Source organism: Muntiacus reevesi, chromosome 19 (assembly GCF_963930625.1).
Source record: "Muntiacus reevesi chromosome 19, mMunRee1.1, whole genome shotgun sequence".
Taxonomy (NCBI): Eukaryota; Metazoa; Chordata; class Mammalia; order Artiodactyla; family Cervidae; genus Muntiacus; species Muntiacus reevesi.
Window position 1 is genome coordinate 1,306,079 of NC_089267.1, and position 144,179 is coordinate 1,450,257.

The 144,179-nt window shown below is 37.0% G+C and overlaps 1 pseudogene; it reads right to left on the reverse strand.

Annotated features, from left to right (window-relative positions):
• Positions 1-17,468: 17,468 nt before the first annotated feature.
• Positions 17,469-112,235, reverse strand: LOC136150940 (zinc finger protein 322-like; annotated as a pseudogene).
• Positions 112,236-144,179: the final 31,944 nt, after the last annotated feature.

Below are 144,179 nucleotides of genomic sequence, written 5' to 3' on the forward strand. Positions count from 1 at the left end.
TATTGTTTGTAGACTTTTTGATCATGGCCATTCTGACTGGTGTGAGGTGATATTTCATTTTAGTTTTGATTTACATTTCTCTAATAATGAGTGATGTTCAGCATTTTTTCATGTATTTGTTAGCCATCTGTAAGCATGCCTTCTTTGGAGAAATGTCTGTTAAGGTCTTTTTCCCACCTTTTGATTGAGCTGTTTATTCTTCTGGTATTGATTTGTATGAGTTGCTTGTATATTTTGGAAATTAATCCTTTGTCAGTTGTTTCATTTGCTATTATTGTCTCCCATTCTGAGGGTTGTCTTTTCTTTGCTTTTTCTTTCCTTTTTCTGAGGGTTGTAGTTTCCTTTGCTGTGTGAAAGCTTTTAAGTTTAATTAGGGCCCACTTGTTTACTTTTGTTTTTATTTCTGTTAATATAGGAGGTGGGTCACAGAGAATCTTGTTTTGATTTATGTCATTGAGCATTATGCCTATATTTTCCTCTAAGAATTTTATAGTTTTTAGTCTTACATTTAGGTCTTTAGGTTATTTTGAGCTTATCTTTGTGTATGGTGTTAGGAAGTGTTCTAATTTCATTCTTTTACATGTGGTTGCCCAGTTTTCCCAGCACAATTTATTGAAGAGGCTGTTTTTGCCCTATTGTTAATTCTTGCCCCCTTTGTCAAAAATAAGGTACGCATAGGTGCATAAGTTTATTTTTGGATTTTCTATCCTGCTCCATTGATCTATATTTCTGTTTTTGTGCCAGTACCATACTGTCTTGATGACTTTAACTTTGTAGTATAATCTGAAGGCAAGAAGGTTGATTCCTCCAGCTCCATTCTTCATTCTCAAGACTACTTTGGCTATTTAGGGTCTTTTGTGTTTCCATATGAATGTGAAATTTTTTTCCAGTTCTGTGAAAAATGCCATTGGCAATTTGATAGGGATAGCATTAAATCTGTAGATTGCATTTGGTAGTATAGTTATTTTCACAATATTGATTCTTCCTACCCAGGAATATGGACTATGTCTCCAACTGTTTATGTCATCTTTGATTTCTTTTATTATTGTCTTACAATTTTTCTGTGTACAGTTCTTTTGTCTCCTTAGGTAAGTTTATTCCTGGATATTTAATTATTTTTGTTGCAATGGTGAATGGGATTTATTCCTTAATTTATCTTTCTGATTTTTCATTATTAGTATATAGAAATGCAAGCGATTTCTGTGTATTGATTTTGTACCCTGAAACTGCTAAATTCACTGATTAGCTCTAGTAATTCTCTGATAGTATCTTTAGGGTTTCCTATATATATTATCATGCCCTCTGTAAACAGTGATAGCTTTACTTCTTTTCTGATCTCTATTCTTTTTGTTTCTTTTTCTTTTCTGATTGCTGTAGATAGGACTCCAGAACTATGCTGAATAATAGTGGTGAGCATGGACACCCTTGTCTTGTTCCTGATTTTAGGGGAAATGCTTTCAGTTTCTCACCATTGAGAATAATGTTTGCTGCAGGCTTATCATATATGGCCTTTACTATGTTGAGGTGAGTTCCTTCTATGCCCATTTTTTGAAGAGTTTGAATCATAAATAGGTGCTGAATTTTGTCAAAGGCTTTTTCTGCATCTTTTGAGATGATCATATGGTTTTTGTCTTTCAATTTGTTAATATGGTGTATAACATTGATTGATTTGCATATATTAAAAAAATTCATGCATCCATGGAATAAACCAAACTTGATCATGTTGTATGAGCTTTTTGATGTGTTGCTGAATTCTGTTTGCTAAAATTTTGTTGAAGATTTTTACATTTATGTTCATCAGTGATATTGGCTTGCAGTTTTCTTTTTAGTGTTGTCTTTGTTTTTGGTATCAGGGTGATGATGGCTTCATAGAATGAGTTTGGAAGTGTTCTTTCTTCAGAAAATTTTTGAAAGAATTTTAGAAAGATAGGTGTTAACTCTTCTCTAAATGTTTGATTGAATTCTCCTGTGAACCCATCTGGTCCTGGGCTTTTGTTTCTTGGGAGATTTTTGATCACAGCTTCAATTTCAGTGCTTATAAGTGGTTATTCATAATTTCTGTTTCTTCCTGATTCAATTTTGGAAGATTGAAGTTTTCTAAGAATCTACCCATTTCTTCCAGGTTATCTATTTTATTGCCATATATTTGATCATAATAGTCTCTTATAATCCTTTGTATTTCTGCATTGTCTGTTGTAACCTCTCTTTTAATTTCTAATTTTGTTGATTTGATTCTTCTCTTTTTTTTTCTTGATGTGTCTGGCTAAGGGTTTGTCAATTTTGTTTATCTTCTCAAAGATCCAGCTTTTAGTTTTATTAATTTTTACTATTGCTTCTTTCATTTCTTTCTGCTCAGATCTTTATGATTTCTTTCCTTCTACTAATTTTTTTTTTTTTTAATTCTTCTTCTTTTTCCAGTTGTTTAGGTGTAAAGTCAGGTTGTCTATTTGATGTTTCTTTTGTTTCTTTAGACAGGATTTTATTGCAATAAACTTCCTTCTTAGAACTGTTTTTGCTGCATCCCATAAGTTTTGAATGCTCGTATTTTCATTGTAATTTTTTTCTAGAAATTGTCTAATTTCCCTACTGATTTCCTCAGTAATCTGTTGGTTACTTAGAAGCATGCTATTTTATATCAATGTGTTTGTGTTTCTTGAAGTTTCTTTTCTTTTTTTCTTGTAATTGATATCTAGTCTCATAGCATTGTGGTGGTAGAAGATGTCTGATACAATTTTAATTTTATTAAATTTACTGAGGTTTTATTTGTGACCCAAAATGTGGTCTATCCTAGAGAATGTTCCATGTGAACTTGAGAAGAAGGTATATTCTTCTGCATTTGGATGGAATGTCCTGAAGATATCAATGAGATCCATCTCATCTAATGTATCATTTAAGACTTGTGTTTCCTTATTAATTTTCTGTTTCAATGATCTGTCCATTGGTGTGAGTGGGATGTTAAAGTCTCCTACTGTTATTGTGTTACATCAGTTTCTCCTTTTATATCTGTTAGTGTTAGTCTTATGTACTGAGGTGCTCCTATATTAGGTAATAGATATTTACAATTGTTTTGTCTTCCTTTTGGATCGATCCTTTGATCATTATATAGTGTCCTTCCTTATCTCTTGTAATCTATTTTGCCTGATATGAGGATTGCTCCTCCAGCTTTCTTTTGCTTCCCATTTGCATGGAATATACTTTTCCATCCTCTTAGTTTCAGTCTATGTGTACCTTGAGGCCTAAAGTGGGTTTCTTGTAAACAGCATATATATGGGCCCTGTTTTTTTTAACCCTTTCATCTAGTCTGTATCTTTTGGTTGGAGCATTTAGCCCATTTACATTTAAAGTAATTATTAATATACATGTTCCTATTACAATTTTCTAATTGTTTGGGGTTGATTTTGTAGATCTTTTTTCTTCTCTTGTATTTATTGACTATATAAATTCCTTTAATATTTGTTGTAAAGTTGATTTGGTGGTACTGAATTCTCTTAACTTTTGCTTGCCTGAAAAGCTTTTGATTTCTCCATCAATTTTCTTTGAGATCCTTGCTGGGTACAGTAATTTTCATTGTAGATTTTTCCCTTTCAGTACTTTAAATATATCCTGCCATTCTCTTCTGGCCTGCAGTGTCTCTGCTGAAAGATTAGCTGTTAGGTGTATGGGGTTTCCGTTGTATCTTACTTGTTGCTTCTTCCTTGCTGCTTTTAATATTCTTTCTTTGTGTTTACTCTTTGTTAGTTTGATTAGTATGTGTTTTGACTTGGTTTCTTCTTGGGTTTATCCTGTTTAGGACTCTTTGTGCCTCTTGGACTTGATTGACAAATTCCTTTTCCATGTTGGGGAAATTTCCAAATATAATCTCTGCAAAAATTTTCTCATACCCTTTCTTTTTCACTTCTTCTCCTGGAACCCCTATAATTCAAATGTTGGTGCATTTGCTATTGTCCCAGAGGTCTCTGAGACTGTCCTCAGCTCTTTTCATTCTTGTTACTTTATTCTGCTCTTCAGAATTTATTTCTACCATTTTATTTTCCAGCTCACTGATTCATTCTTCTGCTTCAGATATTCTGCTATTGATTCCTTCTAGAGTATTTTTAATTTCATTAATTGTTTTTTTTTTTATTAGTTGGAGGCTAATTACTTTACAATATTGTAGTGGGTCTTGTCATACATTGACATGAATCAGTCATGAATTTACATGTATTCCCCATCCCGATCCCCCCTCCCACCTCCCTCTCTACCCGATCCCTCTGGGTCTTCCCAGTGCACCAGGCCTGAGAGTTTGTCTCTGTATATTTATTCTTTAATTCTTCTAGGTCTTTGCTAATTGATTCTTGTATTTTCTCCATTTTGTTTTCAAATGATCATCTTTACTATCATTATTCTGAATAGTTTTTCAGGTAGTTTTCTTATTTACTCTTCATTTAGTTAGACTTCTTGTTTCTAGTTTGTTCCTTCACTTTTGCAGTATTTCTCTGCCTTTTCTTTTCTTTTTTAAAAGTTATTGTGTTTGAATTCTCCTTTTCCTAGGCTTCAATGAAAGTTGAATTATTTCCTTGAAGAAGGTTGAGTTCTTTCTTCCTTTTAGTTTCTGTTCTCCTAAGTTTGGCCCAGTGGTTTGTGTGAGCTTCATATTGGGTGAGATTTGTACTGAGTTTTTGTTGCTTTTTTGTTTGTTTGTTTTTCCTCTGATGAACAAGGCTGAGTGAGGTGGTAGTCCTGTCTGCTGATGATTGGGTTTGTAATTTTTTTTGTTTGTTGTTTAGATGAGACGTCCTGCACAGGTGCTACTGGTGGTTGAGTGATGTTGGGTCTTGTATTCAAGTGGTTTCATTTGTGTGAGTTCACACTATTTGATAGTCCCTAAAGTCAGTTCAGATATGTAGATGACACCACCCTTACGGCAGAAAGTGAAGAGGAACTAAAAAGCCTCTTGATGAATGTGAAAGAGGAGGGTGAAAAAGTTGGCTTAAAGCTTAATATTCAGAAAACTAAGATCATGGCATCTGTTCCCATCACTTCATGGGAAATAGATGGTGAAACAGTGGAAACAGTGTCAGACTTTCTTTTTGGGACTCCAAAATCACTGCAGATGGTGACTGCAGCCATGAAATTAAAAGATGCTTATTCCTTGAAAGGAAAGTTATGACCAACCTAGATAGCATATTAAGAAGCAGAGACATTACTTTGCCAACAAAGGTCTGTCTAGTCAAGGCTATGGTTTTTCCAGCAGTCATGTATGGATGTGAGAGCTGGGACTATAAAGGAAGCTGAGCACTGAAGAATTGATGCTTTTGAACTGTGGTGTTGGAGAAGACTCTTGAGAGTCCCTTGGACTGCAAGGCGATCCAACCAGTCCATCCTAAAGGAGATCAATCTTGTGTGTTCATTGGAGGGACTGATGTTGAAGCTGAAGCTCCAATACTTTGGTGAAGAGTTGACTCATTGGGAAAAACTCTGATGCTGGGAGGGATTGGGGGCAGGAGGAGAAGGGGACAAAAGAGGATGAGATGGTTGGATGGCATCACTGACTCAATAGGCATGAGTTTGAGTAAACTCTGGGGGTTGGTGATGGACAGGGAGGCCTGATGTGCTGCGATTCATGGGGTCGCAAAGAGTTGGACACGACTGAGTGACTGAACTGAACTGAGTGTTAGTTCTCTGGTAGTCTAGGGTCTTGGCGTCAGTGCTCTCACTCCAAAGGCTCAGGTTTTGATCTCTGGTTAGATACAAAGATTCCACAAGTGGTTTGCTATGGCATTAAGGGAGAGTAAAACAAATATCCAAAAACGAGAAACCCAAGATCAACAAAGAGACAAATGGCAGTTACAAACCCAGGCAAATAATAATTTAATAATGGAATATATACATATACATCTACACCTGTGAGCAAAGTGGAAGCAGCCCAACAAAAATATAGTAGATTGATCTAGTGAACAAAGAAAATTATATATATATTTACCAGTTGAGAACAAAACTAATTAAAGCACAAACTGATAAACAAAACTAAAGCAAGGTGCCAAGTGGGGAATAAAGCAATGAAAACAAAACTAACAAGCATGTTGAGAGGAAAGAAAAGAAGGAAAGAACAGATACGCAATGAAGAAGATGAAGAAAATTTATGTACATTAAAGATTAACTGCAAGGGGAAAAGAACAATAGGAAAGACAAATGAAGAAATAAATATAGGAAAAAATAGAATAGGTTTAAAAATATTAAAAACTGAAATTATAAAAAAAATGAAAAGAAAAAATGGAAGAAGAAGAAAAAAAAGGATTAAAAAGGAAAACTCCACAGAACTGCAAAAGTGCAATGTAGAGGCAGAGGTTTGTAACAATGGAAAGTGTTACTGGATATACACATATACATTTAAATCCATAAGCAAAATCAAAACAGTTCAACAAAAATTAAGTACAATAGATTGACCTGGTGAACAAAGAAAACCAAAAACTATATCTACAGAACAAAACCAATTAAAGCACAGACTTGAAAACAAGACTAAAGCAAGGTGCCAATTGGGTAATAAAGCAATGAAAGTAAAACTAACAAATATGTTGAGAGGAAAGGAGAGAAAGAAAAAAAAGAATATATATGTAAATATAAATAGAGGTAAATAAAGAAGATTTATATATGTTAAAGATTACCTGCAAGGGGAAAAGAACAGTAGGAAAAGCAAAGAAAGGAATAAATATGGAAAAATAATAATAATAGATTAAAAAATAAAATTAAAAAAAGAAAAGAAAAAAGAAAAAAAAAAAAGGAAAACTCCACAGAACTGCAAAAGCCCGATGTAGAGCCACAGGTTTATGACAACAGTAAAAAATGTGACTGAGAAAAAAGAAAAAAAAAAAAAAAAAAACTCAAAGTTTAATTGGATTTCTTAGTGCAAATAAAATCGACAACAACAACAGAGAGGGAAAAATGGGGGGTTAGAAAAAAAAAAAAACAAACAAAGAATCTACAGGACATGTCAAAAAATAAGAGCAATAAATGTTTTTCTTGAGTCTCTGTTGTCAGGGTCCTTTCCCTCTCCGGGAGTCACACCCCACCTCACCTCCCTAGGATGCCCTCCAACACTGTGCTGATCTCTGGACCTGCTGTGGGGGCAGCTCAGATTCTAATCCGGTCCTACTCCTGGGTGTTCTTGCCTCCAATGTCCACAGCTATCAGAACTAGTGAATTTTCTTTTGTGGGAGCTCTCAATGGCCTTTTATATATTCCATGGACACAGAGACTGCTTAGTTGATCGTGTGAATTTAATCTGTAGCTTGTACAGATAGTGGAAAGGTTTTGGGTATTCTTCCTTAGCCACAGTGCCCCTGGGTTTCAATTGTGGTTTTAGTTCCACCTCTGCATGTGGGTCATACACTGGAGTTTAGCTCCTAAGGTCGCCCTGGAGGGGAAGGTGTGGAAGTGGCGCAGCTGCTTAGCTTGCATAGAACCTGGTGGTGCCAAGTGTCCAGGAACACAAACTGCCTCCGAGGAAGGAGTTGTGGCCTTATCAGAGTCTTTTTTCAAGTCTCTTATAGCTGGTGATCAGAAGGCCTCTTTGGCCAACCTTTCTCCATAGCTCTGCCCATTTAGGCACTTAGGGATCCCTTGCTTGGGGTCCTTTTCTGTTGTTCAGCACATCAGACACATGGATGGACCCCCCTGACTGGGGTCTTGTTTTGTAGATTGGTGTATCAGTCACTTAAAGGGGCACCCTGAGTGGGGTCTTCCTCTGTAGTTCAGTGCTTCAGTCATTTGATGGGCCAGCCTCTCTACTGTTCAGCCGCTGATGCTGGTTTGTGGGGGGAGAGAGGCTGTGGTGATGGCTCCACCCACTATGCATGACACAGCGGTATCTCCTTGCTTCCATGGCTGCCTGGCTTTCCTCTACAGACATTTCCCACCACGATCTCTTCCCTTACATCTCTTCAATCTGTCTCTCTGCAGTCCACAGCAGCCCTCGCCCTGGGACTGCTTCACAATTCCTAAACTCCAGCTCCCAGCTGCTGCCCCTTCCAGGGGACCTGCATTCTTGCCTGGCATAGTTTTGGCTGCAGCAAGGACTGTATAATTCACTTTCCATTCAGGCTGCCACAGGTCAGCTGTTTCACGCTCAGCCTTAGATGTTTCTCCTCTGACTCAGATAATTGCTCTGCTGTGGGGATCGGACCCCTGCTTCAATTCCCCCACCCACTGATGGCAGGTCCAGTCCTAATAGCACCCCTGTTTTTTCCCCTAGTTCCTTCATCCTACCAAGTTTTGCATGTTTCTATATATTCTTTTCCACTGGTCAGGTCCTCCTGTCCACACTCACCTGGTGTTCTGCAGACACTTCTGGGTCTGAAGGTGTATTCCTGATGTATCTGGGGAGAGAGATGTACTCCATGTCCACCTACTCCTCTGCCATTTGTTCTCCTCCTCTTTATGATTGTTTTCTTAATTTCTCTTTCTATAGTTTTTTTTTTTTTTAGAGGATAGAAATGCAACAGACTTCTGTGTATTAATTTTGTATCCTACAACTTTATCTAATTCATTGATGAGTTTTACTTGTTTTTTTGGTGGTGTCTATAGGACTTTCTATTTAAAGTATCATGCCATCTGCTAACAGTGACTGTTTTAATTCTTCCTTTTCTAATTTGGATTCCTTTATTTTTCTTATCTGATTCCTGTGGCTGGGACACTCAGTGCAATGTTGAATAAAAGTGGTGAAAATAAGCATCCTTGTCTTGATGTTAGAGGAAATGTTTTTGTCTTTTCACCACTGAGTATGACGTAGATTTGTCATATATGATCTTTATAATATTGAGGTGTGTTCCATCTATACCTACCTTGTTGAGAGTTTTATCACAAATAGAGGTTGAATTTTGTCAAAAACTTGTTCTGCCTCTATTGATATTGAGATGATCATGTGATCTTTTTTTAATTTTTCTTTTTTTTTTTTTTGGTCAATTTATTCATGGGGTGCATCATATTGATTGACTTGCAGGTACCGAGCCATCCTTGTATCCCTGAGATATATCCCACTTGACTGTCTTATATGGTCCTTTTAATATATTGTTGTATTTAGTTTGCTAGTATTTTGTTGAGAATTTTTTTGTCTATTTTCATCAGTGATAGTGGCTTGTGATTTTCTTTTCTGTGTGTTGTCTTTGTTTGATTTTGGTATCAGGGTGATGCTGGCCTTGTATAATGAGTTTGGAAAAACTCTTCTTTAATGTTTTGGAAAAATTCAAAGATAGGCATTAAATCTTCTTTAAATATTTGGTAAAATTTACCTGTGAAACTGTCTCATTCTGGATTCTTATTTGCTAGGAGGTCTTTAATTACTAATTAAATTTTATTACTAGTAATTGATATGTTTATATTTTTTATTTCTTCCTTATTCAGCTTTGGGAGATTATTTGTTTCTGGGAATTTATTCACTTCTTTTAGATTTTCCATTTATTTATTGTAGAATTGTTCATAGTGCTCTTTTATGAGACTGTGTGTATCTGTGGTGTTGTATGTTATATCTCTCAGAGCTGGTGTCAGCTTGCGGGTGAATAAGGCTTGTTCCTGACATGACTGACTTTGGGGTTTGGGGTGTCTTGTATCACGTGTCGGTCTGCTAGTGGGTAAGGCCAGATCCCAAGGCAGCTGGCATAGGGGGTCCATGGGATCCCAGGGCTGAAGATGACCTGCTGGTGCATGGGGCTGTGTCCCTGCCAGACAGCGACTTGGCTGAAGCATCCTAATACTGGCCCCAATAGGCTGGTGGCCCCGTCTAGGTTCTAGCACTAATAGGCTAGAAAAGTGACAGTCATTCAGTCATGCCTGACTCAGCCACCCCAGGACTATACAGGCCATAGAATTCTCCAGGCCAGAACACTGGAGTGGGTAGCCTTTCCCTTCTTTAGTGGCTCTTCCAACCCAGGAATGGAACTGGGGTCTCCTGCATTGCAGGTGGATTCTTTACCAAGGGAGCTATCAGGAAAGCCCTAGAAAGAGGATTCCAAAAGGCACTTGCCAGGATCAATGTCCTTATGGTAGAACAAACTCTCCAAAATGACTGCCACCAGTATTTATGTTTCCAGAATGGGTGCCAGTTTCCTCCAGGAAGCTCACTAAGATAAACAGATGGGTCTGACCCAGCCTCCTCTCAAATCACTTCTATTGCCTTGGGTCCTACAATGTGTGAATTTTGTGTGCACCTTTAAGAATGGAGTTTCTATTTCCCACAGTTTTCTGACTCTCCTATATGTAAGCCTTGCTGGTTTTCAAAGCCAAATATTCCTAGGGCTTGTTTTCCCAGTGTAGGACTCCTAGGCTGGGGAACCTGATGTGGGGCTCAGACCTCTGTTCTTTGGGAAGAGCCTCTGCAGTTGTAATTATCCTCTTGTTTGTGAGCTGCCCACTCATGGGTATGGGTATTGATTGTATCATGACTCCATGCCTCCTACCCATTTTCTTGTGATTTTTCATATCCTTAGTAGTAGATGATCTTTTCTGCTTGTCTTCTTGTCTTTCTTCTTCACAGTTGTTTTGTAATTCGTTGGAATTTTGGTGTGCCTGTGGGAGGAGGTGAACTCAGAGTCTTCCTACTCTGTCATCTTGGCCACCAACCCTAATTATGCTTTAAATATGTTGATTTTTCTATGATACCAGCCTAGTCCAAGCCACCATATGTCTTATCTGGACATATAGCAGCCATCTCATTAGCCCCCTTAAATCACTCCCTACAGTTAATAAGACACTACAGCATTTGCCATCTGGTGACCCTTCAGTCTTCACCCCACTACCCTCAGCCATCCTCCTCTACACCTCTGCTCCTTAAGCCTTAGCCTATTGGATGACTTAATATACATTTTACACCAAAGGTTCTTTCCTTACACTCTTCCCACTGCCTGGAATCCATACACGACTGCTTTGACTGTTTCTGCTTGTTTATTTTTACCAAGTTCACCTCTACCCATTTTTCAGAGAGTTTCCTTTGACTATTTAGCCTAAGCCAGGTTGCTTTGTTTTTCTTGCACTATATATATATATATATATATATATATATATATATATATATATATACACACAAACACATCTCAGGTTTTAATTATTTCCTCCTTAGTGTGATTATTTGTCAATGTCCCTCACTAAAATTTTTACATATAGGAATTGGGATTTTGTCTGATTTGGCTTACCACTGAACTCCAGAAGCTTGGTATAATACTATAAATATAATAGAAGCCATTTACTACATGAATAAATGAAATTAAGAACAGAGGAAGAAACCCAGAAGATATAGGAAAAAAAAACAGAGAGAGAAACAAGAATTAGTAAATATTGAGAGGGCAAATGGGCACTCAAAATTTTGAAAATTAATTTCAGTTAATTTATTTTAACTAATTTATTTAAATTTATATAATGTTTTAAAATTACATAAATTATGTAAATTTAAATACTATAATGTGTAATGTATAATATATAATATAGACCTAGTGTTAGCCTTTAATGAAAACTATCTTCACTCTGAGGTCTTTCAGGATATTGCTGACGAGACAAATCAGAGTTAAATATTTGCATCAATAAATATGGCTGTTTTCCACTTTTTTTCACTAAATGTGTCAGCAATTTTTAAAATTTATTTTTAATTGAAAGATAATTGCTTTATAATATTGTGTTGGTTTCTGCAATACATCAAAAGGAATCAACTATAGTTATACATATGCCTCCTTCCTCTTGAATCTCCCTCCCACCACCCACTCCATCCCACCCCCGTACCCTATCCCACTCCGTAGGTTGTCATAGAACGCCGGTTTGAGGTCCCTGAGTCATACAGAAAATTCCCACTGTTTATCTATTTTACATGCATGCATGCATACTTAGTCGCTTCAGTTGTGTCAGACTCTTTGTGACCCTAAGGACTGTAGCCTGCCAGGCTCCTCTGTCCATGGCATTCTGTAGGCAAAAATACTGGAATGTGTTGCCCTGACCTCCTCCAGGGGATCATCCTGTCCCAGGGATTGAACCTGCATCTCTTGCATCTTCTATATTACAGGTGGATTCTTTACCACTGAGCCCCTGGGGAAGCCCATCTATTTTGCATATGGTAGTGTATATGTTTTCTTGTTACTCTCTCCATTCCTCCCACCATCTCCTATCCCTCTCTGTCCACAAGTCTGTTCTCTATGTCATCATCTCCATTGCTGCTCTGCAAATAGATTCATCAATATCATCTTTCTAGATTTCATATATATGTGCTAATATATGAGATTTCTTTTTATCTTTCTGGCTTACTTACTCTATAGAATAGACTATATTCATCCATATCATTAGCATCGACTCAGATGTGTTTCTTTATATGGCTGAGTAATATTCCACTGTATGTCTGTACCATGGCTTGTTTATCCAGTCATCTGTTGATGGGCATCTAAGTTGTTTCCATGTCCTACCTATTGTAAATAGTGCTGCAATGAACAATGAGGTACGTGTGACTTTTTCAGTTATGGCTTTCTTAGAATAAATGCCCAGTAGTGGGATTGCTGGTAATTTAAATTTTTTACAGGACACTTTCAACTTGAGGTTACCTAAGGATTTGAGCAGTTTGAGGACAGTCTGACAAGGTCTTCATTAGTTAAAGGCAAAATATGCAATCAGTTCCTCAGGAAAGCTTGATCAAAATTAGAAATTACTTTGTATGTAATTGAATGTTACAATGTTTGTATACAATGATGACACTGTATAAAATAATGAAGTTGCCAAAAGAAATGCCTTTTAAATTGGCTTTATGTTATTAATATTCTCATCTGGCTCCTTTTCTGTGATCAACAGCAAGCCTTTGTAGGAGAAATGATTGAAATCAGAGTTCAGTCTATTGTTCTGAAAGTTTTGTTTCCTTCTGTAGTGTTCCACAGTGTTGCAAAAGGGTATGCCTAATTTATGAATAACAATTTCATTACCTTAGGGTATCTTTATTACCTTGTCAACAACTGAATTTTCCCTCCCAGACACTCCCATTTCTCCATTTCTCCAGACATTTATGAGCTATCTGTCAAATGCCCTGCTAAGTACATTAAAGATGAGTAAAATACTGTTCCTGCCTGTATGGGGTTTCCATTTTCAGATTGCTGTCAATTTCTTTGATTTTATTTTCGGATTGATGCAAACTTGGGAAAGATTATTGGATTTATAGAATCTTCATAGGTTAGTCAAGATTCCAAATGATCAGATGAACTCATCCAAGTGTCATCTAACACATAAAATCAGACACAAAATGTTATCTTTAACTGACAAAAAGTAACTTTGGAAAATGTTATAACTAGATTATTATACTGATGAAGAATTTTAAATTCTTGACTGCTACATGTAAATTTTGTTCAGTAATGCTCTTGAGATGTGACCATCGTATGTAGACATTTATCTCTTTTGGAATTTCCTAATTCTGAACCATGAATTACTTTCAAGACTACCTTCAAAATTTGATATGTTCCAGAAAGACATTTCTATTTAATAGGAAACTTTTTCTACTGAATTTTCCTTTTTCAGTTCAGCACTAACTACTTTCCATCCTCTATTTACTAGTAGTGGTACTCCTTTCACTCAGTAGATATTTTGTTGAATGATTGAACTAGATCTTAATTTCAACTGATCCACACACTTCTTTAATCTACTTAATTGTATCAAGATATTTTCAGAGATATTGATTCTTCTCTAAAATTTAGCTGATACTGGATGATATTAAATTGTACCTCACTTTAACTTATAGTTTATTCCACCAAAATGAAGAAAAAAAATGGGAAAATGATTTTCAGAGACTTTTCTTTCTTCCTTCCATCATTTCTATGTTTGGGTGTCTATTACACAATAAGTAACATTTTATTTTATTATATTATTTGTTTATTTTTTTTTATCAGAACAATGTTTTTATTTAAGAATTAAGGGAAAACAAAAACATTAAAGCATAGGAATACACTGACTGAATACAAGTGTCTTTTTTGGTCTGAAATCTTGATAAAGTTCCTCTAACTACTTACCTAAGGTAGATTTAGGTTGGCTCTGGAGGGAGAGAACCTCCCTCCATTCCAGAAGTTACCTTCTAGTTTTGGTTACAGGCTCCCAAGTGGTCCTCTCCAACCTCAGGTTATTCTATATGAGTAATACCAACACCCTTTTTTCCCCATGTTTAAAAACCCTCACACCTATTTCATACCCTCAAAGTTTTGACTGAGGGGTGGTCCATCCTTAATTTACTTAAAGACTAGAGACAATTACCAGTAAGATTAGTTGAAAGGGGCAGGTTATTGTCCCACCAAAGTTACAACTGTGCCCTTCTCCAAGTTCTAATGACTAACAAGTAGCCATAAGGGCTAATTTTTATCACCACCAAGCCATACATCCAATACTATTTTAAGAATTACAACAGTCAAACATATACTAGTGATAGTCATGATTTTCATCAAAGAGAAACAAATACATCTCGTGCGTTTTATCACACTGAGCTAGTTTTTATGGTGTAAGAGCTAATGAAAATTACCAAAACACATCAGATCAAATAAATTTCCAGGATCTGTTTTCTAAAAGAAAGAAAAAAAAAACAGCCTAGAGTCATATTCCTTATCACTATGACTTATTCCTCTGACCCTAAGATTATCAAGGTCACCAACCTGTCATTAAGATCAAAGCTTGGAGCCACACACAAGGTGGAAGTGTAGCAGCTGACTACCCCATGAGTCCGAACACTGATGCTGTCTAGAGTTCAGGATCTACTAAGATAAATCAGAGGACTGCAAGTATTTATTCACCAGTCTACAGTCCCAAATACTGGAGGACTCTTAAGTTTTTATATTAAATGTCTTTTAACCTGAGGGGGGGGGAAAAAAAAACAAAAAAAAAACACACAAGCATGCATTTATAGATCCCTGGATTAGAGTATTTCTGGAGAATGTTAAAGGTAATCATAATTATACTAAATTGGAGATAAGTGCTTATCCTGAAACCTCTGATGAATTTGCCAACTCCTTTTCTCTTCTAGCATTTAGAACCCTACTTTACAAGCCAAATGTACACTTTATACTGTGGTGACTTGTCTTTTCCCCAGAAATAAAAAAGTATTCTTTCCTTGGCAAAACCAAAATAAATGAAAGGTATATCATGAGGCTTGGATTTGTTATAAACATGATGATGGAGTGGGGTGGGGGGGAACACCAGCTCTTCAGTCAGGATTCTTAAAAGCAGTCGTTTCTCCATTAATAATGTATCAGTATGTGTTTTACTCTGTGCCGACTCAGACTTGAATCTTTCTGTCAGCCTTCCCTTAAACATTTTCCAAGGAGTTGACTGATTGTATCTTACCATTGAAAGAAACATGATAAATGAAGTCACAAAAATATGGCAACAAGCAAAATCATAATGCTCATCCTGAAATATGCACTTCTGTGTTGATAACAACAACAACAAAAAATCTCTAAAGCTGAAATTGTAAATACCAGTAATAATCCAAAAGATATTTTAGGGCGAGGACTGAGGGCACTCCTCAATTTCACACCAAGTAAAACGCTGAGCATTCTGCCTTGTTATGAGGCTGGTCCTCCAAAGGGGAAATTCTGGGGAGTGTTTTGATTTAGGATAACTACTCCCTAGCTGTTTGGTTCTTTTCACAACCAGCAGAAGGTTCCCATGCTGGTATCAACACCCTAGTCCCCATTCTACCCAAGAATTAGAAAATCAACAGAGGCAAAGCCAATGTACTTCTTTTCCCAACAGTAACACATGCCATACTTTCTTTCTTTTTTTTTTTTTTTAATATTATTTTATTAGTTGGAGGCCAATCACTTTACAACATTTCAGTGGGTTTTGTCATACATTGACATGAATCAGCCATATAGTTACACGTATTCCCCATCCCGATCCCCCCTCCCACCTCCCTCCCCACCCGACTCCTCAGGGTCCTCCCAGTGCACCAGGCCCGAGCACCTGACTCATGTATCCCACCTGGGCTGGTGGTCCGTTTCACCATAGATAATATACATGCTGTTCTTTCAAAACATCCCACCCTCACGTTCTCCCCCAGAGTTCAATAGTCTGTTCTGTACTTCTGTGTCTCTTTTTCTGTTTTGCATATAGGGTTATCGCCACCATCTATCTAAATTCCGTATATATGTGTTAGTATACTGTAATGTTCTTTATCTTTCTGGCTTACTTCACTCTGTATAATGGGCTCCAGTTTCATCCATCTCATTAGAACTGATTCAAATGAATTCTTTTTAACGGCTGAGTAATATTCCATGGTGTATATGTACCACAGCTTCCTTATCCATTCATCTGCTGATGGGCATCTGGGTTGCTTCCATGTCCTGGCTATTATAAACAGTGCTGCAATGAACATACTTTCTATCTTAATTACAGTCCTTTCTTTTATTGGAGTTCCAAATTTTAAAAACTGAAAGTAAAGCGATCATTCAGTGGTTCAGATAAAAGAAAAGCAACTTTACTGAGTTACTCCTCAGGCCTACTCTGACCTGCCCTAGCTCTTCCCAGAACAAGTTTCCGGGTATCTAAACAAAACTGTTTGTATGTCGACTCCATTGAAAGTAATCTCTACTACAGGGATCAACTAACTATGAGAACAATTCTTCTCATACCTGTTAAATGTACACAGTTCACAGTTAGACCTCTATAGAGGTCTACAAGATGTTCTCTAGAGTAGTTTCTTTGGGGCCCAATAAGGTAGAGATTTCCTGCAAGGATTTTTTTCTCCCCCAGACTTAGGGTTATTTGTAGGTTATTTCACTTATACAAGTTCCCTGGTGTACAAGAACTGATCATTGACAGAAGTTTTCTCATTCAAAGAATTCATAAGCTCCTTCATCAGATTTTCTTTTTTTTTTTTTTTTTTGGGAGGGGGGTGGGTTTACAAACCCAAGAAGGCTCTCCACTTAATGCCACATTCAAGGCAAATCACAAATTTTCACCTGTATGGCTTCTCTGATAGGTAATAAAGTCACTGTTATGTTAAGAGGTTTTTTCCCACAACTGTTGGGGTTTCTTTCCAGTGGGGCTTTCTGATGTCCAACGAGGCGTGCATACTGTCTGAAGCACTGTTTAACAGGGCATTAAAAAAATATCGTCCTCTGATCTGAATTCTCTTGGAATGAGGATAGGTGAGCATTGCTAGAGAGTGTTCTCACATTCACCGAACTTTTAAGTTTCCCACCTGCATAAATCCTCTTGTGGGTGATCAGACATGAGCTTGGACTGAAGATCAAAAAACTCAGGGCATTTGTAACGTTTCTCATTGGAGTGATTGATATGATTCTGTAAAGACAGCTCTCTGGTCAAACCATTTCTCAAGTTCCTATAACTGCAGATTTTCTGGTCCCCAATAAAGTCTGATCTCTGAGGAAAATCTGAGATTTGCTTTGAGTTCTCCATCTTAAATGAGTTCTCTTACATTGTAAATACATTTTTTTTTTGTTTGTTTGTTTATGGTATAATAACTTCTTGTCTGGTCAAGACATCTGTGAGGCTTCTGATACTTGGGGAGGGCTGAGCTCAAGACCTTTCTCAGCCACATTACAGATAAATGGTTTTTCACCAATGTGGATTGTCTGGTGCTGAAGAAGGGCTGAGCTCTGGTGAAAGTTTTTATCACAGACACTGTAATTATAATGCAGCTCCTCTGTCTGAGTTTTCATTTTCTGTTCGGCAACGAAGTCCATGCCTAGGAGGAAGCCACTCTCACATGCAGACCACTGATGCGGTTTCTCTTCTATGTGGATTCTTTGATGTACAATAAGGTCCGAACTACAGCTGAAGCTCTTCTCATATTCAAGGCATTTAAAAGTGTGAGTGTGAGTTGCCTGGTGCCTGATGAGGTTGGCACTCCGGGTAAAACTTCTCATACATTCCAAGCATTTATACAGCTTCTCACCTGTGTGGACTCTCTGGTGTACAATAAGGTCTGATTTCTGGCCAAAACATTTCTCACAGGCACCACACTTATAGGGCTTCTCCCCAGTATGTACTATTTTATGAACAATGAAGGCTAACCGGTGACGGTAACTTTTATTACACTTATTACATTTGTAGGGTCTTTCACCAGTATGAGTTCTCCTGTGGCTTATAAGATCAGATTTCCCACTAAAAGCTTTTACACACTCCAGACACCTAAACGGTTTCTCACACATGTGAGTTCTTCGGTTCCTTATGAGGTTTGTACTTCAGCTGAAGCATTTATCACACTCACTACACAGATACGGTTTCTCACCTGTATGGCTTCACTGGTGGACAAGCAGATCAGAGCTCTGACCAAAATTCTTGCCACAGATATCACATGTATAGAATTTTTTACCTGCATGCGTTCTCTGGTGTCCTGAAAGGGCTAAGTGGTGTCAAAAGCTCTTCTCACATTTGTAAGCTTTCTCATAACTGTGGATCCTCTGATGTGAAATAAGATCTGAGCTTTGGATGAAAGTTTTCTCACACATATCACATCTATAAGGTTTCTCTCCAGTGTGGGTTCTCCCACACATAATAAGAGCTAAGTTTTCACAAAAGTTTCGCTCATGTTCAAGGTACTGGTATATCTGATCATCTATTTGAGTAATCTCATGCACATAAATAAAAATCTTTTTACCCTTCTGAGGGCATACATATTTTCCTTTTTTGAGTTCTCTGATTATATCTATCTTCTGAAGTACATTTTCTATGGCTCTCTCCTAGGGAGTTTTCCACTGGTCTTCCTGACCCATCATTTTCTTCATAGTCATTTTCTCAATAAGAACTTGAAAGATACATCTGTTTTAAGCCTTTCAGTCATGAGTAGTTCCTCTCTACAGGTTTCCAGCATCACATGCACTCATTCTTTATGTGGTATTTACAACCCATAACAAGAAAGACTCAAGACTGTCTTCCTTTTGGCTCCAAAATGTCTCCAGTCCATAGTTATTAACAATACTCAATTCTTTCCTCTCCCCGGCTGCAGCTGGCGCTTCCCCTCCGCCTGGGAGCGCACTTCCGGTTACTCTCCAGACACTCGGGGTTTGGCTTTCCCTGCGGCCGCAGGTTCCGGACCGTGAACCTAAGGGCCCACCTTCGGGAAAAGAAACAAAGTAAACCTGGGAGGCTGACGAGAGCCAGGAGCGTACTTTTTTGCGCGACTCGGCGAGGGTAGCTGGGGCCAGGCCGTTCAGTATGCGTTTTAGGGACCAACAAGGCCAGCTAGCTTCCTGAGCCCTTTCAGCCTGACTGGGACAATAAGTAACATTTTAAAAATAATACTCAACACTATAGTTCAAGCCACTGCTAGAGGGGGTACTTACTGTATTGTGACAGGGATGAATACATTTCTGCTAATGCTATACTTAGCAGAAAGAATCAAGATATTTTGAGAACCTCCACATCCATACTTAACTGTGGCTCAGAGGTTAAAGCGTCTGCCCGCAATGCGGGAGACCCATGTTCGATCCCTAGGTCGGGAAGGTCTCTCTGGAGAAGGAAATGGCAACCCACTCCAGCATTCTTTCCTGGAGAATGGTAGGGAGGAGCATGGTAAACTACAGTCCACGGGGTCCCAAAGAGTCGGACATGACTGAACTTCACTTTCACTCTCTTTCACTATGTATACACATATATTAAAGTGCTGCACTCAACGTGCCAACAAATTTGGAAAATAAAGCAGTGGCCACAGAACTGGAAAAGGTCAGTTTTTATTCCAGTCCCAAAGAAGGGCAATGCCAAACAATGTTCAAATAATTGTGCTCATTTCACTTGCTAGCAAGGTAATGTTCAAAGTCTTTCAAGTTAGGCTTCAATGGTATGTGAACCAAGAACTTCTATATGTAAAATCAGGATTTAGAAAAGGCAGAGGAACAAGAGATCAAATTGCCAACATCCTTTGGATCATAGAAAAAGCAAGAGAATTCCAGAGAAACATCTACTTCTGCTTTATTGACTATGCTAAAGCTTTTGACTATGTGGATCATAACAAACTGTGGACTATTCCTCAAGAGATGGGAATACCAGACAACCTTTTCAGCCTCCTGAGAAACCTGTGTGCAGGTCAAGAAGCAACAGTTAGAACCGGACATGGAGCAACAGACTGGTTCAGAATTGGATAGAGGAGTATGTCAAGGCTGTATATTGTCACCCTGTTCGGTTAACTAACATCCAGCCTATATCATGTGAATTGCTGGGCTGGATGAAGCACAAGCTGGAATTAAGATTGCCAGGAGAAATATCAATAACCTCAGATATTACAGATGACTTCACACTTATGGCAGAAAGAGAAGAGGAGCAAAACAACCTCTTGATGAAAGTTAAAGAAGAGAGTGAAAAAACTGGCTTAAAACTCAACATTCAAAAAACTAAGATCATATCATTAAGTCCCATAAATTCATGGCAAATAGATGGGGAAACAATGGAAACAGACATTATTTTGTTGGTCTCCAAGATCACTGCAGATGGTGACTGCAGTCATGAAATTAAAAGAAATTTAATTTCTTCTTCCTTGGAAGAAAAACTATGACAAACCTAGACAGTGTGTTAAAAAGCAGAGATATAGCTTTGCTGACACAGCTCCATATAGTCAAAGCCATGGTTTTTCCAGTAGTCTTGTATGGATTTGGGCCATATTGAAGTTGAATGCTGAAGAACTGATGCTTTCAAACTGTGATGTTGGAGAAGACTCTTAAGAGTTCTTTTGACTGTAAGGAGGTCAAACCAATCAAGCCTAAAGACAGTCAACACAGAATATTCATTGGAAGGACTAATGCTGAAGCTGAAACTGCAGTACTTTGGCCACCTGATCCGGAGTCAACCCATTGGAAAAGACCCTGATGATGGGAAAGATTGAAGGCAGGAGGAGATGGTTAGATGGCATCACCAACTCAATGGACATGAATTTGAGCAAGCTCTGGGAGACGGTGAAGGACAAGGAAGCCTGATGTGCTGCAGTCCATGGCATCACAGAGTCAGATACAACTGAGTGACTAAACAATAACAACAGTATGTACAGATAAAAGAGCATACAAGCTCTTTGTCAATCATATGTCTTGAAGGTAACTTCTCCAAGCCTGTAGACCATCTGGCCGTTCTCTTATAGAGGGTTACTTTTGATGAACATGCATTCTTAACTTTAGCATGAATCAATTTATCAATTGTGTTCTTTGTGGTTATAATTAGTCCTTTCTATATCATCTTTAAGATATCTTTGCCTGCCTAATGTCATGAAGTTTTTCTCTCCTATTATTTTCCATAAGCTTTATTTAGGATCTACACTCTACTTAGAATTGACTTTTGCATATGAAGTGAAACAAGGTGTTGTGGTATGTTGAATTATGGCTCCAAAAGACACTCATGTCCTAATAGTTGGAATCTGTGAATATAAAGGTGCAAAGAGACTTTGCAGGTGTGATTAAATTAAAGATCTTGAGATGGGGAGATTATTCTAATTGTATGATAAAATTATTCAAAAGCATCCTTTTAAAAGAGAGTCAGAGAGAGATTTGACAGATGGAAGTGGACAGGTTATATGACTATAGAAGCAGAGATTGAAGTGATGTAGTCACAAGCCAGAAAATGCCAGCAGCCATCAGAGGCAAGAAATAACTTCTCTGGAGCTTGCAGAAGGAACCAGTCCTGCTAACAACTTGAAGCTAATCATATAAGACACATTTTATGCTTCTGCTCTCCAGAACTGTAAGGGAATATATTTTTGTGGTTTTAAACCATGTAGTCATGGTAATTTGTTACAGCAGCAACAATTAATACAAAGGGTCAATTTTCAAGTTTTTTCTCTTGATTTCCAAATGATCCAAAATCATCAAAGCAAATAATTCTCATGATGTTTTTATTGAATTCTCAGATATTTATTGGATGTATATATTTAAATGATTTTCTAGTATTCCCACTCTATTCTCTTTAACTTTTACTTATTTTTGTGAATATATACACTTAAGATAATTCTTTTATTGTGTACTTTTTACTCAAGTAATATAAAAAATAAGCATGAAAGTGCACTAAAAACTGAAATTACAACTGTCAGAAGTGGTTAGACATTGGAGAGTGTGTAGAGAGAAGAGAACTGTCCTACATTGTTGGCAAGAATGTAAATTAGAACAGTCACTGTGGAGAACAATATGGAGGTTCCTCACAAAACTAAAAGTAGAGCTATTGTATGATATTGCAATCCTACTCGTGAGCATATATCCAGTGAAAATCACAATTTGAAAAGATACATGTGCCCCAATGTCACTGCAACACTATAATAGCAAAGACATAGAATTAACCTATCTGTCCATTGACAGATAAATCAGATGTATATATAATTTCAGTTCAGTCACTCAGTTGTGTCTGACCCTTTGTGACCCCATGGACTGCAGCACTCCAGGCTTCCCTGTCCATCACCAACTCCGGAGCTTGCTCACACTCATGTCCATTGAGTCAGTGATGCCATCCAACCATCTCATCCTCTGTCATCCCCTTCTCCTCTTGCCTTCCATCTTGTCCAGCATCAGGGTCTTTTCCAATGAGTTAGATCTTTGTATCAAGTGGCCAAAGTATTGAAGCTTCAGCAAACATCAGTCCTTCCAATGAATATCCAGGACTGATTTTCTTTAGGATTAACTGGTTGGATCTCCTTACAGTCCAAGGGACTCTCAAGAGTCTTCAACACCACAGTTCAAAAGCATCAGTTCTTCAGCACTCAGCTTTCTTTACAGTCCAACTCACACATCCATACATGACTACTGGAAAAATTATAGCTTTGACTAGATGGACTTTTATCAGCAAAGTAATGTCTCTGCTTTTTAATATTCTGTCTAGGTTGGGGATAGCTTTTCTTCCAAGGAACAAGCATCTTTTAATTTCATGGCTGCTGTCACCATCCATAGTGATTTTAGAGTCTCAAAAAATTCAAGTCTGTCACTGTTTCCATTGTTTCCCCATCTATTTGCAATGCGACTGGATGGCATCATCTTAGTTTTCTGAATGCTGAGTTTTAAGCTAACTTTTTCACTCAGATTATCATACTAAGTGAGGTAAGCCAGACAAAGCCAAATATAATATATGGCATCAATTATGTGTGGAATCTAAAAAAAAAAAAAAAATTGATACAATTGAACTTATTTACAAAGCTGAAAAAGATTCATAGACATAGAAAATAAACTTATGTTTACCAAAGGAGAAAAGTTGGGGGAATAAATTAGGAATTTGGTAATAACATATAAATACTACTATATAAAATAGATAAACCACAAGGACCTATTGTATAACACAAGGAACTATATTAAATATTTTTAATAACTTACAAGGGAGAAGAATCTGAAATAGAATATAACTGGATTAGTTTGCTGTACAGCTGAAAGTAACACAGCTTTGTAAATCAACTTCACTTCCATAAATAAAAAATAAATGACCAGCGTTAATATTTGATGAACACTTCCATAGATATGATGGTAGATACCTGGATAGCTGAATATGTAGAAAGTTCTTTTTCTTTTTAGTAAAGGAAAATCATATTGTCCATGGTTTTTAAAATGAAAATTACATTAATTCAGTAGTTTTCAAACTTTTAGGTCTAAGAATGCTTTGAAAGTGGAAAGTGAAAAGTAAAAGTGCTAGTTGCTCAATCATGTTTGACTCTTTGTGACTCCATGGACTATCGCCCACCAGGCTCTTCTGTCTATGGAATTCTCCAGGCAAGGAGACTGAAGTGGGTTGCCATTTTCTCCTCCAGGGGATCTTTCCACCCCAGGGGTAAAACCTGAGTCTCTTGCACTGCAGGCAGTTTCTTTACCATCTGAAGCACCATTTAGCATACTTACAATCTACTGAGAATTCCCAAAAGTTTTCGTTTACATGGTTTGCATCTTTTAATACTTAATTGGATTAGAATTTAAAACTGAGAAAATTTTCAAATATTTACTGATTAGTTAAAAGTAATAGTAAAATCCATGACTTATAACCTAAATAAACATATTTTGTGGAAAATATTGTGTTTTCCAAAACAAGAATGAAATAATCAGAGGAGTAGTATTATTCTATACTTTTGCAGACATATTTAGTGTAATGCTTAATAAAAGACAGATGGATTCTTATATCTACTTCTGTATTCAGTCTGTTGCAAATTGTTGCTTTGGTTGAATTCTAGCCTCACACAGAATTTAGTTGAAAAGAAAGGATTAGTTTAGTAGCTTTTAAATACAGACAAATTGGACAAATAGTAATTCCTTTAAATTTAGTTGCAAAGAGAAATCTGAAACTATGTTAATGATCACTACATACTCTGTTATATTAAAATTCCATTGGTAAAAAATAAAAATAAAATTTTTATAAAAAAATAAAATTTCTTGCACTTTGAATGAATATTCTACTTGTACATGATTTTATAACACCGTGCATTAACTACTTGAAAAATGTTGGTTAACAGGTTGAAGAATTCTTTTAAATGTTGACATATTTTACTACATATATATATTTTTAAAAGTTCATTGATATAACTACTGAACTCATCAGAAAGTATTGGGAAATTCTGAGGCCTATCATAGAGAAGGTAAGTTTGCTAAAACTGCAAATTTTCTTAGGAAACTTGAGTTTTATCATTGTCAACAGATATTGTTAGTGCTTAACTTAAAATAATAGGCTTACTTTGTTAATTTTTGGGAAAAATACTGTAAAATACACAACTCTAAATAATTGTAGGTTATCTTTTAGTCATATTTCACATCATAGTTTCATTTTAGCTGCTTCAATTAGCAATTTAAAAGATGCACATGATCTTTTCCTCACATCAGTTATTGTACTTTATTGTGCAGCATGTGTCAATAATATGTAGTATGTAACAGATTTACTTTATGCATACTTCCCCTTTTATACATAGAAAACTAGAGCTTCACACACAAGGATTGAGGATTTTAAAAAGTGAGTTCATTTTCTTCCACCATTAAGGATATTTCGGTGTCTATTTTTACTTTGAGCCCATAGTGAAGTAGAATAAAATGAGCAAATACAATTTGGGGCCGTTGCCAGAAGCTTCATCCATTCTGACTTTTGTATCATGAATGCAAATATCACCGCAGTGAAAAAGACAAATGGCTTACTTTAGGTTAAAAAAAAAAAAAATCTAGATATTATGGAAACCTGAAAGGGTTGTGAAGATACTCAGGGATCTGAATAAACTTGAATAATATCTGTTCACATCAATTTAAAAGAAAAAAACACAGAGTGAAACTAGACCAGGAGCTTACTGTGGCTCAGGTCACAAACTCCTTATTGCAAAACTCAGACTTAAATTGAAGAATGCAAGGCAAATCACCAGGGCATTCAGGTATGATCGAAGTCAAATCCTTTGCGATTATACAGTGGCAGTAGCAAATCGATTCACATGATTTGATCTGAGAGAGTACTTGAAGAACTATGGACAGAGGTTCATAACATTGTACAGGAGGCAGTGATCAAACCATCCCCAAGAAAAAGAAATGTAACAAGGCAAAATGGTTGCCTGAGGAGATCTTACAAACAGCTGAGAAAAGAGAAGCAAAAGACAAAGGAGAAAAGGAAAGATATATCCATCTGAATGCAGAGTTCCAGAAAAGAGCAAGGAGAGAGAAAAAAGCCTTCATAAGTGATTCATGCAAAGAAATAGAGGAAAACAGTAGAATGGGAAAGACGAGAGATCTCTTCAAGAAAGTTAGAGATACCAAGGGAACATTTCATGCAAAGATGGGCTCAATAAAGGACAGAAATGATATGGACCTAGCAGAAGCAGAAGAGATTAAGAAGAGGTGACAAAAATACAAAGAAGAACTGTATAAAAATATCTTAATGATCTGGATAACCACGATGGTGTGATCACTCACCCTGAGCCAGACATCCTGGAATGTGAATTCAAGTGAGACTTAGGAAGCATCACTATGAACAAAGCTAGTTGAGGTAATGGAATTCCAGCTGAGCTTTTTCAAATTCCAAAAGATGATGCTGTTCAAATGCTGCTCAATATGTCAGCAAATGTGGAAAACTCAGCAGTGACCATAGGACTGGAAAATGTCATTCCAATCCCAAAGAAGGGCAATACCAAAGACTTTTCAAACTACTGCACAAAAGTACTCATTTCACATACCGGTAACATAATGCTCAAAGGTATTGCTTAATCTCAGATAAATGTCTCTTTAACATCTCAGCAAGAATGTCATGAGGCCGAGGCCTCAGGCTCTACAAGAATGGAATAAAACAACACTCAGATATCAAGAATGGTTTAGAAAAAAGTGCCAGAAAAGATTGTAAAAGAAATTAAAATAGGAAAGAAAAAATCTAGCTCATCCATTCAGCTTCTTGTCATTTTTATCTTTGAGTTATTTTGCATCTCTGTAAGTTGGAGAAAATGAATAATAATTGAAATAATTCTTGTCTATAGAATGCAAACTAATTGTGTCTATAAAATGCAATGCTTATTACCCTAAAACTGCTTTCCATCTTTTAGCAAGTTTGCTTCAGAATTCCTTAAACTTTATTTATTACTTTACTCCTTGAATTTTCATTTGCATTGGTTGTAATGTCTTACCAATTCCATCATTAATTATATGTCAAATAAAATATTTGACTTGAGCTCATTTTATATGTCTTTTTGAAGTGCCCTTTAACAAAGGAAAATAAGCTAATTTCAGTTTCCAAAATTATGAGGGACATCAGGAGAAATAATTCACATTGTATTAGAGCAAATAAAACCAAAATTAATTCCAAGGAGAAAAAATTCATCAGATGCAATGTGAATGGCTTCCCCTGGTATTTAGCAACTTAGAAGTCTTAAACTGGACAGCAATGCCCATCATCACAGACAATCAAGTTTGGGAAGAAAAAAAAGAAGGAAAAATTCAAAATACAATTAAAGAATCTGATAGCAGTGAGATCACATTGATTTCTAAATAATAGAAACAGATGTCTAAAAAATAGAATTTACAGAATAGATTGATATCTAAAAAATAGAAACAGATATTCCATGAGTGCTCCAAGGTATAGAACTTATTGAGAACATAAATCCAGTAAAAGAATAATACAAAATGAAAATGTAATATAAAATCAATTAGATCAATATTGCACAAGTAAGCAAACAAACTGGAAAAAAGAACAGCGCTAAAGATTTAATCATGAGCAACAATGGACATAGATATAGACAACACTTTTGTAGACTCAGTGGGGGATGAAGAGGGTGGGGCGACTAGAGCGAGTAGCATTGAAACATCTGCATTGCCATATGTAAAACAGACAGTCAGTGGCAATTTGCTGTGTAATGGAGTGCTCTGTTGCTCTGTGATAATTTAGAGGCAGGGATGAGGTGGGAATAGGGTGGGCGGTTCCAGAGGGAGGGGGCATACATATGCCTATGACTGATTCATGTTGATGTATGGCAGAAACCAACGCAATATTGTAGAGCAATTATCCTCCAATCAGAAATACATAAAATTAAAAAAGATTTAAGTCTGAAATATGAGTAGCAAAGGACAGGGTAAACATAGTTGAAAATCATTCTTTTGAGATCCTCCTAAATGTTCCTTACTAAAGTACACTCAGTCCATCCAAGTTTTTATCATATTTCTGAGGACTTCAGCTAAACAATTCTCCAAATTAGCCCCTCCCCAACAGAGAAAAATGCACCTTTACCTTTTCTACCTCTCCTGAGATCCATTGGCAGTTCTTTAGGCTTTTCTTTTTAATGTTTTTCCCTTATTTTCCCCATGACTTCCTGATCAATTTCTCAGACTGCTTTTCCTTTGAATTTGAGAGTATAATTAGTATTATTTTTAACTCCTCTTTTTACTGGGGGTTGGGGGGAGGCAGTTAGGGGCAATGGGAGCACATTTAGAATATTGACCTCTGTACCAGCATCTTGTGTTTTCTGTTCCTGAATACATATAAGGTTGTGTCATAAAATGACATTGGTTTGTTCTTCTCTCTTGAATTGTTAGCTTGTTCTCTGCCCTAATCCTTTTGGCAGGGGGAAGGATGGTTTATTTTATTATGCACAAATGAGTAATCTATTACCCTGCTCCATCCACTCTTTTTACTCAGAAGTTTATGTTGTTTAATATATTTATAAATTGCTTTATGCTACCATTTCAGATGTATTTTTGAGATAAAACTTAGAAATATGATATACAGAGCAGTATGGAACATAACCGAACATTTAGGTCAAACTGTTGTGCCACATGCACAAGGTTTGTTTTTCAAAGCTTCAAAAACTGAAATTTAAAGATTGATTATGCACATTAAACAAGCTTTATGTAGCACCATGCCAGAATAAGTTGCTTTTATTTATTTTATTTTTTCTTTATTTGTTATTGAAGTATAGTTAAATTGCAGTGTTGTGCTAGTTTCTGGTGTACGGCAAAGTGATTTACTTACACATATACGTATTCTTTGTCATATTCTTTTCCATTACAATTTATTAAAAGATTGAATGTAATAACCCATGCTATATAATAGGACCTTGTTGTTTTTGTTTTATTTTTAGTTTCAGTTTTATATATTTATTTATTTATTTTTGACTTTACAACATTGTATTTGTTTTGCCATACATTGACAAGAATCTGCCATGGGTGTACATGTGTTCCCCATCCTGAACCCCCCTCCCACCTCCCTCCCCATCCCATCCCTCTGGGTCATCCCAGTGCATCAGCCCCGAGCACCCTGTATCATGCATGGAACCTGGACTGGCGATTCGTTTCACGTATGATAATTTACAGGTTTCAAGGCCTTTCTCTCATATCATCCCGCCCTCACCCTCTCCCACAGAGTCCAAAAGACTGCTCTATACATCTGTGTCTCTTTTGCTGTCTTGCATACAGGGTTATCGTTACCATCTTTCAAATGAAGCTCAGCCACTAACATCAGTGGCAAGGATGAACAGTCTTATCTAAGTTTCAGTTCAGTTCAGTTCAGTTCAGTTCAGTTGGTCAGTCCTATCCGACTCTTTGTGACCCCATGGACTGCAGCACACCAGGCCTCCCTGTCTATCACCAATTCCCGGAGCTTGCTCAAACTCATGTCCATCGAGTCAGTGATGCCATCTAAGTATATCAACATCCCATTATGAACCGTAGGTACCTGGTACTATAGTACATGATTAAGGCTGCTTTCATAAAAGTAATAGGAATGAAAATAAAAACAAACAGTTAGTTCTGCCTACAGTTTGCTACAGAGTAATAGGTTTTGATTTATTGTACTGCCTTATTAATAAGCAATTTATTACTATATAATGATGAAAGTGAAAGTGAAAATAGCTCAGTGGTGTCTGACTCTTTGAAACCCCTTGGATTATAGCTTGCCAGGATCCTTTGCCCATGGAATTCTCTAGGCAAGAATACAGGAGTTCATTTCCTGTAGCTAGTTCATTTCCCATGGGATCTTCCAAGTCCAGGAATCAAACCCATGTCTCCCACATTATAGGCAAATTTTTTACTGTCTGAGCTACCAGGAAAATCACATAAAGAAATTCAAATTTGCTAATAATAATATGTCATGGTGGGTTTGGAAATGGAAGGCCTGCATCTACTGATATATTTACATGATTCAAAAGTAAATTATTCAAGGAATATGAGTCTTACTGTTTAATCCCTTCACCTCTGAATCATTTAATTTTGTATCACAAAACCTAGAAGAATTCTTTGGTTTTCAGAAACAGTACTAAAGACTTTATACTTCAAACACAATTATGTTAAATTATTTGATTTTTAGAATTGAAAAATTAGCTATAATTAGTAAATGAGTAATAAAATACAAGGTTTTCAAGTAGAAATGTTAAAGAAATTTTTAAGTAATGACAACTCTTAGATACATTTTAATATTATACCTTATGGATTGAGTAACCCATATGACACATTGAATTTAGTTCATCATTGCTCAAACCCAAAGGCAAAAAGCAAATATGAATCACTCCTGTATCTCTTTCTCCATTTTATTCCCATTCATGCTACCTTTGGACAGGATTCAAAAACCCTAGAAAAGTTCATTATTAGGCCATTGAAGAAAAGTCATTCTGTTGCTTAAGTCATTCTGATGTTAAGTTAATCACTTTGACCTTTAAACTGATTGGTTAGAAATAACATATTTTAAGGACAGTAGCCAACAAAAATGTGCAGATTAATACTGGCAAAGATATAAAGCTGCTGTAATCCTTGCCTTTTTGGGGACTCTTTATTTGCTTTCACTGTCTATGCTGAGAGCTTTGCACCTTCTTTTTCTCTAACAAATCCTATATGCTTACTACCATTAAAAAAAAAAAAGAAAAAAAAGATCATCTGTTACTTCACTGAAAAGATGCTTAATGATTAACACAGAAAAGTGAAACTATTTTTTTCTGAAATAATTCCTTATGCTTTTAAGTTGTGTAATAATTTGTTTTAATAAATCTCTAATGTATTGAGCTTTTCTGGATATTATCCAGAAAATATTTTGAAATTCCATAAAATCTAAAATGCTAAAATTTTGTTTATCTTAATGAAATCATTGATTTGTTACCCAATTAAGATTTATTAACTATAAGAAATGTTACTTAAAATGAAGACCTGTAATCCTTACTTGTAAAACAGTGGATTCTAGTTTCTATACATCTCTTTTCAAGAGATAATTCTAATAATCCTAAGTCTAAAATTTATATGTGTTTAGTGTATACAATACATATTTAAATATAGCATAGTATATATTACACATGCATATGTTATTAATTTTATAAGAAAAGAATAATGAAATAACTCAGAGAGAAAGAATGATATCCTACTCAACTTAAAAAAAAATTGGTTTGCTTGTATATTGAATTGTGTTATAGATATGCAATTTTCTAAGCATCAATACTTCATCACTTCCCTGAAATATTGAAGGTATTTATGGTTTATATGATTATACGGTTTGCTACTTCCACTAAAAATGAGTTTTTCTGTATTTGAACTATTCTTATAAATGCTCCCAAACATGAATGACAGCTTGATATGAGATCATGTATAAACAAATGATCAGAAGAGATTCACCATCATCATTTTGAATTAAAATAAAACTCAACGTCATTCCTTATAGAATTGATGGTGATGAATACAGATAATGTTTCTTAAATCAGGTACACAGATAGTCAAATTTAAAAGTTTCCATAAAGTGACATGGATTTCTATAATAGCGTCTCCCATAAAATAAATAAATAAATAAATAAATAAATAAATAACAATTTTCATGGTACTTTGTATTTTTCAAAACACTTCTATGTACATTGTTTCAAACCTTGTGAATTTGATTATAAAATCTACATCTGCATGTTTGTAGTCAGAAATACAGAAAGTTTAACTGATTGACCCTATGTTGTGCAGCTGGCACATAACTAAACGTGGGCTCAAGTCTTGGGTGATTTTGTTCCCTCCTTAGATCAGAACTGCCTGTGCTAGCAGCTGATGATCTCTTCCTCCCCGGTGCCTGCCACCTGGGTGAATGGGATAAAGATTATTCTCCAAGTTTGCCCTGAGTTCTCTGTTGAACAGAGTCTCTTGCTGCAGCTCTAGAACTCCACTTTACCTGGTATCTTGAAAGGCTTGTATTCGCCCGCAGAAGCAACAGCAAGCCAACAGCAACCTCAACAGTTGAGGGTTTGCAGATAGCATGGAGCGCAGGTGGCCACGTGGGCAGTGACATGTATCTAGGATGTGGTTGGGGTGAGCTGACTGGTCCCTAGAGAGACAGCATGCAGAGAAGCTCTGGAAAGAGTGAAGGAGGCTTCAGGCAGGCTGGCACACATACTTAATTATTGCATGTTTCCCACATGCTGCTGCAAATTGGGCCAGCTTATGAAATTCAAAGAGAACCCATTTTAATTTTTCCAAGCCTGCTAGCTGTGCTTAATCAGTAAAGCAGAGTCTTAGAAGTAATGCATCTTCATTTGGAAGAAATGGGTAAGAATGGAAACTAAATATTATACCAATTTCATCCCACTACTGTAGCATTCCAGATTCTAGAATTTTTCATCGTCAAATTCTTCTTTTCCATGGTGGATATGTATACCAAACAGATGCAACATGAATGACATTCATTCAAACAAATTATCCTGGGTCTCCCATTCCTCGAGTCTTCATCAGGAATGCATGAGGGAGGAGAGATTGAAGTCTGTCTGAATGGGATGTTTGAGCTCTTATACAATTTGCTGTGTGCTCAACCACAGTATTAAGCACATTAAATATAGTAACTCTCTCAATCCTAGCAATAACTATTTAAACATTTTTGGTGTTGTCATTATTAATAAGATTTCGTTTTACAGAGATGTTCAGTGATGTGCCAAATGGCAGAGCCATGTGGAGCAGCTCCGGAGTAATTTTCCTAATCACAGATCACAGCGTTCTTGAACTGAGCATGGCCGGAAATTCAGTCTTGACTGGACTCATTTGTTTCTTTCTGCCCCTTCTTCTATCTATCAGAAGTGAACGTGTTCCTTATTGGTCCATTCCCTTTGTAATAATATAGAAAGCAGAATTGAATTGCTCACTGATTTATTTCTTCATAAAATGTAGTCATAGAAATAGAATCTAATTGTCCTTAACACAATTCTTCCCTTTCAAGAGATGCTTAATGTATCATATTGTTGTAGGTCAAGGCTTGGCAAACTTTGGCCCATGGGCCAAATTTTTCCATCATCTGGTATTAATAAGAGAATGTTTATGGAACATTCATTTACTTACTTTCTCTATGGCCACTTTCAGGGTACACTGGCAGAGCTAAGCATTTGTGACAGACACTGTCTGGCCTGCAAAAAAGTTTGCTCTCTGGTGGTTACAGAAAAATTTGCCAACCCCCATTCTGCTCTTGATTGTTGAAATAGACCTAAGAAAAAATTATGTTTGATTCAAGCTCTGTTTTGACTAAACCTTGGAATTCTATATCCTTTTGTTGGAATAAAATATAGCAATGTTTAACAGAATAATTTCCTAAAGTAAAGTTTCAGTTACTACTAATTTTTTATTGCAACTATCAAAGTTGAGTAACTCACAAACAGAACTTTAAGAACTATTCTAATCGGTGTTGATATCTATGCCGTGGTTGAAGTACTTGAGTGGGTAGGTGAAATAGATGTAAAATCCAACTGGGGAAATGAGATATTCCCTAGTTAGGGAAGAAACATAAGCCCAGATTCCTGGTATGATGAATCTCCACTCAGTCCTTGTCCCTACTGTGTACTGTTGTTAGAAAATAATCACACTGTCTCACGAAGTTAGGCTCAGAGGATCTCACCATTGAATGATTAAATATAGGACACAGACCACATCTTATTCAACTTAAAGCCCCTTCAGTTCAGTTCAGCCGCTCAATCGTGTCCAACTCTTTGCGACCCCATGAATCGCAGCATGCCAGGTCTCCCTGTCCATCACCAACTCCCGGAGTTTCTCAAACCCATGCCCATCGAGTCAGTGATGCCATCCAGCCATCTCATCCTCTGTCGTCCCCTTCCCCTCCTGCCCCCAATCGCTCCCAGCATCAGGGTCTTTTCCAATGAGTCAACTCTTCGCATGAGGTGGCCAAAGTATTGGAGTTTCAGCTTCAGCATCAGTCCTTCCAATGTACACCCAGGACTGGTCTCCTTTAGGAGAGACTGGTTGGATCTCTTTGCAGTCCAAGGGACTCTCAAGAGTCTTCTCCAACACCACAGTTCAAAAGCATCAATTCTTTGGCGCTCAGCTTTCCTCACAGTCCAGCTCTCACATCCATACATGACCACTGGAAAAACCATAGCCTTGATTAGATGGACCTTTGTTGGCAAAGTAATGTCTCTGCTTTTTAATATGCTGTCTAGATTGGTCATAACTTTCCTTCCAAGGAGTAAGCGTCTTTTAATTTCATGGCTGCAGTTACCATCTGCAGTGATTTTGAGCCCAGAAAAACAAAGTCTGACACTGTTTCCACTCTCTCCCCATCTATTTCCCATGAGGTGATGGGACCAGATATGATGACCTTAGTTTTCCGAATGGTGAGTTTTAAGCCAACTTTTTCACTCTCTTTCACTTTCTTCAAGAGGCTTTTTAGTTTCTCTTCACTTTCTGCCATAAGGGTGGTGTCATCTGCATATCTGAGGTTATTGATATTTCTCCTGGCAATCTTGATTCCAGCTTGTGCTTCTTCCAGTCCAGCATTTCTCATGATGTACTCTGCATATAAATTAAATAAGCAGGGTGACAATATACACCCTTGACATACTCCTTTTCCTATTTGGAACCAGTCTGTTATTCCATGTCCAATTCTAACTGCTGCTTCCTGACCTGCATACAGGTTTCTCAAGAGGCAGGTCAGGTGGTCTGGGATTCCCATCTCTTTCAGAATTTTCCACAGTATATTATGATCCACACAGTTGAAGGCTTTGGCATAGTCAATAAAGCAGAAATAGATGTTTTTCTGGAACTCTCTTGCCTTTTTGATGATCCATCGGATGTTGGCAATTTGATCTCTGGTTCCTCTGCCTTTTCTAAAACCAGCTTGAACATCTTAGGACCTAGCAGAGTAAGGTGCACTTTACAGGCACTCAGTTAAAATTTGTTGGATTTGACTTTGCTATCAGAAACAATGTTCCAATTAAAGCAGGGTTTGTGTACCTTATGAACGGTAATGCATGACTTCTTCCACCTCTGCTCTCAATTCCACTCTCTTCAAGCCCCATCAGGAACTAGTAAGGAGGGGCAAAGACATTCAAGGATGTTTATGGTACACATTGTAATATTGATTTAAAAAATAGCAAACTTTCTATAGGCAAATATGCTTTTTAATACAGTGTCAGAAAGTAGTGTGGGATTTCATTGGCCTTGACATGAAAGTTATCTAATGAAGATATTTTGTGCTCTTCTGGGAGTGATTTTATAGAGAAAGACAAGTTATGGTTCTGTTTAATTTTAATCTTGAAGTTTAATTTTCTTCTCTTCAGCAATATAAAAAATCTCTTCTTTCAATCTTTCCTCTCTCTCTTTAGTCACTAAATTGTGTCTGACTCTTGTGACCCCATGGACTATAGATTCTCCAGGTAAGAATACTGGGGTGGATGGCCATTTCCTCCTCCATCAATCCTTCCTAGATGCACCAAAAAGGAGGCCCCAGTTATCTTATCTGTTCTATCAATTCCTACCAGGAATAAGTTCATAAGACAAGTCCTTTTGCTCTCTTTCTTAATGCAAGCACTAATAATAGAAATTATTTCTGAATTCTGTTCTCCTACTAGAGCTGCTCATGGAATTTCTTCCTGCAACTCAGTCAGATATCTGTGCCTAGTTCTTAGATCACATCCTTCCAAAGGTCTGCTTGTTTCCTCTCAAAATAAAAGCACAGGATGGATTAACCTGCATGGTAATGGACCCCATGACAAAACCTGACTGGTGCTGCTTGCTGACCAGGCACCATCCCCTCATAGTGCAAACAGAGGGCTTTGTGCCACTCCCCCACCCCTTACGACCTAGCAGCAGCTCCTCTGACTGGACTCTTGAATTCTGAATTGTTCAGCAGCAGTTTCAAAAGCTTTCTTCCCATCTTGACTACTGTTCTCAAAACTGTCCCTCTCCCACAGAGAATTCTTTTAAAACTGTCCTTGTGAAGGAATTTTACTGTAACCCCATGAAGGTTCAAGGTTTATTTCTCTTTTGTTCATTTTCAGGATGAGTTAGTTGAGGCAAACTGAGATAAATCTACAATTTTGAACTAGGTATATAATTCAAAGTTGGCATTGACATATCAATCTGATATTTCTTTATCTTTTTTCCCTTTAATAAGTAATGATATGAAGTATAAATGATCAAAACGTGTTTGTGAAAAGAAATTCAGTTTTTGCTAATATGTTCAGGAATAGGAAAATTAGCAAAACAAAAATCAACTTCCCTTATACTTGCAAAAAACAAAAATCAAACCAAAACTTTCTGTTACAATCTAATATGAAGCATCTGATTTAATTTCCTCACAGCTTTTAATTGCTTGTACACATAATATTACTAAACCATTCAAGTATGACCTAAATCAAATCCCTTGAGATTATACAGTGAAAGTGACAAAAAGATTCAAGGTATTAGATACAGTACCTGGAACACTGTGGCGAGAGATTTGTAAATTACCCCCAAGAAAAAGAAATGCAAAAAGGCAAAATGGCTGCCTGAGGAGGCCTTAGGAATAGCTTAGAAAGACAAAGGAGGAAAGGAAAGATATACCCATTTGAATGCAGAGTTTCCAAGAATAGCAAGGAGAGATAAGAAAGCCTTCCTAAATGATCCATCCAAAGAAACAGAGGAAAATGATAGAATGGGAAAGACCAGAGAGATCTCTTTAAGAAAATTAGAGATAGCAAAGAAGCATTTCAAACAAAGATGGGCACAATAAAGGACAGAAATGTTATGGACCTAACAGGAGCAGAAGATATTATGAAGACATGGCAAGAATACACAGAAGAACTACACAAAAGAGATCTTCAGTTTAGTCATTTCAATTCAGTCGCTCAGTTGTGTCTGACTCTGTGACCCCATGGACGGCAGCACGCCAGGCCTCCCTGTCCATCACCAGCTCCCGGAGTTTATACAAATTCATGCCCATTAATTGGTGATGCCATCCAACCATCTCATCCTCTGCGTGCCCTTCTCCTGCCTTCAATCTTTCCCAGCATCAGGGTCTTTTCAAATGAGTCAGTTCTTTGCTTCAGGTGAGCAAAGTATTGGAGTCTCAGCTTCAACATCAGTCCTTACAATGAACACCCAGGACTGATTTCCTTTAGGATGGACTGGTTGGATCTCCTTGCCATCTAAGGGACTCTCAAGAGTCCCCTCCAACATCACAGTTCAAAAACATCAATTCTTCAGCACTCATCTTTCTTTATAGTCCAACTCTCCCATCCATACATAACTACTGCTTAAAACCATTGCCTTGACTAGATGGACCTTTGTGGGCAAAGTAATGTTTCTGCTTTTTAATATGCTTTCTAACTTTCCTGCCAAAGAGTAAGTGCCTTTTAACTTCATGGCTGCAGTCACCATCTGCAGTGATTTTGGAGCCCCAAAACATAAAGTCTGCCACTGTTTCCCCATCTATTTGCCGTGAAGTGATGGGACCAGATGCCATGATCTTAGTTTTCTGAATGTTGAGCTTTAAGCCAACTTTTTCACTCTCCTCTTTCACTTTCATCAAGAGCCTCTTTAGTTCTTCTCTGCTTTCTGCCATAAGGGTGTTGTCATCTGCATATCTGAGGTTATTGATATTTCTCCCAGCTATCTTGATTCCAGTTTGTACTTCCTCCAGCTCAGAGTTTCTCATGATGTATACTGCATATAAGTTAAATAAACAGGGTGACAATATACAGCCTTGACGTACTCCTTTTCCTATTTGGAACCAGTCTGTTGTTCCATGTCCAGTTCTAACTGTTCTTCCTGACCTGCATACAGGTTTCTCAAGAGTCAGGTAAGGTGGTCTGGTATTCCCACCTTTTTCAGAATTTCCCACAGTTTATTGTGATCCACACAGTTAAAGGCTTTGGCTTAGCCAATAAAGCAGAAGTAGATGTTTTTCTGGAACTCTCTTGCTTTTTTGATGATCCAGCGGATATTGGCAATTTGATCTCTGGTTCCTCTGCCTTGTCTAACACCAGCTTGAACATCTTGAAGTTCACGGTTCACATATTTTTGAAGCCTGGATTGAAGAATTTTGAGCATTACTTTACTAGCATGTGAGATGAGTGCAATTGTATGGTAGTTTGAACTTTCTTTGGCATTGCCTTTCATAGGGGTTGTAATGAAAACTGACCTTTTCCAGTCCTGTGGCCACTGCTGAGTTTTCCAAATTTGCTGGCATATTGAGTCCAGCCCTTTCACAGCATCATCTTTTAGGATTTGAAATAGCTCAACTAGAATTCCATCACCTTCACTAGCCTTGTTCATAGTGATGCTTCCTAAAGCCCACTTGACTTCACATTCCAGGATGTCTGGCTTTAGGTGAGTGATCACACCATCGTGATTATCTTGGTCGTGAAGATCTTTTTTGTACAGTTCTTCTGTGTATTTTTCTGTATTCTACAGTTCTTTTGTGTATCCATCACAGTGACAGCAACAATTATGTGAGACTAAGATACAGGCTCCTTGTCATTCCAAAGGCACTTTTTCTCACTAATAATTTCTAGTTTGAATTTTGGTACGTTTTTGGCTACAAAAGACAAAGTGCTCGTATGGCACTGATGCCAGCTTGGGTTTACTGGTTTAGAGTACCAGTCTGAACAGAGCAAGCACACATGGCATGTACCTTCATAACCTTCAAAAAGAGCGCTTTGAGTGACAATATTGAACTGGGGCAGCTGTGTGAGCCCAGAGGAAGGGCATCCTCAGAGATTGGTTGTTTTTTTGGCTATAAGTTGTTTTTAGATGGTAAAAGCACAATTTTTACCTTCCAAATCTATGTAATTCAAAACATTGCAAAGCCAGAAAATCACTTTGGTTTCTTTGTGGCTTTAAGGTATTATGTTTGTCTCCTCTGTTCTAGGTTTTGATTTTTTTGTTTCCCCAGCAATGCACTATTACCTCCAAATTTCATGGTCAACTGCCACCACTTAGGTTTCCCATATAAAACTCAGTTTTTCTTTCTTTTTTTTTTTTTTTTAAATCTTCTCTCTTTTAACATAATCAAGTACTCTAAAGCCATTGTTTAAACATGGGTGTTTACACTCCTGGGAAATAAACAAGGCTGACATAATTTTGATGAGCTAGTTTCTTTCTAAGGTATAACAGAAATTCTCATTTTTAACTTAATGTTCAAAACTTTTAACTGCATCTGGTTTTCCAAAAATACTGCTTTAAGGAATTTTTCTCATATTCAAATAAAAAAAGAGGTTAAATTTTGTTTAAAAAGTACAGAATGATGAATCAGTTTCCAAAATACTTCAAAGTAGATGAGACACTCACTTGGGAAACGACCTTGCAGTGGATCATTGGACCAAATACTGAAGACATAACACCTCCAACATACGGAACTATTTGAACTATGGTATATTTGCTTCAAAAGAGAGAAAGCAATTGTCACATTTGCAACATTGCAAGCAATACACGTTAGTGGTATTCATCCGTAAATGACAGAGACCATAATGTAGAAAACCCTGCACATGGAAGCACTTTCTTAAACAAATATTGTTAATGCTATTTTTTTAAGCCAGTTAATTTTATGATAATGCTTTATGAGTGATAGGCATTTTCCTGTTTGCTAAATGAATACCAGGTTTGAAATGCCTTTTTCCAAGTTACCAAATATGAATGCAATTCATGTTTGGTTATTTATATTATAAAAATGTGCTATCTGAAACATTTCCTGCATTACTGTTTCCCTGCTATAGCCATATGCCATCACTTATATATGCTTGCTATATTCTTTCTTGCTGGTTCAGAGCTTGTTGGTAAGTCATGTTTCATTAACTAACTCATAAATTGAAGAAATTTTAAAGAAAACTAGAAAGAACCAACATTTCACTTTAGTAATACTTCATGCACTGGGTTAGAAAGGTTTTTCCCAAACATTTAAATGAATACTTCAGTGATTTAGTAGGTTAACATTTGAGAAAGAAACATGAAATATAGGAGGTCAAACTTTTAATACTCACTGTAGGGAATCATTCCATTCAAAGCCTTTGTTTTTACACTCAAGTAGATGTTAACTATTCTGTTATATTCCTTCTCCAGGGTTGTAAATAAAAGCCAGGCCTAAGTACGAATTCCCATTGAAAAATGGAAAAAGTAAATCTGCATCTAAAAAAAGTTATATGAATATATTCTAATAGCATTCTATTGCTAATAAAGTAGATGAGAATATAGCATTTATAGTTGACATTCACTTAAAACAGTAACACTGATATTTATAAATATCTGACACAAGAAGGTGAGGGTGTGAAGCTTTGAGGGAATAGCGTTGAAACACACACGTTACCATATGTAACCAGTTCAAGTTTGATGCATGAAACAGGGCTCCCAAAGCCAGTGCTCTGAGACAACCCAGAGGAATAGAGTGGAAGGGGGTGGGAGGGAGGTTCAGGATGAGGGGGACACATGTATACCTGTGGCTGACTCATGTTGATGTATGGCAAAAGCCATCACAACATTGTAAAGCAATTATCCTCCAATTAAAATAAATTGATCAATTAAAAAAATAAATATTTGGTACAACCTCAATAAATTTAGATATATATGTATAAAACATTTGTAAAGTCACTCTCTTGAATAATTAGCAGTCAGTCTGTAGGAAAAAACTTTAAGCAAACATTTTGAATGGATGATAAAGCACCCTAAAATTGTATGGAAAAAAAAAAAATCTGTGTCCCTGCATGTGTGAAGTAACAGTTTTTATTAGATTTTTAAAGTATTCTGATCCAAATGGCAGTACATCAAATTATACACTTAAAATTTCTGAATTTTATTTAATGTAATCACACTTTAATAAAGAAGCTAAAATTCTGTAACACAAAATGATTATAAATTTGTTACATAGAAAGGCTATTAATATTCAGTAATATGTAGTATTTTTTAATGATACTTAAATATTTTATAAGTAGTATTACTAAGTTTTGAGTTATCATTTTACAATTATTTTTCTAAATGAATTAATCTCATAAAATCTTGAGGCACATAAAATTTGCAAAGTATTTTGTTGTCATATATGCTTGATATACTGGATACGTGTAATACATGGGATGTTGGAAATCCAACTTTATGTTTTGTGTCTCTCACAATGGGGGTAATTTTATCTACCTCTGGATGAAAACTTGGCAGTGCCTATAAGTCCTACATTCTTTCTGAGTTATACAATGATACAAAGATGAATCTAGGCTAAGAAATTTATCAACACTTAAATTTTCCTTCAGAAACCTGACTTCCCACCCCCCTCCACCAGTCAAGTCCTGCAGAGCACCTGAGAGCAGCTGTCTTTAGGGGCAGGAGGAAGCTAGTTCCTGTTCTTTTTCTCTTAGGGTCTCCCCTCAAGTTAGCTGCTGGTTTAAGTACTTTCAGCTTTGCAGAGAAGGCGAAGTGGGTGGCAAGGAAAGAGAGTTCATGGTAAAGAGTAGCTATTAGACCTGGCCATCAATACTGCGAAAAGCAGTCCTTCGCTCTCCAAGAAGAACAGATGCTTAAAACTGCTTTTCTGTAGGGATGCCATATAAAATATAGGATGCTTAGTTAAATTTCAATTTCAGATAAATAGCACATAACTTTCAGTGTAAATATATCCCAAACATTGCATGAGATAAACTTATGAAAAACCTATGTGCTGTTTATTTGAAATTCTCACTTAACTGAATGTTCTGTTTTAACTTCTTAAATATGGCAACTGAATGATTCATGAGCATTTGTGTAATCTTTAAACATCCTTTGCCAGCTGCAATTTTCTAGGACTTTAGTCCCATATTTTTAACTTGGCCCTACTCTGATTTTTCACTTTATACAGACTCTTGCACTTTGAAATGTTTTTTTTTTTTTTTTTCATTGTCCTTCTTTGGGACTGGAATGAAGACTGAACTTTTCCAGTCCTGTGGCCACTGCTGAGTTTTCCAAGTTCACCAGCATATTGAGGGCATGATTTTAACACCATCATCTTTTAGGATATGAAATAGCTCAACTGGAATTCCATCACCTCCACTAGCTTTGTTGGTAGTAATGCTTCCTAAAGCCCACTTGACTTTACACTCCATGATGTCTGGCTCTAGGTGAGTGACCACACAAGAGTGGTTATCTGGGTTATTGAGACCTTTCTTGTATAGTTCTGTGTATTCTTGTCACCTCTTCTTATCTTCTGCTTTTGTTAGGTATTCACTGTTTCTGTCCTTTATTGTGTCCGTCTTTGCATGAAATATTCCCTTTGTAACTCTAATTTTCTTGAAGATATTGCTAGTCTGTTCCATTCTATTTTTCTCTTGTATTTCTTTGCCTTGTTCACTTAAGAAGGCTTTTGTATCTCTCCTTGCTCTTCTTTGGAACTCTGCACTTGAATGAGTCTATTTTTCCTTTTCTCCTTTGCCTTTCACTTCTCTCCTTTTCTCAGCTGTTTGTAAGTCTTCTGCAGAAATCCATTTTGCCTTTCTGCATTTATTTTTCTTAGTGCTGATTTTGGTCACCTTGTCCTGTACGATGTCTTGAACCTCCATCCATAGTTCTTTAGACACTCTGTCTATCAGATCTAATCCCTTAAATCTATTTGTCACCTCCACTGTATAATCATAGGGATTTGATTTAGGTCATACCTGAATGGCCTAGTGGTTTTCCCTACTTTCTTCAATTTATGTCTGAATTTTGAAATTAGGAGCCTATGATCTTAGCCACGGTCAGCTCCCAGTCTTGTTTTTGTTGTGTAGAGCTTCTCCATCTTTAGCTGCAAAGAATATAATCAATCTTAGTTTGATATTGACCATTTTGCAATGTCCATGTGTAGAATCATTTTTTGTGTTGTTGGAAGAGGGTGTTTTCTATGACCAGTGCATTCTTTTAACTCTGTTATCCTTTGCCCTGCTTTATTCTGTACTTCAAGGTCAAATTTGCCTGTTACTCCAGATATCTCTTGATTTCTTACTTCTGCATTCCAGTCCCCTATGACGAAAAGGACTTCTTTTTTTTGGTGTGAGTTCTGGAAGGTCTTGTAGGTCTTCATAGAACCATTCAACTTCAGCTTCTTTGGCATTTGTAGTTGGGACATAGACTTGGATTACTATGATATTGAATGGTTTTCCTTGGAAACAAACCAAGTTCATTTTGTTATTTTTGAGATTGCACCCAAGTACTTCACTTTGAACTCTTGTTGGCAATAAGAGCTATTCCATTTCTTCTAAGGGAAGAATATAATGGTCATCTGAATTAAATTCACCCGTTCTGTTCTCTATGATGCTTTTCCTACAGTTTCAACAAAGGCATCCTTAGACAAATAAAACTACTGCTAAATTTTTCTTTTGTGGGAGTTTTGGAAAAAATGGGACAGAAAGACATTCTTATAATTAAAATGGAATAAGGAAACTCTATAGAGATGGAGCTGTGGTATTTTCTTGTGGATAAACATTTTTTTGTTGCTTTTAAACCCACAAGGAATTTTCTATATATAAGCATTCACATATGAGTTAAAATATTTGGATTCATAATCAGGCTTACTTATTCTGAGACATAGTGAACTCACCAAGAGCAATAAAATTATAATTTAAATTGACAAAAAAAAATGACTTCTATGTTACTTTGAAGGAGCATAGCTATTGTGTAATTTAGGTATAATTTAGGTGCATGTGCCTTTTCCTCAGCTTCCATGCTCCTTGAACGTTTTTATCAGAGCTGACAGGTTTTATGAAAATGATGACAGGAAAAAACAATTATGAGCTATAAACATTTGCTATTGAATTGCTTTCTAACCACATTAATTTTCTTTATCATCCTGTTTAGTGAATATGTTGAAAAGCAGAACTGCACTGAATGAAGAAAACAAGACTAATTGGGGTTAGATGGAGTGTTTTCCTGCTGCTTTCAAAATCCCTTCAGCAATATTATTTGAACACAGTCCAAATTTATTTTTCCTATAATTATAAATAAAAAAATAATTCATGGTCCTTATATAAAAATTTGTATCAAACATCTTAAAAATATGTCATGTAGTATTCGATTGTTGGCTTCTGGCTATAATATAGATATCATCAATGTATAAATGTGTTAAAAAATCATATAGATAGATCTAACATATAAAATTAACTCTAAAATGGTTAAAAATTTTAAAATCAGTCTGAACCATGGGAAAATACAACACATTAACCCAGGAGAAAGAACTTTTAAATCTCTAAATTTTATGAAATTCTCAAATTGCCTAAAGAAGGTATGGAATCTCAGTCTGAGTTTGAAGCACCTTATGGGCTTCCTGGTAGCTCAGCTGGTAAGGAATCCACCTATAATGCAGGAGACCCCCGTTTGATCCAGGATACCCACTCCAGTATTCTTGGGCTTCCCTGGTGGTTCAGTAAAGAAAGCTTGCCTGCAGTGTGGGAGACTTGGGATTCAATCCTGGGCTGAGAAGATCCCCTGGAGAAGGGAATGGCTACCCACTTCAGTATTCTGGACTAGAGAATTCCATAGACAGAGGAGCTTGACAGGCCAGACATGACTGAATGACTTTCACTTTCACACTTTCATATTAAAAATATGGATGCATTTAATTGGCATTATCAAATGCATTTCTAAAGTATGAAGCAGAACTATAGTCAGTTAATAACAACACATTGAAATGTATCCAGGAGCGCACCATGGAGATTGTTATGATAAAGAAAACACGGAAGAGATTAATATCTGTATTCTGAACAAAGTGCAACTGTGAAGCACAAACAATAATCTCTCTAAAAAGAAATGGAACTCCTTGTCTACGTGAGTCACAATCCTCTTGTGCTTATATAAAGGTCTTGATCTAACCCCAGAAAATAGTACTAACATACAAAAAAGCTATAAATGCAGTAAATCATGAATTATCCATATACCTTCATTGCAATTCTTGGTATTAGACAAAGCATAATATTGACACTACTCCTTCTTTGTAATGGAAATAAATTGATTTACTCAGTATATATTAAAAATTAGGTAATATTGAAACATTTTTGTTCAATTTTTCTTACTTTCTCCAGAAAGAACATGATAAAAATGCAAAACAATTATTAGCAAATATACTTTTAGTTTAAAACTATCACATTCCTTCTTTTATAATTCTAATTTTATTAAATTCTGCAATTAAAAAGAGCATCACCAGTTAATAAGTGCATATATATCTTTCCTAAAGATTCATTATGTAAACATAGTATGTCTAAGAAGAATATTCAAACATATAAAATTTATAATCATTCATATTATTCCAAAATTATTAAATTAAAATTAAATATCAAGACCAATGAAATATAATTAAATGCTATACATATTAATCATGAGAAACTTCAGTGTCTTAAAATATTTGAATATATATATATATATGTATTTCTTGGTATTAGACAAACATTTATATATGTATACATAGTAAGTATACTTTTTATATATGTAAAAATTATTTATATTTGGATAACCCAAGTCTCATGGAATAAATTACTACCTTTATTATGAGTAATTTCCCCATAGTAGACAGTCACCTTTATATTAATTCATAAAAGTTCATCAACTGGTTAAGTGCCTGATGAGAATTATCAACTACTCTTGCTGCTGCAAGCAGAGTTGCTGTGTTTGCTGCAACTACTGTTCTCCATAGAAAGCACTTGCAATAATCAGGATAGAACTGACATTTCTCCTTCTGACCATTGCTACTTCATTCCTCAGTTTAAAGCATGAGGAGAGTTGCTTTGCATCTGATCAAAGTAATGCACAAAGAAACAAGTTGTGATTAAAAAAAATATCGCATCCTTCATTGTCACAACCAATCTCGCTATACTTTTCTTTATTCTTTGGTTTCTCTGCAAAGAAGGTTGATAACCATGTTCTGCCCTTTGATTCTCTCAAAAACCTGAAGCTTTAAAGTTATAAACCTACCTCCTTCCTTTAACAGAATAAAACTGAGTAAACCTTCGTTTAACACACCAAAAATATCTTCTGTGTAGTAAAAATAAAGCTAGGACAAGAAAAATACAAAGAACCGCCAATATCTCACACTGTACTTGGCATGTTGCCATAGTAGTTACCAATCTTTAGTTTATTTCTACCCTTTTTTCTTCACTTAGTTGAGAACTTTTCCCTGAGTGATCTCATCCATTCCTATAACTTTAGCTATTTTACAGTTTCTGAAAACTCTCAAATTTTTGCCTTTCACACAGATAACTCCTGCCTCTATCTATATTCTACTATTATATAGATCCCGCTTGGAAGGAATATAGGCATCCAGAACTAAACATATCAAAACAGTTTACTGATTTTTCTTTTTTGAAATTTATTCTTCCTTCTCAATATCAACTTGATAATATCTTCCTTTTTATTACCACAAATACTTTTCTATATATTCTTATTATAACACTTTTTGAATTGTACAATGATATTTCCCTATATGAACTAGTATATGATGGTTATGTTCCTTAAAATCAAGGTTTAATTGCTTTCTTCCAGTGTTATTGAGGTATTATTGACACAGAGAAACTAGATATTTAAGGTGTACAGTACAGTAATTTGATGTGCATATATCATAAAGTGATAATTTAAATTTAATGAATGTGATTCAGCTAAAAATTAAATAGAAAAAAATTTCCTTGTGATTACAACTCTTAGAATTTATGCTCTGAAAAACTTTCATATATAATACAGTACAGTGCAAATTATATTTATAAAATTACATCCTTAGTACATATTTATCTTTCAAATGAAAATTTGTACATTTTGACTGCCTTTATCCATTTCCCTATACCCCATCGATAGGAACAAATCTAACTACTTTTTCTAGTTATTGTTTGTTTGATTTTGAAGTATAATTGACCTAAAACACTTGTTAGTTCTTGTTACACAGTATAGTGATTCCACATTTCTATACATTTCAAAATTATCATCATGATAAGTCTAGTTACTATAGTCACCATACAAAAATATTACATCATCAACTATATTCTCTATATTGCAAATTTTATACCTATGACTCATTTATTTCACAGTTGGAAGATATGCAACTTTTTTTCTCCCTCACCCATTTATCTGCTTATACCAACCACTTCCCCTCTGGCAAATAACCTCTTGTTCTCTGTATTTTTTCTCATTTCTGTTTTTTCATTTTATTTTTAGATTTCACACATAAGTGAAACTATACAGTACTTGTATTTCTCTGACTTATTTTACTTAGCATAAGACAATCTAAGTCTATTCATGCTGTTCCAAATGGCAAAGCTTCATTCTTTTTTATGGCTAAGTACTATTCTATTGTACATATATACCAGTACTACTTCTTTTTGCTGTTGCTGTTGAGTATTCAATACATCACATTTATTAAGACATGTAGGCAGAATAGAACCTTTGTTACCTTTTAGGCTTTTTGTTACATACTGAATTTTTCACATTACAAAACCCACAGAAAAATAAAAAAAAGTAAAAAAATAAACTAAAAAAAAGCAAAGAATCTAATATATTTGTGCTTTTTTTTATCAATTCATCTACTTCTGGGCACTTAGGTTCCTCCCATATCTTGCCTATTGTAAGCAATGCTGCAGTGAATAGAAGGGTACATACATCTTTTCTAAGTAATATTTTCATTTTCTTCACACAAATGCCAAGGAGTAGAATGAATCATTTAATAGTTTTATTTTTAATGTTTAGAGGAATCCTCATAATGTTTTCCACAGTGGCTGCACCAATTTACATCCCCACCAACTGTACATAAGGGTTACGTTTTCTCTATACCTTCATCAATGCGTGTTATTTGCTGTCTTTTTTAAATAATAACTCTGGCAGATGCAAGATGCTATCTCATGTAGTTTTGATTGGTATTTCCCCAGCTAATAGTGATGCTGACCACCTTTGCACGTGTCTGTTGGCCATCTGCATGTCTTCTTTGGAAAAATGTCTGTTTAGATCATCTGCCCATTTTTTAAATATTTTCATGGCCATGCTGAAGAGAATGTGGAGTCCTATTGTCCTAACTGGTGATAAAACTGACACCCCTTGCATTGGAAGTGTGGAGTCTTAGCCACTTGACTGCCAGAGAAGTCTCTGGCAGAGGCCCCTTTTTAAGTTGGATTGCTTACTTTTTTTTTTTTTTCCATCTCTTCTTCTTTTTTTTTTTTTTATTATTTTTTTTTTCCAGTGGATTTTGTCATACATTGATATGAATCAGCCATAGAGTTACACGTATTCCCCACCCTGATCCCCCCTCCCACTTCCCTCTCCACCCGATTCCTCTGGGTCTTCCCAGTCCACCAGGCCCAAGCACTTGACTCATGCATCCCACCTGGGCTGGTGATCGGTTTCACCATAGATAATATACATGCTGTTCTTTCGAAACATCCCACCCTCACCTTCTCCCACAGAGTTCAAAAGTCTGTTCTGTACTTCTGTGTCTCTTTTTCTCTTTTGCATATAGGGTTATCATTACCATCTTTCTAAATTCCATATATATGTGTTAGTATGCTGTAATGTTCTTTATCTTTCTGGCTTACTTCACTCTGTATAATGGGCTCAAGTTTCATCCATCTCATTAGAACAGATTCAAATGAATTCTTTGTAACGGCTGAGTAATATTCCATGGTGTATATGTACCACAGCTTCCTTATCCATTCATCTGCTGATGGGCATCTAGGTTGCTTCCATGTCCTGGCTATTATAAACAGTGCTGCGATGAACATCGGGGTGCACACGTCTCTTTCAGATCTGGATTCCTCAGTGTGTATGCCCAGAAGTGGTATTGCTGGGTCATATGGCAGTTTTATTTCCAGTTTTTAAAGAAATCTCTACATTGTTTTCCATAGTGGTTGTACTAGTTTGCATTCCCACCAACAGTGTAAGAGGGTTCCCTTTTCTCTACACCCTCTCCAGCATTTATTGCTTGTAGACTTTTGGATAGCAGCCACCCTGACTGGCCTGTAATGTACCTCATTGTGGTTTTGATTTGCATTTCTCTGATAATGAGTGATGTTGAGCATCTTTTCATGTGTTTGTAAGCCATCTGTATGTCTTCTTTGGAGAAATGTCTGTTTAGTTCTTTGGCCCATTTTTTGATTGGGTCATTTATTTTTCTGGAATTGAGCTGCAGGAGTTGCTTGTATATTTTTGAGATTAATCCTTTGTCTGTTTCCTCATTTGCTATTATTTTCTCCCAATCTGAGGGCTGTCTTTTCACCTTACTTATAGTTTCCTTTGTTGTGCAAAAGCTTTTAAGTTTCATTAGGTCCCATTTGTTTATTTTTGCTTTTATTTCCAATATTCTGGGAGGTGGGTCATAGAAGATCTTGCTGTGATTTATGTCAGAGAGTGCTTTGCCTATGTTCTCCTCTAGGAGTTTTAAAGTTTCTGTTCTTACATTTAGATCTTTAATCCATTTTGAGTTTATTTTTGTGTATGGTGTTAGAAAGTGTTCTAGTTTCATTCTTTTACAAGTGGTTGACCAGTTTTCCCAGCACCACTTGTTAAAGAGATTGTCTTTTTTCCATTGTATATCCTTGCCTCCTTTGTCAAAGATAAGGTGTCCATAGGTTCGTGGATTTATCTCTGGGCTTTCTATTCTGTTCCATTGATCTATATTTCTGTCTTTGTGCCAGTACCATACTGTCTTGATGACTGTGGCTTTGTAGTAGAGTCTGAAGTCAGGCAGGTTGATTCCTCCAGTTCCATTCTTCTTTCTCAAGATTACTTTGGCTATTCGAGGTTTTTTGTTTTTCCATACAAATTGTGAAATTATTTGTTCTAGTTCTGTGAAAAATACCGTTGGTAGCTTGATAGGGATTGCATTGAATCTATAGATTGCTTTGGGTAGAATAGCCATTTTGACAATACTGATTCTTCCAATCCATGAACACGGTATGTTTCTCCAACTGTTTGTGTCCTCTTTGATTTCTTTCATCAGTGTTTTATGGTTTTCTATGTATAGGTCTTTCGTTTCTTTAGGTAGATATACTCCTAGGTATTTTATTCTTTTTGTTACAATGGTGAATGGTATTGTTTCCTTAATTTCTCTTTCTGTTGTTTCATTGTTAGTATATAGGAATGCAAGGGGTTTCTGTGTGTTAATTTTATATCCTGCAACTTTACTATATTCATTGATTAGCTCTAGTAATTTTCTGGAGGAGTCTTTAGGGTTTTCTATGTAGAGGATCATATCATCTGCAAACAGCGAGAGTTTCACTTCTTCTTTTCCTATCTGGTACTTTTTTTTTTAATGTTGAATTGCATCAGTTCTTTGTATATTATGGATATTAAGCTTTTATTGAATATCTCCTCTAGTCATAAAGTAGCCCTTTTGTTTTCTTGATAGCTTATCTGCGTTCTCTGCTCTGTTACATTCATCTATGTGTCTGTTTTTGTGCCAGTATCATACTCTTCAATTTTGTAGTATTGTTTGAAATCAGGGGTATGATACCTCCAGGATTATTTTTCTTTTTCAAGATTGTTTTAGCTACTCTAGGTTTTTAGCATTTCCATACAAATTTTAAAATTCTGTGTTCTAGTTCTGGGAAAAGTGCCATTGGTATTTTGATGGAAATTGCACTGAACAAATTGCTTTGCATAAAATGGTTGGTAATTGTAAAAATATTAATTTTTCCAATCCATGAACATGGTGTACCTTTCCATCTGCTTGTGTAATCTTCAGTGTCTTTCATCAGTGTCTGGCAGTTTCTCACTGCAGATCTTATGTCTCATTGTTGTTGTTGTTCAGTCACTCAGTTGAGTCTAACTCTTTGTGATCCCATGGACAGCAACACTCTAGGCTTCCCTGTCCTTCACCATCTCCCAGAGTTTGATCAGACTCATGGCCACTGAGTAGGTGATGATATCCAAATATCTCATCCTCTGTCATTCCCTTCTACTCCTACCTTCAATATTTCCCAGCATGAGGGTCTTTTCCAGTGAATCAGTTCTTTGCATCAAATGGTCAAATTATTGGAGCTTTGGCATCAACATCAGTCTTTCAAATGAATATTCAGGACTGATTTACTTTAGGATTAACTGGTTTGATCTCCTTGCAGTCCCAGGGACTTTCAGGAGTCTTCTCCAACACCACAGTTCAAAAGCATCTATTCTTTGGTGCTGAGCCTTCTTTATGTTCCAACTCTCACATCCACATATGACTAGTGGACAAAAACATAGCTTTCATTATATGAGCCTTTGTTGGAAAAGTAATGTTTCTGATTTTTAATAGGCTGCCTAGATCTGTCATAGATTTTCTTCCAAGGAGCAATTTTTAAAAAATTTCATGGCTGCAGTCACCATCTGCAGTGATTTTGGAGCACAAGAAAATAGTGTCACTGTTTCCATTGTTTTCCCATCTATTTGCCATGAAGTGATGGAACTGGATGCCATGATCTTAGTTTTTTGAATGTTGAGTTTTAATTGAGATTACATAACTTAAACAGTTGTTTGTTTAAAAATATTTCAAGTCAACTTTGCTCAAAGTATGGGGGGATATAAATGCATCAGATATAGATCCTTAATTCATTGAGCTTCCATTATAACTGGGAAAAATAGTGAAAAAATTAATTGATTATTTCATTCAGCAAATTATGAGCATGTTATCTCATGAGAAAGAGGTAAGGACCTGAGTAAAGGCAACAATGGAACAGCCTGGAGAGAAAAGTCTAGTTCAGGTTACCAGGAGGGCAGACTATGTAATGAAAAATAGACTTGGAGAAGCAGGAGAAACCTCCTAGGGGCTGGCATGCTAGAATAGAGAGATGAAACTTCATTCTGCAGCCAGAGGTACTAAACTTTTATGAGCAGAGAAACATAAAATTAGAATTGTCCTTCAGGAATGAAAATCTCCCAGCAATGTACAGATAGCTTACAGTAGGAAGAGTGAGATGTACAGATTCAGCAGGTATAGCAATAGCTCAGGTTGTGAAATTCAGGGTCAAATCAAGGATGATAGCAATAGCAAAAGAAAGGAGAAACAGATGGAGAAGATATTCTGAATTAGAAGGGACAGGACTTGGCAATGAGAAAACTGTAGGTTAAGGTGAAATGAGATCTCAAGAGGGAAAGTAATGCTTTCAAGTCTGAGTAACCTGGATAGTAACAGAAGGGATAGAAGCTAAAGCAGGAAACTCAGGAAAAAGAGGATTAACAGTGGGAAGGGTCATAGAGTCAACTTGTATATTTGATTTTGTTATACAAATGTGATATCTGTGTAGAAGTAACCAGCATATGATAAAAATTATATGTGTGCACATGCACACACATGTTTGCAAGAGCACAAGGAAGAAAACAAACTGTTTTTGTGCTTTCCCAGCTTTGAATATGAAATATCTATCTCTGGAAACACTGCTCATTAGTCTAGCATCACTACATCTTTCCTGCTCAACTTTAGCCCATGATACAATTTTATGAATGCATCACAGGCATAAGGTAGTCTGTTCTTCTAACCCTACATCAATTTGGCATTCAGTGTTATTCTAAGTCTCTCATTTAGTTTTCATTATTCAACTCTTTGTCCCATTTATTGGTCCTTCTATTATTCCTTTTATTTTTCTTATAACTTGCATAGGCATTTCTAAGGACTAGATATCAACATAATATGAAAACAATTCTTAGCCACTTATAGTCATTTTAGTCACTTTTTAGGGCTTCCCTAGTGGCTCAGACGGTAAAATGGCTGTCTGCAATGCGGGAGACCCAGGTTCAATCCCTGGGTTGGGAAGATCCCCTGGAGAAGGAAATAACAACCCACTCCAGTATTCTTGCCTGGAAAATTCCATGTAATGAAGAGCCTGGTAGGCTACAGTCCATGGGGTCGCAAAGAGTCGGACATGACTGAGCAACTTCACTTTCACTTTCACTTTATAGTCATTTTGGGGCTTCCCAGATGGTGCTAGTGGTTAAGAACCTGCCTTCCAGTGCAGGAGACGTAAGAGACATGGGTTTGATATCTGGGTCGGGAAGATCCCCTAGAGGAGGGCATGGAAATCCAGTCCAGTATTCTTGCCTGGAGAATCCCCATAGACAGAGGAGCCTGGAGGGTTACAGTCCATGGTGTCTCAAAGAGTCAGACATGACTGAAGTGACTTAGCATAGTACAGTCATTTTGGGAGTTTCCCAAGTGGCTCAGTGGTAAAATATCTGCCTGCCAATGCAAGAAGTGCAGGAGACATGGATTCGATCTCTGGGACAGGATGATCCCCTGGAGAAGAAAATGGAAATGCACTCCAGTATTCTTGCCTGGAAAATCCCATGGCCAGAGGAGCGTGGAGGGCTATAATCCATGGGGTGATAAAGAGTTGGGCACGACTGAGCACGCATATACCCCATATATTGAGGTCTGTGACGTAATATCAATGATATAATTAGGAAGTTTTATCAAGCATTGAAAATAATCACCAATTCTGAAAAAATTAAGGCATAAATTGCTACAAATTGTAAGGAATTTACTATAACTACAGAAGCATACTATTTCAGCTATATAACTACATGAGTTGAAATGCTTCAAAGTTCAATAAAAACTTGGAAACATGAAGGTCAAAATCCAGAGATAAACCTGAAAACGTTCAGACATTTTGTTCAATAAGCTCAAAAGTCGGGAAAAAAAGTGCATTAGGAAGTCTGTGAATTGCCTCCACTTATGTGCTTGGTCTTTTTATCTATGGCCCATATGACAGCACAGTCTCATTCAACCAAACTGCTTTGATTCTGGCTAAGAACTATGAGTACAAAAGCTCATGAATAGATGGGAAATTGTTGGGTTCAAGTGTGGGGCAAGCAATTGGTATGAAAATAAGGGAAAGTTTAAAAGTTCATATTGTAAACCAATTTTCCCTCTCTTATTAAAAACTAGTGGGATAGAAATCTGCTTCCAAAGAAGCTTTTTTGAAATCACAGCTAGAGATTGCAAACATACTGCTTAGCTGATAGGCCTACTTTGTCTTCTTTCTATAACTGGATATGTACTTCTGTTGGATCAAAGATAAAAATACATTATAAAGTGCTACACAGTATGAACTCAGTGATTAATGGCATTTTGTACACACAGAACCTAAAGAATCTTTTTAAAAATTGTAAGAATGGAGGAAATGTAGAAACTTTCTCACTTCCTTCTCTTTCTATACTTACTTCATATCAATAATGCAGACATCAGGGTAAAAAATTGAGTAAAATATTAAATACATATTTATATACACACAGGAAGTGCCCTGTATATGAACAAGTGTTCTTAAGTCCAGTTTGTTCAAAAATCTCCAACAAAATTAGCCCAGGTACCCAACTAACACAATTGGCTATATGATACTATACCGTAATTGGTTTACAATAATTTTCACACATAAAAAACAAATACAAAAAATAAGCACTTTTAATATTATAGCTCAGTTCAGTTCAGTCCCTCAGTTGAGTCTGACTCTTTCTGACCCCATGAACTACACCATGCCAGACTTACCTGTCCATCACCAACTGGTGGAGCTTTCTCACACTCATATCCATCAAGTGAGTGATGCTATCCAACCAACTCATGCTCTGTTGTCCCTTTCTTCTCCTGCCTTCAATCTTTCCCAGTATCAAGGTCTTTTCCAGTGAGTCAGTTCTTTGCTTCAGGTGGTCAAAGTATTAGAGCTTTAACTTCAGCATCAGGACTGAATATTCAGGACTGATTTCCTTTAGGATTGACTGGTTGGATCATCTTGCTGTCCAAGGGACTTTCAAGAGTCTTCAACACCACAGTTCAAAAGCATCAATTCTTCGGCTCTCAGCTTCCTTTATAGTCCAACTCTCACATCCATACATGACTATTGAAAAAACCATAGCTTTGACTAGATGGGCCTTTGCCTATAAAGTAATAACTCTGCTTTTTAATATGCTATGTTGATCATAGCTTTCCTTGCAAGGATCAAATGTCTTTTAATTTCATGGCTGCAGTCACTATCTGCAATGATTTTGGAGCTCAAGAAAATAAAGTCCATTACTGTTTCCACTGTTTCCCATCTATTTACCATGAAGCGATAGGACCAGATGCCATGACCTTAGTTTTTTGAATGTTGAATTTTAAGCTAGCTTTCCCATTCTCCTTTTTCACTTTCATCAGAAGGCTCTTTAGTTCCTCTTCACTTTCTGCCATATAGGTGGTGTCATGTGCATATCTGAGGTAATTGATATTTCTCTTAGCAATCATTATTCCAGTTTGTGATTCATCCAGTCCAGCATTTTGCATGATGTAATCTGCATGAAAGTGAAATTGAAAGTCACTCAGTTGTCTCTGACTCTTTGCAACTCCATAGACTATACAGTTCCTGGGATTCTCCAGGCCAGAATACTGGAGTGGGTAGCCTCTCCCTTTTCCAGAGATCTTCCCAACCCAGGGATCGACCCCAGGTGTCCCACATGGCAGGCAGTCTTTACCAGCTGAGCCACAAGGGAAGCCACAAGAGAAGCACTCTGTCTTGAAGTTAAAAAAGCAAGGTGACCATATACGGTCTTGATGTACTCCTTTCCCAATTTGGAACCAGTCTATTGTTCCATGTCCAGTTCTAACTGCTGCTTCTTGAACTGCATACAAATATTAAGGAGGCAGTTTAGGTTGCCGGGAGCCAGCACACGAGATCCCACCCATGACAAGGTCATGAGGAGAAGACCTGACGGGCAAGGCGGATCAGGTTTTCAGGGATTCTGAAAAGTTGCCCCCAGCCCTCACCTTAAAGATGATATCTGTCTTTCTGATGCTTGCTTCAATAGACTACTCCCTAATTTCTGTGACGCAGGCAAATAAGAATAAGTTTAGAACTTTAATCAATAAGTTTCCCGGGTGGTGGTATTTTATGAGATTATCCAGGGTGAAAGGAGGGTTTTAATTTAAACTCCTTTGCTGGTATGTTAGTTTGTTTGGCAAATGCGTTTATGCCCTTTCTAATGGTACTAATATGCATGATTGCTTATAATACCCTAATCATAAAACAGCAAAAAGAACCTGATCACATAAAGGCCCTAATAGACACAGAGCCCTTTGGGGGTGAGGAAGCCCTATTAGAGAACATAAAAATATTATTCTAAAAGTGGTTATAGTTAAAGATTTAGAAAAATAAGGGTTTAAAACTGTTAATTTTAACCAGGAATGCTAAACAGGGGCTGCCTCACTGGAGCTTCAGAGTCTTTGTGTGGTAAACCTTTTAGATAAATTTAACTGATAACTTCTGCAAAAGGACTGACCTTTGTGTTCATTAAAGAATAGATTACGGGAAAACAGCTTTGCATTCACCTAGGTCGTAAAATGTCAACAGGCCTCAAGGCCAGAAGATAATGTACAAGACCCTCATAAACAAAGAAGTATGCAGAAAACACCCTGGTTTCATGAAGAACAAGCTGATGTAATGTTAAACTATCTTCCCCTTAGAAATGTACTAATTTAGGGTATAAAAGCCATGGTGAAAAATAAAACATTGCCAGACTCTGCCAGACCCTGCAAACACCCCTGTCTGGTCATTCTCTCTCTCTCTTTCTCTCTCTCTCCCTCGCAGACTTGGCCCTATCAAGACTGGTCTCACGTCTCTCTCTCGCCGACGCCGTTCATCCTGAGGGTACCCCTGGATCCTGCTGAGGCTGGACCCCAGCATAAAGTGGTCTGGTATTCGTATCACTTGAAGAATTTTCCACAGTTTGTTGCAATCCACACAGTCAAAGACTTTAGTGTAGTCAATAAAGCACTCATTTTTCCAGAATTCCCTTGCTTTCTCTATGATTCAGTGGGTATTGGCAGTTCTGTCTGTGGTTCCTTTGCCTTTTCCAAATCCAGCTTGAATATCTGAAAGTTCTTGGTTCACATACTGTTGAAGCTTGGCTTGGAGAATTCTAAGCATTATTTTGCTGGCATGTAAGATGAGTGTAATTGTGCAGTAGTTTGAACATTGTGCAGTAGTTTGAACATTATTTTGCAATGCCTTTCTTTGGTATTGGAATGAAAACTGACCTTTTCCAGTCCTGTGGTCACTGCTGAGTTTTCCAAATCCACCAGCATATTGAGTGCACTACTTTAATGCCATCATCTTTTAGGATATGAAATAGTTCAGCTGGAATTCCATCACTTCCATTAACTTTCTTCATAGTGATGCTTTGTAAGGCGCACTTGCCTCCACACTCAAAGATATCTGACTCTAGGTGAGTGACCACACCATCATGGTTATCTGGGTCATTAAGACCTTTTCTGTATAGTTCTTCTGTGTATTCTCACCACCTTTTCTTAATATCTTCTGTTTCTGTTAGGTTCTGTACAGCACCTTAAAATGTACAGGATCACAGTACAATAGCTGGCATATAGGGGTTGGCAATCGAGTGAACTGGCAAGAAGAGTTACTGACTGGAGGAAGGAGAGGAGAAAGGAAATGGTAGAGCTGAAGCATCATTAGCAATAGGAGATGGAAGACAAGCTGCGATTTCTCTCATACCTAATGCTGATGGCACAGATTCCTGGATTTACTTCTATATACCCTCTTAAAAATGATTCAGTTGTGTTTGGGTAGTAGCTCTTTTTCTCACCACAGATGACATGTCGATGACATAGATGATAGTACTGGATTGCATTCTGAATGGTTGCTGCAACTTTCATGTATTGCTCTATGTTTGGGTCCTGTGCCTCAAAAACTGTGGCTCCTCAAATAAAGAAATCCCCTTGCCATTTCCTTTGTCATGACTATTTCCTTAGCCATGCCAGCTACATCATTGCCGCTTTTACACTAGCTTTTGGGCACCCTGGGATTGGAATAAAGATCCTCTACTATGGCACTCTGTGCAGTATTGTGCAGTAAAGTACACAAAAGTGTAACCATTTGTATAGGATGACAACGTACACCAGACATGTAAACTAACATATGGGATTGGATATGCTAATGCACATTCCCATCCTGGAAAGGTTGCAACTTGAAGGTTCAAATATAGAAGGCTTACTGTACACACACATACACACTTAGTACTTTATCTGAATATCTATATATTACTTAGATATACTCTTAGATAACTGCATTGACCTTTGATTGTATGATTTCTTGGGTCCAACACTGGATTAAATGGGTGGATCACATATAAAAAAACATTGGTAGATGGTGACTCTGTATGTGTGTGGGTGTGTGTAGATCAAGAGTTCAGTTTTGATCATTTGATTGTGATACCTGGAGAGAATCCATATGAAGAAGCCTATATAATGTGTGTTGACCATATGGGCCTGAAGTTCAAAGGTATGGTTTATTTTGAAGATATAAATTTTAACTTAAGGGAATATTGCTGGTGAAGTTGAACAATGAAAATGGAAAGTGTTTCCTATGAAAATTTAGTGGATTATAAAGAAAGCAAATATTAGGACCTAAGGAATTGTGAAGAGGGAGAGAAAATATCAAGCAAGACTGAATGGGGTAGTTAAGAAAATAGGTATCATAAGTGAGTGTGGCATGAGAGAAACCAAAAATGGAGTCTTTTGGTAAAAGAGAACCTCAAAATGTAGAGGCTCTGGATCAGCCTGATTTGGCTTAGCTTGGAAGTAAGAAACCAGATGTACTAAAACAGGTCCAATAAATGAGTGTTTTCTTTGAAGAAGAGAGAAAAACCATGGGGTGGTAGCTAAAGAGTAATGGGATTCTTTGAATAACAGTATTAAATGGGAAAAGTAAAGTGGTTTAAATGCTATTCAGAGGATCTAGCAGAATTGAAGAAATTGAGGACACAGGAAAGTGGACATTTTAAGGCTTCTGTAAAGGAGAGAGGAAATATGTGATGGCTATTTTAGGGTTCTTAGTTGCAAAAAAACAAAATTCACTTCCTTGACTGGTAGAGCCTCTGTCACATTTATGTCCGAGTTGTAAGGCAGGTGGAAATTTGAACCATGTGTTATGTTACAGAGACAAGTCTCATAACGTGATTTTATAGAATATAGAAGGATATTAAACACGATGGACATCCAATATAGAAGACATATCTACTATAAGAGTCCACACATGGGTGGAAGAATGAGTCTTAGTAGCTTAGATATTCTCTGTGGTATGGAAAGAAGAAATAATAAATTGATGAAGATCTGAAAGTTAGTTTTGAGAGATGCCATTGGAGGGTAATGATTTCTCTCAAAGAAGCAGGACATAAATTCATCCTCTGAGACTACAGGGAAAGTGATGATCTATGGCATGGCAATGTGGAGATTTAAGATGGTCATTGTGGAGACTGACAAAGAAGGCTGAAAAAGCAGACATAATATTTATGAACTGTATAGATATTTTCACAGTAAGATGGTGACTATGAATTTATAACTTTTCCAATTAAATGACTTTATTTTTAAAGAATCACAAGAGGCAGGGTGGTGACATGGAAAAAAAGGATTCCCAGGTTTCAATTTTATTTGGAAGTCATGCAAAATGGCAGAGAAGAGCAGGAGGTTAAATATATTAGTAAGATATGGGTTATAGATCTGTAAATTCCAGATAAACTTGCTTAACCATCATTGCCATTAGCTAGTGTTATGGTATAATACCTGAAGTGTAGTTGAAGAATTAGGCACATAAGGACAGATCCCATATGATGTGAGTTGGCCTGTTATTCCAGCCTGTCAATGGTTTTTGACTTTTTTCCCCTGGCTTTGTTGCATCTAGAAATTTGATAAACAGATTACATCTCCATCCAAATACCTGACGAATAAGTTGAGCAGGGCAAGCTAATTATATGGCCCTATAATATGCTAAAGAAATTAACCCAAATGCTTAGATATGTGGGCTTGAGTAACCCTTTTTCTCAGTGACAGAAACAGAATTTTAAAAGCTACTCCCATAACCTTCATTCCTAATTCTTTCATAGCTGAGCAAGAAGATGCTTAAGAAAGTTACCTGATTTTCTCAAAGTCACCAGCTAAGTGGTAAAAGTTCAGGATCAGAACTGAGTTTTCTGACAACGGAGGCTTGGACTGGTTTTTCTTCACATGACTCCTTTCCCTTATATGATTTAAATTCTTTTCAAATTAGAAGATTTCTATATTTTAAGTAAATTTTTCTTTTCTATTAATGAATGTAGAATAAGATTATTATGACTTCAGTCAAAATATTTCTCCACTTTTAAGCAGCTCTTTTCAATACAACTAATTACTATGGATGAGATCTGAGGGATAATGTTACATTCACATCATCTGTCTGTATCCTAAGATTATAGTTAGAAGATAAATATTGCTTTGGAATCATGACAACACCAATGCAAATTAAGCTGAAATTTGAGTTCTGTAATTATAAGCACATTTTGATTCTGTCTGTTCCGTAAGGCACAGACTGTTTTGACTAGAAACTGCAAACTGTCTTTATAGCTATTGACTGATTATATATATATATATATATAGATTCATTCATAGTCAACATTCAAACTGTAATATACAAAATTTTATTTGAAAACTTTTCTGAACTGTAAGTTTAATTATAAATAGTGTTAGACTATTTAGACTTATAAAGTTTTATAAGAGTATCTCTATATTTTTTTCCAGTTGAGAACAAATTAGAATTTCGATTTAAGAATGTTTTCAGACTCATTTAATTATTGCAGTACTATAGCATAGGTTTTGAAAGCCATTTTGGGGTTTACATTTTAGATCTGTCACATTATAGTTGTGATTTTCAGAGAGGGTTATGTAGTCTCTTCAGGTTCAGCTTACACCTATGAAAAATGGGATTGTATAACCTGCCTCAATGGGCTGTGAGAAGTAAATATCTGTATAATATTTTGAAGTGTAAAGAACAATTGCTATTTTATGGTAATTTTTGAGTTCCTAGAATAAGAAGAATGGAGGGAAAAGTCCTACATATAAAATCTGTTCTTTTTTTCTGGATGAAGTTAGTTTCAAATATAAATTTCACCATGATAATGCAACAAACAGAATTATAGTATTTGTACTGCAAAATGTGACCATGACTATATTCTTTTGTATACTGTGAACAAAGAATAGAGAGCATTGCTCACCACTCTGTTCTACAAAAGTCAACCCACTGCAGCTGCCAACTGACCTTGCCCCCCAGGGAGAATTCAGGATGGAATCAAGATAAGGCCTTCTGTGCTTTGGATAAGCAGCCCCTAAATGGTTAGATATATATTTCTGGAAGGATTTCAATGATTCCAGAGTCTTGTATCTTTTCATACATAGAAAAGCACTAAGATCATTAACGAGGTATTTGTTCTTTATGACTAACAGTAACATTTTACCAAGATGTGTGCTTGACTACATGTATTTCCCAGCTTATATATATATAAGCACACACACACATATACATAGACATATATATACGCACACATATGTATATATATGTACACACACACACACACACACACACACACACACACTGGTTCTTCTTGAACATTTTCACAGCAGTTCCTCAGAGCTGTCTTGGGCTATAGTTCTCAGTAAGATCCTAAGTAAAACTTAAACTCACAATTCTTATGTTGTATGCTTTTCTTTAAGTCAAGACCATTCACTATTAACTGTGAAACTATCTTGTTGCTTATAGTCTTGCTTAAAAATGGTTATAAAATTGCTGACATCAGTCTTCTCAGGAGTTGACAAGCAGATCAAATTGGAATGTATTCTTCTTACTTTTGCAAGTAAAATATTATTGGAGCCACACCCAGTATTTACATAACATCTATGGCTGCTTTCCAGCAGAGACATTACTTTGCCAACAAAGGTCCATCTAGTCAAGGCTATGGTTTTTTCAGTGGTCATGTATGGATGTGAGAGTTGGACTGTGAAGAAAGCTGAATGCCAAAGAATTGATGCTTTTGAACTGTGGTGTTGGAGAAGACTCTTGAGAGTCCCTTGGACTGCAAGGAGATCCAACCAGTCCATCCTAAAGGAGATCAATCCTGGCTGTTCATTGGGAGGACTGGTGCTGAAGCTGAAACTCCAATACTTTGGCCACCTCATGCGAAGAGTTGACTCATTGGAAAAGACTCTGATGGTGGGAGGGATTGAGGGCAGGGGAGAAGGGGACGACAGAGGATGAGATGACTGGATGGCATCATCGACTCGATGGATATGAGTTTGGAGTAAACTCTGGGAGTCTGTGATGGACAGGGAGGCCTGCCGTGCTGCGATTCATGGGGTCGCAAAGAGTTGGACATGACTGAGCGACTGAACTGAACTGATGGCTGCTTTCACATCAAGTAAGCAGTGTGGCTTGCATATATATAATTATGAATGATTTGTGTCATTATACAGTAGAACCCAATACAACATTGTAAAGTAATTATCTGTCAATTAAAAATAAGTACCATTATGAATGTGTTCACTCATTTTTTAAAACTCACATATTCTTAGACACAAAGCAAATGGCAATCAAAGCAATGAAGTCTTACTAATAATGGCCTATTCAAACTATTTTTTGAGATCTTCTTTTAGCCACATTTTAATGAAATCAAATAAAATGGTAGAAAAAGATAACACAGATCAAAATTTTTTAGAAATGCTACCCTATTGTCATTAAAGCATTACCTCCTGATGAATTCCTTTAAGTCTTTGCACATAAGTTAGTATTTATTTTCAAATCTAGAAAGAGAAATAGGATTCAGGAGGATTCTTAACAATGCTACTGAGGTAGCAGTTACTGGATATTATTATGCAGAAAATACTATAATAGGCATTTTATAGCTGTTACACTTAGTCATCTAATTCTATCAACATATTAGTTTTATACTGTTGCATCATAAAGTATCACAGACCTAGTGGCTTAAACAAGACACATTTCTTTTTTTCACGGTTTCCACTAGTTGGTTTCTCTTCTCAGGTTTGGACTGGGGTAAAATCAAAGTACATGCGAGGGACTTCATCTCACCTGAGACTCAGTGACCTCTGCTAAGTTCCCCAGTTATTAGCAAATTCATTTCCTTCTAGACGGATTGATGAGATCTTCTTTTCTCTTGCTGGCTGTCCATTGCTCTCAGGTCCTAGAGTCCACTCGTGGTTCCCTGCTGTGTGACCACCATAAGCAGATCACAGCACAGATGTTTGTTTTGCTCCAGACTTGCAGGTATGCCTCCCTCCGGTTTCTCCCTTTAGACTCAGTCTGACAATATTTATAATCCTGGGCGTGACAATGTTGTCATCTTTTGCTGTATAGCACAACCCTATCAACCAATCTGGCTATCTTACACTTATAGGTTCCACTCATATTTAAGGGGAGGGGATTCTACAGGGTAGCAGTACAGAGGAGGAATCCTGGGGACCATCTTAAAATTCTGCTACCACAACTATGTACATATTCCTTCAATTTTATGAATTAGGGAGTTAAGATTTAGAAAACCTTAGTGATCTGCTTAAATTCATAATGCTGACATATGGCAGGGGTGACATCAGTCTGATTTAAAAGTTAGAGCTCAAAACTATTATGTTTAACATCCTCTTTAGTACTAATGTCTATTCTCTGGTGGCAGTGATGGTAAAGAATCTGCCTGCAATGAAGGAGAAGCAAGTTCAGTTAATGGGTTGGGAAGATCCTGTGGAGAAGGGAATGGCTACCCACTCCAGTATTCTTGCCTGGAGAATTCTATGGACTAGGAGGCTGGCAGCTACAGTCCATGGGGTTGCAAAGAGATGGATATGACTGACTGACACTCTCACTTTTCACTTTTTTTAGGCCTAATGGTAATCAAATTTTCCTTAGTGTAGTTAATCAATTAATTTCAATTTTCCAGTCTGTATAGAAAACTTCCAAATGTGTCTTTTAATTCTGATGCCTTGCTTGACCTACAGGTCCCTATCTCATAGCATCTTCTGCAACTTTATAATTTCATGACCCAGTTCAAAATCAAATCATCCAAAGTCAATTTTAGGAAATTACCCCTCCTAAATAAAATTCCAGTTTCCATTAGGTGCATTATTATTTTCCTTGCCTGTACTGCCATCTTTTTTACTTCCCTCTATTCAGCTGTATTGTGGCCTAATTGAAAGCTAATATCCTTTTCCTGGGTTTCCCAGGTGATTCAGTGGTAAATAATTTGCCTGCCAATGCAGGAGATACAGGAGATTTGATTTCAGTCCCCGGATTGGGAAGATCTCTTGAGGGAGGAAATGGAAACCCACTCAAATATACTTTCCTGGAGAATCCCAAGGACAGAGGAACCTGGCAGGTTGCAGTCCACAGCATCCCAAAGTGTTGGACATCACTGAGCATGCACCACACATGCATCATTTTCCCACCACAGAACTCATCTACAGACAAAGTTCTGTTGATACACGTGCTTTTTTTTTTTTTTTTTTGTACCCAGGAACAGTCAGTTAGTAACTCATTCTTTTATTTCTTAATTTGAAATACATGTGATATTCATCTGTTTTGCTTCATTCATTACATTTAGTAATGATACTGCATGATTTGCCTTTTTTTTGGTAAACGTTCTTTTACAGTCATTTAATAAATGTGCTAGCTGTTTTCTAAATACTGTAACAAACATGACTTTTACTCAGAGGGAGCATTTTAAACTCATTTAATTTATTTAAAGATATAGAATCCAATCACAAAAGATTAGTAAATAAAAAAGAATTACAGATATGCTGCCAACAATTTGATTAAAATTTATTAGCAATTAATATATTGATTATTAAATTATAATTAAATATATAGAACCTACTTTCATTGCATAAGCATACCCCTAAGAATGTTAACTTAAAAAGTTGTTTTTGAATATAAATTAGTAAGGTAATGCCTTATATAGGCTTGCATAGCTCTAGATTTCTGAGTACCTACAAGGACTTCCTGAATTTAATGTTAGTTGATGGGAATAAACACATGTAATATGCATAATCTGTGAAAGGCAAAGGAGAAATGGAAAGATATATCCATCTGAATACAAAGTTCCAAAGAATAGCAAGGAGAGATAAGAAAGTCTTCCTCAGTGATCAGTGCAAAGAAATAGAGGAAAACAATAGAATGGGAAAGACTATGGAGATCTTTTCAAGAAAATTAGAGATAGCAAAAGAACATTTCATGTAAAGATGGGCACAGTAAAGGATAGAAATGGTATACCTAAAAGAAGCAGAATATATTAAGAAGAGGTGGCAAGAATACACAGAACTATACAAAAAAAGATCTTCATGGCTCAGATAACCATGATGGTGTGAACACTCATCTAGAGCCAGACATCTTGGAGTGCAAAGTCAAGTGGGCTTTAGGAAGCATCACTACTAACAAAGCTAGTGGAGGTGATGGAATTCCAGCTGAGCTATTTCAAATCCTAAAAGATGATGCTGTGAAAGTGTTGCACTCAATATGCCAGCAAATTTGGAAAACTCAGCATTGGCCACAGGACTGGAACAGGTCAGTTTTCATTCCAATCCCAAAGAAAGACAATGCCAAAGATTGTTCAGACTACCATACAATTGTACTCATCTTACATGCTAGCAATGTAATGCTCAAAATTCTCCAAGCTAGACTTCAATAGTACATGAACCATGAAATTCCAAATGTTCCAACTGAATTTGGAAAAGGCAGAGGAACCAGAGATCAAATTGCTAACATTCTTTGGATCATAGAAAAAGCAAGAGAATTCCAGAAAAACATCTAGTTCTGCTTTATTGATAATGCCAAGGCCTTTGTGTGAATCACATCAAACTGTGTAAAATTCTTCAAGTGATGGAATACCAGATTACCTTACCTGCCTCCTGAGAAATCTGTATGCACGTCAAGAAGCAACAGTTAGAACCAGACATGGAACAATGGACTGGTTCATGCTCAGGGCTGGTGCACTGGGAAGATCTAGAGGGATGGGATGGGAAGGGAGGTGGGAGGGGGATCAGAATGGGGAACACATGTAAATCCATGACTGACTTATGTCAATGTATGGCAAAAACCACTACAATATTGTAAAGTAATTAGCCTCCAGCTAATAAAAATAAATGAAAAAAAAAAAAAAAAAAACTGGGAAAGGAGTACATCAAGGCTGCATATTGTCACCCTCCCCTCCTTATTTAACTTATATGCAGGGCACATCATGTGAAATGCGAGGCTTTATGAAGCACAAGATGGAATCATAATCACCAGGCCAGGAGAAATATCAATAACCTCAGATACACAGATGATACAACCCTTATGGCATAAAGTAAAGAGGAACTAAAGAGCCTCTTGGTGAAAGTGAAATTGAAGAGTGTAAAAAGCTGTCTTCAAGCTCAACATTCAAAAAACTAAGATCTTGGCATCCAGTCCCATCACTTCATGGCAAACAGAAGGGGAAATAATGGAAACAGTGAAATACTTTATTTTCTTCAGCTCCAAAATCACTGCAGATGGTGACTGCAGACATGAAATTAAAAGACACTTTCACCTTGGAAGAAAATCTATGACCAACCTAGAAAGCATATTAAAAAACAGAGACATTACTTTGCTGATAAAGGTTCATCTAGTCAAAGCTGTGGTTTTTCCAATAGTCGCATATGGATCTGAGAGTTGGGCCATAAAGAAACCTGAGGGCCAAAGAGTTGATGCCTTTGAACTGTGGTGTTGGAGAAGATTTTGAGAGTCCCTTGGACAGCTAGGAGATCCAACCAGTCCATCCTAAAGGAAATCAGTCCTGATAATCATTGGAAGGACTGATGCTGAAGCTGAAACTCCAATACTTTGGCCACCTAGGGCGAAGAACTGAGTCATTGGAAAAGACCCTGATGCTGGGGAAGACTGAAGGTGGGAGGAGATGGGGATGACAGAGGATGAGATGGTTGGATGGCATCACCGACACTATGGGCATGAGTTTAAGCAAGCTCTGGGAATTGGTGATGGACAGGGAAGCCTGGCGTGTTGCAGTCCATGGGGTGACAGAGAGTCAGACACAACTTATCAACTGAACTGCACTGATCTGAACTGAGGTTAACCTGGCATGCTGCAGTCTATGGGATCGCAAAGATTCAAATATGACTGTGTGACTGAGTTGAACTGAGTATGCTTATCACTTTTATGTTAAAAGAATCAAAAGAATTAATTTTGAAAGAATTTAGGACCTTGTCTGGTACTTTGTAATCACCATAACATCAGATTAGTAGATCAATTTGGATATTTTAAAGATTAATATTTCTAAGACTATATACATGTAGTTTGAATTTGAGGATATTTTTTAAGACTATTTAGAAGGATCCTCTTAAATGTATGTTTTTTATGATGAAATAAATAATGTAGAAAATTTTATTAACAATTACCCTGGACAGGTAGCATTTACAAAGAATATTTTAAAAGTAGTGAAGTAGTCTTGTGTTAGTATCATATTAAAATTGCTATGTTAACTCTTATTATTTTATATAATTTTTCCATATCAGGCCCAGCATTCATCTGGGAACAAACTTAATGAATTGCCTTATTTTAGCAGATATATTTTTGAGGACCTTTCCCATGTAGTTAAATTTCCCTGAACAACAGCATACTTAAATAAGCATGGCAGCAGAAGTCAAATCTATTTGTTAAGTAGGAAGAGACTGTGGTACAGGAATGAGATGCAGGTGTGGTCTGAACCTTTTAGCAACCTTGCGTTAGGAGAGAGGCACCTTTATCGCTCCTGACTGCTAGCTGTGTGCTGGATGTGAGCTGAATGTTTTTCAGATTAAATCAAAAGGCAAAAATTGGGTCACAAATCCTATGGAGTTTTTCCTGGGAAACATGCAAGGAAACAAAGTGGAATGACAGCCCTGTGTCACCCAGAGGGACTGGCAAAAGCAAACAGGAGATAGAAAATAAAAATAAATTAAAATAAAATAAAATTCATACAATTAAGTTACACAGAGATTTCAGTCTCAAAACCTCCATTCAAAGTTTATGTCATTGGTTTAAAAGTTACCCACAGCAAAATCTCTTTGCAAAGTCCCCATTTCCATGATCCACTGAAAATTATTTCCTTGGGCTCAGTAAGGCCAGAAGGGATTTATCAGAGTTTTCTAATTTACAACTATTAGATAAAAATCAGAAGGTAGCTGGGTCACTGGAAGGCAAAACATCCAAACCAGGATTTTGCTGGCTTAGAGAAAATAAAAGTGATATATGAAATAGCAAGTCCCATGGAGCAATATCAAGAAAAATGAAGGGAAAGTATACTGTTACAAAATATGTTTAAAGCAAGGAGTCTCAAGGGGTCTTATTTTCATTTGAAAGCTAGAGCCAGGAGCAAAGATTCACTTAGTTTGAGCAGGTTAGATATATTGGGCTAATTTTATTTTATTCAAAATAATCATGAGAAACATATTGATGATGTGAGGTTCTCCCTATTCTGTCCGTCCCACGTTCTGGCCTTTCTCTCGTAGTCCTCCTCCTCCCATCTGCTTCATTCTGTCTGCAGGGGAGAGTTTTGAAAGCTGGCTAGAAATAGATGAAAAGGAAGTTCTTCCACAAGTTGTTAGCAGATTGCTCTCAATATCTAGTGCAACATATTTATTTGACCTCTGTGAGCCTGAACCAAACATCCATTAACTGAGTGGTCATTTCTGCAGGTTTGAATTTTAAAAAAATAATAATAAAATATTAAAAACATTTGATATTGGAATAACTGTAGTTCAATGAAAAACTACATTATGATAATATAATATAATCATAAACTCTGATTATGATTTCATGGCATATGTGACTTTGAAACTATTCTAGACTTCCCCAGGAGCCACAATTTATGAATTATTTAAGTACCTTGTCATAGGGAATAGCCAATTGTCTTCTTATGTAAAGTGCTTCTAGATGCTGTATCAATGGCTATCAATGACAGTGAGTTTCTTGATCACTGTTATGTTCTAAGAACTAATTTTGTTGTGCAAATAAAACTTTTCAAATATTTAAATATAATCAGAAGCCCAAGGTAGCATGACATTAGCAAAAAGGAGGCAGGAAGCTATGGTACAGGGAACTATATTCAATATCATGTTATAACCTAAAATGGAAAATAATTTGAAATTACACATATAAGCTGTACACCTTAAGCACTGTAAATCAACTCTACTTCATTAAAAAAAATAAAATAAAAAAGGACATGAGGAAAGAATAAGGCCATGAACAGTGAGAAAAATGATGAGGGGAGAGAGGTGGAGGAAGCCAAGTATGACTGCACCTTGGTCCTCAGTGATGCCTCAGTTTGGCCCAGTGGGTTAAGAACACTATGTCCAATGAAGATGGAGGCAGTCTTTCTTTAAGAAAGTAGCTATTATTGTCTTGCATCAAACGAAGAAAAAGCTTCTTGTCTAAATTCAAATATATTTTGGAACATATGTTTTATAGTCCCTCTGCATTAGCAGGGTGGACTTGGGCTGGAAGTTTGGTTCCTGTGTAGATAGTGATGACAGGAACTTATCAAGGGGTAGATGAAAGGCTTGTAAACATAGGGCCAGACTCTCTGGGAAGAACCAGGCAGGCCTCCTAAGTTGGGATCAAATATTTAAGAGAGGGCAGGGAAAGAGCCTGCCAGGGTTTTTATTGTGTTTAGTAGGTAGGGCTGGGCTGAGTTTTTCTTGGCCTGGATCTGGGCTTATATAGCTTAAATTTCCCATTGTTGCAGAAGCATGCCCAGAAAAGGGGCATCAGGAGAAGACAGAGTGCGGTTTAAAAGTAAACATTAGAAAATGGATAAGAATTTTTACGGGGTTTGTGTATTTACATTGCTCTCATCCACATCAGCTTATTTTTTTTTTTTTTCCCAATTGTGATTTTTTTTTTTTTTTTAAATATTATTTTATTAGTTGGAGGCCAATCACTTTACAACATTTCAGTGGGTTTTGTCATACATTGACATGAATCAGCCATATAGTTACACGTATTCCCCATCCCGATCCCCCCTCCCACCTCCCTCCCCACCCGACTCCTCAGGGTCCTCCCAGTGCACCAGGCCCGAGCACCTGACTCATGTATCCCACCTGGGCTGGTGGTCCGTTTCACCATAGATAATATACATGCTGTTCTTTCAAAACATCCCACCCTCACGTTCTCCCACAGAGTTCAAAAGTCTGTTCTGTACTTCTGTGTCTCTTTTTCTGTTTTGCATATAGGGTTATCGCCACCATCTATCTAAATTCCGTATATATGTGTTAGTATACTGTAATGTTCTTTATCTTTCTGGCTTACTTCACTCTGTATAATGGGCTCCAGTTTCATCCATCTCATTAGAACTGATTCAAATGAATTCTTTTTAACGGCTGAGTAATATTCCATGGTGTATATGTACCACAGCTTCCTTATCCATTCATCTGCTGATGGGCATCAAGGTTGCTTCCATGTCCTGGCTATTATAAACAGTGCTGCAATGAACATTGGGGTGCACGTGTCTCTTTCAGATCTGGATTCCTCAGTGTGTATGCCTAGAAGTGGTATTGCTGGGTCATATGGCAGTTCTATTTCCAGTTTTTTAAGAAATCTCCACACTGTTTTCCATAGTGGCTGTACTAGTTTGCATTCCCACCAACAGTGTAAGAGGGTTCCCTTTTCTCCACACCCTCTCCAGCATTTATTGCTTGTAGACTTTTGGATAGCAGCCATCCTGACTGGCGTGTAATGGTACCTCATTGTGGTTTTGATTTGCATTTCTCTGATGATGAGTGATGTTGAGCATCTTTTCATGTGTTTGTTAGCCATCTGTATGTCTTCTTTGGAGAAATGTCTGTTTAGTTCTTTGGCCCATTTTTTGATTGGGTCGTTTATTTTTCTGGAATTGAGCTTCAGGAGTTGCTTGTATATTTTTGAGATTAATCCTTTGTCTGTTTCCTCATTTGTTATTATTTTCTCCCAATCTGAGGGCTGTCTTTTCACCTTACTTATAGTTTCCTTTGTTGTGCAAAAGCTTTTAATTTTCATTAGGTCCCATTTGTTTATTTTTGCTTTTATTTCCAATATTCTGGGAGGTGGGTCATAGAAGATCTTGCTGTGATTTATGTTGGAGAGTGTTTTGCCTATGTTCTCCTCTAGGAGTTTTATAGTTTCTGGTCTTACATTTAGATCTTTAAACCATTTTGAGTTTATTTTTGTGTATGGTGTTAGAAAGTGTTCTAGTTTCATTCTTTTACAAGTGGTTGACCAGTTTTCCCAGCACCACTTGTTAAAGAGATTGTCTTTTTTCCATTGTATCTTCTCTCTCTGTCTCTCTCTCTCTCTCTCTTTTTCCCCTGTTAGCTTACTCCTTAAGTCTCCTCAATATTTGGACACTATCCATCACTCCAGTTAAAATCCTAAAAGATGATGCTGTAAGTGCTGCACTCAATATGCCAGCTAATTTGGAAAACTCAGCATTGGCCACAGGATTGGAAAAGGTCAGCTTTCATTTCAGTACCAAAGAAGGACAATGTCAAGAAATGTTCAACTTAGCACAATTGTGTTTATTTCACATGCTAGCAAGGTAATGCTCAAAATCCTTCAAGCTAAGTTTCAGCAATACCTGAAGTGAGAACTTCCAGATGTACAAGATGGATTTACAAAAGACAGAGGAACCAGAGATCAAATTGCCAGTATCTGTTGGATCATAGAAAAAAGAGAATTCCACAAAAAAAAAAAAAAAAAAAGATCTGCTTCTGTTTCTTTGACTGTGCTAAAGCATTTGACTGTGTAGATCACAACAAATGAAACAATTCTTAAAGAAATGGGAATACCAGACCACTTTACTTGTCTCTTGAGAAACCTGTAAGTAGATCAAGAAGTAACAAAAATGGACATGAACAACGAACTGGTTCAATTGAGAAAGCAGTACAGAAAGACTGTATATTGTCACCCTGCTTATTTAACTTCTATGCAAATTACATCATGTGAAATGCCAGGTTGGATGAAGCACAAGCTGGAATCAAGTTTTCTGGGAGAAGTACCTACAAGCTCAGATACGTAGATGATACCATTCTAATGGCAGAAAGTGAAGAGGAACTAAAGAGCCTCTTGATGAAGTCAAAGAAGAGAGTGAAAAAGTTGACTTAAAACTCAACACTCAGAAAGCTAAGATCATAGCATCTGGTCCCATCGCCTCATGGCAAATAGATGGGGAAAAAGCGGAAATAGTGACAGACTTTATTTTCTTGGGCTCCAGAATCACAATGGATGGTGACTGCAGCCATGAAATTAAAAAACACTTGCTTCTTCAGAGAAAAGCTTTGACAAACCTACATACCATATTAAACAGCAGAGACATCACTTTTCTGACAAAGGTCCATATAGTTATAGTTTTCCCAGTAGTCATGTAAACAGATGTGAGAGTTGGACTATAAAGTAGGCTCAGAGCTGAAAAATTGATGCTTTCAAATTGTGGTCCTGGAGAATACTCTTGAGAGTCTGTGGACTGCAAGGAGATCACACCAGTCAATCCTAAAGGAAGTCAACCCTGAATATTAATTGGAAGGACTGATGCTGAAGTTGAAGCTAATATTTTGACCATGTGATACAAAAAGCTGACTTACTGGAGAAGATCCTGATGCTGGGAAAGATTGAAGGCAGGAGGAGAAGTGGGTGGCAGAGCATGAGATGGATTGATGGCATAACTAACTCAGTGGACATGAGTTTGAGTAAACTTCAGAAGACAGTGAAGGACAGGTAAGTCTGGCATTCTGTAGTCCATGAGGTCACAAAGAACCAGACACGACTTAGTGACTGAGCAACAACATCTAGTATGTATTGAATGATGAATATATTTATTTGATTTAAAATACATTACAGCATACCAACACATATATATGGAATTTAGAAAGATGGTAATGATAACCCTATATGCAAAACAGAAAAAGAGACACAGATGTACAGAACAGACTTTTGGACTCTGTGGGTGAAGGCGAGGGTGGGATGTTTTGAGAGAACAGCATCGAAACATGTATATTATCTATAGTGTAACAGATCACCAGAGCAGGTGGGATGCATGAGACAAGTGCTCGGGCCTGGTGCACTGGGAAGACCCAGAGGAATCAGGTGGAGAGGGAGGTGGGAGGGGGGATTGGGATGGGGAATACATGTAACTCCATGTCTGATTCATGTCAATGTATGACAAAACCCACTGAAATGTTGTGAAGTAATTAGCCTCCAACTAAAAAAAAAAAAAAAAAAGATTAAAAAAATAAATGAAAAAAAATCTAATCCATTTTTCACTACTAATATAAAACTTAAAACTTTGTACTTTTAGGGTTAGAAATCATGTAGTTTACCACTATATAAACTGAATATTATTTGTCTTGTTTGTTCAGTTCAGTTCAGTCCCTCAGTCATGTCCAACTCTTTGCAACCCCAAGGACTGCAGCACACCAGGCTTCCTGTCTGCCACCAACCCCTGGAGCTTGCTCAAACTCACATCCATCAAGTCAGTGATGCTATCCAACCACCTCATCCTCTGTCATTCCCTTCTCCTCCTGCCTTCAATCTTTCCCAGCATCAGGGTCTTTTCCAATGAGTCAGTTCTTCACATCAGTGGCCAAAGAATGGGAGTTTCTTTTCAGCTTCAGCATCAGTCCTTCCAGTGAATATTCAGGACTGATTTCCTTTAGGATCGACTGGCTGGATCTCCTTGCAGTCCAAGGGACTCTCAAGAGTCTTCTCCACAGTTCAAAAGCATCAATTCTTCTGTGCTCAGGTTTCATTATAGTCTAACTCTCACATCCATACATGACTACTGGAAAAACAATAGTTTTGACTAGACAGACCTTTGTTGGCAAAATAATGTCTCTGCTTTTTAATAATCTGACTAGGTTAGTCATAGCTTTTTTTCCAAGGAGCAAGTGTTGTTTAATTTCATGGCTGCAGTCACCATCTGCAGTGATTTTGGAGCCCAAGAGAATAAAGTCTCTCACTGTTTCCATTGTTTCCCCATATACTTGCCATGAAGTGATGGGACCAGATGCCATGATCTTAGTTTTCTGAATGTTGCTTTAAGTCAACTTTTTCACTCTCCTCTTTCACTTTCATCAAGAGGGATTTTAGTTCCTCTTCACTTTCTGCCATAAGGCTGGTGTCATCTGTGTATCTGAGGTTACTGATATTTCTCATGGCAATCTTGATTCTTGTCTTATTTGTATCTATATATTTTTAAAGCTTAATGACAGATTTGACATCAATTATGTGGAAGGAAAAAATTCTACCAGCTTATCTGAACATTTTATGTGTGTGATTCTTATACTAAGTGACTTTTCAAATGTTAGTATCTGACACACAATAACTATAATTACTTACAATCATCTAAAAAAATATAAAAAGATAAGCTGTGAAAATTACTTTTCACTGAAAGATGTTTTTAGCCAAAATGCTTAACTTTAGTTGGACCAGAGTTTTTCTCTTTTGTTCTTTTTGAATATTAATATAAATTATATAATTTCTTTTCTCTATAAATATTTCATATTGTGTTCAAAGTGATTTCTCTACATTTCTATTTATTTAGAGAAAAGAAAACTTGTAAAAAAATTTGCAATTTTGTTCACACAAACTACTTCACATAGTTCACATAAAGTAATTTCTATTGAAATTTCAATATATTGAAATATAATTTGCAACCTTTTGAAATTGATGTAAGCCATATTTGTGGGTCAAAGCATAGAAAAAATAGTTTAAAAATCAACAGAATGAAAAAACGAATGTGTTATATTTGAGGCACCACACCCAGATGAAATACACTGGGAAGATCACTGCTGAAATCTTTTTCGAAAAATTTTGACCAACACCAAGAGCATGGCGTTTGCTGTTATTTACATGTTAATGTAATATAATGTAGGGGAGTGTAATTTGCTACTCCAAAATGTGTCTCTTTAGAATGAGGACTTTCCTGGAGCCTCAGACAGTAAAGACTTCCCTGGGGGCTCAGACAGTAAAGAATCCGTCTGCAATGTGGAGACCTAGGTTAATTCCTGGGTCTGTAAAATCCCCTGGAGAAGAGCATGTCAAGCCACTCCAGTATTATTGCCTGGAGAATTCCATGGCCAGAGGAACCTGGAAGGCTATAGTCCATGGTGTTGCAACTAACCCCATGACTGAGTAGCTAACACTTTCGCTTTACTTCACTTGGCATGAGGATTAACTTAGGCTGATTAATTTTAAGAGGTAGAAGAATTAGGAGGAATGTTTGACCTTTCCTCTAATGGCCTAAAATAATCGTTCCTGAAATAGAACTATCATCAGCGGTAGCTGCAAAGGATGTGGGCTGGATGTGGTGGGGGAACAGGGCCTGGAGATCAGAGTCCACTGTGCATCCCATTGTCTCTGCAGGCCCAGCAAACATTTATCAATCAAACATTTGCTTTTCCACATTCATGTGAAGTGATTTCTTGCCCTTTGAAGTACCAGACCACTACCCAAAGCATCCTCTTTTGCTTTAGCTGAAGATAGCATTTAAGGTAAGGGTTTCACACATTTTGGCAAGTTACTCATTTTTCCTGGGTCTCTCCCAAGTATACAAGTAATTGACCTTCTGTTTGTCTTTCTCCTGTTAATCAGTCTCATGTCAATTTAATTCTTAGACCAGCCAGAAAAACCTGCAAGGGAAGAGGGAAATTTATTCCTCCTCTATAGTAGAAAAGTAGAAAGTTTAACCCTCCCAAGAACTGTCTCAAAAAAATGATCTTGACAATTCAGTGTTAATTTTAACATGAGATGTGAAATATAGAAAGTCAGACATTAAATAGATGTGTGCAATTATAAAAATTGGTATCTAAATAGTGTTTGAAAATATCATGCAAAATCTTAACTATCCTGGATATGAGATCTATCCATCTAGGTCAAAGGCTACTGAATCGGGAACATCTGAAGAGCTTCACTGAAAACAACTGTCTCTAATGTACTTTCTGTTGTGTACAGAGCTTATTACATTGCTAGAGCTTCTTACCTGAGCAGTACAGTCTTTTATTTTTAGCTCCTTTGGATATTCCAATTGCATTTCTAAAAATAATATTTTCTTTGAACATGCAATTTTGTGCATCATTGCCCCTAATTGCATCTTTAAAATGCATGCTGTGAATATTTAGCCCTAAAGCAAACCGTGAACTTTCTAAAATGAAGCATGCTTTGATAGCTATGACTTAATTTTCTCCATGAAATGAATATCCCCCATGTATATAATATGAAAAGAACAATGCTAGGGGAAGACTCTGTCTCCAGATGCCCTGTATGGTTCTTATTTTCATAACATGCATATTCAACAAAAATGAGGTCATGCTTATCTCTAATCCCTAGGCAATCTCAAGGTAGCAGAAACATAAAGACTATCAACACTCCATGATCATGGGAACTTGGGACTGCAAAGGAGGATTTCTCCCTCCTCTACATTCTTGAATAGAGCTTTTTTCAAAAATTCTTTATAAAGGGTGTATTCTTGCAATTTGTAATCTATATAGATTGTTCAGCAATATCCTATTGATTTGATTTTCTTGGATCTCAAAGTTGGATATGGTGGTATTTATTTTTTTTCATTTAAAAAGTACTTATTGAGCACATTTTAAGCAACAGACATCATGCTAAATGTTACCATTGAGTATATGTGGTAGGTCTCACAAGGAACAGTAAACAAGTGACTACATTAAATTATTACCCATTGTGATATATGCCATGCAAAAACCAATTACAAGGCTGAGATGCAAAATAACAGCACATTCAGAAAAACTGTCTCTGAGGAAGAGCTTTCAAATTAGACAGGGAGGGGTTAGATTATAATCATTAAGTGAACTATAGCCCATTGGCCAAATGCTGACCATTGCCTGGTTTTGTTTTTTATTTTTTTTAAGTTTATTTATTTTAATTGGAGGCAAATTACCTTACAATATTGTAGTGGTTTTTGCCATACATTGACATGAATCAGCCATGGGTGTACATGTGTTCCCCATCCTAAGCCCCCCTCCCACCTCCCTCCCTATCCCATCAGAACATAGCCGTACTCTTGTTTTACATTTTTTTTTTCTTTTTAGGTATTTATTTATTTTTCATTGACTGATGCTTGGTTTACAATACTAGTTTGATTTCTATCAACATGAATTAACCATAGGTATGCATATGTCTCCTCGCTTCTGAATCTCCCTCCTGCTTCCCGCCCTCCTACCTCTAAGTTATTACAGAGCCCTGGTTTGAGTTCTCTGAGTCACAGAACAGATTCCCATTGGCTGTCTATTTGCATATGTTGCTGCATGTACATCTAAGCTGCTTTCTCCATTTATATTACCCTCCCCCTCTTCTCCTTCCCATCCTTGTCCATAATATTCTCTATGTATGCTTCTCAATTGCTGCTCTGCTAACACATTTGTCAGTACCATTCTTCTAGATTCTGTATATAAGCATTCAGTTCAGTCGCTTAGTCATGTCTGACTCTCTGCCACCCCATGGACCACAGCACACCAGGGCTCCCTGTCCATCACCAACTTCCAGAGTTTACCCAAACTCATACCCACTAGTCAGTGATGCCATCCAACCATCTCATCCTCTGTCGTCCCTTTCTCCCACCTTCAATCTTTCCCAGCATCAGGGGCTTTTCAAATGACTCAGATTTTGCATCAGGTGGCCAAAGTATTGGAGTTTCAGCTTCAACATCAGTACTTCCAATGAACAGCCAGGACTGATCTCCTTTAGAATGGACTGGTTGGATCTCCTTGCAGTCCATGGGACTCTCAAGAGCCTTCTCCAGCACCACAGTTCAAAAGTATCAATTCTTCAGCACTCAGCTTTCTTTATAGTCCAACTCTCACATCCATACATGACCACTGGAAAAACCATAGCCTCGACTAGATGGACCTTTGTTGGCAAAGTAATATCTCTGCCTTTTAATATGGTGTTTAGGTTGATCATTAGTTTCCCGCCAAGTATATGCATTAATACATGATATTTGCTTTTCTCTTTCTAACTTACTTCATTCTTTATAATAGGCTCTAAGTTCTTCTAACTCATTAGAACTGATTCAAATGTATTCCTTCTTATGGCTGAGAAGTATTCCATTATATATATATGTACCACAGCTTCTTTATCCATTCATCTGTTGATGGACATTTAAGTTGCTTCCATGTCTTGGCTATTGTAAATAGTGCTGTTATGTTTTTCAGTTTTGGTTTCTTCAGGGTATATGCATAGAAGTGGTCTTTTTGGGTCACATGGTGGTTTTATTCCTAGTTTTTTAAGAACTCTCCATACTGTTCCAAAGTGACTGCATCAATTTATATTCCACACCCTCTCCAGCACTTGCTGTTTGTGATTTTTTTTTTTTTTTTTTAATTACGGCTATTCTGTCTGGGGCTTTACAAGATGTCTGTGGCTGTTTTTGGACCAGGAGAGCTGAGTGGTTGCAACAGAGATGGTCTACCCATTTGAAAGTCTTTACTATCAGTCCTTTTACTAAACAAATTCTCTGATCTTGGTAGAAGGTGTCATCCACTCAAAGAATTGAGAAGCTTTTCAAACAGAGGGAATCACAGGGGCAAAGTGACTGACATCAAAAATAAAAACAAAATCCATGACATATTAAAGAAATTGAAAGTAAGCCAGGTAGCAAGAGGTGAGATGGGGGATCGGTAGGAGTCAGGTGACCCTGAGCCTCAGAGGCTGCGGTGAGCAGTTTGGGTTTTTTTTCTTAGTATTAGAGAAAGTTAGTGGAGGATTTTGAGAGGGTAGTGATATAATCTGATTTTTCAGAGATTTTTAACAGCTGATATTGACTTATTATGTGCAAATTGTAGACCATTTGTATCCATTGATCAATGTCACTCTTACATATTATAAGGTAAGAACTATTACTTTCCCTGTTTTACAAAAAAGGCTATTTAGTTTGCTTGACGTGATACACTTGCAAATGGTAGAGGCAGGATATAGATTCAAACTTTTTTTTAATAAGTTTTTATTTTATTGAAGCATATTTGATTTTAATGAAGTATGTTATTTTATTTATTGAGGTACAGTTGATTTACAATGTTATGTTGATTTCTACTACACAGCAAAATGATTTGGTCATACATATACAAGCATATTCTTTTTCATATTCTTTTCCATTGTGATTTTCCTTAGGATACTGAATATTGTTCCCTGTGCTATATCATAGAACCATGTTGCTTATTCATTTCTCTATATAATAGTTTCCATCTGCTAACAGGAAACTCCCAGTCCATCCATTTTTCATCCTCCTTCTCTTTGGTAACCACAAGCCTGTTCTCTTTGTTTGTGGGTCTATTTATCTGTTGTAAATAAATTCATTTGTCTTATATTTTAGATTTCACATATAAATAACATCATGATGTTCATCTTTCTATGATCTACTTCACCAAATATGATACTCTCTAGGTCCATTTATGTTGCTGTAAATGGCCTTATCTCATTCTTTTTTTATGGCTGAGTAATATTCCATCTGCATTTTTGCTATGAATTTGGGGGTGCATGTATCTTTTCTAGTTATAGTTTTGTCAAATCCAAACATTCTTGATGCAGAATCCATGCTTTTTACTACTTATCTGAACATACCTCACTTGTCTGAATGTCTGGAGAATCATGTCTGCTATGATGTCTAGGGTGGTCATGTGATGTGTGGTGTGTGGTGTGTGTGTGTGTGTGTGTGTGTGTGTGTGTGTGTGTGTGTACTGAACAGAAATGGAGAAATGAGTATCTTAAGGGACTGTGGAAATAGTAAAGGTGTAATAAATAATGGAAAGCCTTGGTATATGGGACTGGAATTTAAATGAAAATATTGAATGACATAGAGGGATGTCTTAAAGGAAGAATAATTTTGAGAAAGAAACAGTTATCCACATTCAGTACCAAGGAATGGTGAAGTATCATAAGAACTGAAAAATGCACCCTAGATTTTTCAGTCTGGAGACTATTGTTCTGGACAGAGCAGTTAACTAGTAATGTATTATTCAGAAACCATAATTTGTGCTACAGACAAATAAGACTATTGTTCAGTTCAGTTCAGTTCGGTTGCTCAGTCGTGTCAGACTCTTTGTGACCCCATGAATTACCGCACGCAAGACCTCCCTGTCCACCACCAACTCCTGGAGTCTACTCAAACTCACGTCCATCAAGTCGGTGATGCCATCCAACCATCTCATCCTCTGTCGTCCCCTACTCCTCCTGCCTTCAATCTTTCCCAGCATCAGGCTCTTTTCCAATGAGTCACCTCTTCACATGAGGTGGTCAAAGTATTAGAGTTTCAGCTTCAACATCAGTCCTTCCAATGAACACCCAGGACTGATCTCCTTTAGGATGGACTGGTTGGATCTCCTTGCAGTCCAAGCGACTCTCACGAGTCTTCTCCAACACCACAGTTCAAAAGCATCTATTCTTCGGCACTCAGCTTTCTTTACAGTCCAACTCTCACATCCATACTTGACTACTGGAAAAACCATAGCCTTGACTAGAGGGACCTTTGTTGGCAAAGTAAAGTCTCTGCTTTTTATTTTATTTTATTTTATTTTTTTTTGCTATAATGTCATTTTCTTTTCTTTTTTTTTTCATTTATTTTTATTAGTTGGAGGCTAATTACAATATTGCCTATGCTTTATAATACACTATCTAGGTTGGTCATAACTTTCATTCTAAGGAGTAAGTACCTTTTAATTTCATGGCTGCAATCACCATCTGCAGTGATTTTGGAGCCCCCAAAATAAAGTCTGACACTATTTCCACTGTTTCCCCATCTATTTCCAGTGAAGTAATGGGACTACATGGCATGATCTTGGTTTCCTGCCTGTTGAGCTTTAAGCCAACTTTTTCACTCTCCTCCTCACTTTCATCAAGAGGCTCTTTAGTTCCTCTTCACTTTCTGCCATAAAGGTGGTGTCATCTGCATATCTGAGGTTACTGATATATCTCCCGGCAATCTTGATTCCAGCTTGTGCTTCTTACAGCCCAGTATTCCTCATGATATACTTTGCATATAAGTTAAATAAGCAGGGTGACAATATACAGCCTTGACATACACCTTTTCCTATTTGGAACCAGTCTGTAGTTCCATATCCAGATCTAACTGTTACTTCCTGACCTGCATACAGATTTCTCAAAATGGTCTGGTATTCCCATCTCTTTAAGAATTTTCCACAGCTTATTGTTATCCACATAGTCAAAGGCTTTGGCATAGTCAATACAGCAGAGATTGATGTTTTTCTGGAACTTTTTTGCTTTTTTAATGATCCAGTAGACATTGGCAATTTGATCTGGTTACTCTGCCTTTTCTCAAACCATCTTGAACATCTGGACGTTCATGGTTCATGTAATGCTGAAGCCTGGCTTGGAGAATTCTCAAAAATGATGGAACATCAAAAACGATGGAATGATCTCTGTTTGTTTCCAAGACAAACCATTCAATATCAAGGTAATCCAAGTCTATGCCCCAACCTGTAATGCTGAAGAAGCTGAAGTGGAATGGGTCTATGAAGACCTACAAGATCTTTTAGAACTAACACCTAAAAAGGATGTCTTTTTCATTATAGGGGACTGGAATGCAAAAGTAGGAAGTAAAGAAACATCTGGAGTAACAGGCAAATTTGGCCTTGGTGTATGGAATGAAGCAGGGCAAAGGCTAATAAAGTTTTGCTAAGAGAACACACTGGTCATAGAAATCACCCTCTTCCAACAACACAAGAGAAGACTCTACACATGTACATCAACAGATGGCCAACACCGAAATCAGATTGATTATATTCTTTGCAGTCAAAGATGGAGAAACTCTACACAGTCAGGAAAAACAAGACCAGGAGCTGACTGTGGCTCAGATCATGAACTCCTTATTGCCAAATTCAGACTCAAAATGAAGAAAGTAGGGAAAACCACTAGACCATTCAGGTATGACCTAAATCAAACCCCTTATGACTATACAGTGGAAGTGAGAAATAGATTTAAGGGACTAGATCTGATAGACAGAATGCCTGATGAACTATGGATGGACGTTTGTGACATTGTACAGGAAACAGGGATTAAGACCATCCCCTTGTAAAATAAATGCAAAGGGGCAAAATGGCTGCCTGAGGAGGCCTTACAAATAATTGTGAAAAGAAGAGAAGCAAAAAGCAAAGGAGAAAAGGAAAGATATTCCCATTTGAATGCAGAGTTCCAAAGAATAGCCAGGAGAGATAAGAAATCCTTCCTCAATGATCAATGCAAAGAAATATAGGGAAATAACAGAATGGGAAAGACTAGAGATCTCTTCAAGAAAATTAAAGATACCAGGGGAACATTTCATGCAAAGATGGATTCGATAAAGGACAGGAATGATATGGACCTAACAGAAGCAGAAGATATTAAGATGAGGTGGCAAGAATACACAGAAGAACTGTACAAAAAAGATCTTCACAATTCAAATAATCACGATGGTGTGATCACTCACCTAGAGCCAGACATCATGGAATGTGAAGTCAAGTGTGCCTTAGAAAGTATCACTATGAGCAAAGCTAGTGGAGGTGATGGAATTCTAGTTGAGCTGTTTCAAGTCCTGAAAAATAATGCTGTGAAAGTGTTGCACTCAAGATGCCAGCAAACTCAGCAGTGGTCACAGGACTGTAAAAGGTCAGTTTTCATTCCAATCCCTAAGGATGACAATTGTATTGAGAGAGTCCTTTCCTAGGCAGGTTGATAGGAAGTCTAGGGGTCCCCAAGGAGACAGGAGTCTGGAATTATCAAGGAGGAAGAAAGGACAAACATTTTTTGTCCCTCCTCTTTCCTTAGGATTATATAAAAATAGTGTAGCCTGCTTGAGGACAGTCTCTGAAAAACAAAAACAAAAACAAAAAAACCTTCTGGCTAATTCTGTTATCTCAAAATGTAAATTATGGGAGTAGGTCTGGTGAAGTCTTTACAACCTCCAGACATTCTTTTGATTCACTGTAGTAACTAATTTAAGAGTGTACAACTCCATTTCTAATGCTAGCAAGTGGGTACTCTTTCTGCCCCCTTCTGATGTCTATGTCAGAAGTTTTCTCTATCCCTTTTATACTTTAATAAACTCTATTGCACAAAAGCTCTGAGTGATCAAGCCTCATCTCTAGCCCCGGATTGATTTCTTCTCCTCCTGAGGTCAAGAATTCCAGCGTCTTTTCATGGGTTCAGGAACAACTTTTCAGTATTAAACCCATATTTCTGTTCTTTTGCAGAAAGGTAACATGAATATGACTAAACTAAGATAGAAGATTCATTTCTTTTCCTTCTGAGTTTTCTTTTAATTTTTTTTTTTATTTTCCAGTTTACCAAAAATGTCACCTATAACTTTATGCTTTGTTTTCTACATTAAAACTTTTCAGGAGATTAATATTACATTACATATTTTCATTTTATATTTAATTAATTATAGTGAACATTTTTATGAGTAAAATATCTGCCAAAGAATGCAGTGTCATATAGAATTATAACTTCTGGTCTTTGGATCTAGTTGATTTGCTTTTATATATAGGTTGAAGTAACCACTTTGCTAACATTAGAAATAAGGTATAGTAGTTATACTTTTTCTTAAGTATAGCCAGTCACTGAATATACTGAGTTTGAATAAACAAGTTAAGAATTGAAGGCAATGATTTGCTAAATATCCAAGTGAAGTAATACCAGTTGCAATTCTACCTTCAACAATATTAATATAATCAAAAAAGGTAAGTGGGATAGCGTAATCATTTTTAGAGAGCATTAAAACATCAAGGATCTTTTCTGTCAAGAGTTACTGTGTGATTTTTCATCTTGGAAAAGTCAATTATTCAGTATGACAAATTTAAATTTATTATAGGAGAAATATTCTCTCCTATAAGGAGACAATTGCATTTAAGTTGTGAGGAATCGGTGGAGAGGGAGGTGGGGGGCGGGGATCGGGATGGGGAATACATGTAAATACATGGCTGATTCATGTCAGTGTATGACAAAAACCACTACAATATTGTAAAGTAATTAGCCTCCAACTAATAAAAATAAATGGGAAAAAAAAATATCTGCAACTCAAACTTGACCTCATAATTCCCCCATGTCTGGGTATATAGAATTCTAAGATTTACATATTTTAAATCTTCAACATGCTCATTACTATCCAATCATATTCAATATGTCATCTAGACTTTAAAGCTACATTTTGCAGTAAGGTAAACCAGAGAAATAACTACAATACAAATTAAGTTTAATGTATTTGCTGATTGAAGATGAATAAGGCAGTACACAATGGGCAGAATGATTATTATAGTTTTCTAAGGTAACTATTATGCTGAGGTGTACATGACACAAATTTAGATTTTTACTACAGTGTAGAATTCCATTTTTATGTTCCTGTGCAAATAATGTACTAAATGTTGTATACTCTGACAAAAGAAAGTTAGAATTTTAAAGTGACTCTTGGGAAGAATGGTTTAATATATTTTGTAACTGAAAAATGAGTAAAAGGATAAAATTGTATTTAGTGTCTCAAATAGGTGCCACATATTAATATTATTGCAATAAATTTTAGACTATCATTTAAATGAGCAGTTTCTCCTGTAGTTTTTATGTCTAATTTTTAGTTATATTGAACTTACCTATAGAATAACATTATAATAAAACAATGTCTTGAATAAAAATGTCCATGCTTTTGTCTCTAGGTGTATTTACACACACACATGTGCACACAAATTTATTATACTTAGTCACCTTCACCAGTGACAGGACTCTAATAGAGAATTCACATCCTAAATTTATTTATTCAAAGAAATATATTCTTAAAAATCTCAAATATAACTGGAACAGCACTTGAAAAGATTCCATAATCTTTAAAAAAATTATCTATCCTTATTTTAGAAACATCAAAGATGTAATTAGCCAGTCACAAACCACTTATAGGGATTGAATGTACTTTAAAAAATGTTTGAAGGTAGAGACAAAACATCAATCCTAAATTGTTGTTCAGTGTCTATATTATGTCTGACTCCTTGCAACCCCATGGATTACAGCACACCAGACTCCCCTATCCTTCACTATCTTCCAGAGTTTGCTCAAACTCGCATCTATTGAATCAGTGATGCCATCCAAACATCTTATCCTCTGTTGCCCCATTCTCCTCTCACCCTCAATCTTTCCCAGCATCAGAGTCTTTTCCAATGAGCTGGCTCTTCACATCAGATGGCCAAAGTATTGGAGTTTCAGCTTCAGCGTCAGTTCTTCCAATGAATATTCTCGTTTGATCTCCTTGCAGTCCAAGGGACTCTCAAGAGTCTTATCCAGTACCACAGTTCAAAAGTATCAATTCTTCAGTGCTCAATCTTCTTTATGGTCCAATTCTCACATTCATACACGAATACTGGAAAAATCATAGGTGTAATTATATAGACCTTTGTTGGCAAAGTAATGTCTCTGCTGTCTAGATTTGTCACATTTTTCTTTCCATGGAGCAAGCATCTCTTAGTTTTATGGCTACAGTCACCATCCACAGTGATTTCAGAGCTTTGAAAGAAAGAAATTTGAAAGAAATTCTGTCACTGATTCCACTTTTCCCCTTTCTACTTGCCATGAAGTGATGGGATTGGATGTTATGATCTTAATTTTTTGAATGCTGAGTTTCAAGCCAGCTTTTTAATCTCCTCTTTACCCTCATCAAGAGGCTCTTTAGTTCCTTTTCACTTTCTGCCATTAGAGTGGTATCATCTGCATATCTGAAGCTATTATTTCTCCAATGAATCTTGATTCCAGCTTGTGATTTATACAGCTCAGAATTTCACGTGATGTATTCTGCATAGAAATTAAATAAGCAGGTTGACAATAAACAGCCTTGTCTTACTATTTTCCCAATATTGAACCAGTCCATTGTTCCATGTCCATTTCTAACTATTGCTTCTTGATCTGCATACAGGATTCTTAGGAGACAGGTAAGGTGGTCTGGTATTCCCATCTTTTGAAGAACTTCCTACAGTTTTTTTGATCTACACAGTTAAAGGCTTTAGTGTAGTCAATGAGGCAGAAGTAGATGTTTTTCTGGAATTTCTTTGCCTTCTCTATGATCCAACAGATGTTGGTGACATGACATCTGGTTTCTCTGCCTTTTCTAAATTCAACTTGCACCCCTGGAAGTTCTCAGTTCATGTATTGCTGAAACCTAACTTGAAGGCTTTTGAGCATAATCTTACTGGTATATGAAACGAGTACAATTGTATGGTAGTTTGAACATTTTTTGCAATTGTCTTTCTTTGGGATTGGAATGTAAACTGACCTTTTCTAGTGCTATGGCCACTGCTGAGTTTTCCAAATTTGCTGATATATTGAGTGCAGTACTTTAACTGCAGCATCTTTTTGGATTAAAAAAAAAAAAATCAGCTGGAATTCCGTCACCTCTATCAGCTTTGTTTGTAATAATACCACCTAACATCCACATGGCTTCACACTCCAGGATGTCTGGTTGTAAAGTAATTGTGTGCATGCATATTCAGTCAGGTCTGACTTTTTGTGACCCTATGGACTGTAGCCCACCGGCCTCCTCTGTCCATGGGATTTTCCAGGCGAGAAAACTGGAGCAGGTTGCTATTTCCTTTTCCAGTGACTCTTCTTGACCCAGGGATCGAATTTGTCTCTTGCGCTGGCAGTTGGATTCTTCACCAGGTGAGTCACCATTAAGCCCCATAAAGTAATTAACTGAAAGTGAATTATAAATAGGAAGAATATTTTCGCCACACGTCATGTTTTTGCAAAGGTGAAATAAATGGCTTCAAATTTATTCTACTGCTAAATAATGATGAGTGAATTGGGTTTAGAAATACATCGTAGACTAACATCCACTACAAATTTACTTTTATGTTATCTATATATATTTATATTTCCACATATTTATACTCTACTCCAGTATATTTGGAAGTAGTGCCAAAATATAGTAACATCTAAAACCTTCTTAAATTTGTAAAATGATTTTGAAAATGTCTTCACTGGAAAATCCCATCATTATCCAAATTCTTACTCTTCTTGTGTACTATTGGTGAGGCAATATTCTTTTGAGTGAAAGAGATAAACTTCTTTCACTTTTGAGAAGAGACAATTTATATTTGTAACCGATTGTGTATTTTCTGAATTTATGGAAAGTATTGATGGTATTTGGAACTAAGCAAATTTTACTTTGTATATTTCACTCCTTTTCTCATCTATTTATGAGCTAATCAGTTTTTTATTTCTCCTATTTTCATTTTGTTTCTTGAGTTGTTTTCTTATTTTGTTTTATTATTGAATAGTAGTAGCTTACTCTAATATTCTTAACAAAATGGGTAGTTTCATCTTCTCAATAATTCCTTAATCATTGCCATCTCATAGTATATTTTTAAACATTTCTTTCACCTAATTATAGGTTAGTGAATTGAGTTCTATTATGAAAAGTGGCCATGGATGCTTATACATATAGGTTGTGCATAAATGTGTACTTATTAATTCACTTATTAAAGGAAACTGAAATGTCACAACATAAAATTGGGTTTGAAGCAGGCATGGTATCAGGACTGTAGTGACTATGAGTCTATTTTCTTCAACCTCAGTTTTGTCCTGGCCATCTAAGAAACTCAGAACAATTATTTTAGTGCTTTTTTCAGGTGTGTGCAGCATTCTCACTCACGTCTGAAAAGTTCTGGTGGTGGCAGTCAAATGACAAAACTTCAGAATTATTGACCTTCTTTGGGAAACTGAGCAGGAGCACCCACGTGAGCCACTCCACTTCTCTGTCCTATCCCTGAGAGCTTTGCCCTTACAAACAGTGCAACATGGAAGAAGCACTTCATAAACTGTGCAGTTCTTTGGCTTATATGGCTGCAATTTTGACTGCAAATTTATGGCTAACATTTTTCACATAATTTATAATTCTTATTCTTTATTTCAGTTAAAAAATTAGTCAAAGTTATATACATGTTATATATATATAAAAATATATATATTTTAAATATATATATTTTAAATATATATATATATATATATATTTTAAAGTCATGTGGTACCAGCATGTTTACTGTAAAACTAGCAGACCAAACAGCAGAGCTTCATACACCTCAAGCTTTTTCCCAGAGTCAGTTAAAATAACACTTTCATTTCTTTCATCTGGTGGCTTCCTCCATAGATCTAAAAATACATCTTTAATAATTTTTTAAATTTACAAACTTTAGCCATTATTTATTGATTTATTAAGAAATATGAGGACTTGACTTTTTTTACAATATTCACATATCCTGACTATATATCTATGTTTCTTAATCTGCATGTAAGTATCACAATTTCAAACTATTTTGATCAATTCAATTGCAGTCTTCTTTTAATTATATTAATAATGTTCAATGAAAAGATATTTATGATATTTATATTCATACACAAACATTGTTGTGCTTTTCATCTTCCTTTTCTCTGTACCCTGTAATTTTTTAAGCCACTATCAGACCCACAGCTCTGCCCCATCATATCAGTTAGCCCCTCCATGAGCACCTGTCCTTCTTTACTTGAGAGGTCCTTCTCCTGGAACCTGCGGCACGACCCTGACTTCTGGGCCCAACTGAGCAGCTCTGGGATAGGACCTGTCTTCATTGCTCTCCTATGACTGCCCCAGCCCCCGGGTCCCCGGTGTGCCTTTTCCTTTTTCACTCTCTTTTCTGAGTTTTATCCCTAGTGCCTCATAAAGAATGACTCAAGTTGGGAGATGGTTCTTGTCACAGAGCTGGTCAGAGACATTTCCAAGAAGAGTGATCTTTAATCAGAAACTTGAACCATCAAAGATCTAGAACGAGGGAATAGTGATGTTAAAATTTCCTAAGGAAGTAGTGTGTTGTGGGTGTTAGTAAAAGAGGGAAAAATATGGCTTACTTAAGCAAAAGCTCTGGATGGTACTTTAAAAGATCCAAGATTTATTTAAACAGGATCCAGATCATTTAGGGGCTTTTAATCCATGATAAGTGCTTTGGAATTTATTTTCATTTCAATGAGATGCCACTGGCCAGTTTTAAGCCAAGGAGTGATGAGATATTATTATAATAAAGAAATGACGAGGATGGGTGTTCTTGATGACCTGAGTTTCTTCATCTGAAGAAGAAAAAGCTAGTAAAGTACATAGAAAAAAAAAGATTAAATATATTTTGGTAATACAGGCTAAGGGGGTAGGTATATCCAGTAAAAGACTGCTTTTTAATAATAGCAAATGTTAACACACTTGTAGGGTAACAGTTCTAAAATATGTTTAGCAAAAATATATAACCATTTTAGGAATATACAGATGTTGAAGAAATAAATGCAAATGCAGAAAACATTTTTTAAAGTTTTGACAAGGAATTGAAAGGCAAAAAAAAAAAAAAACAAAAAAAAACAAAAAAAAAACAGCTTGATGGGAAGGGCATTTAAGGAAGGGTTTAGAAATATAGATGCCAAAAAGGTTGGTGTAGATAAAAAGGATGCAGGAAGCATGGAGATGCTGAAGGTGACGGTAGCAAATGGAGAAAATGTAAACCCAGGGACATGATTGCACAAGAGTCCACACAGAGACTGACAGATTGAGGATTCAGACTACTAAGGACAAGGAGACTGCTTATTGACCTATAGAGATTCTGAGGAAGGAAAAACAGAGGAGAAAACAGATATCCATCAAGTAAGGAGTGAATTCAATTAATGTTTCTTTATGTACTTAACAAATACACTGAGCATCTATTTGTTAGGCATATGCCAGGTGCTAGGGATGTGATGACAAAACATGTTCTCTGTTCTTGATTGTTCACAATTAGTAAGAGCAGCAAAGAATTAAATACGCTTATTCCACTGGATGCTGCAAGACAATACAAGTACCCAGGGATGGAATAACTTCTGATTAAGGTAGAAAGCTGAGGGAAGTTCTTACGGAACAGGTGGTGATTTCCTGATTTCCTGAAAAAATGAGCATATATGAGTATATACTCAATAGTAGACACAGAGAGGGTCGTTGGCGGGAATTTCTGACAGAAGCAATAAATTTTTTAACAGAAAAAACAATCTTAGACTTTTGAAAGGGTAAGTTTTATAATATGGAAAGCCCTCAAATATTCAGAAAATGAGAATAGAAAGCAAAACCTAGACCATGAAATCCCATGAAGATGATGCTTTAGCATTTAGGTACTATCATAGAAGATCTTGAATAATAACCTGATTTTTAAATTCAGAAATATTTTTGTGATCAAAGTAGAGTGATTATTTTTGGGACTGAGTGGAAAGGGATTGAGACTGGAGGCAAACACTATAACACTATAGAGATATTTTAAAATAGAATAATTAAACAAGAGCAGTAGGAAGGGAAAGAAAGTATGTGAAAAATATTTAAACAAAATTAATAGGATAAGACTTGGGATAGAGCTGACCTAAAGAAAGATGAAGACAGCCAGACTTCCCCTATAAGCAACTGAGATAATGGTGGCTCCATGTAGCTAGGCTGAGGATGTAGAAGAAAAAGCTGGTTTGGCTTACACAGATAATGGAACTAAGATACTGGATAAATTTTTGGGTAGGGGGAAGAGGTGGGATAATTAGAAAGAAGAGAGAAAATGAGTCAGCTTTCTTGAGGGCCGCTACATACTAGGAACTGTGCTAACACATGGCCTGTGTGGCTGGTTTTGAGAGAGTCAATTTTGAGGTAGGTTGCTAAGAAAGAGTCTGGGTTCCTCGAAGAGAAGAGAGGGGTTTGGGGCTCTTGAAGAGGGGATAGGAGTCTGGAACTGTCAAGGAGGAGGAAAGGACAAACGTCTTTCTTTTTTTTCCCCCCCCCTACATTCCTTAGTCTTAGTCACATTATTATTATTATTATTTTTTAAAGCCAAGAACTGATGATTATACAACAACACAACTCAGCTTGAACTCTGTACTAAGGATTATATAACAGTAATATATCCTGTTGAGGACAGTTTCTCCTTCCTGAAAACCTTCTGACTAATCCTGTTATCTTCAATTCAGTTCAGTTCAGTTCAGTCTCTCAGTCGTGTCTGACTCTTTGCGACCTCACGGACCACAGCACACCAGACTTCCCTGTCCATCACCGACTCCCTGAGTTTACTGAAACTCATGTCCATTGAGTTAATGATGCCATCCAACCATTTCATCCTCTGTCGTCCCCTTCTCCTCCCACCTTCAATCTTTCCCAGCATCAGGGTCTTTTTAAATGAGTCAGTTCTTCGCATCAGGTGGCCAAAGTATTGGAGTGTCAGCTTCAACATCAGTCCTTCCAATGAAAATTCAGGACAGATTTTCTTAAGGATAGACTGGTTGGATCTCCTTGCAGTCCAACAGACTCTCAAGAGTCTTCTCCAACACCACCGTTATCTTAGAATGTATATTATGGGAGTGGGTCTGGTAAGATCTTTCTATTGTTAAGTTCTACTCATGCGAAGAATTGACTCACTGGAAAAGACCCTGATGCTGGGAGGGACTGGGGTCAGGAGGAGAAGGGGACGACAGAGGATGAGGTGGTTGGATGGCATCACCGACTCAATGTACATGAGTTTGATTAAACTCCAGCAGTTGGTGATGGACAGGGAGGCCTGGCATGCTGCGATTTATGGGGTTCCTAATAGTCGGACACGACTGCACGACTGAACTGACTGACTGAATCCTATTATCTTAAAATGTAAATTGTGGGAGTGGGTCTGGTAAAATCTTTGCATTATTGAGGCATTCTTTTGATTTATTGTAATAACTAATTAGAAAGTATACAGCTCCCTTGCTAAGACTAGCAAGGCGGCCATTCTCCGCCCCTTTCTGATGTCTATGTCAGAATCTTTCTTTGTTCCTTTTCTCTGTAATAAAGCTTCTGCCACACAAGAGCCCTGAGTGGTCAAGCTTGGTCTCTGGTCCCGAAGGTAAATCTTCTTCTTTGGAAATCACGAGTCCGACATCGTTCACCATAAGCTATCAGTTTCATTTTCACTTTTACATTTGAGGAGTCTATGGCTCAGAGAAGCTTTTGCCCAATTTTCTCTGGCTATTAAGTATCAGAGTTGGCCTTCACTACATATATCATTTGTTAGTATTCTGCTCTCATTTTGTTGTATAAAACTTGGAAGAATTTTGGTATATAGTTATTATTTGAAGGCATGGGACTATAAGCGACATATGGAGGCAAAGGAGAGTATTTAGAAAAAGAAAATAAGACAAGAATGACAGTCTTGAAAAGAAACTAGAAAAGACTGGTAACGGACAGAAGGTGAGAGAAAATAAAAAATAAAACTACAGTTGTGTCAAAGAAGTCATACAAAAAGAACATTTAAATGAATGAATATAACTAGTGTCAAATGCCATGGAGAAAATAAAGCTCTGTAAATAAACTCTTTGGATTTGAACATTCCTAGACTCAAGCACAATTTATGTGCTGGGGACAGAACTCCAGCTGTAAAATGTGGATATTAATAACAGATGACCTATAGTTGATAGATGAACAAGAACAGATGATTGGTTTAGGCAACTCTTTAAAGAAAGTTACACAGAGAAAAAGTGGCTAGAAGCATGTATAGAACTAAAGATATTTCTAGGGCAGTTATTTAATAAGCAAGAGAAAATTTGAGGCAGTTGTGAAGTAAGAAAGAAGGAAGATATGGAAGAAAGGGGTACATAATACAGCAAGGTCTTAGAGGAACAGAGAAGAAAGGGATAGAGTATAAAACCCAGGCAGAAGTTAGGAATCCATTTGAGTGAGAATCACAGCATTTCATCTTCAAATGATATGAGAGGAAGGTGAGGAAGAGTAGATATAAATAAGAATGTAAGTGTGTGGTATGTCAAATGTGTTTACTCCTTCTGGCTTCTGTTTTAATCATGAATTCAGAGGCAAGGTGTTTGGGGAATGAGAAGATGGCACTTCAACACTGTGAATGATCTAGAGCAACTATTCTCAGAAAAAGGGGGAAAGAGTAGATTAGAGAAAAGAAATAGTGTTTTCAGAATTGCGCCATTTCTCTTCCAGTATAAGTGAAAAATCACGTAAGGACATGGGTGGCATCAAATGAGAGATCTGGCTAAATTATAAAGAAAGGATTTGAGTTGTAATTGCAGGTAGATTAAGTTGGCAGGAATGGAACTGAAACTGGAGGACAGTTGATAGACAGGGCTAGCAACCCAATGAAGGGTGAGTCTAGAAGAGAGGAGTTCCAGGCAACAGAACCAGTTGCTCATGACAACTCTGACTGGGTAAAGATTGTTAGGTCAGGCTAGGTGTGACAGACCTATCATTTTGGCATGATAATAAAAAGAAATTTATGGAGACTCAAGAAGAGATGAATAAAAGAGACCTCAGAAGGTAAAAATCCAGTTGAATTATGAATTGTTTGGAGCCATTGTACACAGACATCACTGAAGCAGAAGATCTGTCAAATCAATACTGTATTGCAGATTGGTCTGCTGAAGTCATACCTAGGAAATAAAAAAAAAAAAAATGTACATCTACCGGCTTTATGATAGATTTCTTTTTCCTCTGCTCTCATCAACTTTATTAGGTTAAGGCACTACACAAAGGCTTCCTTCAAAATGACCGTCAAAGTCTGGTGAAACTGAACATTGCTCAGTCTTGTCTGACTCTTTGCGACCCCATGGACTGTTGCCCACCAGGCTCCTCTGTCCATGGGATTCTCCAGGCAAGAATGCTAGAATGGGTAGCTTTTCTCTTCTTCAGAGAATCTTCTCAACTCAGGGATCGAACCCAGGTCTCCTACATTTCAGGTAGATTCTTTACTGTCTGAGCCACAGGGGAAGCCCTGGAGTGTGATTCAAAATAGAGGCCCATGTAAACCAAGCTTATAGCTATGCTGCCTAGGCAATGGTGTAGTACTTGACATGAATGTAAAGGGGTGGGGAGGATGCTGTCCCTGATCATGGAGCATTCAATTCCGAAGCTCCTTACTCTCAAGAGGCAAGATGACACCCAAACTGTACTGGCCCAGCTCTTGAGACGCAGAAGCTCAAAACTGCAAAGGTTACAGTGATTAAAATATACAAATACTGCATCAAGTTCTCTGTATCAGTATCACAGTGTTTTAAAACTAATTCTTCACTAGAAACAAACAAACAAACAAACAAGCTAGTATTGGTTAAGTTGAACAGAATGTGGGAACCTACAAATTATGAAGAGCCACTCCATGAAAACAAGTTAAAACATGATATTAGAAAGGGGAAGAATATTTACTGGCATGTGTATGGTGTTCTGCAATCTCTCAGTTTTGATTCCAAAAGCAGGCCTTGCATTATTGATTTCATACAATATGCATCAAAACTGATCACTAAAATCTAACATGTTAGAGGGCCATCAGTATGGATAATGAAGAGTTTGAACAAAGGTAGCATAGAATTACACTTATCGAATATTGGCAAATGAGTAAGCATACAAATGGGCAGATGAGTAACTGGGTAGATAGCAAAAATATGGATAATTGAAGGTCCAGGTGGTTGGTGATGGACAACACAACAACCAGATCAGTTTAGTTCCATTCCTGGGGAGACCCTCAGATTAATTTGTCTGGATGTTTATACCAGTTAATCAACCTGAATCACAAAAAAGTATTTTGCTATTATCTACAAATATCTAACAAGAAGTTATTCTACGTATTTTTAAACTTTGAGGATTTATATGATGTTGATTTTATTTCCTTTTCTATAGATTATTTGAGTCAAAAATTCTCTAAGTGTGATTTATTTTCAGAGCATATACTGTTTAATATTGGTAGTTCTGTTGGATATTTCTTATCTGTTTATCTAAGATGTGCTCCCTGCCCCTCCTTCCCATTTCCACTCTGCTCTCAGCCTATGGAGGCTAATCTGTATGAGCCTCATCACTGGGCCACTCTGCCTTCTGGTGCCCTACTGGGTCCAGCCAGTGGGGACCCCCAGCAAGAGCTCCCTGAGGCAGGGCAGACTGAGTATGGGCTGATATGATGCGAGCTTCATCCTGCACAGGGTACTCGTCTGCTCATGCTGAGCCCCCTTACTGAAGGTCACCAGCCCTCTCTACACAGCTCTCCCTTTCCAGATTTTGGTAACAGCTACTAGCATCCTTGTCTATGGTGTAACTTTGAAGTAATAAAATATCCTCTCTTACCAGCCCTAAGATACCACACCATCCTTTATGGTTTCTCTATTCCTTGACCATATAGTCCTAAACATACCTGTGAATTATCCTCCAGTTGCCCTAATTTGAGTATGTTGTTTCCTTCTGGCACCCTGACCAAGACAATTTCCATTTTCATTTTAGTTTTATTTAGTATAAGGCAAAATTTCAAATGTGTATTTCTCTATGTTTCTAAACTAGTTTATACTAAGTAACATTACTGGTCGAACAATGCATTCTTCACTCTTTGACTTGTGAGACACCCAAAGATATCTAGCAAAACACTTTAGGTATAGATATATATGTGCCCATCTTAAAAAACATTTGAGTCAATGGTGTTGTTTGGAATGGTTATGTTGAATTACTAAAAGACCAGAAGGCTTTTCCTTGGCAAGAATAGTGTGATATCTGAAAATGAGATGTAGTAGTTATAAAGAAAGAGATTGCTTCTCAGAAAATCTTCCTTATAGAAAGCAGGCTGATCAATATTAATGTTGAAGATGATTGACTGGAAAGAAAGTGAATGTGCCAAAACAAGTGTTAATACTTGAAATAGCCTATTTTTTCTTATTTTTGGCACCCCAATAAAGGACAATGTGGAAGATCATAAAAAGCAGCGAAAACAAGCCCTCTTACCAGAATATCTTTATTCTAAGCTGAAATCCATTAACTTCAGAAAATACCTTAAATACACAAGCTATTATCATATGGGAACTGCACTTCTCAGTTCAGTTCAAACACTCAGTCCTATCTGACTATTCGCGACACCATGGACTACAGCATGCCAGGCTTCCCTGTCCATCACCAACTCCCCGAGGTTGCTCAAACTCATGTCCATCGAGTCGGTGATGCCATCCAACCACTTCATCCTCTGTCGTCCCCTTCTCCTCTCACCTTCAATCCTTCTCAGTATCAGGGTCTTTTCCAATGAGTCAGCTCTTCCCATGAGGTGGCCAAATATTGGAGTTTCAGCTTCAGCATCAGTCCTTCCAGTGAACACCCAGGACTGATCTCCTTTAGGATAGACTGGTTGGATCTCCTTGCAGTCCAAGGGACTCTCAAGAGTCTTCTCCAATATCACAGTTCAAAAGCATCAATTTTTCTACGCTCAGCTTTCTTTATAGTCCAACTCTCACATCCATACATGACTACTGGAAAAACCATAGCTTTGATTAGACAGGCCTTTTTTGGCAAAGTAATGACTCTGCTTTTTAACAAACTGTCTAGGTTGGTCATAACTTTCCCTCCAATGAGCAAGCGTCTTTTAATTTCATGGCTACAGTCACCATCTGCAGTGATTTTGGAGCCCAAGAAAATAAAGTCTGCCACTGTTTCCATTGTTTCCCCATCTATTTGCCATGAAGTGATGGGACCAGATGCCATGATCTTAGTTTTTTGAATGTAGTTTTAGGCCAGCCTTTTCACTCTCCTTTTTCACTTTCATCAAAATCAAAATGCTCTTTAGTTCCTCTTTGTTTTCTGCCATAAGGATGGTGTCATCTGCATATCTGAGGTTCTTGATAATTTCCTGGCAATCTTGATTCCAACTTGTGCTTAATCCAGGTCAACATTTCATGTGAAGTACTCTGCATATAAGTTAAATAAGCAGGGTGACAATATACAGCCTTGACATACTCCTTTCCCAATTTGGAACCATTTCATTGTTCTATGTCCAGTTCTAATTGTTGCTTCTTAACCTGCATACAGATTTCTCAGGAGGCAGATAAGGTGGTCTAGTATTTCCATCACTTGAAGAATTTTCCACAGTTTGTTGTGATCCACACAGTCATAGACTTTAGGGTAGTCAAAGAAAAAGAAGTTTCTCTTGAATTATCTTGCTTTCTCTATGATTCAGTGAAAGTGAAATTGATTAGTTATGTCTGACTCTGCAACCCCTGAACTGTAGCCTACCATGCGCCTCCATCCATGGAATTTTCCCAGGCAAGAGTACTGGAGTGTGTTGTCATTTCCTTCTCCAGGGGATCTTCCCAACCCAGGGATCAAACCTGTGTCTCCCTCATTGCAGGCAGACACTTACTGTCTGAGCCACCAGAGAAGCCAATGATCCAGTGGATGTTGGGAATTTTATCTCTGGTTCATCTGTCTTTTCTAAATCAAGCTTGAGCATCTGGAAGTTCTTGGTTCATGTACTGTTAAAGCCTACCTTGGAGAATTTTGAGAATTACTTTGCTAGCATGTGAGATGAGTGCAATTGTGAGGTAGTTTAAACATTCTTTTGCATTGCCTTTCTTTAGGAGTCTAATGAAAACTGACTTTTTACTAGTCCTGTGGCCACTGCTGAGTTTTCCAAATTTACTGCTGGCATATTGAGTGGAGCACTTTAACAGCATCATCTTTTTGGATTTGAAATAGCTCAATTGGAAATCCATCACTTCCACTAGCTTTGTTCATAGTGATGCTTTCTAGGACCCACTTGACTTCACATGCCAGGATGTCTGGCTCTAGCTAAGTCATCAAACCTATGTGGTTTCTGAGTGATTAAGATCTTTTTTGTATAGCTTTTTTCTGTATTCTTGCCACCTTTTAATATCTTCTGCTTCTGTTAGGTCCATACCATTTCTGTCCTTTATTGTGCCCATCTTTGCATGAAATATTCTCTTGGTATCTCTAATTTTCTTGAAGAGATCTCTAGTCTTTCCCATTCTAATGTTTTTCTCTATCTTTTATGCATTGATCTCTGAGGAAGCCTTTCTTATGTCTCCTTGCTATTGTTTGGAACTCTGCATTCAGATGGGTATATCTTTCCTTTTCTCCTTTGCCTTTCACTTCTCTTCTTTTCTCAGCTATCTGTAAGGCCTCCTCAGACAACTATTTTGCCTTTTTGCATTTCTTTTTCTTGGGAATTGTTTTGATCGCTGCCTCCTATACAATATTACAAATTTCCATCCATAGTTCTTCAGGCCCTCTATCTATCAGATCTAATCCCTTGGATCTATGTGTTACTTACACTGTATAATCATGAGGGATTTGATTTAGGTCATACCTGAATGGTCTAGTGGTTTTTTCTACTTTCTTCAACTTAAGTATGAGTTTTGCAAAAAGGAGTTCTTGATCTGACCAGCAGTCAGTTTCAACTTATTTTTCTTGATTCTATAGAGCTTCTCCATCTTTGGCTGCAAAGGATAATATCAATCTGATTTCAGAAATGATCATCTGATGATGTCCATGTGTAGAGTCATCTCTTGTGTTGTTGGAAGGGAATGTTTGCTATGACAAGTGTGTTCTCTTGGCAAAACTCTGTTAGCCTTTGCCCTGCTTCAGTTTAGTTTGTACTCCAAGGCCAAATTTGTCTGTTACCCCCAGAATCTCTGGGTTCATACTTTTGCATTCCAATCCCCTATCATGAAAAGGACATTTTTTGTTTTGTTTTGTCTTTATTGTTTGTTTTTGCTCTTTTTTTTTCCTTTATTTTTTTATTAGTTGGAGGTTAATTACTTTACAATATTGTAGTGGATTTTGCCATACATTGACATGAATCAGCCATGAATTTACATGTGTTCCCCATCCTGAACACCCCTCCCTCCTCCCTCCCCAATCCATCCCTCTGGGTCATCCCAGTGCACCAGTGAAGCAAGCCAGGAAGATAAACACCAATACAGTATACTAATGCATATATATGGAATTTAGAAAGATGGTAATAATAACCCTATATGCAAGACAGAAATAGAGACACAGATATATAGAACAGATTTTTGGACTCTATGGGAGAAGGCAAGGGTGGGATGATTTGAGAAAAGGACTTTTTTTTTTTTGGTGTTAGTTCTAGAGGGTCTTGTAAGTCTTCACAGAACTGTTCAACTTCTTCAGCATAAGTTGTTGGGGCATAGATTTGGATTACTGTGATATCGAATTGTTTGCCATGGAAATGAACAGAGATCATTCTGTCATTTTTGAGCCTCAACCAAGTAATGCATTTCAGACTTTTTTGTTGAATATGAGGCTTATTACATTTCTTCTAAGGGATTCTTGCCCACAGTAGTAGATATAATGGCCATCTGAATTAAATTCGCCCATTCTGGTCCATTTTAGTTCACTAATTCCTAGAATACTGATGTTCACTCCTGCCATTTCCTGTTTGACTACTTCCAATTTGTCTTGATTCATGGATCTAACTTTCCAGGTTCCTACACAATATTGTTCTTTACGGCATCAGACTTTACTTCCATCATCAGTCACAACATAATTGTGTTTCTAGTTAGCTCCTAATTGATTTTAATCACTTAAAGTGGTCTACAGCAAAAAATGTTAATTCTTTTTTTATAATGGGCATTTTTTTCCTCAATGCAAGACTATGTTAAACAGATATATAAAACCAATATTGAATGTATGGCAGTATTTTATATCTAGATGTTTATTTTGAATATTCTGTGTATTTATACTTTCTACTAGCTGTCATTGATACCCCTAGAAGCTACTCCCTTCTTGATCCTGTATCAAAAGCAGAAATAAAATGATGCTACCAGCCTAGGTTTGAGTCAAACATATTCAAAGCAGAGCTTGAGGTATAGTTTTTTTTTTTTTTTTTCCCTATCAGATCAGGTTGGCCTTGCAGGAAGACAAAGCACTGTGGATTGAATAATAAACAGTGAGAGAGTCCTCAAAATGGGGAAGAGAAGAAACATCTTCCATGAAGAAGGCAGCTGAACAGGGTGGATAAATCCTGTTTATGAACAGGATACATGAAGTTCCAAGCCAGACAAATGAAGAGGTTGGTACTGGAGTATAGCAAATAGTCTGGGGTGCTATGAAAATACATAGGAGAATCCTTAACAGAGACAAATGATGCCAGGAAGGCACTCCCAGCAGGGGTGAGCTCTGAAATGAGCTCTAAAAGGAGGGCCTGACTTAGCCAGCAGCATACTGCAGGAAAAGTCTAAGACATGGAAGCATCAGGTACAGAAACACAGGTTGGAAAAAAGAGCCAGTTCATTGAGCAATAACAATACAGTGTGTCTGGAGCCTAGGGTAGAGGAAGCAAATGCTTTCAAGGGAAAGGAAGGTTGCTAAGAGATGAAACTGGCTGGGTGTGCTGAACTAGGTCACAGCACAGCTTGAATTTACCATATATGGAAAGCCACTGAGGATTAAGGAAAGGAGAGGCAGCGATCAACCTTATGGTTTATAGTGATAATTTCTGCAGTAAGGTAAGGCATACATCAATTGTTTAAAAGTAGAGAGTAGGCTAGGGAGTGAACAGAACCATTATGCTGCCTGATATCAAGTATTAGTAGAATATGATGAAAGTCTAAATTGATGCAGAGAACAAACTAATTTTCAGTTACTAGTAAGGAAAGACAGAGAAGGCAATGGCAACCCACTCCAGTACTCTCGCCTGGAAAATCCCATGGACAGAGGAGCCTGGTAGGCTGCAGTCCGTGGGGTCGCTAAGAGTTGGACATGACTGAACGACTTCACTTTCACTTTTCATTTTCATGCATTGGAGAAGGAAATGGCTACCCACTCCAATGTTCTTGCCTGGAGAATCCCAGGGACATTCTGAAGTCTTCTGTCACATTCCTCCTTGGGTTGCATAATTTTGAGGGACCAGGGATATTTTGTGGACCTAGTTAGTGGTAGTTGAGTTGGGAATACCTTTATTTGGGTTTTGTAAGCAGTTATTTATGAGGTTCACAGTGGCTTGTGATGAAATTGCCTGATTTCTAGTTGTCCTAGTGTGGAAACTGGTGTCAGGAACACTAGTGGCCACTGTGCTGAGTCACTTGGGGTCATGACAAGGAGTTACACATCCAGTGGCTGTTTAAAGTATGGGTATATTGCAAGAACTGTGTGGATTTATTTGAGATTGATCAATATGAGAAAACTCTTGAAATGGCCTGAAATATACAAAGGAAGCATTGTAAATATTTCCCAAGGTTTGCTGTGTCTAACTATGGGCTCTCTCAAAGCAGAATATGAGGCAAGTATTGAGCATAGATGGTTTACATGGGATGTGATCCACAGACTCAGGCCTAGGGCGGGAGGGGAAAGGTGACCCCGAACGGAGTGTGTGACTGGGGACCCCGCTGTGGACTTCAGGATGTGTAGGGACCACCTCTCACAAACTCTCGCTTTGAGGGCAGAAGGCTGAGGATGAAGGATTTCTGTGCCCCTCCACTTGACTGAGCTCCTATGAGTCGCCTGGGCACCAGCGCAGAAGGCTCCAGACCAGAGAAGCAGAACGGGACCCATGGGTAAGAACTGTGCCCAATGCTCACCCGAACTGAGGCTAAAATTAGATGTGGGCCTAAGAGATGTGATTTGGGAGATGGAAATATTTTACCTCCGTTTCTGTGATGAAGAAACTGAAGTTCAGTGAGGCTAGTCAGGTTCCTAAGATTGCATGGTAGGGGGAGATTTCAATGTACACTTGTTTAATGTGCATGGAGGGCATCTGAGTCAGTGGGAAGAACACTTTGCACCGTTTACTCACTTGGTACATACTGTGGAAGCAGTGGGGAAAGATGAAGTCAACATGGTGGTTAAGGACTATGCTAGTATTTCCCAGTGCTGACTGTGAGAAGGTGAATTGTTGGTCACTCTTTGCTTGTAGAAAAGCATATTAAGATTTATGAACACATCACAGATTCATACAGACTTATTGGAAACCCTGAATAAGAAGGTATAATACAAGATAAAAAATTCAGCTTTTAAACTGAGTCAAAGAGCATAGTACCTCAGGTCATGTCAGATATAATGCTGGAGGAATGGTGACATTCTAATACAAGTGACTTACAATAAGGTTTTATACACTTGACCACAACTACAGCCCAAAGGGGAATACAGTGAACATTTATTAACCACTTCATGCCAAGCAGCACAGTAATGCCTTTATATATGTTTTGTGATTTAAATAGTGAAGTGAGGCGTTTACATGATGACATAAATAATCTGAGAGAAGTTCAGGTCCAGTGGCATCCAGGCGGTTGGCGATGATGGTAGACGATACCTCAGGATTACCAGGATTTAATTTCTCTCTACTTGCAGAAGCAGGAGAACTGAACTTTCCAGCATCGTGCTTGGCGGTGGAGCTAAAATGATTGGGCAGCTTCTGAAGGGATGTGCTGGATGTGCTCACTGCTGCTGCTCATCTCTCTGGGGCGCCTTCTGGAACCACCCGAGCTGCGGTCTCACGTCCAGGTGCCCTGGGGCTAGCAGAGCAGCACAGACCGGATGCTGAGCCACCCCCTCTCCCCACTCCACCTCCGCACAGCTTCCTCCCAGCAAGTGTGACTTTTGCATGCTTCAGAAATAGACATTTAGATTGTTAAAGCCAGTGAGACTCCTGGGGTGGCTTGATACTGTGGCTTGGAGAAAACATCATCTGAATCCAAGGTACTGTAACTTCAATGGTCATATATGTCCTTTTAAGTGCAAAATAGTGTCTCCCACTTCTAGATTATTTTGTTTTAAAAATGTTTACCATATATTTTGTTATAAAGGTGTTTGTGAACTGTGTGAACATTTTGTAAAAATGTATAGAATATACTCAGAGATGAAACTTCTACTCACAGGCCTAATATGATTACAGCTTTGGTATATATAATTCCAGTTTTATTTTCTATGCATGAGTACACATATTTTTACATTGTTGAAAAATCACTGACAATAATACTACAGTAAAATTACTGCTTCTTATATAAAATATTGTCAGCAAGTTTTGTCCATTGTCATTAGATGTTCTTTGTAGTTTGGTTAATGGAAAATGTAAATAACTCCTTATCTTTGTCTCACTTGCTAGCTTTCTTTTTCCTGTTTTAAAGTGCACTTTTCATATTACTTTTTTCATTGCAAAAAGGGGATAGATATTCTGTTACCCTGATCCAGGAGCCTAGTCCCTTATGATAAGAAATGTTGCCCTTAAATCCCAGCTTGTACATCAATAGTTCATTAGTTCACAGCAAGTCAATCAGATATTCAAGTAAAATAACAGTTGACTGGTTAAGAGTTGACTGAGCTAATCCTAACTCTAATTTTAATTGTTCACCTTACTGATAGTCCCATAAAAGCATATCTTGTAATTTTTTACCCTAAAACTTATCTTAAATATTTATTTTGTTCTACAGGCTTTTATTTTTCTTGCATATCTGAACTTTCTGAAAAGCACTACAACTCTAAAAATCATTTTATGATGATCAGGTTCAAGGAGAAATGTTTATGAGTCAAAATACCTAGAAATATGAACTTTCCAACCACAGAATTGATATGTTACAAAAAGAAGTTATGATAATGTTTAAATAGGAAAACCACTGCACCATTAGTCCATCTAAAACAAACAAACAAACAAACAAACAAACAAAACTAATCCAAGATAGGATGAATAGTTTTTATTTGATGAGGCATTTAAAAAGATTGTGCTGCCCTATCCTGGATGTATTATCTATATGGTACAGCTCTTTCTTTCTTTCTTTTCTTTTTTCTTTTTTTTTTTTTTTTTTTGCTTTTTCTTGTTTATCTGTCACTGACATAGAGGTCATTCTTCAGCTTTTTCTAGCGGCACTGCTGTTAATTTTGCAGAAAACATAAGTGATTAAATCATGTGAAACTTGGCCATATAATGGTTGACCAGCATCCTATTATCCAAAAAAAAATAGCTTCTATTCTGCACTTTAAGAAAATGTGCATGGATTTGTAAGCTTGTGAAAGGAACCATACTAGAAACTCCACAGGCAGAAGTTCTTTGTATACATAAGGACACATCGACAGGCAGTACCCTGAAAGTTCTCCCATGCCTCCAGGTAAATAGAAACACACCAAAGAAAGGCTCACTGAGGTGTCTAATTCTGTCACATTTTTCATGTAGAGTCCGTGATGGTCAAGTGCTTCAGGGAAGTTTGATATTTCTTGTAGGTGGACACCAAGGTTAAACTAAGGTAGGGGAAATTCAACAGTGTTCTGGAATACCAAGGACAAAAGCAAAACAGCAGTAGTAGTCACCATTTATGTCGTGACTACAGGTGACAGCTGCCTATACTAGGGACTTTAGAGATGATTGAATCTAACAACTGTATGAAATAGGCTTGCTCAGGTTACAACTGAGGGAACTAAAATAGAGAGGTTAAGTAACGTGTGATACTGTATGCAGTTAAGATGTGAAGGAAACGATATTCAAAGATAGTGAAAGTAGCTCAGTGGTGTCTGACCCTTTGTGACATGGACTGTATAGTCCATGGAATTCTCCAGGCCAGAATACTGGAGTGGGTAGCCTTTCCGTTCTCCAGGGGATCTTCCCAACCCAGGGATTGAACCCAGATCTCCCACATCGCAGGTGGACTCTCTACCAGTTGAGCCACAAGGGAAGCCTGAGTATATTGGAGTGGGTAGCCTATCTCTTCTCCAGTGGATCTTCCTGACCCAGGAATCAAACCAGGGTCTCCTGCATTGCAGGCAAATTCTTTACCAACGAATCTATCAGGGAAGTCATCTGATTCAAAGACAGGTGAATCCAAAGCCTGTGCTCTTGGCCATTTTGTTACACTGTCTCTATGTCTGAGGGAACCTCACAGATCACTTTGCCGCTTATACCTTGCATGGCATTGACCAGGAAAGTTAACATTCCTCAACTTCTCCTCTGATTAATTAATATCTTGCCTTTTCAGGGAATTACTGTGAATATCAGGCAGAGTCAACTAATGTCAAAGTACTCTGTCAACCTGAAATGTCATATAAATGTGAGCTATTTTATAGTCACCATTATTGGTCAGAGTAATTGTTATCACAATTGGAAATATCCAGCAGTTTCTTTAAAGAAAAGAATGAATCTGAGAGTGTGGTCCACAGATCTGTGTCAGCATCTCTCAGAAAGTTTTTAGAAATGCAGAATCTTAGGCCCCAACCCACACCTACTGAATTAGAATCTTCATTTTTACAAGATTTTCAGATGATTCTTAAGTAACAAGTGGTGTGGGGAAAACTGGTCAACCACTTGTAAAAGAATGAAACTAGAACACTTTCTAACACCATACACAAAAATTAACTCAAAATGGATTAGAGATCTAAATGTAAGACCAAAAACTATAAAACTCCTAGAGGAGACCATAGGCAAAGCATAGGCAAAACACTCTCTGACATAGATCACAGCAGGATCCTCTATGACCCACCTCCCAGAATATTGGGAATAAAACCAAAATAAACAAATGGGGCCTAATGAAACTTAAAAGTTTTTGCACAACAAAGAAAACTATATGCAAGGTGAAAAGACAGCCTTCAGAATGGGAGAAAATAATAGCAAATGAAGAAACAGACAAAGGATTAATCTCAAAAATATACAAGCAACTCCTGAAGCTCAATTCCAGAAAAATAAATGACCCAATCAAAAAATGGGCCAAAGAACTAAACAGACACTTCTCCAAAGAAGACATACAGATGGCTAACAAACATATGAAAAGATGCTCAATATCACTCATTATCAGAGAAATGAAAATCAAAACCACAATGAGGTACATTACATGCCAGTCAGGATGACTGCTATCCAAAAGTCTACAAGCAATAAATGCTGGAGAGGGTGTGGAGAAAAGGGAACCCTCTTATACTGTTGGTGGGAATGCAAAGTAGTACAGCCACTATGGAGAACAGTGTGGAGATTCCTTAAAAAACTGGAAATAGAACTGACATAAGACCCAGAAACCCCACTCCTGGGCATACACACTGAGGAAATCAGAACTGAAAGAGACATGTGCACCCCAATGTTTATCACAGCACTGTTTATAATAGCCAGGACATGGAAGCAACCTAGATGCCCATCAGCAGACGAATGGATAAGGAAGCTATGGTACATATACACAATGGAATATTACTCAGCCATTAAAAAGAATTCATTTGAATCAGTTCTAATGAGGTGAATGAAACTGGAGCCCATTATACAGAGTGAAGTAAGCCAGAAAGATAAAGGCCAATACAGTATACTAATGCATATATATGGAATTTAAGAAGATGGTAACAATAACCCTACATACAAAACAGAAAAAGAGACACAGATGTACAGAATAGACTTTTGGACTCAGTGGGAGAAGGCGAGGGTGGGATGTTCTGAGAAAATAGCATTGAAACAAGTATACTATCAAGGGTGAAACAGATCACCAGCCCAGGTTGGATGCATGAGACAAGTGCTCAGGGCTGGTGCACTGGGAAGACCTGGAGGGATGGGATAGGGAGGGGGGTAGGAGGGGGGATCGGGATGGGGAACACATGTGGATCCATGGCTGATTCATGTCAATGTATGGCAAAAACCACTACAATATTGTAAAGTGATTAGCCTCCAACTAATAAACATAAATGAAAAAAAAATTAAGTATATTAAGTTTGAGAAGCCTGAAGATAGAGGCTGGATAGTCATTATTTATCTGATTAGCAGTTTTAGAGATTTTAGATTTTAATAGGGGTGAAAGATTGGGAGTCCTGCAAATTGTCCAATCAACCTTCAAGTTTCTCCAGATCACCAAGCTGACCCCATATGAGTGGTTTAGACTTAAGATCTGAGTATACCCATCTATCCCAGACAATTTCTTAGCCCAAATTGTACTGAGTTTCAAGAGTGGGCTCGCCTTATAAGCTCCCTTATAACAACACCTGAAGCTCTGGCAATATATCAGACTGTGGTGATAGACATGTGCTGTACTGATACGATTTCCAAGTGATAGTCTTATTTTTTGTTCTTTTGTTATTGGTATGTTTTACTTTATGTATGATGTTTACTGCTTTTACTGGAGGAAAAATGGTATCATGCTCACTTCAGAGAGATCTGGCAGATGTTGGGAGTTGATATAAGTTACATACATCAAGGTTTCAATTTCTAAAAGGGGAATGATACCAATGAGAAGTGAGACCAATGATGTAACATCTTTGGAGAGACATAAGGAACATCACAGGAAGTATTAAGACTTTGATCAAAGGAATAGAGTAATAATTCTCTTTATAATGCAGTAAAAAGAGTTAAATGAAAGAAATGTGTGCAGAATAATGAAAACACACAATTTCAGCAATGGATTTGTTGAAGTTTGACTATGGGAAAAAATATGGGAAAGAAATGAGGGAAAATGGAAATAATAATAAATCTTTGAAATTTTTTTCTTAAAGAACTTTTAGCTGATAAACTAACTGGAATCTACTAAAGACAATTTGAGGAAAGAGATAGGGTTTTTAATTAAAAACTATGATACAGAATCTGAATACAAAAATGGAAGTCAATAAATGAGTTCAAAAGGCATGGTGCAGATTGCTCAGAAGGAGAAAAAAGCATGAAAAAGAGAATTCACTAAGGAGTAGACTGTCCAGCCAGAATTTAAGAGGAGGCAAAGTGTAGGCTGGATAAAGGATCTCATCAAATCGCACAACCACTAGATCCACTGTACAAGAACTTGAGTTTTTTTAACATATTCAAGTATTCTTTACAAAAATGTATAAATATATTTACTAGAGAGGATATTTATCAGAAGATTAAAGAAATTATGATCCTATTTAGAAAACAAAAGTGTTTCTAAGTTGCTTTTGCCTAGGATGGTCAGAGATTTACAAAGACCCACAGGTGAATTCTAAAGCCGCAGGGTTAATATTCTTGAAGACACCAGCTTGCATGATGGGAAGGTTTCATAGTTTGTATAGAAATTAAGTTTAGAAACAGAATCAGATTTAGGAGCAAAGGCTTTAGAAGAAGTACAAGATATTTTTAAAATTACAATATGAAGGGAAAGGCTTATAAACATTTTTAATAAACTATTGTATTACATATATACAAAGTAAACAGGTAGGATTTACAGTCACTGAAAGTGTCTTATGTGAGTATGAAAACAAAGACTAACTTGGGGGAGAGCAGGAAATGAATTATTCCATTGGCATGCGACAACAGCAAGCAAACCAAGAAACAAGAAAACAATATACTAAAGGAAAAAAGTAAATAAACCTACAATATATTTTCAGAAGAAAATATTTTATAGAATGTGGTGTCTAAGGTGAAGGCCTTACTAATAATTATACAATTTCAAAATCCATTTGAAAATTGATTACATCAAAACTGAAAACTTCCATATGATACAATGTTCCATAAATAATTGTTACATGTACACATAAGGTATACATATTATATATAGTATGTATCATAATATACAGAAAAAATTAGATTTTATTTAAATGTAGTTGATTTGCAGTATCAAGTGTACAGCACAGTGGTTCAGTTATAATTTTTTTTTTTTTTAGGAATTGTATAAGTAATAAACATATCAAAGATTCTTAACCTTATGAGATGTCAAGAAAATGCAAATCTAAAGTTCAGTGAGATATGTGTTTCACTCTGTCAGATAGACACAGTATTAGAAAGCTTGATTTTGTCAAATGTTGACAGTTTTATGAAGGACCCCTCACTCTTACACACTGTTAGTAGAAGTACAAATTGAGGCAATGTGTTTGGAAGTTTCCATTGCAGATGCTATGCACACTTAAAATGATTGTTTCATAACCAAGAAATTACACTTCAAGTAAATATTCTTATGTGACGTACCTGTCTTTGCTTAGATATAAAAATGTTGATATTTCTGTATAATACTTTACATGTTTGGCAGTAAGAAAAGGGTGGAGAACCCAAAATATCTATCAGTAGGGGAATGGATAAATGCATATAATGATACATCAGAATAACTTACTGTATTTACAGAGAGATAGTTTATGTAAAGAATATTTGTATTGCAAATGTCCATGATATATGGCTCAGTGAAAATAAGTTACAGATATATGTATTCATATACACATATTTATATATGTATATATATATTATCACTTTAAAGTATTTATATAGTTATATAATTTCTTACATATTAAAGCAGTCTTCAAAATAGAAAGTAAAACTGTGAACTGGAACTATGTGGAGATGACTCTAGAAAGGGATGAGGAACTGTTGGTTTTAACATAATTATTGCATTATTTGAATTCATATAGCAGGCAAGGAGATTTATGATAAAAATAAAGATTAAAATAGTTGGCACTTCTCTGTCCATGTTTTTATCCCTTTTCACAAAGAAAGCCGTTGTTTGTGGCATTCTGAATCTCTGTATCTTCTGAGGCTGTCTCTCTTCCAGCTGAGCTGCAACCTTCCCCTTCAGTAACAGCAGCTGTACAGTCCACAAGTCCAAGATGCTGCGTGTTATTCAACTATGTGCTCATTTTCCATTCTAAAACTTGTTTTCTAGCCTGATTACCACAAATTCAAAGACAGTTTTTGAATAAAAAATGGCTAGAACATTAGGTCATTAAGATATTAATGTAACTTTAAAATGTGAGAAATAGGGACAGGGAAAAAGACAGGATTTTTATGGGACAGCTGACAAAAACAGACAAAAATGTCTAAATGTAATGTTAGTTTACCATAAAGACAAAAGGGAGTAGTAAACTTGAAAGTTCATCACATTCATCATTCTGGGTAGTTTTTCTTGATAGAAAACAGACAGACACAAGAGTTATGAACATGGAAGAAATGTTGGACACCATTTTAAATGTTTGGCTTCCCTGGTGGCTCAGATGGTAAAGCGTTTGCCTACAATGCGGGAGACCTGGGTTCGATCCTTGCGACGGGAAGATCTCCTGGAGAAGGAAATGGCAACCCACTCCAGTACTCTTGCCTGGAAAATCCTATGGACAGAGGAGCCTGTCCATGGGGTCACAAAGAGTTGGACAAGACTGAGCGTCTTCACTTCACATACCTTGTTTCCCGTTTGTGATTAGATTTCAGTGCTGATAAGTATAAGCTATCTCATGCTGCTCTCATAATTTTCCATCTTGATCCTTCAATTTCTAGTCTCTTATGGGGATTCCCAGTCAATTACAAGGAATGACTGGCCTTGAAGTTTTTAACCCAGCTTTTAGTTCTCGGGTCAAGGATATTATTTTATAGCATTACAATCAAATGATATTTCCAGCTATAGCAAGATTCTAAGATTGTTATTTCTTGCTAAGATTTTGGAAAAAGATATGTTTTTGCATCGAGAGATTCACCTTTTGAGTCCCTGAAAGTTGAAACCAATTACATTTTCATAATATTTTTTACTGACAAGTTTCAAAGCATTTTCATGACATTCGTTAAGGTTTGCAGGGGATCTATGTAAATCGAGAGGAATTTTCTCTGAAATGGAGGATAAAAAAAATAGCTTAATAGGACAAAAATGAATAAAAAACCTATGGAGATGAGGAGAAATATAATGGTTCAAAACTTAATTATATGCCATGTAGCACGAAGCAAATTACGTAGACCAAACTGTGATTATTGAAGGCTTTTTTCACATCTCAGTTTACCTAAGGTGTCAGGTGGCTTATGCTGTGTCTAATACATTATCACCATTATCATCATAATTACTGTGACCAGACACTAGTCTAACTTAACATCGTTACCAGTCATTATATACTCCCAACAATCCTGTTTGCATTTAGAATCTGAGGGTTGGAGTTATACTATTATCTAATTTCAAGTTGAGGAAACTGAGGCACTGAGATAAGTTTCTTCCAAAGTAACACATAACAAGTAGTAAATGATGATTTTAACTCAGTGTTGGTGCTTGGGGGGGGTGTATGTATCTAATCATACTTTATAGTATGTGATCATACCTTTTGGATCACACAGATGATGACTGAGAAACAGTCTTTCTCTAAAGCAGCAGTGGATATATTTAAGGGATACTGGGAGGCCCCAGTTCAAATAGGAAGATCTTCCTTATTAAGTTCTAATTACCAGATAAGTCAATGTTAGATACTTTCATCGGAATAGAGTATTTTTGTCATTACAAAATACAGAGTGTGATATAAAGAGGTAAATCACAGAATAAGAAATCTAAATGGATAATGAACACATGAGTAGATTTTTAACTTCACAAGTTATCAAGGAAATGCCAGCTAAATGACTAAGAAATACCTTTTCATATCTTATGGTTGGCAAAGATTTAGAAGTCTGACAATGTCAACCGTTTGTGACGATGTGTAGACACAGTAGCTCTCACCTTTCACAGGTTAGAATATAGACCACTGCGAGAGCAAATTGAAATTGTCTAGTGTAGTCATGGATGGTCATGGTTACATGGATGGGTTAGGGTTAGGGTTAGGGTTAGGGTTTGGGTTAGGGTTAGGGTTAGGGTTAGGGTTAGGGTTTAGGGTTAGGGTTAGGATTAGGGTTAGCAATGTTACTTTTAGTTACTTTTGAGCCAGCAATGTTACTTTTAGTTACTGACTAAAAGTAACTAAAGTAGAGAAAGCACATATGTACATACGGAGACATTTACAAAATTAAAAATTTTGAAGCATTGGTTATATGGAAAAAACTCAACAACAATAGAAAGGATATAAATGAATGAAAATGAATGAATAAGAGCTACATGGATACAAATAGGTCAATTAAAAATGTTTTATATAAACCATAAATAAACTTCTATATATAGAGTGGATAAACAACAAGGACTTACTTCACAGGGTATTATATTCAATATTTTGTAATAACCCATGATGGAAAACAATCTGAAAAAAGTTTATATATGTATGTGTATAAACTTCATTTTACTGTACACCTGAAACTAACACAATATTGTAAATCAAACATCCTTCAACTAAAAATCACACACAAAACATAGCTGACTATCAGGAGATACATACAGAATAATGGGATTTATACAATGTTTGAAAGTTTCCAAAATGATGCTTCTTTGGGGGACGGGTATATTTAAGTGATTTAACAATGTATAAAGTGGAGGATGGTCCCAAGATGGCAGAGGAATGGGACGGGGAGACCACTTTCTCCCCCACGAATTCATCAAAAGATCATTTGAATGCTGCGCAACTTCCACAAAACAACTTCTGGATGCTGTTGGAGAATACCAGGCATCCAGAAAGGCAGCCCATTCTCTTCAAAAGGAGGTAGGACAAAATATAAAAGACAGAAAGAGAGACAAAAGAGTTATGAACAGAGACCTATCCTGGGGAGGGAATTGTGAGAGAGGAGTAATTTCCAAACAATAGGAAAACGTCTCACTGACCAGTCTGTGGAGAGTTTTGGAATCTCAGAGGGCAACATAATTGGGAGGAGAAGAAAAAAAAAAAAAAAAAAAAACCCACAGAATACGTGCCTAATCACCACTCCCAGCAGAGAAGTAGCCCAGATGCTCGCGTCCACCATTAGCGAGCAGGGGCTCGACAGGGAGTTGCAGGCTGCATCATCGGTCCTTAGAGTAAGGACTGGGCTTGAATGCCCTGAGGAAAATCTGAGGGAGCTAAATGAGATAGCAACCCAAACTGGGATAGCCAGAGAGGGGAAAAAAAAAAAAAGAGAGAGAGAGAGAGAGAGAGAGAATGTTCCCACTAAAGGCTCTAATCTAACTGGCAGCCTGGCCTGCTCACAGAATGAAGGATTAAGTGAATACCAAAGGAGAGCTAGCAGGCTGCCTACAGGGCCCTGACCCCTGCTGGAGGCAGAGAGGCAGGCAAGTGACAGCCAGAACTGGAAGGCGAGGGACAATCTTGGCCCCAGAAACGGCATCCTCCACCAAACTGTGAGCAGGCTCCTAGTTGCTAATCACGTCTTCCTGAGATACTGGATGGTTGACATCTGCCAGGAGGGTCACAGCCTGAGATCAGCTCCCCAGAGACACATGGCTCATGAGAGACTGTTCTTGCGGTGCACCCAGGGAACCAAGTGCTGGAACTGGGGAGGTGATTAATTAAGATGCATGGCTCACCTGAGACAGTGCGCTTGCCAAGCACCTGGTCGTTTGAGCTTCTTGGACCTGGGAAGGGCACAAAACGCATGCCCAACCAAGTCTGTGCCCTTGCAGGGTACCCAAGAACCTGAACCTGAGTGGCTTAGATCTGGGAAGTGCATGAAACACAGGATCCACTTTGGACAGTACACCAGCAGGGCAACCTGGAGCCTGGGCAATGCAGACAAGAAAGCACGTGACTCAGTGGGCTGGGGCAAATCCAGTGTGGTCCATACACTGCGATCACTCCCCACACACGCCAGTGATATTTGTTTGCAGTGTCCCTCCCTCCCTACAACACAACTGAACAAGTGAGCCTAAAAAGTGATCACCTTTGCCCCCTTGTGTCAGGGCAGAAATTAGGCACTGAAGAGACTTGCAAACAGAGGAAGCCAAAATAAACAAAGAAGAGGAAACTGCTCTGCAAGTAACAGGTGCAATAGATTAAAACCCTGTAGTTAACATTGACTAAGCATTGGAAGGGGCCTATACACCTTGAGAAGAAGCATAAGCTGGAACAAGGAACTATCTGAAATTGAACTGACCCCACACTGCCCACAAAAGCTCCAAAGAAATTCCTAGATATATTTTTACTATTATTATTTTTTAAATTGTTTTCATTTTTAAGTTCTTTATTACTCCTTTAATTTTCTTTTTTTTTTAATTTTATTTTATTAGTTGGAGGCCAATTACTTCACAACATTTCAGTGGGTTTTGTCATACATTGACACAAATCAGCCATAGAGTTACACGTATTCCCCATCCCGATCCCCCTTCCCACCTCCCTCTCCACCCAACTCCTCTGGGTCCTCCCAGTGCACCAGGCCTGAGCACTCGTCTCATGCATCTCACCTGGGCTAGTGATCTGTTTCACCATAGGTAATATACATGCTGTTCTTTTGAGACATCCCACCCTCACCTTCTCCCACAGCCTTCAAAAGTCTGTTCTGTACTTCTGTGTCTCTTTTTCTGTTTTGCATATAGGGTTATCATTACCATCTTTCTAAATTCCATATATATGTGTTAGTATGCTGTAATGGTCTTTATCTTTCTGGCTTACTTCACTCTGTATAATGGGCTCCAGTTTCGTCCATCTCATTAGAACTGATTCAAATGAATTCTTTTTAATGGCTGAGTAATATTCCATGGTGTATATGTACCACAGCTTCCTTATCCATTCATCTGCTGATGGGCATCAAGGCTGCTTCCATGTCCTGGCTATTATAAACAGTGCTGCAATGAATATTGGGGTGCATGTGTCTCTTTAATTTTCATTTTTATAACCTACTATTACCTTGAAAAAAACACCCTATTTTCAAAGGCAAATTTCATATATATATATAATTTTTGTGATTGATTTTGCTTTGTATTTTTAATATTGCATATTTGAGACTCTAATCTCTACTCCAGATTTTTAATCTTTGCTTTTTGGTATTTGTTATCAATTTTGTACCATTAAGAATCTAATCTTCAATATCCATTTTCACTTAGTGGTGTGATTACTGGCTTGATTGCTCTCTACCCTTTTGACGTCCCTTCTTCTCCTCCTGGTCACCTATATCTCCCTCCTCCCTCTTCTCTTCTCTATGTAACTCCATGAACCTCTCTGTGTGTTCCAGACTGTGGATAGCACATAGGGACTTGATTACTGTCTAGATTGTTCTCACCTTTTTTGATTCCCCCTATTCTCCTCCTGGTCACCTCTATCTCCCTTCTCCCTCTTCTGTTCTCCATTGTACTCTTTGAATCTCTCTGGGTGTCCCTCACTGTGGAGAATCTTTTCATTATTAACCCAGACATTTTATCATCTGCGCTGTATGGATGGAGAAATCTTGAGACCACTGTAAGAATAAGACCAAAAGCCAGAGACAGTCTTAAATCCAAAACTTGAGAACACCAAAGATCTCTTGATTCCAGGGAACATTAATAGACAAAAGCTCATCAAATGTCTCCATACCTAGACTGAAACCAAGATCCACCCAAGAGCCAACAAGCTCCAGAGCAAGACATACCATGCTAATTCTCCAGAAATGCAGGAACACAGCCCTGAGCATTAAAATACAGGCTGCCCCAAGCCATGCCAAACCCATAGACACCCCAAAACTCACTGGTGGACACTTCATTGCACTCCAGCAGGAAGAGATCCAGCTCCACTCACCAGAACACAGATGAAAGCTCCCTTAACCAGGGAACCTTGACAAACCACTAGTCCAACCCCACCCACAGGAAGCAGGCTCCACAATAAAGAGGAACCACAAACTTCCACCATACAGAAAGGCCACCCCAAACACAGAAATCTAAACAAAATGAAAAGACAGAGAAATAGTCAGCAGATAAACGGACATAATAAATGCCCACCAAACCAAAAAAAAGATGAGGAGATAGGGAGTCTACCTGAAAAATAATTCAGAATAATGATAGTAAAGATGATCCAAAATCTTGAAAACACAATGGAGTTACAGATAAGTAGACTAGAGACAAGGATTGAGAAGATGCAAGAAATGTTTAACAAGGACCTAGAAGAAATGAAATAGTCAATCAATAATGAATACTGCAATAACTGAGATCAAAAGCACTTTGGAGGGAACAAACAGTAGAATAATTGAAGCTGAAGATACGATAAGTGAGGAAGATAGAATGGTGGAAATGAAGCAGAGATTAAAAAAAAAAAAGAATTAAAAGAAATTAGGACAAACTCAGAGACCTCTGGGACAATGTTAAATGCCCCAACAATTCAAATCACAGGCGTCCCAGAAGACAAAAAGAAAGGGCATGAGAAAATATTTAAGGAGATAATAGTTGAAAACTTCCCTAAAATGAGTAAGGAAATAGTCACCAAAGTCCAAGAATCCCAGAGCGTCCCAAACAGGATAAATGCAAGGTGAAACACTCCAAGACACATATTAATCAAATTAACAAAGATCAAACACAAAGAGAAAATATTAAGAATGGCAAGGGAAAAGCAACAAATAACACACAAGGGGATCCCCATTATGATAACGGCTGATATTTCAACAGAAACTCTTTAGGCCAGAAGGGAATGGCAGGGCATAATTAAAATGATGAAAGAGAAAAAGCTACAACTCAAATTACTATGCCCAACAAGGATCTCATTCAAATATGTAGGAAAAATCCAAAGCTTTACAGAAAAGCAAAAGCTGAGAGGATTCATCACCACCAATCCAGCTCTTGAACAAATGCTAAATGATCTTCTCTAGACAGGAAACACAGAAAAGGTTTATAAACTCGAACCCAAAACAGCAAAGTAAATGGCAATGGGATCACACTTATCAATAATTACCTTAAATGTTAATGGATTGAATGCCCTAACCAAAAGACGAAGACTGGCTGAATGAATACAAGAACAAGATCCCCATATATGCTGTCTACAAGAGACCCACCTCAAATCAAGGGACACATACAGATTGAAAGTGGAGGGCTGGAAAAATATTTTATGCAAATTGAGACCAAAAGAAAGCTGGAGTAGCAATTCTCACATCAGATAAAATAGATTTTGAAATAAAGGCTGTGAAAAGAGACAAAGAAGGACACTACTTAATGATTAAAGGATCAATCGAAGAATAAGATATAGCAATAATATATGCACCCAAAATAGGATCAGGACAATATGTAAGGCAAATGTTAACAAGTATGAAAGGGGAAATTAACAGTAACAGGATAATAATGGGAGACTTTAATACCCCACTTACACCTATGGATAGATCAACCAAACAATCAACTAGCAAAGAAACACAAACTTTAAATGATACAATGGACCAGTTAGACCTAATTGATATCTATAGGACATTTCACCCCAAAACAATGAATTTCACCTTTATCTCAAGTGCACATGGAACCTTCTCCAGGATAGATCACATCCTGGGCCATAAATCTAGTTTTGGTAAATTAAATATATATATATATATAAATCATCTCAAGCATCTTTTTCTGATCACAATGGGTTAAGCTTAGATGTCAACTACAGGGAAAAAACAAACAAACAAACAAAAACTATTAAAAATATAAACATATGGAGGCTAAACAACACACTTCTGAATAATCAGCAAATCACAGAAGAAATAAAAAAAGAATTCAAAATATGCGTAGAAACAAATGAAAATGAAGACAAAACAACCCAAAACCTATGGAATTCTATAAAAGCAGTGCTAAGGGGAAGGTTCATAGCAATACAAGCTTACCTCAAGTAACAAGAGAAAAATCAAATAAATAACCCAACTTTACACATAAAACAACTAGAAAAAGAAGAAATGAAGAACCCCAGTTAGTAGATGGAAAGAAATCATAAAAATTAGGGCAGAAATGAATGAAAAAGAAACAAAGGAAACTATAGCAAAAATCAGCAAAACTAAAATTGCTTCTTTGAGAAGATAAGTAAAATAGAGAAATGGTTAGCCAGACTTATCAAGAAAAAAAGGGAGAAGAATCAAATCAACAAAATTAGAAATGAAAATGGAGAAATCACAACACACAGCACAGAAGTACAAAGGATCATAAGAGACTACTTTCAGCAACTACATGACAATAAAAGTGGACAACTTGGAAGAAATGGATGAATTCTTAGAAAAGTGTAGGCTTTCAAAACTGAATTAGGAAGGAATAGAAAATCTTAACAGGCCCATCACAAGCATGGGAATCGAAACTGTAGCCAAAAATATTACAGGAAACAAAAGCCCAGGACCAGATGGTTTCACAGGTGAATTCTACCAAAAAATTAGAGAGTTATAAAGCTAACTAAGTTATAGAGAGTTATAGTTATAACTCTCTAAGTTATAGAGCTAACACCTATCCTACTCAAGCTTTTCCAGAAAATTGCAGAGGAATTTAAATGGTCAAACTCATTCTGTGAAGCCTGATACCAAATACCATTACCCTAATACCAAAACCAGACAAAAATGACACAAAAAAGAAAACTACAGGCCAATATCACTGATGAACATAAATGCCAAAATCCTCAACAAAATTCTAGCAAACAGAATCCAGCAACATATTAAAAAGATCATACATCATGACCAAGTGGCCTTTATCCCAAGGATGCAATGGTTCCTCAATATTTGCATATCAATCAATGTGATATACCACATTAACAAATTGAAGGATAAAAACCATATGATTATTTCAGTAGATGCAGAGAAAACTTTTGACAAAAGTCAACATCTATTTATGATAAAAAAAACCTTCCAGAAAATAGGCATAGAAGGAGCATAGGTCAACATAATAAAAGCCATATATGATAAACCCCCAGCAAATATTATCCTCAATGGTGAAAATTGAAAGCATTTCCTCTAAAGCCAGGAACAAGGCAAGGGTGCCCACTTTCACCACTACTATTCAATATAGTTTTGGGAGTTTTAGCCACAGAAATCAGAGAAGAAAAAAAAATAATAATAATAAAAGAAATCCAGATTGGAAAAGAAGTAAAACTCTCACTGTTTGCAGATGACATGGTCCTCTACATAGGAAACCCTAAAGACACCACCAGAAAATTACTAGAGCTAATCAATGAATATAGTAAATGTGCAGGATATAAAATTAATACACAAAAATCCCTCCCACTCCTATACAGTAACAATGAGAAAACAGAAAAGAAATTAAGGAAACAATTCCATTCACCTTTGAGATGCAAAGAATAAAATACTTAAGAATAAATCTACCTAAAGAAACAAAAGACCTACGTATAGAAAAATATAAAATACTGGTGAAAGAAATCAAAGATGACACAAATAGATGGAGAAATACCACGTTCATGGATTGGAAGACTCAAAATAGTGAAAATGAACACACTACCCAAAGCAATCTGTAGATTCAATGCAATTCCTATCAAGTTACCAACAGTATTTTTCAGAGAACTAGAACAAATAATTTCACAATTTGTATGGAAACATGAAAAAATCTCGAATAGCCAAAGCAATATTGTGAAAGAAGAATGGAACTGGAGGAATCATCCTGTCTGACTTCAGAATATACTACAAAACAACACTCATCAAGACAGCATGATACTGGCTCAAAGACAGAAATATAGATCAATGGAACAACATAGAAATTCTAGAGATAAATCCACACACATATGGATACCTTATCTTTGACAAAGGAGGCAGGAATATACAATGGAGAAAAGATAATCTCTTTAACGAGTGGTGCTGGGAAAACTGGTCCACTACCTGTAAAAGAATGAAACTAGAACACTTTCTAACACCGTGCACAAAAATAAGCTCATTTCCAGAAAAATAAACGACCCAATAAAAAAATGGGCCAAAGAACTAAATAGACGTTTCTCCAAAGAAGACATACAGATGGCTAACAAACGCATGAGAAGATGCTCAACGTCACTTATTATCAGATAAATTCAAATTAAAACCATAATGAGATACCATCTCATGCCAATCAGGTGACTGCTATCAAAAAGTCTACAAACAAGAAATGCTGGAGAGGGTGTGGAGAAAAGGGAAGCCTCTTATACTGTTGGTGCGAATACAAACTAGTACAGCCACTGTGGAGAACAGTGTGAAGATTCCTTAAAAAAAAAATCTGGAAATAGAACAGCCATACAACCCACCAATCCCACTGCTGGGCATACACACCGAGGAAACCAGAATTGAAAGAGACACAGTAATGTTCATCTGTGATCATCGCAGATGATGTTTATAACAGCTAGGACATGGAAGCAACCTAGATGTCCATTGGCAGACGAATGGATAAGAAAGTTGTGGTACATATACACAATGCAATATTACTCAGCTATTAAAAGAATGCATTTGAATCAGTTCTAATGAGGTGGATGAAACTAGAGCCTATTATACACAGTTAAGTAAGTCAGAAAGAAAAACACCAGTAGAGTATATTAATGCATATATATGGAATTTAGAACGATGGTAATATTGACCCTACATGTGAGACAGCAAAAGAGACACTGATATAGAGAACAGACTTTTGAACTCTGTGGGAGAAGGTGTGGGTGGGACGATGTGAGAGAACAGCTTTGAAACATGTATATTATCTATGTGAAATAGATCATCCGTCCAAGTTGGATTCATGAAACAGGGAACTCAAGGCCAGTTCCCTGGGACAACCCTGAGGAATGAGATGGGGATGGAGTTCGGGGGTGTGGGGGGGTGGGCTGCGTTCAGGATGAAGGACACACATACACCCATGGCTGATTCAGGTCAATGTATGGCAAAAACAACTAAAATGTAAAGTAATTAGCCTCCAATCAAAATAAATTAATTAATTATTTTTTTAAATCAGTAAAATTTCAAAAGACTAACCAAAACTCCTCAGACATGTATAACTAATCTTACTGTATTAAAAACAATCTTGGATAACAGTTGCAAAACTCTGGCAATCTGTTCATATTTTTTCTAGATGTTATACATTGCCCATCTCCAAAAGTGTTAACCAATGATTGAGGAATAAAAATTTTTATTAGCCTTTAAAAAATGTATAAAGTGATAATAAACAATACATTCAGGAAAGGAGATTCAAAAGTGGTCTTAGTAGAAGCTTTAATTTTGTCTTTAATGTTATATTTAACAGATGTTTTAAAGTAAATATGGAACAATATGGAGGTTTGTTAAAGCCAATGCTACTTGATATTTACTATCCTCTACTTTTTTATTTGATCTGATAGACAGAGTTCCTATAGTTGGCAAAGATTTAGAAGTCTGACAATGTCAACAGTTTGTGATGATGTGAAGACACAGTTCACAGGTTAAAATATAAACCACTGTGAGAGCAAATTCGAATTGTATAGAGGAGTCATTGAAGTTCTAGTTATGGATTTAGTTATGGGATTAGATCTGAGAGATAGAGTGCCTGAAGAACTATGGGTGGAGGTTTGTGACATTGTACAGGAGGCGGTGATGAAGACCACCCCCAAGAAAAAGAAATGCAAACAGGCAAAATGCTTGTCTGAGGAGGCCTTACAAATAGTTGATAAAAGAGGAGAAATGAAAAACAAAGGAGAAAAAGAAAGATATACCCATTTAAATGCTGGGTTCCAAAGAATAGCAAGGGGAGATAAGAAGTCTTCCTCAGTGATCAGTGCAAAGAAGTAGAGGAAAACAATAGAATGGGGAAGACGAGAGATTTTCTCAAGAAAATTAGAGATACCAAGGAAATATTTCATGCAAAGATGTGCATAATAAAGGACAGAGATGATATGGATCTAACAGAAACAGAATATATTAAGAAGAGGTGGCAAGAATATAGAGAAGAACTATACAAAAAAGATCTTCATGACTCAGATAACCATGATGGTATGACCACTCACCTAGAGCCAGACATCTTGGAATACAAAGTCAAGTAGGTCTTAGGAAGCATCACTACGAACAAAGCTAGTGAAGGTGATGGAATTCCAGTTGAGTTATTTCAAATCCTAAAAGATGAGGCTGTGAAAGTGTTGCACTCAATATGCCAGCAAATTTGGAAAGCTCAGCAGTGGCCACAGGACTGGAAAAGGTCAGTTTTCATTCTAATCCCAAAGAAAGGCAATGTCAAAGAATGTTCAAACTACCACAAAACTGCACTCATCTCACATGCTAGCAAAGTGTTGCTCAAAATTCTCCAAGCCAGGTTTCAATAGTATGTGAACCGTCAACTTCCAGATGCTCAAGTTGGATTTAGAAAAGGCAGAGGAACCAGGAATCAAATTGTCAACATCTATTGAATCATAGAAAAAACAAGAGAGTTCTAGAAAAAGATCTATTTCTGCTTTATTGACTATGCCAAATCCTTTGACTGTGTGGATCACAGCAAATTATGGAAAATTCTTAAAGAGAGGAGAATACCAGACCTCCTTACCTGCTTCCTGAAAAATCTGTATGCAGGTCAAGAAGCAACAGTTAGAAATGGATGTGGAACAACAGACTGGTTCCAAATTGGGAAAGAAGTACATCAAGGCTATATTTTGTCACCCTGCTTATTTAACTTATATGCAGAATAAACCATGTGAAATGCCTGGCTGGATGAATCAAAAGCAGGAATCAAGATTGTGGGAGGAACATCAATAACCTCAGATAGGCAGATGACACCACCCTGATGGTAGAAATTGAAGAACTGAAGAGCCTACTGATGAAAGTGAAAGCAGAGAGTGAAAAAGTTAGTTTAAAACTCAGCATTCAAAAGCCAGAGATCATGGCAAATCACTTCATGGCAAGTAGATGGGGAAACAATGGAAACCATGACAGGCTTTATTTTCTTGGGCTCCAAAATCACTGCAGACGTTGACTGTAGCCATGAAGTTTAAAGATGCTTACTCCTTGGAAGAGAAGCTATGACCAACCTAAATAGCATATTAAAAAACAGAGACATTACTTTGCCAGCAAAGGTCTGTCTAGTCAAAGTTATGGTTTTTCCAATAGTCATGTATGGAGATGACAGCTGGACTATAAAGAAAGCTGAGCTCTGACAAGATTCTTGAGAGTCCCTTGGATTTCACAGAGATCCAACCAGTCCATACTAAAGGAAATCAGTCCTGAGTGTTCATTGAAAAGACTGATACTGAAGCTGAAATTCCAATACTTTGGCCACCTATTCTGAAAAGCTGACTCATTTGAAAAGACCCTGATGCTGGAAAAGATTGAAAGCAGGAGGAAAAGGAGATGACAGAGGATGAAATGATTGGATAGCAACATCGACTCAACGAACATGGATTTGAACAAATTCTGTGGGTTGGTAATGGACAGGGAAGCCTGGTGTACTGCAGTCCATGGGCTGCAAATGGTCGGACATGACTGAGTGATGGAACTGACTCTTTATTTGGGCTTCCATAGTGGCTCAATGGTAAATAATCTGCCTGCAATATAGGAGACATGGGTTTGATCCCTGGGTAGGAAAGATACCTCTGGAGAAGGCAATGGCAACCCACTCCAGTATACTTGCTTGAGAAATCCCTTGGACAGAGGAGACTGGACAGCTGCTGTCCAAAGGTTTGCAAGAGTCAGACATGACAGCAACTAAACCACCATTCTTTATTTATATGAATAAAATAATTCACAATAAGCAAATTTTTTAGTCATAAGAAGATGGAAACTGCAAAAAAATGACATGTTATCCTGTCATTGAAGTGTAATTTAAAAAATTCGGTATATTTTCTTACCATCATAGAATTAGTTTATAGCTGACAGTATATCACATGTACAATTTTGTTGCCCCAAAGAGGTATGCCATGTATTTTTCTCCAGCCTCTGTTCAAATGCTAATATTCTGGCTATGGAAACACATTAAAATGTCATTGAACAACATACCATAAGGCAGCTTATTATAAGTGACTGTTTTCCAATCACAGCTACCAAACTGAGGTTGCGGAGCTGATATGCATGATTCTGTGGGGGGAGAGAAGGCAGAGAAGTTTGATGAGTTTCCTAGCGGACCTGTAGGGCCCAAGGGCAGGTCAGAGGGTGTCTGAGTAGTTGAAGAAGAGAGTGGGCATTTGCATATGTTATGGGCCAAGAGTTGTCTGTCAGGATAAACTGAACCTACTTTACAATTTAGCCTAGGTCAACATGGAGAGGATAATAAATAAATCCACTGGATTTAAGGTCATGCTGTAGCTAACAAGCAATTTGAAACAATAGCTTGCATTAGAAACACTGTCTAAGACATAATTTCATTTCATGAGCACCTTAAAGGATTTAAGTATTTCTAACCAGGACAGGTGTTTTTTTTTTTTTTTTTTTTTTTTTTTTTTTTTTTTTTTTTTTAATGTTCCTGGTGTAACTTACTGAAGATTGAGCATTCCTCTGTAGCTCTGTGTTCATTTGTAAAAGAGGTCTTTTCAGCACAGTCTGGGGAAACTGGTTCTGCTTTTAGGAAAAGTTGGGAGGTCATGTTCATGAGATTATTTAATGGGTCAATACAAAGGCTGAAAGTGCTGGCCTGACACTATGTCAGTAGAGGTTTCTTCTGTCACATGCCATCATGCCCTTAGGAGGGTTAAGGTTAATGTTCATCTCCTTGTTCTGCAAAGAATGGAAGAATTAAAACCTCAGTCAATTCCATGATTAGGGTGAGACAAGTGAGGTATGTAAAGGTAAGTCTCATCCTCTCTCTTTTTAAAATTTTGATGTTTTATTTGTCACAGATTGATATATTAATTTTCATACTGTTCATGGGGTTCTCAAGGTAGGAATACTGTCCCTGAAGAGTATGAAAAGGCAAAAAGTGAAAGAGTCATTTCCTAGGTAGGTTGATAAAAAGTCTAGGGGTCCCCAAGGAGAGAGGTCTGGAATACTCACGGAGGAAGAAAGGATGAACTTTTTGCTTTTTTTCCCCTCTACATTCCTTAGGGTTATATAACAATAATGTATCCTGCCTGAGGACAGTCTTTGGATTAAACCTTCTGGCTAATTCTGTTATCCTAAAATGTAAATTATGGGAGTAGGTCTGGTGAGGTCTTTACAACCTCCAGACATTTTTTGGATTCATTGGAGAGTATATAACTCCATTGCTGACACTAGCAAGTGGGTACTCTTTCTACCCCCTTCTGATGTCTATGTCAGAAGCTTTCTCTATCTCCTTTATACTTTAATAAAACTTTATTACACAAAAGCTCTGAGCGATCCAGTCTCATCTCTGGCCCTGGGTTGAATTCTTCTCCTCTGGAGGCCAAGAACCCCTGCGTCTTTGCGGGATTCAGTGACAACCTTTCAAAATGTATGACACTGAAAGATGAACTCCCCAGGTTGGTAGGTGCCCAATATGCTACTGGAGAAGAATGGATAAATAACTGCAGAAAAAATGAAGAGACAGAGCCAAGGCAATAACAATACCCAGCTGTGGATGTGATGGGTGAAGAAAGTAGTTTGATTGCTGTAAAGGGCAATATTGCATAGGAACTTGGAATGTTAGGTCCATGAATCAAGGCAAATTGGAAGTGGTCAAACAGGAGATAGCAAGAGTGAAGGTCGGCATTTTAGGAATCAGTGAACTGAAACGGACTGAAATGGGTGGATTTAACTCAGATGGCCATGTATCTACTACTGTGGGCAAGAATCCCTTAGAAGAAATGGAGTACCCATCATAGTCAATGGAAGAGTTCAAAATGCAGTTCTTGAATGCAATCTTAAAAATGATAGAATGATCTCAGTTCATTTCCAAGAAAACTGTTCAACATCACAGTAATCTAAGTCTATGTCCCAACTTAATTCTGAAGAAGCTGAGTTTGAAAAATTCTATGATCTACAAGACCTAAATATAACATTAAAAAAAAAAAAAAAATCATGGTAGGGTCTTAGAATGCAAAAATAGGAAGTCAAAAGACACCTGGAACAACAGGCAAGTTTGGCCTCGCTGTACAAAATGAACAGGGCAAAAGCTAACAGAGTTTGGCCAAGAAAATATTCTGGCAAACACTGTCTTCCAATAACACAAGAGATGAATCTGCACATGCATATCACAAGATGGTCATTACCAAAATCAGATTGATTATATTCTTTGTAGCTAAAGATGGAGAAGCTCTATACAGTCAGCAAACACAAGACCTGGGGCTCACTGTGGCTCAGATTATCCATTCCTTATTGCAAAATTAAGGCTTAAATTGAATAAAGTAAGGAAAACCACTAGGCCATTCGGGTATGACCTAAATCATATCCCTTATGATTATACAGTGGTGGTGACAAATAGATTCAAGGTATGAGACCTTGAATTAGACAGGGTGCCTGATGAACTGTGGACAGAAGTTAACAACATAGAACAGGAGGTAATGAATAAAACCACCCCCAAGAAAAAGAAATGCCATAAGGCAAAGTGATTGCTTGAGGAGACCTTAAAAATAGCTGAGAAAAGAAGAGAAGTGAAAAGCAAAGAAGAAAAGGAAAGATATACTTAACTGAATCCAGAGTTTCAGAGAATAGCAAGGAGAGATTTTTTGAAAAAAGCCTTCTTAAGAGAACAATGCAAAGAAATAGGGAAAACAATAGAATGGGAAAGACTGGAGATCTCTTTATGAAAAATGGAGATACCAAGGGAACATTTCATGCTGATGGGCACAATAAAGGACAGAAATGGTGTGGACCTAACAGAAGCAGAAGATATTAAGAAAAGGTGACAAGAATACACAGAAGATCTGTACAAAAATATCAACTGAGCTATTTCAAATCCTAAAAGACGATGCTGTTAAAGTGGTACACTCAATACGCTGGCAAATTTGGAAAACACAACAGTGGCCACAGGGCTGGGAAAGGTCATTTTCATTCCAATCCCAAAGAAAGGCAAAGCCAAATAATTTTCAAGTTACCCTACAGTTGCACCCATTTCACATACTAGCAAGTGTATGCTCAAAATCCTTCAAGCTAGGCTTCAGCAATACAGGAACCAAGAACTTCCAGATGTACAATGTATTTAGAAAAGGCAGAGGAACCAGAGATCAAATTGGAAACATCTGTTAGGTCATAGAAAAAGCAAGGGAATTCCAAAAATAAATCCACTTCTTCTTCATTGACTAAGCTAAAGCCTTTGGCTGTGTGGATCACAACAAACTGTGGAAAATTCTTAAAGGGATGTGAATATCAGACAACCTTACCTGCCTCCTGAGAAACCTGCACACAGGCCAAGAAGCAACAATTAGAATTGGATATGGAGCAATAGACTGGTTTAAAATTTGGAAAGGAGTAAGTCAAGGCTGTTTATTGTCATGGTGCCTATTAAACTTCTATGCAGAATACATCATGCAAAATGCTGAGCTAGATAGATGAAGTTCAAGCTGGAATCAAGATTTCTGGGAGAAATATCAACCACTCTAATGGCAGAGAGTGAAGAGCAACTGAAGAGTCTCTTGTTGAGGATGAAAGAGGAGAGTGAAAAAGCTGGCTTAAAATTCAGCATTCAAAAAAATGAAGATCATGGCATCTGGTCCCATTACTTCATGGCAAAATGTGGAAAGAGTGACAGATTTTATTTTCTTGGGCTCCATAATCACTGTGGACATTGACTGCAGCCATGAAATTAAAAGATGCTTGCTCCTTTGGGCAATAGCTATGAAAAACCTATACAGTGTATTAAAAGGCAGAGACATCCCTTTGCTGACAAAGGTTCATATTGTCAAATTAGTTTTTTCAGTAGTCATGTATGGATTTGAGAGTTGGACCATAAAGAAGGCTGAGTGCCAAAGAATTGAGCTTTCAAGCTGTGGTGCTGGAAAACTCTTGAGAGTCCCTTGAACTGTGAAGAGATCAAACCAGTCAGTACTAAAAGAAATCACTCATGAATATTCTTTGGAAGGACTGATGCTAAAGTTCCAATACTTTGGCCACCTGAGGCGAAGAATCTACTCATTGGAAAAGACCCTGATGCTGGGAAAGTTTGAAGGCGGGTGGAGAAGGTGACGACAAATGATGAGACTGTTGGATGGCATCGCTGACTCAATGGACGAGTTTGAGAAAATTCCAGGAAATTGTGAAGGTCAGGGGAGCTTGGCATGCTGCAAGCCATGGGATTACGAATAACTGGACGTGATTTAGCAACTGAACAACAATAAATATCAATTAACTGTGTTTTAATATATGTTAAAAAGTCATAGAACTAAAGACAAACCTCTCCTTTTTTTTTTTTTTTTTTTTTTTTTGCATTATGGAGATCCCACAATTATGTGAGCAAAGGGTAAACAATAAATTCATTCCATTTTTCATTCTGCTTATTCAGCAAACATTTAGTGAGCAGCTCCCTTGTGGCTCAGAGGGAAAAGAATCTCCCTGCAATGTAGGACACCCAGGTTTGATCCCTGGGTCAGGAAGATCCTCTGGAGAAGGGATGGGCTACTCACTCCAGTATTCTTTCCCGAAGAATCCCATGGACAGAGGATCCTGGTCTGTCATGGATGCAGTCCTTGAGGTTACAAAGAGTGTTACACAACTGAGTGACTAACACTTTAATTTCTATATGTGTGAACATAGTGTTGGATGCTGTGGACTTAACTATGACAATATTTGACCTGTGTGATCTGGAGTAGATGAATTAAAACTGCAGCTATTGATGGAAAACATAGTAGTGTATGTTTTCAATATCCACCAATTCTTTAGTTCCCATTTGAGAAGTTCCTTTTTCCTCTACAACTATTTAACCTGCATCACAGGACATCCTCACAATCAGGAGAAGTTGCTCTAACAAGAAATAAAAGCCCCTCAGAGATGGAAGCCTTCATGCCAGACTGTTGTCAGAGGTTTCTTTTGTTTACATTGGTTCCTTTTTTTTTTTTTTTTGGATATTACTAATTTAATCCTGATTTTAAAAAGTGAAGTAGGTATTATCATTATTTTATTTTCAGAATGATAAAACTGAAGTATGAACTGAAGCAGTCACTTGCTCAAATTCCCAGAGCTGTTACAGGATAGAACCAAATTTTAACACCTCTTATTGTTGAAAATACTTTGAGGAATTTTACTAATCCTTGTTCACTCAACAATTGTAACTTCTAGTGAAGAAAAAAAAAATTAAAAAAAATAGATTTAGACTTTTATTTTCTAATGACTTTCAAGGGGGTCAGAACAATCATTTCAAATTGAGGATCACCTGAGAAATTCATAAGCACATGTATTAGTTAACTATAGCATATATGCTATTACTTTCCTGAAAAGATTGGACCACTGGGTTCAATGACATAAACTGCCTAAGTTATCTTATTCATTTCCATGAACTGAGTGTATCATTTTTCTACAGAAATTTTATTGAACACCAAATAGATTTTAATATTTAACAGGTTAAAGCATTTCATGACATAGAGGATAAATGTATTTGCTCTCTACTCTCTCTTTCCAAATTCAGCTTCTTCTATAGAAAAATGATTACTTACTTAGGATAGAGTTAAAACTGAACTTTTTCTTTTTTTCTTTTTTTTTTTTTTAACTATTACACTATCTGCCTGAATTTGGGACCCTCAGCTGGATTAATTGAAGGAGTTTAAATTTAAACTTAGCTCTTATCTTTTCATTGCAGGCATTTTCTGCTTTAATGTGTGATATTTTTAGCCTCTTCAGTCATGGGATGTTTCAGAATGAAGGATAGAATATGTGCAGCCATGTGATATAACACACTTTTGACAAGGACGTGTGTGTACCTGTCAGATAGCCACCCTATATGCTGGTTGATGAAAGGATTTATAGTGATACGTTCCCTCTTGGCAATAGAGTTCTTCAGGGACAAACCTGGCTCTCGTGGGTGATGCCAGGGATGCTGTTCCACTGCCAAGAAGGGCACATGCTAATATACAGCAGCTAGGTGTCCTGGGAAATAAAGCTATACAGGCCTTGGAGAATATAATAAATTATTTCATTCTTTTAATTTTTAAAAATCCATGCAAGAGGAGACTCATCAATAAATGTACTATTGCTTTAACAAACCAGCATAATATGTGTAACTCAAAATATCAATTTTGATCAACACTCCCCCTACCTACTTCTCTTCAGAAGAACTGTAGAAAATGCAGTACTATTATTTTAAAAAAGTTCTTAGATGATATAAAGAAACACATGTTCCTAGAGGGGAAGCTTGTGTACTGCTGGGTAACTTGGCAGATCACCTACGTATATACAACTATCTAAGAATTCAGTAGTTCACATCTAATCAAGAAACAGTTGATAACTGATAATAAGCATTTAGGGAGTGCCAAACCCAAAGAGGAGCAAATATTTATCTGTCATCAGTAGGCTACTGCTGTGACGGAGTTAATAAACCAACTGTAGTCTCCTACAAAGCAGAAAGAAGTGGTGTATCTTGGGTGTAATATCTTAATAATCACTTTTGATGCAGTGATTCTTAACACAGGATTACTTTTCTTGGGAGACAATTTTTTTCAAGGACTAAATAAAGCATATTTTAGGTTATTTTTATAAAAAGCACCTGCAGTTTTTAAACACTAGCAAACAACTGGGGATAATGTGAGAGAATAGTTTTCATATCTTGCTAAATACAAACGGAAAATTATTAAACAACACTTTTTACTATGAAATGATTTAAAAGTAAAATTATATAGATACCTCTGTGTGGGGGAGGTCTGTCATGTATAATCGAAGAGACAACTTATGATCTTAACACGTAGAGGAGGGCTAGCAGTTGTATGACACTTGCTATTATTCAAGGATTTTTCCACTTGTGGGAATTTCTAGGCCCAGGCTCAGAAAGGCAACTTTTAAACTATATTTCCATGACTGTTACCTTTCTCTCTTTTACCTTTGTTGTTTTTAGATTTTGTTTGTTTGTTAGGTCAAATATATTATGGTTTGTGGTAATTTCCAAAAAAGTGGTAATAGGGCAGTTTTATGCTGAGAACTTAAATATGAGCTGATCCTGCTTGGCCAACGTGTAGATGCCAGCCTTACAACGAGGGGAAAGGAAATGTGCACTGTCTATCCACTTCACCCCAATGAACAGTTGCATGAGGAACTCTTTGGGAGAAAATGTGATTTTGAGATCCTCTGAAGATTCATCTCTTTCCCATTACTTTAAACTCAGAGAACTTCTCATTTGCAAAAAATATCACAATGGCATTCGTACATTTATTTCTGGGACTATTTGATTCATTTCTGCCATCTACTATGAAGGCTCTGAGAACCATGGTTTCAACATGTTTCCGAGTATCTTCAGCTTGGCCAGAGTAGTGAGTGATTTTGCAATTCGGGAGAGACCAGTGTCTCTCTGCTCCTTCACCAGTGTCCCTGGGGAGCCCGAGGGCTCTGGGTTTGGTCCCGTTAGACAGGGGAGTCCAGGAACATTGTCTCTGCTGAAATCACATTGACCTCTGCTTACAGACTGGGAGTCAGAACTTAGATTCCTCTCAGCACAGTTCAGAGGCAGAGACATCCAGAAGCCTCGAGGGTACTTTAATCTTCTTTCTCCATGCCTCTTCCTTCCTCCTCCTTAATTCAAAGAAGTTGTGGCAAGGCTCTGCCAGAGAAAGAGCAGCATGCTAACTTTGTAAACATATTACTATTTATGACTGATTAGCTTATATTATGATAATGATTAATTATGCTATTAAATTATTAAGGGTAAGTTAGTTGCCTGCAATATTCATTATTGCTCCAAACTTTGGTATGTTCAGCCTTCATTGTTTACTGCTCACAGGTAATGTGACACATGTATTTGTTCAACTCATAAAGTATTTATTGAGGGCTGTTCTAAACACCGCTCCTGCCTCAGGGTATGGATATTGAGAGAAGCAGCCAGGTCGCCCCTGACCTCAAGGAGCCTGCCAGTAAAAAACATAGACCCGTTCTTCTGTGATATGAGACCTTGGGGCATTGGGAGGAGTCAGTAAAAAAAGGATTTAGATGGGTGGGGGAAGTGTTCTAACAGAGATGGAAAAAGTCTACCGGCCTCTGCAAAGTTTTCTAGCCGAGAAAACAAAACAAACAAACAAAAAAACTAAGGAGAATATTATGTTGTTATTCTCATTTTTTATCTTCTCAAGTTACAGGAATGATTAGCTTTTATTGTAGTCATTGTGTTCAGGTTGGCTTTTCTGTTGTATTTCACTGTTTTAAAAGTTCATTAATCCTTTTTTTTTTAACCCTAAATGTTTGCAGAAAACAAATTTAAGCTAAAATAATAAATATTCCTTCCAATGTTGTATTAATATTTTCTGACATCCACAAGAGACAAAGTAACTATAATCTACACATTAAGTTATTTATTTATCTATATCTTGCCTTGGTTATATCTACCGATCAGTTTTATCATGATGCATGGTATTTAATTATAGGACAGGTCTCCTGAGCTGGCTGGAGAAGCATTCTGGGAAATCATTAACAGCATCAGCCAGAAAGTATTCTGGCCCTTTTTATCCAAGTTTGGAGTGAGCTACAGAAATTAATTGGGAGACAGAGTATGGTGCTTGTCATAACTGACTCTTATTTACCTGCCTCTCTGTAAAGGTAGCCTGTTAATAGGAATGTATCTTAAAATCTCACCGTGACACAATTAAAGCTCTAATTTAGTGATATTTCCTAGATACAATACTATGTAATTTCTTTTTGACTCACAATGTCATAAATTTTTTTCTAACGTTGTAGAATCACAGCTTATAAAATAACAGAGGGTTTCATTTAGATTCCCCACCATGTGCACAAAAATAGATTATTTTATAATTTTCTAAAATTGAACGAGCAGTAAAAGATGTCCTGCTGGCTGATCCACAGTACTTTGATGGGAGAAGTGAGGAAGATTTCATTTAGATAGTCTAAATCTTCATGTTCTTTTAGTTAATGGTTATGTAAATTTTGTAGCAAGTGATGACTCTAAATAAGAAAATCATAGTGTATGAAATGATTACCATATATTTATTTAGTTGCTTCTGGTAAGCAAAATGTGCTTATGATATAAAGATAAATTCCACAGTGATATGGAGAGTGATGGACTTTTTGTGGTTTGAGCAGTCTTAATGTCAGGTAAATAGGATTGTGATGGTAATGATGGATTATTGATATTTTATCTCATGACAGTAAGATGATAAGAAGAGGAATGTTTCACAACACAAATGTGATGATGCCAATACTTAGAATAGTGCCATCATCTGGCTTTTTTCTTCTAAATTTAGTACATGGGCTAATTTATGGGAGATAGGTATACATTCTGAGCCTCTTTAATTCCCTGAGTTATAAGGTTAGAAGTTTCAATTTCATACAAATTCAGAAAAGTTTAGAAGAAAAGATATAGAATCTAGCTTGAATCTGAAAGGTAGGCAATGAATAAGGTCCAAAGACTATAAGCATGGTAAATTTTACATATGTCTAAATACACATTATTTATATATACATATGCATTTGAATATGCAAATAAACACACACACATGCCTACATATGTGTATTTACATACATTGCATGCATTTGCATACATTACTATATATATATTATATAAAATTATATTAAGAACATGAAATGAAAGGTGACAGGGAGAAAATATTTTCAAATCTTTTGTATCTGGTGAAAAACTTGTACCCCCAAAATATAGAAAACAACATAATAAGACAAATAATCCAAATTTTAAAAAAGGAAATATCTGAAAAGATAATACAACTAAGACTTATGAGTGATCATTAAGTACATGAAAAGATACTCAACATCATTTGTCACTAGAAAAATACAAACTAAAACTCTAATAGGTGTCACTTCATCAGAATGGCTATAATTAAAAGGCAGACAGTAGTAAGTGTGGGTGGAAGCAGGGGGAAATGGAGCTCATGCATGTATATAGGGATATAAAATGGTCTAGCCTTTTGGGAAAACAGTTTGGCAGAGTCTTCAACAGTTTTAAGTTTGTTATACAAGGCAGAGTTTCTGCTCCTAGGTATATGTGTGAAATTGCTCAGTTGTGTCTGACTCCTCGCAACCCCATGGACTGTAGCCTGCCAAGGGTCTTCCATCCACATGATTTTTCCAGGCAAGAGTACTGGAGTGGGTTGCCATTTCCTTCTCCAGGGGCTAGGTATATACCCAAGTGAAATAAAAACATGTCCACATAGAGACCTGTATGTGATGTTTATAGCAGCATTATTCATAATAGCTAAAACCTAGAAACAACCAGTGGATGGAAAAAAATATATCATATTCATATAACAAATTGCTGTTTGGTAACAAACCGCATTTTGGGGTCTCCTCTTTGGGGTTTTAAAGAGTTGGACACAACTGAGCGACTGAACAACAATAACAATAAAAATCAATACAGTATTGAAACTAAATACTAAAAAGCACTTTGTTATGTAAAAGAAGATGGGTAAAAGTCCACATATTGTACAAATTTATTTTAGAAATGTCAAGAAAAGAGCAATTTATAAACAAATAAGCTAACCATAATCTTGGACTGGGGGATGAGAAGAAGAAGTGAATACAACTAGGTACAAAGGGACTTGTTGGGGTGATGTAAATGTTCTAAAATTGGATTTTTGTGATGGTTGTATAGCTCTGGATATTTACTTAAAATGGGTGAAATTTATGATATGTCCATTAAAACTCAGTAATGCTCTTAACTAAATTATACTGTTAGATATTAATTAGTGCTAATGTTTCAAAGTAGAATCAGTGAGATAAAAGCACTTTAGAGACTAGGAAAAAAATTCAATATTTATAGAATTCCTGAAAGGAATTTTTAAAAAGATTTTGAGTCCACAAACAGCTGTCTAAAATGTACATTGGTATCTCTTCTCAGTTGTTACTCTCCCTAGATTCACTAGCTCCCTGAGAATAGACATCAATCTTCTTGTCGTTAGTTTAGTCCTGGCTTAGAATGCTTCCTGTCTCAGGGGTGTCACTGAACACATTTGATAAGTGAGTGAGTGGCATGATCCTCATCTGGGTAGTCAACCTCTAGAAGAGAAATTTCCCATCCTCTCAGCTGGGGTTTACAATCAGGCATGAGGTCACGGAAAATAATAAAACAGGTGATAGCAGAGGACCCCTAAGTGGTCCCCATGAGGACAGGGATAGCCGAGACCAACTGATTCTAATAGAAAGAAAGTTAACGTATTCAAATTAGAAAATTTGAGGAAAATTAAAAAAAAAAAAACAATTTTTGAAAATCCATGCTCATGATATAAGAGACTTGTAGAGTTGGAACAGAGATACAGTGCTAGAAAATGGGAAGAGTTCAGGAGAAAGGCCTGAGGATGGAGGGCAGGAAGGGCTTCTGGGACACAGAGCAGAAAGCTTCAGAAAGACAGCCACCTAGAGAAGGGAGGGCGCTGCTGGTCTCCCAGCCAGCAGTGACCTAAACAAAAAAACAAACACCCTGACCTCATCCTCCTCCTTCTTCCTGATGTCCCTCTGGGGGCTCTTCATGGTCCAGCCCTCACCAAAGCCTGGGGCCCCAGGAGCTTGTTGACGTGTCCCTCTGTCTCAGCTTCTTCTACAAATCATGGTGGAGGGTGGATACTGTGACACAAATGGAGCATTCAGCTCAGGAGTGAGCCTTGGACCACTGGTCTCATGTAAGGAGGAAAGAACTAAGGTAAAATGCAGAGGCTGATGATTAATACCTCTTACCTAAATTGCTAGGCTGGACAAGCAACCAGTCCTTTGAAGGCAGACTGAGGAGGTTTTAAGACCATCTGCCTTCATCTATAATCCTTCCGGTATGGCAGGGCTGAGATTTCAGAAAGCAATTAGTGGACCAGAGTACAGGAGCTAGGAGAGGTAAAAGAAAGCAAGTGTTTATCTTTTCTGTACTGAGTCGAATTAGGTTTGTGGCTCTAAATTGTGCCACTCTCATAAAAGCAAAACCATTTACCACTTTTTCCTGCACTTAGAATAAATAGCCTCTAAGAAAAGATAACAGATCTTGATTCAGGAGGCTCAGGATACCCATGAAGCAGGGATTCAAGACGTGATGCACCTCCTGAGCAATGTGTTTGTCTTTAGATTACTTGTTTCTCAGGGTTTTTGTTATGAATGGCCACAAATGGGATGGCTTAAAACAAAAGAAGTGTAGTCTCTCACTGTTCTGGAGGCTGGAAGTCTGAAATCAAGGCACCAGCAAGCTCATGCTCCCTCTTGAAACTCCACGAAAAAGTCCTGTGCTTCCTCCTAGCTTCTGGTGGTGGCTGCCAATTCTTGCTGTTCCCTGGACAGCAGCTTCATCACTAGATCTCTGCCTCATCTTCACATGTCCATAGTCCCTGCCTCCACACCCCTCCTTCCTTCTAAGGGCAGTGGTCATCGAATCTAGGGCCCATCCTGATTCAGTATGGCTTCATTTTTTCTTTACATCTGCAAAGAGTGTGTCTAAACAAGATCACGTTCATAGGTACCAGGGACAAGGAATTCAAAAAAAATTTTTTTGGGGGAAACATCTCTCAGTGCAAAACAATGAACAGCAATAATAAAAATAATAAATATGGATTCATTTTTATGAAGAATTTAATACACTACTTTCATACTCCTTATGCCCCTTTGTCTATTTTTTTAAATCTCTACACTGAGTGGCAGGTGGGCATGTGGGCACAGCACACAATACATGGGTGGGCAGAAAGGCACTGTCTTACTTTCTGCAGCCGTGGATCTTATTTGACCCTCTTCTATCACTGGCTCTGAACTTACTATCACTTCTTCTGCTTAATATGTAGCCTATGACTAAATTTATTCCTTTACAGTTTTAAAATGGTAAAATAATCCCTAGGACTTTCCTGGTGGTTTAGATGGTAAAGAATCTGCCTGCAATGCAAGAGACCTGGTTTTGATCCCTGGGTCAGGAAGCACCCTGGAGAAGGAAATAGCAACCCACTCCAGTATCCTTGCCTGGGAAATCCCATGGACAGAGGATCCTGGCAGGCTGCAGTCCCTGGGGTCACAAAGAGTCAGACATGTCTGAGCAATTAACACACCGGAATGAACCTGCTAACTACTATATGGTACAAAGGAAAGGTCTTTTTAAATTTTAAATTAAATATCATTATGTGATACTGTTAGTTTAGTTACTGAATTGGTTAAAACAAGTAATAATTACAGTGATATCAATTTACATCCTTGACCACCTCTCTGAATTTATACATGTGTAAAGTAAGTAAACTGAATATAAAGACAGTAAACATCTTATGTATTGTAGGGATCTGTGGTCTCTTAAAACATTATGGTTTAGAACAACACCTGGAGTAGTCAACATACAAAGTTGTATCAAATAATGATATTTACTGCTTAGTGTTCAAGTTCTTTAGGCTGCCCAATATGTTCTAAAAACATTTATTGAATGAGTGTATAGATACATTTCAATCTATGCTATATCTGTGCTTTATTGCTAAACAATTAAACCTTTTACTGATTTAGGCTAGAATGACTAACATTTTTAAAGTACCACTGAGAAATAACTACATATAGTATATAGCATTCTGAAAGGAAAGAAATTCTTTGTGCCTTGCTGATCCTGCTCACAGCGCCAGTTGTCTCGCTGTTCACACTTGCTGCACTGTTTGCTGAACCCAGAGCAGGCAAGACACGAGGTGAGAGGCTAGAAGGAGACTTAAGGAGGTGTAGGAACTTCAGACATGTTTATTCTCTCCTGGCTGACGCAGCAGCCATAGCATAACCTAACACAACACCACCTCTCTCCTGGCTGACACTGCAGCTGTAGCTGTGGCACAGCAGTAATGCTGAAGGTTTTTTTAGGTGAAGCTCAAACAGGTGTAAACCCAAAGTATCTCGTGCCCAAGTGAGAACCTCCTGACATGCATGCGCAGTGCTACAAATGACCTCAGCTGTTACATAGTCATTACTTACAAAATATGGGATGCGAGGGCCTGAACACGCTATCTTGGCTAATTTGCTCTCTCCCCCACTTTGAAAATATAATTTTGATTAATGATCGTTGTTATATCAGTTGGATTCTTCACTGCAAATAACATAATTCCCAACTCAAACTGTCCTAAGTGATAATAAGAATTTATTTTCTTAGGTAACTAAAAATCTCTGTAGATGGAAAATTTGATGTATTTCAACCAGATCTTAAATTTATTTTTTGGCTATTTTTCAGCACTTTTCTTCTCTGTGAGTTGGATTTTTACTAGGCTGACTTCCGTGGCTGAAACAGGAAGGCTGCTGACCATTTGTGGTCTATACTATTCATCCTCCATATCTAGAGAACCAGACTTATTAAGTGTTTTCATGAAAGGATCTGAGATTCACGCTGATTGAGGTGAGTGTGGTCACAGGCTTGCCTTGAACCATTCCTCCTGGCAGGGGAATGAAACATACTGATTGCTTTAGATAAATCAGGGACTGTCCCCAGACCAGTGCTAATAGGTGGATACCTGAATGAAAATTAAAATAAATTTTTAAAAGTGGTGCAGCAGGAGGTACAGCTTCTCTGGTAAAGAATCTGCCTGCTAAAGCGGAGATGTGGGTTTGATTCCAGGGTCAGGGAGATCTGGAGCAGGAAATGGCCACCCATGCCAGTATTCTTGCCTGGGAAATTCCACGGACAGAGAAGCCTGGCAGGGTCACAGAAGACACAGCAACTGAACAACAACGACACCAGAATGATCAATAAATGTCCATAACAAATGTTCATAATCTTTTTCAATAATGTTTCTTGATCTCTTTTTGGTGTGGCTATGCATATCCCCAGAAAAATGCATAAAACCATATGGAAGTTATATAAATTCTATAAGATATTTTCTTCTCCATATGTTTTTATTTTTATTATTTATTTTATTATTTTTATTATTGTATAAAAACACAACTTTAGATCTACCCTCTTTCATTTTTAAGCACATAATACAGTGTTGTTAAGTATAGATACAACAATGTAGAGCAGAAATCTAGAGCTTAATTCATTTTATGTAACTGAAATTTTACACCCATCGACCAGCAACTCCTCATTCCCCAACCACCCCACCTCTCCACCCCAGAGTCCCAGAAATCACCATTCAATTCTTTGCTTAAATGAGTTTAACTATTTTAGATTCCTCATATAACGGAAATCAACACTATTGGTGGGATTGTAAATTAGTGCAGCCAGTATGAAAACACAGAATGAATGTTCCTCAATAAGTTAAAAATAGAACTACTTCATTGCAGTATTATTCACAATAGTCAAGATATGGAAACAATTGATAAATGGATGGATAAAGAAAATATGGTATATATACATATATACTGGAGAAGGAAATGGCAGCCTACTCCAGCATTCTTGCCTGGAGAATCCTAGGGACAGAGAAGCCTGGCGGGCTACAGTCCATGTGGTCGCAAAGAGCTGGACATGACTGAGTGACTCACATACACACACACATATATATACACAGTAGAATGTTATTCAGCCTTAAGAAAGAAAGAAATCCTGCTACATACAACCACATGGATAAATGTGGAGGATGCTATGCTAAGTGAGATGAGTCAGTCACAGGACAAAATTGTGATTCCACCTACAGGAGGTATCTGAAAGAGTCAAACATCTATTTTGTTTACATTTTTTTGTAACTTTGAGTTTCTTCAGATAAAGTCGCTGGGCCATGAAGGCAGAAGTCTAGTTTCTCAACTGAAATGAAAAACAATTCTTTCATCAATGTTAATTTTTAATTTCTTAAAATGAAGATGTATTTTACTTCTCTCCAATTTTGATAAGTTTCTAAGCTTATGCTATAAGTTAAAATACAATTTAGAGGAATATATGTGTTTCATTGTTGAATATATATTTTTCTTATATCAAAGTTATATTACTGTATGGGATCATATTATGGTAACTCCACATTTGCAGGATGAAGTAATGTGGATTATCGTTAAAGAGCTTTAATAAACATTTTTCATCTAAAGCTGTAAAGTTGAAATTTTTAAACTATATTGGTAGGAAGATACTTTTATTCATATGTAAATACTTACCCTAGACTTTAATATTAAAACCATCTTAAAATGAGGACATTCATTTTTTGCACCTATTTGGGTAAAGGCAGAAATACAAATACAGACTATTGTATTTGTACAATACAAAATATTGAAGACAATGAGATTTACTTGTCTGATTAAACAAATCTCAGTCATTAACTTGTAAAAGATATTTGTCTTAAATTAATATGAAGATAATATCTCATTAGAATATATGCAGTAATTTATTCTAATATTAGAAAGCCTGTTTTGACTATATTTAATTTTTGAAAACAACTAAACCACTTAGGGACAAGGTAAAATATCCGGTAAATAGTTAAGTCATATAATCATGAGTCTATACAAATTCATGTTGAGTTTTAAAAGTTTTTTTCTGAAACTAGTGGACTAAAGATGGTTGTCTACGCAAAGTCACTAGAAACACAAAATAGTAATATTGTTTATAAAGTACTGAGGATTTCTAGATGTCTTACATTAAATATTTATGGCTTCTTGCCTTGTCTTTATGTCCAAGAAACAAATTGAGAAAATACAGCACATTTACATGTGTTACCTTGTTATAAGTTGACTTGTGAATAAATATTTTCTCATTCTTTAGGCTTGATGTTATATCTGATTTCTTGGGTGTCCTAGCATAAGTGTAACTCATTCAGTATTTCTATGTCTCTATTGTATATTATAAATTAATGTCATTTCATTCAATAAATAAACATTTGTTTAGTAACCACTAGCCTAGCCTAGGTTTTTCAGAAATTAGAGCCTGAGATAAAGCTAGCATTCTGCTATTTTTTTCAGGAGCTTCAGTCCCAAGGAGCAGAAATGAGAGAAGAGAGCCCTGAGGCAGGAAAGGAGAGAAAACCTCTGCAGGAGTGGGTAATTCACCAGCCCCAACTTGGTGTCAAGGATATGCTATTGCTTCGTTTCATACAGTTATCTTCTGAGAGGTCATACAAATGATCACTTCTGAAGTTCGAGTAAGAGGAAATATTTCCCTGCCTTTTTTCTCTACATGGTGAGGTTGTGGACTTTCCCACATTCTGGGTTCTGCCTGCATGGGTACCTACACAAAGCTGATGTGGTTCAGTCTTAAAGGGATCAGTGGGTGAGGGGATACCGGCAGGGCCTGAGACAGATTGCTGTCAGGATGTGCTCTGTGGAGAGTGCCATGCAAACTCGGCTACCTTAGTGATAGCTGTGGCCAGAACAAGGCTGAAATAGCAAAGACGATCCCCAGGGGATCTCTAAAGGAGACTTGATCTAGTACATGAGAGTTGTCTGATATACGCCCAGTGTACTACAGATACTGAGGACAGATCAGACCGAGGCTCTCTGATCTGACTTGGACTCTCTTCTAACATGGGGAGGTAGACAATGAAGAAATACATAGTCCATTGCATGTTGAAGATTAGAAGATAAGTGCCGCAGGAAACGCTGAGCATATAGAGGGTAGTGAGGGATTTGAGGCTGGCGGGATGCAATTATAGATACGGATGGTGAGGGTCAGCCTGATTGAGAAGGTGACGGCTGAGTGAAAGCTGCCAGCACACAGTCCCAAGATGCTGAGCAGGAAGGAACTGATGTGACCCGGATGCAGTAACAGCGGCAGGAGGGAAAGAGCGAGGCAAACCGGGTCAGGCAGCATCTCAGAGGACCCCGCAAAGGCTGCCCTTTTCATTCTCAATGAAGCGGAGACCCTAGCAGGGCTTTGAGCCAAAAAAGATTATACGAATGTATAAATCAAGTTCTGGCTTCTATGCTGAGAACAGACAACGAAAGTACAAGGTGGAAGCAAGAACATCAGAGAGTATGTTGGAATATTCCAACTAATTTTATACTGTTGCACAATTCCTTACTATGAAAAACTTTGATAATAAAAATTTTTGAGGCTAAAACACTATTTGTAGAATAGAATAAGATTTTAACATATCACACCATCATAAGCATAAGCCCTAACTATATGAAATATTTTATTTTGTTTTAAATTTTGTAATCTGATTTGATCATTTGATTTTGTATAAACATAAAAAATACTTCTCTAATCAAATTTTAAATTATGAATTGTACCATGGAAAATAAACTACACTATTTTCTGAGGATATGGGTGCTTTAAATATGATGCTAATTTTTGTTTAAAAATTCTCTCAATTACAAGTTGCTTCTGATAAATAATCTGTTGTTTAATTTTTAAAGTGCACTAAAATTAAATGTGAGTCTTGCTTTTTGTGTTCACATAGAAAAATTTTAATGTCAGGGACCATTAGTAAAAAAGATTGATGAAGTGAACTTGTATTTTTAGTATTATTTTCCATTTAGCTTGAAGAGAATACTGAATTAAAAATGTAAATGTATCATCTGATATAAAATAAATGATGTAATATGGATTTTAAAAGTTCTTCCTCTTATTGTTTATTATTTTGTTGCACAAATGGTTGTAAATGATGGATATTACTAATAATTTGCTTTGCATTATACATAATTTGCAGAGCTATCTCCTTGGCTTCATTATGGTGATTTCACTTTTTTGAAGAAAAGCAAAAATATACATTTTTTTGTCCATAATTATTGGGGTTATAGGATTCCCTGCAGTAGGCCATGGCAGTCCACTCCAGTATTCTTGCCTGAAGAATCCCTATGGACAGAGAAGCCTTGCGGGCTACACTCCATGAACTCATAAAGAATCAGACGCAACTGAGCAACTAAGCACACATTTAACAACCAAATATAAATTACTGAAAGACTAAATTTTTATATTCATTGTTTTTCTGTGTTTTTCATGCTTCTGTTTACCTATAAAAAAACACTAATTTTTTTTGAAATGAGACAATTTAATGTATTATTATTTTTTGCATTGTTACCTTATTTTTCCCCTATCTTTTACTTACTATGGCTAATTTCTTTTTTTTTTTAGAATTGTTCTTTAAACTATTGTAGAACTAATCAATATTAATGAGGTTATATTTTAAATTATTATTCTAATTAGTTATCCCTTTTTGAAATATAATTAATCCTTTGAATTAATTAATTTCATATGAATATGCTTGATGTCTTTTTCTAGGACGTCTGTCTAGTTTGCTGATTGTCCTATTAATTACCTAGATAATTTTTGGTTATCCTCATCCAATAATGTCTATTGAGTCTTATGTTTATGAAATACTACTATGATAAGTGACACAACTTGGCAACTAAACAACAACTATGGCAAGTGCTATAAGAGCCTTCTACAGTTTCATGACTATGGCTCCCCCTTTCCAAATCGATTTAATTTTCCACACTTAATTCTCTTTCTTGTCAATAACTTAATTTCTCTGATACTTTAGATGCAATAAAAGAGCTTGCAGTGGTCAATCACAAATATCACTTCATAATTTGAGTGGTCATCTATGTTTTATTCCTCCAGGAATATCCCCTCTTCTTTAGGAATATGAACTCCCATAACTTTATGGAAATAATTCTACCATATTCTCTCTACTACAACTCCCAAAGATTCCTGTTGTTGGTTTTGGCCTGTTAATTTTAGCAGTAGATTCGTTAGCTAGTGGGGTGAGCATGTGACCCAAACCTAACTAATCAATGGTCTTCTCTTAGGTTTGTTTTACTTTCTCAGAATAAAAACCAATACTATGAAAGAAGAACTACAAGTGGCAAGGTTTCCAGCTGGTAAATTCTTCTGAATTAGTTATTTTGGTGTGTATGAGCTGCCATACCTTTTGCTGGGAAGCCTTTCTAATTTAATGTGATGATTGCACTGCTATGTATCCAGATAAAGTAATTTGATCAGCAAATCGAAACAAAATTAGAGACAGTCCATAGAAAGGCACCATTATGATGTTTCCACCTCTGGTTCTAGTTGCCTTTGAGTTCAACTGTGTGAGGTTCTCTCCTTGGTTTGGTTATGTAAGACAATACCAAATTACTTGTCTATTAATAAATTACTTCTGACTGTAAGTTTCTACATAGTTGGAATTAGTTTAGGGTCCCTAAGTGCAAGATATCCCTTGTGACATAGTATATCCCATTAGTGGACTTGCAGATATTATGACTGGGGTTAAAGTGTTAACTCTGTAGATGGAAATGAGCGGGGGAGATAGATTTCTATAATTTGCTCAGGATCATCCCCTTACACTTAGAAGGAATCAGAGAAGTGTAACCTTAGGCAAACGATACACTATTAATTCAATTTCTCCATCTGAAGGACGGAACTGACATAAAAAACAAAGCAATCTTCAGTATTGCCAGGAGAATATTTAAAAAACACTTTACTCACCATGGAAGAAAAGCACCACCAATAAATGTCATATAAATAATATATAATCCCTTATTCCTGACAATAATAGTTCTCTGCCCATGCTCCTAAAATATTATTAAATCATTATTATCAGGAGATCTCGAATCTATAACCTAAATTTGCCCTCTGAGCAGGTTCACAATTGCTTTCCTAGGCAAGAATGTTGGCTTTTTATTCTTACTTTTCTGCTTGCCTTGTGATTTGAAATTATACTCATAGTATGGCAATACACTTGTGACAGTCAGGTTTCAGAATTGCTAGATATCTCCTTGGCACTAAAAAGTAATCCAAAGCCTCAGGTACATATTGATTCTTTTTAAAACCAACTCAATAGTTTTTCTAGTGAGAGAATGGAATGGATATCATCTTACTTAGGAACTAAAGAACATGTGTCCCAGTAGTTTCTGATCATACTTGAAAGCTAGTTCCCTGAGGTACAGTTTCTAGTTTTCAATTGTTTCGGAGTAGGAAATAAAAGGTAAAGTATTAGCAGGCTTCTTCAATATGACATCAAAGCTACCTTGGGCTAATTCCACACTAAAACTGCCTGAGCATGACACTAGAGAAATTAAATTTTTAAAAATATGTAAAGTGCCAGTTCTAAATCAAAGCATAAACGAGTAAACTTTTAAAGTTTTAGAAATAACCAAAATGTCCACTGTATGATGAGTCTTAAGGTTTAAAACCATGAATTGGTTATTTTCCCTAAAATTTTAGATTGATGTTCACACAACTGCCATACATTACACATGTCAAACATTAGTAAAGGACCTGAAAATTGGTAGGTATTCTAAAAATGTTCAATTGATAAATTGAATAAATTAAAAGCAAAAGAGTTTTTCAAAGTTTATAAAGTCTTCTTTATAATTAACATAAAATTCCAAATACTATGCTTCTTGGATGTGAATCCTTACTCATGAGGGTTCCTCATTCTTTTTTTTTTTCATCTACACTTTGGCCTGTTTTATGGGTAAAAAATGGTACTGGAGTTTATGAACTGATTCACAAAGCCCTGGGAACAGATTAGGAAAATAGGGTTTTATGCCTATTCAGTCATTCCAGAGACAGTGAATTGAGGGAACTCAATGTATAGCTGATAAATATATGTTAAGTAGAAAGTGGGCAGAAGAAAGTAATTTCCAAATTGTAGGTAAGTGACGCTATGCATCGGGAAGACATTACAAAATCTGGGGTTTGGGATAAAACAAAATGAACAAGGCAGAATTTTGGATCTATAGAGGCCATAAAGTCCTGGGGAGAATGTACATGGGCTTGGATATATCTAAACCAGTTAAGGGTTTTTCTACACACAACTCTTCCATTATTAAAATAGCCAGCATACTATCAGCTTAAAAATATATGTGCTGCCAGAGCCAGCACAACTTAAAAAGTAACTGGT